The sequence below is a fragment of the Pituophis catenifer genome, unplaced genomic scaffold (assembly GCF_029215685.1).
Source record: "Pituophis catenifer annectens isolate HBS135680 unplaced genomic scaffold, rPitCat1.0.hap2 SCAF_7, whole genome shotgun sequence".
Classification (NCBI taxonomy): Eukaryota; Metazoa; Chordata; class Lepidosauria; order Squamata; family Colubridae; genus Pituophis; species Pituophis catenifer.
The window spans coordinates 78,073,622-78,183,496 of record NW_027256887.1 but is presented as its reverse complement, the minus strand read 5'-3'; the positions used below and the strand labels follow the sequence as shown (position 1 = coordinate 78,183,496).

Sequence of the window (109,875 nt, the reverse complement as noted above, 5' to 3'; positions counted from 1 at the left end):
AGAAAAAGTAAGGAGCAGTAATGGCTTTGAGTCTGCCTACAATGTGACAGAGCTGAATTGTACACATATCCCTTTTCCTGTTTTGATATTCTATTCTATTTTATTTTTATTTTTGTCAAGCATGTACAAGATAACAGATATATATATAACTCAAGTATAAACATGATTATGAATACAAGAAATGGGGACAGTAGGACAGGGACGGTAGGCATGCTGGTGCGCTTATGCACGCCCCTTTCAGACCTCTTAGGAATGGGATGAGGTCAACAGTAGACAGTCTAAGGTTAAAGTTTTGGGGGTTTGGGGAAGAAACCACAGAGTCAGGTAGTGCGTTCCAGGCATTGACCACTCTGTTGCTGAAGTCATATTTTCTGCAATTGAGTTTGGAGCGGTTTACCTTAAGTTTGTATCTATTGTATGCTCATGTATTATTGTGTGTATTATTGCGGAATTATTGTATTATTGAGTGTATTATTATGGAAGTAGTCGTTGACAGGTAGGACGCTGTAGCAGATAATTTTGTGTACTATGCTTAGGTCAGACCGAAGGCAGCGTAGTTCTAGGTTGTCGAAGCCCAAAATTTCAAGCCTGGTGGTATAAGGTATTCTGTTGTGAGCAGAGGAGTGGAGGACTCTTCTCGTGAAATATCTCTGGACTCGCTCAATTGTGTTAATGTCCAATATACAGTGCGGGTTCCAGACAGATGAGCTGTATTCGAGAATTGGTCTAGCAAAGGTTTTGTATGCTCTAGTTAGCAGTACAATATTACCAGAGAAGAAGCTACGCAAGATTAGGTTAACAACTCTTAATGCCTTTTTGGCAATGTTGTTACAGTGGGCTCTGGCACTTAAATCATTAGAGATGAGTATTCCAAGGTCCTTGACAGAGTGAGGGTAGTCTACAAGGTCATGTCCACCTAGCTATATTAATTATATATATTATATATTCTTCTAGGTGGCCTCATGTGGATGCCGCAATGGTCGTAAGTGTGAAAAATTGCTCATAAGTCATTTTTTTTCAGTGCCTTTGTAACTGAATGGTCATTTAAATGAACTTTTGTAAATCGAGGACTAATTGTAGTCCCTTCCCTCCCAAAAAGGATACTCAAAAAAACCAAGACAGTACTTGATTTTAAGGCTACTGGACAGAGAACAGGAGGATAAAAAGCATATGTCCTCCCTTCACCTAAATGGCTGGTAATCCTACTATCTCCCTGCTTTTTACCTGCCCGGACTGATTATTTTGTCAAATTGCTTTTAATGTCTGATAATATTTAATAAATACGTACACATTATATTTTTGTATGCTAAATTGAATGGTCTGTGTGTTTGCACTAATCTGGACATAGACATTTATTTGACAGGCTGCTAGGTGCAAACGTGTGTATGTGTGTGTGTGTGTGTGTTTGTGTGTGTGTGTGTGTGTGTGTGTGTGTGTGTGTGTGTGTGTGCACATGAACATAAACATATGCGAAAAAGACCAGAAGTAGAATAAACCTGTAAATAGCAATAGCACTTAGACTTATATACCGCTTCAAAGTGCTTTACCGCCCTCTCTAAGGTTAAAACCAGTAGTGGGTTTCATCATTTTTTACTACCGGTTCTGTGGGTGTGGCTTGGTGGGCATGGCATGGCATGGCATGGTGGGCGTGGCAGGGAAAGGATACGGCGGAGAATAGATGGGGGCGGAGCCAGTCAGAATTTTTACTACCAGTTCTCCAAACTATTCAAAATTTCCGCTACCGGTTCTCCAGAACTGGTCAGAACCTGCTGAGACCCACCTCTAGTTAAAACCATCCTCTCTAAGTGGTTTAAATATATTGCTGCCAACAGTCTGGGTCCTCATTTTATCAACTTCAGAAGGATGGAAGGCTGAGTCAACCATGAGCCGGTGAGACTCAAACTGCCAAAGTGCAGGCAACCGGCAGCCGACAGCCAGCAGAAGTAGCCTGCAGTGTCATTTGCTTACTTTTTTATTCAGTGTATTTTTATCCCACCACAATCCAAAGGAGATTCTCAGCCGCTTATGTAAAATATATAATACGGTTAAAACATCCAAAGCAAAGTAAGAAAAATAACAATAAATAGTAGTAAGACAAAACTACAATAATACAATCAAAGTGGAAAATAAAAAAATAAAGCTAGAAAAAAAAATCTGCAAAGTTAGTTGCAAAATTACCCTTTTCCAACCAGCAAGACAAAGCCCTTCTGCTTATAATAACATTATCTGGATATATAAATGAACATTGCTACATGTACTAATTTTCCATATTCTCTAAGCAGAAATGTTATAATGCTTAACTGTCTGATCATATCCTGAACGGTTTTATTGTAAATGTGAAAGGTGGAAACTGTAACAAATATATTTCATTCCTGGCTCCCGTTCAGCATTCCATCGGGCATTAAGCAAATATTCAATATCACTGCAGGCCCACACCTGTTTTGAGCTGGGACTTGTTCCTATCTGCTATATTTCTGCTGCAGTTTGAATTTTTGAATTTAATTTTTCACTGAATATTGGACTGAATTGAATGTTATCACTCTCTTCCCTTCTCCCAAATCCTTCACCACTGCTGGCATCCCCATCCAAACACCTTTTCTCACATTTGATAAGCACGGACTTGTGGCATCTTGCTGACTGACTGACTGACTTGCCTACCTGGCTGCCTAACTTTGTCTGACTGACTGAGTGACTGACTGACGCACTCTCTCTTTCCCTCTCTTTTTTCCTTTTTTTCCTTCTCTCTCTCTCTCCCTTTAATCCCTTTAAATGCTAACATATTTTTTGGCATATGCATTCTTGAGTGAGAATGTTTGCCTGAACCGCTCAACTGTCTGTCCTTTGGGAGACATTAATACATACCTGGATACAGAAAAACAATGCTCCCTTGTAAACAGTAAGGGCAAATGATCATGGAATGCAGGAGGCACAGTTGGTGACATTGCAAAATTCTGAGGCATAAATGTCCCACAATGGCCATTCATTACATTAATTGGTGATAACAATCTTCCCGTTGAACAGCCACCAATCTGCTGACATGGCCTAGCTAAGAAAAGGAGAGAGGGAACCTTCTGGATTTTTTTTTTCTTCTATCTAAGTAAGGTTATCTCTGCCTGGTCCATGTTTTTTATATATTAATATATCAGGTTGCAAATGTAGGGGGTTGTTGGAAGAAATATCCTTCTAGGTTCTGCTCCAAGTGGGGAAAAAGACACTGGAGACATGGAGACTGCTTGGAAAGATGGTTTAATGGTGGACAGGATCACATGGCTTGAGTTCCTGAACAGAAAAAGGGCGGAATACAACGAGTCCACGGGTTTTTATGCTCTTTCTGGCTTTGCATTTCTTGGGGCCCCGAAAGAGTATCCTGATTGGTTGTCAGACTCCCAGGGGGTGGGGGTCTTAGCTAGCCTTGCTGGCTGATGGTCACATGTGCTTCTCAGGTCACATGTGGTGAGTTTTGGTTGCTAGATGGGGCCCATTGTGTTAGTTTCTGTTGCTATTGTGTTGCAAATGTCCTTTGACAAAGGGTTGGGTTTTCTGCCTCTTTCCCATTAACAAAGGGTGTGGGGCATGAAGGTGGGAGCTGCTGTGTCTGTAAAACATGCTTCTCCATTTTTCATACAGGGAAACATAATATTCTGCCTTTTTTAATATTTCCTTAAAATATTTCATTCCTCTAGAAAAGGGGTGGGTGCTAACTTCCTACAGGGTTTTACCCAGAGCTTTCTAAAGATACCCCAAAACATACAATTCCAGATTTCCAGGTATTAATGTAAATCTATAAAGTTCTAAATAGCTTAGGATCTGTGTGCAAAGCTGGAAAGTTTACTGTACATTGTCGTGATCATTTAAATCAGGGGTGTCAAACTCAAGGCCCGCAGACCACATGTGGCCCACAGGGGGCTTGGATCTGACCCGCAGGGCTGCCCTGCAAACAGTGAAGAACCAACCTGCGCTGTCTCTGCCAGTGAAAACGGAGTCCGTTTTCAGTCATGATTGCTTCCTGCAGCTCTCTGCCAGTGAAAACGGAGCTTGGGGTGGGGGAGCTTCACACAGCCCATCCGGGTGCCATTTTTGCTGGCAGAGGGCTGCAAGAGGCTATTGTAGCCAAAAATGGAGTCCAGGCGGGCCGTGCACTGTCTCCCCAAGCTCCGTTTTCGCTGGCAGAAGGCTGCAGGAGGCCATCATGGCTGAAAACGGAGCCTGGGCAGGCTGAGTGATATTGAGCTGGCCACATTCCCTGGCCATGCCCACCCTGACCATTCCCCCCTGGCCACACACACCCTGGCCCCTTGAGGTCAAACACAACCATGATGCTGCCCTCAATGAAATCGAGTTTGACACCCCTGATTTAAATTGGTAGCTATCGTTACACTTGATAGTAGTCAATCCTGTAATGCCACTATGCACTCAGTATGATACATTGTCCTGATGAACCCTGTCTTCCTTGGCACCCCATCATGCCAAACGTCAGATCACACAGCTCAACCCCACCCACCCCAAGTCAGCAGTTAAAAGAGTGATATGGACAGTAATTGTATACATCTGGATGGAAGCAGATTGGAAAAGACTTCTTGCTTTGAATTATGCCTTATTTGTGCAGAAAGGCATTGATCAGTTGCCTTTTCTTCAACATCAACTGCAAAATGCTAAATGCTTCCCTTCTACAGAGCTTCTGAGCCAAAACAAAAGCAACTAGATGGGACAGTAACTGAAGTGTATAAAGGAACACTGTCCATGTCTGTGGTGCAGCGTTGTCCATACAGGAGTTTAAAAATATACCTGAACAGAATGAGAACTCACATCAGCTAGTATGTGTTCCCAAAGGTACATTTCCATGGATTCAGAAGGAGCTTATTGGTAAAATATTAAAATATGGGCAGCGTGGTCTCTTTCAGACATGTTTATTATCCTTAGCTAACCTCTGGTTGCAGAACATGGATGGAAGGTGGGATTTCTCAACTTTTGGCATCAGTGGGCACATTTGGCATCTGAGGAAGCCATTGTGGCCACTTTGTTTTTCTTTTGAAATTTCCCATGTTTTTTTATCCCTCTTTTACCAAAAATGCCATCCCACTGAATCGATAGGGTGTGGCAGGGGAAGGATACTGTAAAATTGCCATTCCCTCCCCAATATAGGAGAAGGTTACCAGTGGTGGGTTTCAAAATTTTTTACTACTACTGCTGTGGGCGTGGCTTGGTGGGCGTGGCATGGCATGGTTCGGTGGGCGTGGCTTGGTGGGTGTGGCAGGGGAAGGATACTGTAAAATCTCCATTCCCACCCCAATCCAGGGGAAGGTTACTGCAAAATCCCCATTTCCTCCCTATCAGCTGGGACTTGGGAGGCAGAGAACAGATAGGGGTGGGGCCAGTGGTGGGTTGCCCCCGGTTCGCACCGGTTCTATAGAACTGATAGTAAAACCGGCAGGAGGCTCCGCCCACCAATCCCGATGCTTCTGCACAGAAGAGCGTGTGCGTGTGGGCCCGTTGCAAACCGGTAGTAAAGGTAAGTAGAACCCATCCCTGGGTGGGGCCATTCAGAATTTTTACTACCGGTTCTCAGAACTACTCAAAATTTTTGCTACCGGTTCTCCAGAACTGGTCAGAACCTGCTGAAACCCAACTCTGGCTTATTCCCAGTTGTCATGCTGTCACTTTCATTACGTGTGGAATCACCAGTCCCCCTTCAGAATCTGATAAATCAACTCCATATATTTGGGTTTTTTTCTCTAAAGAGCCTCTCTCATGGGGTCCCAATTATCCATTGGAGATTCTGGTCCCAATAGTGGTTATTTATTTATTTGTTTTGTTGTATCCTGATTGATTATTTTTACAAATAATTCACGGTGGCAAACATATCCGACACACCTTCCTCCTCTTATTTTCCTTATAACAACCCTGTGAAGCAGGTTGGACTGACAGACAGTAACTGGCCCAAAGTCACTCAGCTGACTTTTATGGCTGAGGCAGGATTGGAACTCATGGTCTCCCGCTTTCTAGCCTGCTGCCACAGTCACTAGACCTGTAAGTCAAGGACCACTCATACCAATGTTTAAAGATTCCTTTATAAATCCTCTATCAATCCAGATAGTGATGCCTCCTAACTGCTTGTTTAACAATTGTCTTTGCCTCAGATAGTCCAACAATGATTAAGGCTGGTGAATGCAAGGCTATATTATCTATCTTCTGCTCCATCTCACATCTCCAGCTAGATATTTGGTTAATAATGTACACAATTGGGATGATGACCTCAAATAGAGGCCTCAAATTTTCACAAACCGATGTCCCCACCTGGAATATTAACAGGTGTAGCCAATTTTAAAATATCTGGATGTCAGAAACAAAACAATCCCCTTGCTGCACTAAGCCACCATTTTCTTTTGTAAGAATGCCACTGGGGCCTGAGTGGAATGAAGGGGATTTATTGAAAGGACAAAGAACACTTGAAGTTGGTGCTCTGCTTTGTTGAAAGCTCATTTTTCCGGAAGGTCTGCAACTGACTGTCATCCTGGCAGTTAGTTCTCCATAGAAAAATACCTCCTCTTGGAAAGGAAGCACAGAGTGCCCCCCCCCCAAATTTCCTTCATATTACCTCATTCTGATAGAAACATATAAGTCATTAATACAGTTATTTATTTATTTATTATTACAGTTCGTCCTTGACTTATGAACAGACACTTAGTGACTGTTTGAAGTTACGATGGACCCCCCCAGAAAGGGACTTAAGACCTGGATTCAGTATCTGGATTCCAATATCTGCCTCTTCTGCACACACACCACTTGGTCACATGATCAAATTTTGGACACTCAACAACTCGCCTGCATTTAGTGTAGTTTTCAGCATTCTGTGGTCATGGGACTGCAATTTCCAATATTTTTGGTTTCGGGAGGGGGGGGGGGAACCAATAGCAAACAATAACCATTCACTTAGTGACCATGCTATTTGCTTAACGACCACCACAAGAAAGGTTGTAAAATCGGTCACGATCACATGATGATCCGCTTTACAACCACCACAACTAATGACTAAAATTGTGGGCTGAATTATGGACACAAGTCAAGGGCTATCTGTCATAATTTGTACTTCAATCACATTCATTCACTGAAAGAAGAAAGAGATTATTCTTTCCTTGATAAAGCCTCAAACAAATGTATTAGGTTGATCCTTTCCCTGAGCAAGGTGAAGAAGACAGCTAGGTCATCTTTTGGTTCCTTGTTCACTTGAAAAAAAAGGTCCTTAAACAAGTTGGGCTGGAAGGGATTGACTGAATCAGTGCCTTGTTGTCTGTGTTAAGTAAACATAAATTCTCTGCCCAAAGATTCAATTTGAGCTGCAGGACTGAACCCAAACATTTTAGAAAAGCCTTTTAGAAGTTCCTCTTCGCTTACTGGACAAGACAGCCGCTCCTGTCTCTCCAAGGCCACTTGAGTTCCATAAGCAATGCTGTCCTCCTTTGCCCTCAGATTTCTGTAAATCTTCCCTCTGTGATTGAAATTTTCCATGTTTAAGCAGAGATTCATTGATGATTTCTAAAGAGGAATTATTCAGTGGCTAAAGAGATACAAAAGAAATGTGTGCACACTTGACCATTGCTTCGGGGTCTTAAATGAATTTGTGAAGGCTATTCTAACCTAAGAAGGGCAATTTTGAACGATGACGGTAGAAAAATGTATAAATTTTGCAAAGCAACACTCTGCAAGATATATGCTCTTCAAAAAGTTTTTCCTTAGCTTAATGGAAGTTTGTACTTTCTCCAGGCGAAAATTGATACTTTAAAACTCTATATGTATTATATTACTCTCTGCAATTCTATCCATATTATTATATTTTTTTCTGTATTTTTTAATAATTTTCAATAAAAAATTAAAAAAAAAAAGTTTTTCCTATGCAATTGTCCTGCCTTCGTCAATAGACTGGGTCAAGGACAGACCTCAGGAGCTGGGTTTTCATGAAGATAAATTGTGCTTGACTCCTTCATAGCTCTGCATGTGGCGCCAACTCAGCTGATATGGTTATGCTCAGCGTTTCAAGCAAAGCCAGAATTGAATATACAATGGGTGGGAATTTGGTGTGAAATACAATCTTGGTGTTTTATCAGTAACTATCCAACTTCCAAATGCTTCTATTTTCTATTATTATTATTAGTAGTAGTAGTAGTATCATATACTTCATTCATTAAACATGAAACTCAGTCAACTGAACATTCAAAAATGCATCACAAATACCATCGACTGGGGCTAATGGGTGATAAAGGTTGCTGCCAGTGTCCCAGGTATCAACCAAGTACCTTCTTAAGAATGTACAATGTTCCGAGTAGCACAGCTTTTTGCAGTTACGCTGATGTTATTGCAGGAAGCTGCAATTTCTTGATCTATTTTATAAAATTCTTGGACATGGTACCAAGTGCTCTGGTGACAATGGATATCACTGTTACATGTTTCATCCATAACCATGTAATTTCGATGGCCAGGTCGTGATATTTTGTGATTTTTTTTTCCAGTTCTTTTTCTTCGACTCTGGCATCTCCTGATAAAGCAATAAAAATTATTATTATTATTATTTTGGGAGTGGGAGGGGATTGGTTGAGTAGGGAAGAATGGAACACATAGGCATTAAGTAGGTGTGTGCCAGGTTGAGGGATCTCCGTGGGACGTGGGTTGTTTTAACAAAGTTGAGATGCAACCCCAACAATGCAACCAAAGCCCCACTTTATGTGTATCATAAAAGGGAGCCTAATTCATCATCAGATAAACGGTCCCAATTTTGAAGGGGTTTTTCTTCACATTCATCAGAATTTGCATTCCTACCACTTAAGGCCAATTAATCCAGTTTCCTGGCTTCACACAATCCCCCGAACTATGAATAATCACATGGGCTGGAGTTGTACTGTACAGCACATTAAGCTAAAATGTGAATTCCTGGTTAGTGGATCAATGTGCTGGGTAAATCCAGATGGTACAGCAGAATAATTCTGAGTCGGACCTTTCTAAGTGACTCAGTAGCTAAGTGGAGCAACTTTAACTGCAGGACACAAACTCAGTTCCCCTACTGTTTATCATGAATCTCTGTTTATTTTCTATCATTAACTAAAAAGGGAAACAATGCTGATTCTTATCTTGATGCTTTAAATATCAGTTTCCTGATCTCTTTCTCTACCAGCAGGAAACCACCCACAGGAATTTAATGAAGGGCCAAGAGAAAGTTTGCATGGCCTTGGCTTTATTTTTTTACCAGTAAGAACTGAAAACTGGCAAAATCATGAGGCATCTCTACAGTGACTAAGACATCTGAGCACAGTCTTCTCATAACCTTCAGATGAATTTAAATCTCCAGGAAGTAACATGGCAGCCCTAGTGATGTAATCTAATTTGGCCATGAAATATCTGCAAGAAAACCACCAAGCTCAGAGAACACCAAGGATCCCCGTTTAATTCTGAGCTATAAATATTCTCTCCTATCAGTACTAATCTAGCAATAAAACTGGTTCAGTGTCATTTCTAATTTTTTTTCTTTATGACCTGGAAAAGTTGGTATTGAATGGCAGTATTCTAGTATTTAAAATAAAAAGAATTAAATACGATTTGAGTTGAGAAGAAAAAGGCCTGTGTAATATGTATACTTTAAAGGAATTTCCATACTGGGATAAATGGAAGAAACAGAGCTTTCTCTTATATATCAGTATGTAAACTTGACACTCATATACGACTGAAAACCTTATGCAATTCATCATAGCTTTAGCATTCAAGAGGATTTGGGCAGGCAATCTTTTTATTATCCCTAACATTTGCTTGAAGGCACAATTCCTTATAGAGCAGGGGTATGACCTGTGGACTTCAACTCCCAGAATTCCCCAGCCAGCCATGGGTGGAGGATTTTGGAAGCTGAAGTCCATCAATCTTAAAGTTGCGAAGGTTATAGAGGAAATGCAGGCCCTGCAATTCCAGAGGTGTAGCCATTGTGATGCCTTTCTTCCTATCTTATTACCTTGTGCATATGGTTCATGAAAAATTATGTGGAATTTACTATGCAGCACAAGATTTTGGTCTATTGTGCTTGTTTAATATTGATTTCTTCCTCTTATTATATGCCATATACTCGTACCACAGCAAATCAAGCGTATAATGGTCCCAATGTCACAAGCAGTGACTGTGATGAGGCATAGCAGATTCAAAACATGACTTCTTTGTTGTTACATTAAATTGAAAGTATTTCAAACCCATAGGGGACCACTGAGAAATGCAGGGGTTAGGGTTAAGGTCCCAATATTTGTACAATGTCCCTTCTAACTAAATTCCTCCCTCAGGAACATATTGAGACCATTAGTTGCAAGCTAATCTATTTCAAAAGACTTCTATACCCTGGAAGAGAAGTTGTCAATGTTTCTGTATACAGCTGTCAAGGTAAAAAGTTTTGTGTGATTTTTGTCGGGCATGAGAATTTCTTTGCTTGAAAATCACCCACGAAGTTGCATAGATGCTATGCATTCGGAGAGAACTGGAATGGGTATCTTGTTTTTAGTCAAGCTTCTTCATGTAATCCAAGGATTAACCGCAAGATTGACCTATTGTCCATGCCAAGAGCGTGATAGCATGGTTGAGTACATGAACAATCACACTTGAACTTCGATAAAAGCAAAGGGTGATCTTCTACTGCCTTACAGGTTGTCTCTGTCACAAGGAGCTAATATCATCCAAAATAGGAGGAGGTAGACAGATCATTACTAACAGTTTTTCTGAATTTATAGCCATGATCAAATAAACTGAGCAGAGCAGACTTTTATAAACCACAGACCGATCACAGTGGGTCAACTATTTGTTAGTGGTCCTGGAGCAATGTTGGATGCAGCTGAAGATCTGATACAGGCGTATCAAACTTGATTTCATTAAGGGCTGCAGCAGGGCTATGTTTGACCTTGGGGGACTGGGGGGTGGGCGTGGCCAGCTCATGGTCACTCGTTGAGGCTCCTTTTTTGGCCACGATGGCCTCCTACAAACCTCTGCCAGCAAAAATGGAGCCGGGGGCAGCATGTGGCCAGCCTGGGCTTCATTTTTGGCTGTGACGGCCTCCTGCAAGCAAAAACGGACCCTGCAGAGGCCGTGCGCAGCCGGCCCAGGCTCCATTTTTGGCCATGACAGCTTTCTGCAGCAAAAACGGAGCCCAGAGAAGCCGCATGCGGCCTCCGTGACCTGTTTTCATTGGCAGAGGGCTGCAGGCCACTGCAGCTAAAAATGGAGCCCAGGCAGGCCGGGCACGCCCCCCCAACTCTGTTTTTCCTGGCAGGGGTTGCAGGAGGCTGTCACAGCCAAAAATGGAGCACAGGTGGGCTGCACGCGGCCTTCCTGAGCTCCATTTTCACTGGCAGAGGCACAGCGGGCTGGTCCTTCACTGTTTCCAGGGTGGCCCTGTGGGCCAAATCTAAGCACCCCGCAGGGCGGATCCGTCCCGTGGGCCTTGAGTTTGTCACCTCTGATCTGATAAATGATTACCTCTCTCAAAAGTAGATGGAGGGTTAAATAGCCATTTCTAAATTACAAGGCAGTTTGGAGCTGCTGTACAATTATTCTTTTCTACTTAAGGATCCAATTTTTGAAAAATAATTCTTCATTCGTCATATTATTGTATAATGTAAGTTAAATTTCCTTAGAGTTAATAGTTGGCTCCTGGTTATTGTATGGACATGTCCATGTTGTTTGCTTTGCAGTAGCACGGAAGAGATTTTTCAACTCTAGAGTATATGGCTGGCATTTTCAGTGCCACCTGCAATTTAAAATGAAAAACGAATTTATTTCCAAGGAAGCAACGGACCAGATCTTATGAAACACATTCTTCTCACTTCTCAATTGTGTCTCATAAAATGCCATTGTTAGAAAGGGGCCTGTGTGAGCTCCAGTCACAAACAGCCCCATATTATGTGTTAGCACATTGTGCAAACCTATCATTTATAGCTGAATCTCAGCCAATGTGTTTATCGAATAAAACATAATAAACAAATTATAGGTTAGGCGAGAGGTAGGAACTCGGCCAGTTAGTAACATGAAAGGAGATAGTTCTGGTTTAGGCCACATTTAAACGCACAAATTCCCAGGTTCATTCTTCTTATACAGGAAGACCTCGACTTATGACTACAATTGAGCCTAAAATTTCCATTACTAAGCAATGCAGTTGTTAAGTGAGTTTTGCCCCATTTTACAACCTTTTTGCCACAGTTGTGAATCATGCAGTTGTTAAGCGAATCTGGCTTCCCCCATTGATGTTGCTTTGTTGAAAGCCAGCTGGGAAGGTTACAAACGGTGAACACATGACCCTGGGACAGTGCAGCTGTCATACATGCCAGTTGCCAAGTGGCTGAATTTTGATCATGTGACCATGCCACGATCATGCAAAAACCAGTTAGAACAGGGGTGAGCAAATATGGCCCCTTTATGACCTCTGGACTTCAACTCCCAGAATTCCTGAGCCAGCTTGGCTGTCTCAGGAATTCTGGGAGTTGAAGTCCACAGGTTGTAAAAGGGCCACAGTTGCCCACCCCTGGGTTAGAAGTCACTTTTTTCAGTGCCAATGTAATTTAGGTCACTAAATGATTGTAAATTGAGGATTACCTGAATTGGGGCTAGTTGTCTCAACATGGCAAATTTAAGATGTCTGGACTTCAACTCCCAGAATTCCCCAGCCAATATTCTGAAAAACAATATTCTGAAAAACATCCACCTTTAAGTGGCTGAAGTTGGGAAACACTGGTCTAACCGCAATGAGAATTGCTAAATGTAAGAACTGTGTGCAGTTGCCAAGGTTGAGAAACACTGCGTTAAGCAAAAATTCTACCAATTCTTTTACAAGTACGGCTACAAGTTTTACGACAACTGCATGTAAACCAAGGAGCAAGAAAAGAAAATCGGAGCCCTCCAGATAACATGGATGTCAGTTCCCATAATTCCCAACCAACGCTGCCATTTCTGAGAATTCTGGGAGTTAAAGGCCACCCACGTGGAAGCTTCTAAGTTGGAAAAAGCTATTCAGTATGACGATACCCAGCATTTTGGTAACCCTGCTTAGATCAAAAGATCTAAGCCTTTCTTAAGTTTCTCAGCCCTGATTGAACCTATAATGGCAGTGTAGTTTATGTGTTTAGTCTGTCCTACAGAACTGCCCCACCCTCCCATGGAAGGTGGGTTATAATCTCTTCCACCATAAAGAGATGGGAGTGTCAAGTATTTGCAAGCCATTGGCACATGTGTCATATAGATACCAGTGGAGGCAGAGAATGTCTCCACCCCTATGTGGAAAGGAGGGGCTTACCCGGAGTATAAAACCCCCTCCAACCTTTTCCACCTTGCTCTCTCTCCATCTCTCTCTCTTCATGTTTGTTCCTCATGAGACTTGATCTCTGTTGTACATCGTTAATATGATTTATTGTATGAGGAGCCTTGGTAGTACAGTGGTTTAAAGCACCCTGTTATTAACACAGCTGCCTGCAATTACTGCAGGTTCGAATCTTACCAGGCTCAAGGTTGACTCAGCCTTCCATCCTTTCTGAGGTAGGTTAAACGAGGACCCAGTTTGTGGGGGCAATAAGCTGACTTTGTATAAATATACAAAAGTATGAAGGCTGTTGCTTAACGCATTGTAAACCGCCCTGAGTCTCCGGAGAAGGGCGGCATATGAATCAAATAAATAAAAAAAAAAAAGAATAAATACGTTTAAGACATTTATTTATGCATCTGCCTCTGAACTCTTCTATGCTCCTGGGTGTTTCTATGATCCCAATTCCACAGGGAGGATGCAATTTACAGCAGTCCACCCCTGCAGGTAGGATATGATCAAAAATCCAGTATACAGGTAGTGTAATGTGGATTAGGAGTGTTGGATGAGAAATGGAGAAATCCAGGTTCAAATCCTTCCTTTGCAGTAAACACTGATCTTGCGACTTTGAGTCAATCATTTGCAACCCAACCTACCTTTCAACCTATTGTAGAGATAAAATAAGGAGAGATTCCTAAAGGTTGTACAATCAAAGAAAAAGTTGGACATGAAAGCCAGATGGGTGTGATTCTGGTAGTTCTCAGCCCAATTTATCTCAGTTGTTGTGGGAAAAGAGGAGGAGGAAGCATGGATGATATTCACTTACTTTTCCTATCGGTTTGCAAATGTGAGCACGCATGCACTTTCCTCGTACGCGTGCCTTCCTCGCATGTGCCCGGCCTCAAAAACATGCCTAAATAGCACAAGACAAGGTTGTCCACTATCACCGCTATTGTTTATACTATCATTAGAAATTTTGACTAGAATAATTCAGGAAGACGACCAAATTAAAGGCTTAGAAATTAAGAAAGAAAATTCTAAAGTACAGCCCTTCGTAGACGACCTTGTCTTTATCATAGAAGAGCCCCTACAGTCTGGTGTAAGCAGAGGTAGGTTTCAGCAGGTTCTGACCAGTTCTGGAGAAACGGTAGCGGAAATTTTGAGTAATTCGGAGAACCGGTAGTAAAAATTCTGACTGGCTCCGCCCCCATCTATTCTCTGCCTCCTAAATCCCAGCTGATTGGGAGGAAATGGGGATCTTGTAGTAACCTTCCCCTGGATTGGGGAGGGAATGGAGATTTTACAGTATCCTTCCCCTGCCACGCCCACAAAGCCACACCCACCAAGCCATGCCACGCCCAAAGAACTGGTAGTAAAAAAATTTGAAACCCACCACTGGGTGTAAGGCTAATGGAAGTACTGGGAGAATATGGGGAAGAAGCAGGATTGAAGATAAATAAGGAGAAAACGAAAATGCTAGTAAAAAGAATGATTAAATTGCAAGAAAAGGAATTGGCTGGGAAACTAAACATTCAGGCAACAAAAAAAAGTGAGGCATTTAGGAATTCAAATGACGGCGAGATGTATTACACTTAAAGGGGACAACTATGATAAATTAATTGAACATATTAAAATGGATTTAGATAGGTGGAAAAATTTGCAACCATAAAGATGAATGTTTTACCCAAAATACTCTATTTCAATGCATATCAATCAGATTAAAAAAGGATTTTTTTACAAATTTGAACAAAATTATATCGAAATTCATTTGGCAAGATAGACAACTGATAATCAAACTAAAACTATTACAGGATGCTAAGGAAAGAGAGGGATTTGGCCTTTCAGACTGGGAAAAATATCATGCAGCAAAACTTGTATGGGTGAATGACTGGATATATCTAAAAAATAGGAGGCTGTTAACGCTGGAAGGCCATGACATGCAGATAGGGTGGCACGCTATCCTCTGGGAAGAGAAATACAAGGTTCACCAGTACTTCCAGAAGCACTTTATCAGACGGGCACTTTTAGATGCGTGGGTTAAAACTAAGCAATGTAATTATATGGAAGTTCTGAATTGTATATCGACATTGGAGATGCTCACTCACCCACATTTTATTAAGTTAGGAAGAATAGTTACATACAAAGATTTGTTAAATATCTCAGGGGTTGCCACAAAGAAGAGGGAGTCAAATTATTCTCCAAAGCACCTGAGGGTAGAACAAGAAGCAATGGGTGGAAGCTAATCAAGGAGAGAAGCAACTTAGAACTAAGGAGAAACTTCTTGTCAAGTTAGAACAATTAATAAGTGGAACAACTTGCCTACAGAAGTTGTGAATGCTCCAACACTGGAAATTTTTAAGATGTTGGATAACCATTTGTCTGAAGTGGTGTAGGGTTTCCTGCCTGGACAGGTGGTTGGACTAGAAGACCTCCAAAGTCCCTTCCAACTCTGTTATTCTATTCTATTCTATTCTATTCTATTCTATTCTATTCTATTCTATTCTATTCTATTCTATTCTATTCTATTCTATTCTATTCTATTCTACTCTACTCTACTCTAATCTAATCTACTCTATTCTGAATGAAAAAGGAGAATTGAAATCCAGGAATAAATTGAATGAGGAAGGAATCGAACTCGAATGATGGGCATATCTCCAAGTACAATCAAAATACATGAAAGACAAGGAAGAATGGGGCATAAAATTAGAGCTAACAGAATTAGATAAAATTTTATTAAAAACAGAGAAGACAATAAGGAAAATAGATCAGTATTTGCTGGAACAGTATATGTTAGAACTACTAAAAGAAACTATATTAATTTGGAGTAAACATTTTGGCTATAGCATTGATCTAGACAATTGGCATGATCTATGGGAAAGAAATATAAAAATTACTCTAGCTACTACGTACAAAGAAAATTTATACAAGATGTTCTACAGGTGGCATTTCCCACCCACAAGGCTAGCAAAAATAAGTAAAAAATATTCATCAATGTGTTGGAAGTGTGAGGCAGTGCCAGGGACTTTTTATCACATGTGGTGAGAATGCCCAAAAGCTATAAAATTTAGGCATCAAATAAAACAATGGTTAGAAGAGATAACGCAAAATATAGAATCAAAACCGGAATTTTTTCTATTGGGCATCATAGAAGGCAACTACAACAAGGGTACAATTTATCTAATGTTACATATTTTAACAGCAGCAAGATTGGCTTTTGCACAAAAATGGAAAAAGAGACCCCCACAGAAGTAGTAGTGTTAGCTAAAATATTAACTTGTGCGGAAATGGACAGACTGACTCTGAAACTTAAAGATAAGAACGAAACAGAGTATTATGAAATCTGGAACAAATTTTATTACTGGTTTGACAGGAGGAGGAATGCTGGGATAAATAATTATGGACAAGTAGAATGTTTAGATGTTTTTATGCTAGTTTTCTGCGTTAGATAAGATCGAATTTGGTATTGATGTAACTTTCACAGATGTAAGAATCTACATGTTTGAAATGTGATAAATAGTATAAACTTGTATAGAGATAATGAATTGTATTAATTATAAGGTAAAACATGATGAAAATGTTTAAACTGGAGACGCCATACCATGTCCAGTGTTTTTAATCTGTATTACTAATAAAAAACCTTTTTAAAAAATGAGCCTAAATAGGACGGCATAGAGCCGGGGCAGGTCCGCTACCAGTTTGCATGAACCGGTTTGAACCAGCTGAATACCACCTCTGGGAGGAAGGAGTATTAACTATGTTCAACACCTTGAGTTGGTTTATAAATAAAAACAATAAAGGTGGGATATAAATAAATTTAATACATAGAAAGAAAATAGCAATCATCTCTTTATCATCTGATATTGGATATGTGCAAGAACACCCCATTCCACCCAAGAAAATTTAGCCAAAATTCTATTCTCCCATGCAATACATTTCTAAAGCTAATTGTTTTATACTAAAAGTGGGGTGGGGGTGTGTGGAATTTCTCTGCCTAGTTCTTAGGCTGCCCTCTGCTGTTAATCCATTGGAAATAATGTGGTTCTAGATTTCTTAGTCCATCTTGCTTAATGAATGAGTCTCCTTTGCAGCAGCAGGAAGAAGATCCAAGACATCTAGTATACCTGGACATCCTTTCAGTCAAATGTCATCAATTGAGTTTGTTGGTGTTTTGTGACCAAGATGAAGCACCTGTGGATGTTCTCTTCTTGTTTCAGCAAAACATTTTCTCAGTATGAGTTTTTCTCCCAACCTTGAATGTGTAAGGTTAGATTTGGCCTGTATACTTTGCCAATGGATCATTACATGAACATAAATATGGAGAAGAAACCTGTATCCAGATCCGATTAATATCATTCTCTAGAATTTCTTAACATTGATTAATATAACCATGGATTGTACTAATTATGTTTAGAATATCTTCAATTTAGATTTTCCAAAGTCCAAACATACCTCAATATTCCATAATTGAATTAAAACTGATCTATGATCTGCTACAATCCTTAATTCCATTTTTATTAGATCTGCCCCATCAGTGATTTCTCATCGATATAATAGTATGCTATGATTAACTCTTTCTGCTAATCTAGAGAAAACACTTATTAAAGTAGAGACTATATAAATTACCGATAAGAAACCATGCCCCAGGAGTGGTTTTCTTTTCTGTAGCAGAGATCCTGATCTTTTAACAGTTGCATGCCCAAAGATAAATGAATCTTTCTTCACATCTATTGATCTGTTGCAAATATATAGATGTTTCATAAGCTTGCATGAAATGGAAAGGTTATCCTGAAGATCTTGCTTTAAAGCTATTGTTGATCCAATGCATTTTTTCTTCAAGACCGGTGATGATCAGAAGTTTATTCAACAGATGAGACAGAACTACAATTTCTATCTGACGATGGAGATTCTGTCGTCATGGTTATCCCAAAGATGCTTTTTCAAGAGGCAATTGCACTTCCTTTGTTTTTCCTTGAAGACATTTCACTTCTCATCCAAGAAGCTTCTTCAGTTCTGACTGAGTGGTAGAGAATGACTGCAAGGAATGTAAATCCTTATATTTTCCATCATTCAATAAGAATGGTCCCATTAAAAGTCTTAGCAGTTGTAGCATAAAAACTGACACATTTTCCTAAAACGACATTTTAGCGTTCAAAGAAGAGAACAGTAATCCAACAACTACTTAACTACTTCATAACATAGAATACTTTATATTCCAAGCAGGAAAACATAATTAAAACGTAACATTATTCATAAATACACCAATGACAAGTTGATGATACTGATAATTTATAAACAATTGGCTTATATAAAGCATTCCTAGATTTTTCATACAAACTGAAATAAAATAAAATAAAATAAAATACATGTGTTGTAGACAGAAATTCTTTGTTATCTTAGCCAGAATTTGATAACTTATTTTATTTTTATTAAATTTATATGCTTGCTATCCAGAGCAACTAATTATTATTCCATCACCAACCCAAGTACATAACTTTCTAGCCAGCTGGTTCTCTTTATACCACATTACTCATTTGTCACTCTTATGAACATGTCCAAGAAAACCTGAAGTAGATCAAGTAACCATTCATTTCTTAAAAAGTGTCATTTCCCCATTCCAAGGAGTTTCTTGTACCTGAGTGGCTATAATAAAACACATCACAAAATACATGAAATTAACACACTAATCATATGAGCAGAGAAGACCTCATACTATGACTGATGTTGAAATATATATAGCAAATTGCAAACTCTTGGCTCTAATAAATATATCCTCCAAAGGTTCTTCTATTTTACAATGTGACAGAATTTAAGCAGATATAAGAATCTCTTTTTCAATTGCAGCATCTTACAATTCCTAGGACTGTAACTGGTAATTAATCATCATATAAAATTATGTCCCCTTAAAGAGAAAGCAAATTACTCAGGTCACTCAGAATGCAATTCCAAGAATATCATTTCATTTCCAACAGACACACGAATATATATTACTCTTGTGTAGAAATACTTATTCCTATGCCAATTAATAAAATGTGATCACTGTAGAACAGGGGTCTCCAAGCGAAGCTGGCTGGGGAATTCTGGGTGTTGAAGTCCGCCAGGCTTAAAGTTGACAAGGTTGGAGACCCCTGCTCTAGAAAGAGAACCCCCCAAGGAGTTATGGGAAGCTTTCCAGAACTATTTGGAAAGAAATTCATTCTTTTGCTTATGCACTCATTTTCTCGACGGCTTAAAGTGCATTTTTCATGTGCATGCTCATTTACTGATGATGATAGACATGGGTTCAACTTGCTGGGTTCTGTTTATTTGGGAAGTGTGAATGGGAGCTTTCCCAGTTACCGTAAGTCTTCATTCCCATTCAGAGTGATGTGCTATTTTTTCTCATGTAAACCAGAAGGTAGGCAGTTTCACCCCTGCAAAATAATGGAAGGGGAAAAAAAATGAATGATGGAAAGCAAATCAAGTGATAACACAAGAATCAGGTAGCAATTACTTTTCCAAACATCTTCCATATAGAATCATATGAAGTTCTTTTGCCTGGAATTCAATCAATTTAAATTGTTTCAAACTGGGACAAGCAACTTAGGTGTCCTCCAAATGTCTCATATTATCAGTAGGAAAAAGAGAATACAGATAGTCATCAACTTACAACCATTCGTTTGGTGGCCAAAGTTAAAACAACACTGTAAAAAGGGACTTATGACTTATAACCAGAGGTGGGATTTACATAATTTACCTACCGGTTGCCCAGCACTGAAAATGCGAGGGTGCTTCGCTAGCACGCACCGCTTCCGAACATGCGCCCAGCCTAAAAACGTGCCTAAATAGGACAGCATAGACCCGGGGTGGACCTGCCCGTGATTTCCGCTACAAGTTCGCTCAAACCACTCCGAACCGGCTGAATACCACCTCTGCAGCCTCCCCAGGGTCACATATTCAAAATTCAGAGCTTGGCAACTGGCTCATATTGATCACAGTTGCAGAATTCCGGAGTCATGTGATCAGCTTTTCAGACCTTGACAAGCAAAGTCAATGGGGAAACCAGATTCACTTAACAACCGTGTGTTACTAGCTTAACAACTGCAGTGATTCATTTAACCAGTGTGGCAAAAAAGGTCATAAAGTGGGGCAAAACTCACTTAACCACCTGTCTTCCTTAGCAATGGAAAGTTTGGGCTCAACTGTGGTCATAGGACTACCCGTATACTGTACTGATCTTAATTTTGTTCTCTGCACAGCCAGCCGTATTCTGTGGTTCCCTCCTTCTCCTCCCTCTGAACTACTATTCCAGTTGGATCAGAATAAAACCTGGCATTCTTCCTTACCAACGGAGAGACTGCCTTCCGTAAGTACATTTGATATCATCCCAGGATACCTGCAGAATATAAAGCACAAGCGTCCACATTCAAGGATATTTTTCAAAACATGTCTCAGCAAAGTCATGGTTTATTTGAATTATTGCTTGTCAAACAGCATAGAAGTAAATTAGTCTGTAGTATAGATCAGACCTGGCATTTTACAGCCCCAGGGCCACATCCAGCCCTTTGGCTGTCCCCTTTGCATCCCACCTGGACTGTTTTTATTTCGAAGGCAACCACTTTCCCCCCCCCCAATTTACATATGTGTATGTGTGCATGCCTATACACCTTCACTGCCCTATTGGTTCGCCCCCCCCCCCCACATACACAACAATCCCAGTTTCTCATGTGGCCCCTTAGAAAAATTAATTGTCCATCAGTGCTATAGAGCAGGGGTGTCAAACTCAAGGTCCAGGGGCCGGATCTGGCCCATGGGGTACTTAGATCTGGCCTGCGGGGCTGCCCTGGAAACAGTGAAGGACTGGCCTGCAGTGCCTCTGCCAGCGAAAATGGCCCTATGTTTTTGCTGGCAGAGAGTTGCAGGAGGCCATTGCAGCTGAAAACAGAGCTTGGGAGCCCATTTTCTTTGGCAGAGCGCTTGGGCCACCACAGGTGCCTCCAACACGAGTGACGTTGAGCTGGCCACACAACCCTGGTCACACCCACTCCGGGGGCCCCAAGGTCAAACACAACCCTCATGTGGCCCTCAATGAAATCGAGTTTGACACCCCTACTGTAGAGGAACAAAATAATCTGGCTATTTTTTTTTTTTAATTTGATTTATATGCCGCCCTTCTCCGAAGACTCAGGGCCGCTTACAATGCGCTAAGCAATAGCCCTCATTCTTTTGTATATTTATACAAAGTCATCTTATTGCCCCCACAACTGGGTCCTCAATTTACCCACCTTAGAAAGGATGGAAGGCTGAGTCAACCTTGAGCCTTGGCGAGATTCGAACCTGCAGTAATTGCAGGCATCTGGTCTTAATAACCAGCTTAATAACAGGGTGCCTTAGACCACTGTACTACCAAGGCTCTTGCCCAATTTGTTTCTTTTTCATTCCTCATTTAATCCCTCTCGCCCTGAAGCTCTGCAGGTGGGTAGGTCAGACATAATACCAACCAAAGGGGAAAAAAAACTTTTCTAGTTTCCTGCCACAAAATACTGGATATATTGAAAAATTAAGGCACAAGCCAATTTAGTGCAACAAGTTACCTTCTGTGAAAAATGGACCAATGGTAGCATCTCATCATTACACCACATCTATTCACTGACAAGATTACGTTTTTGTACTGCAAGTATCTCATTAAAATCCTTTTTAATGACCACTCTTAGGTAGATTTTAAGTCATGGTTTGCTTGGCTTTAAGATTAGAACAGATATGGATGCTGCAAACTGAAATGTGGCTTGTAGTTTAGAAATAGAATATCCTGCTTGTTCCATTAACCTTGATTAAACTATGGCTTAATTTGTTGCATAAGCCCCAGTCAATGTTTGTAGATGTGCCGTTTAAACTGTAATCTGTTTCAGAAATGGATCATCACTGGCCTTTCACATGACACTGGACTGTCATTCCCATCACCCCTTAGGTACCGGATGTCATTACTGGGAGTTAAAAGACTCCAACACATTTTGACAATCGTGTTTCCTGCCCGTATACCGGTATTTGATTCTGAACTTCTTAGCCCAGTGGTTCTCAACCTGTGATCCACGGACCTGGGGGAGGGAGGGGGCGTGATGTTTTCATAGGGGGTCCACAAATATTTGGTACAATCTAGTGCAATGATGGCTAACCTTTTTGCCATCGCATGCCAGGAAGGGGGGGGCGGGGGAGGTTCGCGTGCACATGTGCCCAACACCCATAATTCTATGCACCTTGCCCCGTGCATGCAACCCCCCCTTCCCCCTGCTCCTAGCACACGATGGCCCGGTAGGCCCGTTTTTCTTTCTCACCTGGCTCCACATCCTCTCTATGCATCTGGGGAGGGCGAAAACAGCCTTCCCCACCCCCTCAGCCCGTTTCCCAACTTCTGGTTGGACAGGAAGTGACTTTTTCGCTGTCCCCTGCCTCCAGAGACTCCGACGCATGCGCACCGGAGCTGAGCTGGCGTGCCAGGCGACATGGTTCCACGTGCCGCCTGTGGCACGCGTGCCATAGGTTCGCCATCACGGATCTAGTGCTTTAAATCTTGAGTTAAGTCTTGGTGGTCCATGGCCACAAAAGGTATTTAAAGAGGATCCGTGGTGACGAAAAGGTTGAGAACCACTGTCCTAGCCTGTTTAATAATTTTTTTAATCTCCCTCTCTTCCCCCCACCCCTCAAAATGCATCTAGCAACATTAGAAGTGATCATGATCCTCTAACACCATCTCCAAGTTTTCTCACCTCACAAACACTGGAATCGTTGAAGCAATACCACTTGGATTCGGTGAGACTCCAGATATAGGCACAATAATGACCAAAGTCAGCTGGTCCCGAGTGGGCAATCACCGCGAAGAGATCATACAACCCATCACTCTGGAAAGAAGTACAGAGCAATATTTGAAGGACAAAGCAGATGCAACACTTTCTTCATTTAACAGGGAATGACTATTATTGTCGCATTACTCCTGGACCTCCTACTGTCAAAGGACAACGGTCCACAACATAGCAATAGCAGTAGCACTTAGACTTATATACCGCTTTACAGCCCTCACTAAGCGGTTTACAGAGTCAGAATATTGCCCCCAACAATCTGGGTCCTCATTTTACCCACCTCAGAAGGATGGAAGGCTGAGTCAACCTTGAGCCTGGTGAGATTTGAACTGTCAAATTGCAGGCAGCCAGCAGGCAGCAGAAGTAGCCTACAGTACTGCACTCTAACCACTGCGCCACCGTGGCTCATGCAACATGAGCTCCTTTGTTTCGACTCTTTCTTCTAACAAGTACCATTTTTACAGGCTTGCTTTCCATAGAGCAATTAGGGTATTTTACCAATAAAGCAATTGTTTATTTTAGGGGAGAGAGAAGGGAAGGCTCCTGACGCAGAAAGTAGGTCAGATGATTGGGAGTTTTCAGGTAGCTTCTTGGCAGAGCAACTTGGGAGGGAAATGAGGTGCTTCCTCTACCTGCATCTAACTATGCTACAAATATGCCCTACTTTGTCTCTGTGATGCTTCCTTCACCTCATCCTGATCTTTTCAGACTTTAAAGTAAATCATGGCAGTTTCATGATAAATAACATCTAATGCATTTTGTCAACTCTTCTATTATTGGCACAGTGAAGAGGATTCACACAGGATTATCCCAGACTGATGTCTATTAGCAGGGGTGAAATCCAGCAGGTTCTGACAGGTTCTGGAGAACTGGTAGCGGAAATTTTGAGTAGTTTGGAGAACCGGCAAATACCAAATACTCTGGCTGGCCCCAGAATGGGGTGGGAACAGACATTTTGCAGTATCCTTCCCCTGCCACGCCCACCAAGCCACGCCCACAGAACCAGTAGGGAAAAATTTTGAATTTCACTCGTCTATTAGCCATTTGAAGACGGGGCTGGCATGGCCCCTCTCCTTCAGTCTTGGGCTGGCTTCTTAGATACCATTTCCTTCTCCAAGGGGAAAGAACTGGTATAATAAGGACCCCTAAAGCATTTTGTAAACTTACCTCATATTAAGCATCCTGAATAAATGAAAACTAGTTTTTGTCTCCGAGAAGCCAGACTCATATAACGATTTATACAAAGGCGAAAGATGAAAATCAAACTAACTTTATAATTCCACAAAGGCCTTAAGGAAGTGGGTTTAGTCTCTCAATAATTTCTAATTTGCTGACTAGATGCAGAAGTCAACCAAGAACTTCTTCACAATCAGCCTCTCCATTTCACCTAAAAAATGTACCTTCACTTACCCTTTATATTCTACAAAACTATTAGATTTTTTTTTAAAAAAAGAAGTAATGTTTTTATCTATAATCCGTCTATCTAATTTGTATGCTGCTGAATCTTCAAGACTCAAGTACGCAACTTGTGTACTTAATATAAAATTTCCACAGGGAATAAAAATAATACAAGAACAACCAGTAATACAGGATTTGGAAATAATTAAGAAAGATTTAAGTAAAAATGGAAAACAGTCATTCCCCTTGCCGTGGACAGGTGCTGGTCCATGGGCCAGGGGTTGGGGACCCATGTATTAGAGAATATCAGAAAGCTATATCTGAATGGACACCCTTGATAGACACTGGAAAATTCATGGAGAAAAGGCTGTGTCTTCCTCCAAGCCTAAAACACCAAATTTGGGCAACTATGCCTGGACAGAGTTTTAAAGACTATGACTGGGGTTCAAAGATTGGCTTTACCCAGGGGTGAAATCTACTTACCTTCCTTATCGGTTCGGAAGCACATGCGCCCCGTGCACGCACACCTTCTGTGCATGCTCAGAAGGTAAAAAAATATTACTTCCTGGTTAAAACCAGGAAGTAATGACACCCGGGCGGCAATTGCTACCGGATTGCCGAACCATAGGGAAAAATCGCTACCAGATCAGGTGATCTGGTCTGATCCGGGAGCATTTCACCCCTGGCTTTACCCCTCAGAGCGCAATTGTTCACCCTAAATTACACTATCAATAGCACTTAGACTTATATACGGCTTCACAGTGCTTTTTACAGCCTAAGAGGTTTACAGCAGGGGCAAAATGCTCCCGGTTCAGACCGGATTGCCCAATCTGGTAGCAGTGGAGGCGGATGATTCGGAGAACCGATAGCAAAAATCCCTGCCCCCACCCATGCCCAGCTGAGCCGCACAATCATCAGAGGCTTTTTTTTAACTTTTAAAAACATTTTTTCTACAACCTCTTTGGCCGAAAAAATGCTTTTAAAAGTAAAAAAAAAAAGCCTCTGATGATCGCGTGGCTCAGCTAGGATCATCAAAGGCTTTTAAAAGAAATGCCTCTGACGATCCAAGCTGAGTTGCCTGATCAGCAGAGACTTTTTTCTTTTAAATGCCTCTAACAAAGGCAACTCAGCTTGGATCGTTAGGCATTTAAAAGAAAAAAGGGGTTTTTTTTTTTCCTTTTAAATGCTTCTGACGATCCAAGATGAGTTGCCTGATCGTCAGAGGCATTTAAAAGAAAAAAGCCTCTGTTGATCAGGCAACTCAGCTGGGATCGTCAGAGTCTTTTGAAAACATTTTTTTACAACCTCTTCGCTGAAGAGGTTGTAGAAAAAATGGTTTTAAAAGTAAAAAAAAAAAAAAGTTGGCTATGCCCACCCAGTCACATTACCCCACCACCACCAAGCCACGCCCACAGAACCGGTAGTAACAAATTTTAGATTTCACCACTGGTTTACAGTCAGAATACTGCCCCCAACAATCTGGGTCCTCATTTTACCAACTTCGTAAGGAATGGAAGGCTGAGTTAACCTTGAGCCTGGTGAGATTCGAATGGCCAAATTGCAGAACTACTGCAGCACTACTAGCCTTAATGCCAGAGGGAATGCATGCAAATATCCTACCTTCTTTTTAGCATCTGGTTGATACTGTTCCGATGTCAAGATCTGGCTAAAATTTAGCTCTGGTGGGAAAGCCAAACTATGTGTGACTTTCTTAGTTCTGTTGCCATCTTTAGAACGGAAACGAACGAGATGTAGCGTCAACATGTGTGGCAAATTCATTATTTTCACCCTCTGCAAAATAATAATAACTTTATTGTCATTGTACGTGTATACACAGTATACCCATACAACGAAATTCTCTTAACACCCAAAGACCAGGCCCAACACACATAACAATCCCCAAACACATTCCCACCCACCACAATTCTCCACACCTAAACCACCCAAAAATCAACAAAAAATATTCTGTCTGAATTGGCAGTCTTGATAGACACTGGGAAATCCATGGGGAAAAGGCTGTATCTTCTTCCTGGTTGGAAACACACCAATTTTGGCCAACTATGTCTGAAGAGGGCTTTAAGGATCATAACTGGGATTCAAGGACCAGCAAAAAACATAACAGAACTGTTGTGGTCCGCCAGCAGAGCTGGCAGCGGAGTCGGACAGCGATGAGGCTGAGGAAGAACATGGGCCAGTCCTGGAGGCTAGGGAAGGCCCGGATGAGGGCTCTGCGTCAGAGGCAGAGATGGGGCCAGGGCCATCTGGGAGTGATGTATGGACTCCGGAGCCTCCAGAGGCTGACAGCAAAGAGGCAGAGGAACAGGAGGAGCCTGTTTCTAGGGCACGCATGAGAAGAGCTGCCAGAAGGCAAGAGCAGCTAAAGCAAAAAGGATGACTCAGGAGTAAGGCCAAGAGTTGATTGGCCCCTCCCATAAGGCTTAAAAGACCAGCAACAGCTCTTGGCCTCTTTGTAGGAAAGCAATGTTGATAGATTTGTTTCTTGTCTTGCTGCATTTATTTCTTGTCGGCGTCTTCTGCTTCTGAACTTTTGCCAAGAAAAGCCTTTGGCAGGTTGCCTAAGTAGACCAAGGTTGGTGATAAGGCTGAAGAATTGTGTTATGAAGAATTTGTTTTGAATTAGTTTGGACTACGCTGAGAATGAGTTAATTCTCAGCTGTTCCAATAAAATCTGTTTGTTTAGAACTAATTGCATCTGATAATACCTACTTGGGCCTAGGTCACAACAAGAACTACAGCCAACATAAAGAAACTACTGTACAAAGATGGGACTTCTCCACAATTAAATACAATTTAATTGTATATAATTACGATACAATTAAATTTCAATTTCAAAAATTACCAACCAGGATTGCCTTAAATCTGACTCTAACATTAAGCAAGACATACTGAAGTGTTGGACAAAAGGTGTGTTTGACAAAAGCCTTGGAACTGCCTTGTGGATTTTTTCTAGCCATAAAGAGATACAATACCCATTATCTTAGGCAAACAAATAATATAATCCCAAAATATAAAGACTATGAAATTCCCAAAACAATAATCTCTCCTTCCCCGCCAGCCAAAACAGCATTACCCTCAGATATGGTGTTTTCTTGTTACACTTCTCACAGTGACATATATTTTCTCTAGTTAATTGCTCTGGTCTGAAAAAGCAGCGGAGTGAATTTTCCTATAAAAAGAAAATAGATTGTAGAATGCAAGAACAGAGATCAGTTCCCTCAATATATTCCATATTTAATTCTTTCTACTTAAATTGAGGCCATAAGGCTACTGTTTCCCAACCTGCAATTTTCCAAATGTATTGGGCATTATTCCAACTACCAGCGGCAATGTTAAAAGTAATACCTCTGAAAATGCACTTTTACCAGCTACTTAATCAAGGAGGAGGCTGCAGGCCTCATCAGTCAAGAAATTTTGGCAGATGTGGTCTAAGAGAAGGGTCTTTTCTGCTGTGGCCCCTGCCCGTTGGAGTATCTTGATGCCAGAAGTGAGATCCACCTCCATCCTCTTGGTCTTCTGGAAGGGCCTCAAAACTTGCTTGCCACTGGACGTGGTTGGTGGAATTATAGAAAAAGATCCCACCTCCGTACCACTTGTGTACCTACTTCTTAGCTTTACCTAATTTCTGTTAATTGTAATGTTTCTGTTTTTATGCTTTTTATTGTATTGTAACCTGCCCAGTCACTTTGGACAGTGAGATGGATGGCATATAAATTTAATAAATAAATCAACCAACTGTATCAACATTTAACATTTCATGTTAATTTATTTATTTATTGCTTTTATATGCCACCTATCTCACTCTGCAAAGTGACTCTGGGTAACTTATAATTAAAATCATGGTCTGTAAGGCTAAGCAAGCAAACAAATAAATAATCACAAAATGATCATTCTCTAGAATTTACATGAATGCAGCCCTCTCCGATCATAGTGGGTCATGGTTGCACTTTCCTCTCCTTTAGGTAAAGGTAAAGGTTCCCCTCGCACATATGTGCTAGTCATTCCTAATTCTAGAGGGCGATGCTCATCTCTGTTTCAAAGCCGAAGAGCCAGCGCTGTCCAAAGACGTCTCCTTGGTCATGTGGCCAGCATGACTAAACACCAAAAGTGCACGGAACGCTGTTACCTTCCCACCAAAGGTGGTCCCTAATTTTCTACTTGCATTTTTACATGCTTTCAAACTGCTAGGTTGGCAGAAGCTGGGACAAGTAACGGGAGCTCACCCCGTTATGCAGCGCTAGGGATTCGAACCACTCCTTTAAAAACGCCCAAATGAACTTACCAAGTCAACAATCAGATGAGAATCAAAATCAAACATTGGAAGATGTAGCATTAGCTGGTTACTGTTTATCTTTATTTCATGGGAACATTTCTGGCACATCAGGAACTCTTGCAAACGGATGGTATACAGATCAGTCAATCTTTCAACCTTCAATGATGGAAAGAACCAAAAGGAAACAATATTTATTATTGTTATTGTTGTTAGTTGTTATTTCATTGCTTCCACAGAAACGTGATTTTGGGCCAGTCTTTCCTAATTTGATACCAACGCACGCTGGAACTGCAAATCCAAGAATCTCTTCTGCTATGTATGCAGGTTTAGGTGAGTAGTGAGATCCTTCCAGTTAAACAACCAGTTTGGTAATCGCGTGTGAGCAGTTCAACAAAAAATCACCTTCCGTGTTACTGCTAGGGAATTAAAACAGCTGAGGCGCAGCAATCCGCTCTGCCGCGCTAATTAGCTGCAAAGATATAGGTAAGTGAAGCGCGGGGGCCGGCCCAGCTGATCGTCAGAGTGAATTGGTTCGCTCCCAGCTGATCATCGGAGCTACCGGTTCACCCGAACCGGTCTGAACCGGTAGAATCCCACCCCTGGTTTAGGTCCATCTACAGGGCAATTGCTTAGAACAGGCTATACAAGTAGTGCTTGCCTTAGGATCACAATTGGGACCAGAATGTCTGTTGCTAAGCAAGGCGGTTGTTGTGCCCAATTTCACAACCTTTTTTGCCAGGATAAGTGAATCTGGCAGGGAAGCTAGCTGGGAAGGTCACAGAATAGAATTTGTGGTTGTGAGGATTTACTAGTATAATTTATTAATAACTAGATGAATACCCATGCTCCGCTACGAAACTATGTGATGGGGCTTGATAAATCGACACCGTATTTTTCAGAGTATAAGACGCACCTTTTTACCCCCAAAAAGGAGGTGAAAATCTGGGTGCGTCTTATACGCCGAATGTAACCCTGCCCACCCACTGGCCCCCACGCTTCAGACATTTTCGGGCAGTTCCAGGCGGCGGGGATCTGGGTCAGGGCACAGCCTGAGGAACAACCCTCTCCGGGACGGTCTGGGGGGGGAAGGGAATCTGCCCGGCAGCTTCAGGGAACAAGGCGGGCCCCACGGTTTGTGGCAGGTCACCCCTCTGACTGCCCAGCAGGCAGCTTAGGGCAGACAATGGTCGCAATGACTTCACTCCCCAGCAATGTGAGGAGCATCAGGATTCCCAAGGAAAGCGTTTTCGGGCAGCAGACCCGCGATCCCCTTCCCGATTCCAAACATGGGATGTGCAGAGATAAAAAAAGTGCATCGCGTTTCAGGCGGCAGATCTGGACAGGAGTAAAGAGAAGGTGAGTCTGCTGAGGAGGAGGACGGGGGCACGCGGCTCTGCAATGGGAAGAAAAGCACTTTCATGCGGCAGCGCTGCAATCCCCTCCCCGAATCCAAAATGGTTCCCAGTTCCCTGCTGCACATTGCAGGGGAACTGGCTTCCTGCCGCCTGAAACGCAGCTCTGAGAATTGTATTGGGGAATCCAGGCAGCGGCTGAAAAGGAGGGACGTTTCACTTTAGGAGCTCCCGTTCGGCTCGCTCGGCTCCTGGGCACGGAGAGGGCTTAGGCAGCAGCAGCAGCAGCTCCTCACATTGCTGGGGAGTGAAGTCATTGCGACCATTGTCTGCCCTGAGCTGCCCGCTGGGCGGCCAGAGTGGTGACCAGATGCAAATCGTGGCGCTCGCCTTGTTTTTCCCAAAGCTGCCGGGCAGATTCCCCCCCCAGACCGTCCCAAAGAGGTTTGTTCCTCAGGCTGTGCTCTTTCCCTTCCCCCAGAGCATGCAAGGGGTCTCTTTGGGGGAAAGCGAGTAGTCCCTGCAGATCGCAGGAGCACCCTGATAAGTTTTCTGGAAAAGAACTTATCAGTAATCAACGCCCTCTTTCCCAGCCGACTTGTAGGAGGAGGAGGGCGGCGTAAAGCAGTGCCACTTTAAATGCTGGTAGGCAGAGGTGGAATTCTTGTTTTCCTCCCCCAAAATTAAGGTGCGTCTTATACTCCGGTGCATCTTATACTCCAAAAAATACGGTAAGAGTTTGAAAATTAATGAGTAGTTATGATTGGACTCTCCTCTCCCCTTCTCTCCCTCAGGCTTGCCCATAGATCCTCTCCTCTCCCCTTCTCTCCTTCAGGCTGGCCCCACAAAAGCCTCTCCTCTCCTCTCCCTCAGGCTGGCCTCACAGAAGCCTCTCTTATCCTACCTCCTTCTCTCCCTCAGGCTGGCCCCATAGATCCTCTCCTCTCCCCTTCTCTCCTTCAGGCTGGCCCCACAAAAGCCTCTCCTCTCCTCTCCCTCGGGATGGCCCCACAGAAGCCTCTCTTATCCTACCCCCTTCTCTCCCTCAGGCTGGCCCCATAGATCCTCTCCACTCCCCTTCTCTCCCTCAGGCTGGCCCCACAAAAGCCTCTCCCCTTCTCTTTCTCAGGCTGGCCCCACAGAAGCATCTCCTATCCTATCCCCTTCTCTCCCTCAGGCTTGCCCCATAGATCCTCTCCTCTCCCCTTCTCTCCTTCAGGCTGGCCCCACAAAAGCCTCTCCTCTCCTCTCCCTCAGGATGGCCCCACAGAAGCCTCTCTTATCCTACCCCCTTCTCTCCCTCAGGCTGGCCCCATAGATCCTCTCCACTCCCTTTCTCTCCTCAGGCTGGCCCCACAAAAGCCTCTCCCCTTCTCTTTCTCAGGCTGGCCCCACAGAAGCATCTCCTATCCTATCCCCTTCTCTCCCTCAGGCTTTCTAGCCCCTTTTTTCCATGAGGCTTGCCCCACAGAAGCCTGTCCTATGCTATCCCATTCTCTCCAGAATTATTTTCAAGTTGGGAGGGGGAGTAGAAAGTCTAACTAATTAGCATCAAAGCATGTTATAATATAGGAAATACTAATGCTCTGGTGGTCATTTCGAAAAATCCTTTCCTATGAGCACCTAGAAGCCAAGAGGAACATAAGTGGCAAATTTCAAGTTTGTAGGCTTTACGGTTCTGGAGATTTCATGATTAATGTGTGAGTGGTTTTCGCTTTTATATATATAGATTCACTCAAAGGGAACTTAATCTGAATGTTAAAGTAATAATAAAATGTAAACTCTCCTTTGGTGCTTTAGTTTTGATTAGTATCCATTGAGGCTTGATTCAGATATTATCCGTGCAATATTGGAGAAGTTTCAAGATAGTTTGGAGTTACCATTGCTCTGACATCAAGTGAACAGCTTGCTCTAACAATGATTGCTTTCCATAATGCCATCTACATATACTATGCAGAGAACAATGCATTTCAGTGGGCTTTTAAGAGGCAATACAGTTTTACTGGCATCAGGTTGACAAAAGTCAAAGTGTGGAGTCTAAGCAACTAGGCTTTATTTAAAGGGGATGACAATCAATTAATTCATCATGCCTATATATAAAACCACAGTAATAGAAGTATTTTTTTTTCTGCTTTATAAAAGTAGGATTTTACCAGGTCTGGGTTTGTGATTTGGCTTTTAAGTAGGTTCCAGATTTTGTAATAGATTTCTGAAGCATCGTGGAGAACAAACACTAGAAGAAAAGAGATAATAAACCACAATTTAGCATACAGGATTCTACATTAAGTTTTCCAAATTCTAATACTCTCATCTACTTCCATGACTAAATTCTTCCAAATCCTTAGATATTTTGAACCCATTCTGGATTCCCAATAAGCCCAATAAACCCATTTACAGAATTTTGCCTTTCCCAGCCAACACTATTTGCTTTCCAATCCCTAAAGGTTATGCCATCCAAATGGTATCCAAGAGGCTCCAGATCTTCCTTACATCTCACACCATGACGAGAAAGGCAGTAGATAAGGTCAAAAGGGTGCACGGACTTCCCCTTGGCCCGCTGCATACTCTCCAACAGCAGAAGCATTTGATAAGGGACATTGGCCTTCCGTTCTGCTGTTCCAAATGGTACACTGATCCTGCAGTGAAAAGAATCAAACTATGATTGTCCATCACAGTCAGGGAAAACTGAGCTCATACTTGAAGGCCAGGTCCTTAAAAAGAATAAAAACCTAAAACATTTCTTGCACTGTACAGATATTGCAGTTTTGCCAATACCATAAAGAAGAGAGGGAAGGCCAAGGGTTTAAAACTTAAATATAGAAATTTAAAACTTTACAATTTTTTATAAATATAAATTATTATTTGTGTAAATAATATGTATTTTATTAAATAATGTGTTGCAGTTGCACACCTGATTTGAAGGAGCCACACCCCCTTGAGTTTCAATTAATCATAATATAAGCCATAAATGCAGTGGTGGGATTCAGCGGGTTCTGTCGAACAGGTAGTGGCGGCTGCGGGAGGCTCCACCCGCCCACCTGGACATAATGCGCGAGTAAAGAGCATGCACAGAAAGCCATGTGCATGCACAGAGGAGGCACGTGCACTCACATTTGCAAACCGGTAGGGAAGGTAAGTGAATCCCACCTCTGCATAAGTGAAATAGGAAATGTTCAAATTATTCTATGGTTTTGCAACAATCCTGGAAAGAAATGTTCATTTTTCCATTCTGCAAATGGGGAGGCTGGCTTGGAGGAGGTGGCTTGCCTAAAAGTTTACCCACTGGAAAAAAATTATTAAGAGAAGAGATAAGAAAGAATAGGTATTTCCAATTCTTGACTGTCTGCACACATTTTACTCTCTGAGCATGACTCACCTCCGGAGTATCGAAGTGAAGTATCTGTTCATTAAGAAGCTTTGAAGCAATGAGTTGACGCAGCAGTTCAATCCAATGTTGTATAAGCCAACAGCACCTGAAAGTAAGACCCAAAAGTAGAACGTGTGGCTTGGACAAAAAGGAAGGAGCAAGATATTGCAGATATCTAATGCTACCTGTATTTTTCAGAGACCTCTAAATTTGGAGACCAGGAAATCTACAGCAATAGGAGGCTTATACTGGAAGGGGGAAAATATGCAGGATTTTCCCATTTGGAGAAAGGAGCACTGAATTTCAAATTCTTTCCATTAGTGTTATGGTAAATGTAAACCCTTCCACAACCCATACTATTTTCAAGTCTTATGTCGCTGGTCTTTCAACCCTGGGGATGCGACTTTCTCCAAGTGCCAGAAAGAGAAATACAAACTCAAGACTCTCTGTCCCCAGGGTAGGAGTTGCAGCTTACAAAATTATAATGCTATAAAATGTGGTATCCTGCTAAAACTCTATTGTAATAAGAGGTTTGGTTTTGTTTACGAAGGATTGAGTGAAAAATTATGTATGGGCTTCCTTACCTAAGGAGTTGCAGTAGTAATAGGCAACCATAGAGGAAAAGTATGACAGGCAATAGAAATTGTCCATGATAACTTATGCCCCCATTCCCTGCATCCAGACTACTGTAATGCGCTCTACTTGGGTCTGTCCTTAAAGACTATTCCAACATTGCAACTGGTTACAGCAGCTGCACTCTTACAGACTCCGACACTGGAAGCAGGTTACACCAGCTTTGTGGACCCTAAATTGTTTGCCGGTTGGATTCCAAGTCCTATTAAAGGTGCTGGGTTGACTTATAATGCCCCTCATGGTTTGGCATCCAGATACATTTTGGATTGCCATTTGCAGCCTGCTGCACCCCAACCAATTGGACCTAGTAGGGAGTCTATCAAGCTGGATGTCTCTTCACTGCTTTTTTACAAGCTCCTGAAGAGCAGGTTTCTCCCGAAGTCTTTCTCTGATTTAAATCTCCTTGCCATCCTTTATTTTCTCCCTTTTCTAGTAGTGTTGTCGTGTTTTTTTCTTTTGCTATGGAGCTTTGTTTTATATTGCATTTTGCTATGCAACCTGCCAAGGGTACTTTTTGACAGCAGCGGCAGCGCACACAAATAGAAGTCAAGATAAATAAAGGAAGCACAAATCAAAAACAACCAAAGTTACCATTTCTTGAGTCAGCCATTCCAAGGATTTCATCAAACTGCTTGCTAATCTTTTCCAAATCCTTGTTGTTTCCTTTCTCGTTGCTTTCTTTCTCGTTGCTTTCTTTCTCGTTGCTTTCTTCTTGTTCTTCTGGTACTAAAATCTGATAACCATACAGCTTGGGAGATCTTTTTTCCTTGGGATGCCCAGATTTCTGACCCATGAAGTTTTGCTGTTTACAAAACACACAAGCTAATTACAGTACAGTACCTGCAATGCTCGACTTCTTCAATAAAGCAAATGAGGGCTTAGCAAAGCCTGACTCCACTTAGTAGCACCCAGTACCAGGTTGTTGTGGCTCCGTTATCTGAGCCTGTGTCATCGGCAGGAGAGGACTCCGAGAGTGAAGGAGAGGAGTTGGCAAGGCCTCCCTCTCCAGGACCCTCCTCTCTGGCAATGCCTTCGGTGTCCGCCAAAGGGCAAGAGATAGGGCCGGGGCCAAGCACGTCCACACAGCCACAGGTGGACAGTGATGAGGGTAATGAGTCTTGGCTGAATCCACGCCAGCATCGCAGAGATAAGTGCGTGCAACAGAAGAAAAGGCGTGCCCGAGATTAGGCTGAGTCACTGGACCACACCCCACAGGATATAAAAGGGAGCGTGGTGGCCAGTCAAACCTTGTGATGAACAAAGCTGAAAGCTTCCACGCCATTCTGCATTGCCGGACTTTTGGCTATAGACTTTGCTGGATTATCTCTGGACTTGATTGACTCCATAATTATTGAGCTGTTTCTTTTGATGTATCAGAAGTGGGGAGAAGTTATCTCTCCTCTTCGTGAATAATAAACTCTTGGCAGGCAGCCACTAGGTTGTTGCCAAGTTCCGTTATCATAAGGAAAAGGATTCTGCTGGCTGGTTTGGTCTTTAACTCTTGAACGTCTGTTGGTGTGTGTGCGTGTGGGTGGGGGACAGAACACAAGTATTTGATGGATTTTCTGTTACAAAACTACTGAATAATTTAAATGGGAAAAGGAGAGCCAGTCTTCGTCTAGTACTGCGATGGTAAACCTATGACATGTGTGCCCAAAGTGGCACGCGAAGCCATGTCGCCCGGCACACGTGGCCTTGCCTATTTGTCTTCTGGGTTTCTGGGGTGCATGCGCATGACGATCGTCTGTCCTTTGCATGCGCGGCAGTGCTGAAAACCGGTGTGCATGAGCGCTGGCCAGCTGATTGTCGGGTGCGCATGAGTGCCAAAACTCTGAAGTTCGGCTTTTCCGGAACACGATCCCTTCACGCGTACGGCAGTGCCAAAAACCAGCCTGCGCATGTGCACCGGCCAGCTGATTGTTGGGCGCGCATGTACACTAGAACGCAGAAGTTTGGCTTTTCTGGAGCGTGGCCCCAACGAGCGCACACAGGTGCGCGCAATATTTCTGCGCGACCTTTTTGGCACTCGGAGCCGAAAAGGTTCGTCATCACTGGTCTAGTAGTTAAGGCAGCAGGCTAGAAACTGGGAGACTGTGAGTTCTTAATCCCACTTTAGGCAATGAAAGCAGCTGGGTGACCTTGGGCAATTTCTCTCTTTCTCAGCCCAACTCACCTCACACGGTTGTTTTTGTGGGGAAAAGGAGGAGGAGGAAAGAATATTGTATGTTTGTTGCCATGCCTTTATGAAAAATAACAAAGGTAGGATAGAAATAATATAAAATAAAACAATAAAACCTGTAAAGGTCTTCCCTACCCTGCAATCTTCTACGATAGGGATGGGGAACAATGACTGGCTCAGGAATTCTGCAATTGAAGTCCACAAATCATGAATCGTTCTCCACCTGTGTTCTACAACTTTCCTCAGATGACTGAATGCTTTTTTTTTCTGAAAAGAAGAGATTCCAACAGTCCGATTTAAAATTCACAGGTAGCACCCTTGTCAAATTTACAAAACAAATTAATTGATTAAAATTAAATGTAATAAATCAATGTAAATCAATTCATTAATGTTCAATTATGGGGAAATTGCCAGAGTTGTGTAGTGTGGTTGTTAAAGAGATATCAGACTGGGCCTCAGGACACACAGGTCCTAGTCTACTCTCACCCACTGAAATTATTTGGGGACAGATTTTCTCAGACCAGCCTACCTCACAGGGTTATTGTTTGGGGGATAACAGGAAGAGCGTGATGTATATATTCTCCTTAAAGAAAGGCAAGATAACAGTCTAGGAAAGAAGACATGGGAAGGAAGTGAACTTCATCAGACCCAATCCCAATTCTGTCAAGGAAAGATATTCGAGAACAAAAATAAATGGTTTAAATAAAAGTGCAAAGAGCCAGGAAAGAGCTCCTCCAGCACGAAAAGAAGAGGACACAACAATATTCTAATCCTCAAAAGGAATCTAAAGACAAAGCAGACATGATAGGAAAGAACAGCAGTCACATACAGGTAGTCCTCGATTTATGACAGACCCCCTAAAAGGATCCGATTCCAAAGTTATGATGGCTGTGCGCGTGTATGCGTGCGCACACACACACCTGCAATCGCATGTTCATATTTTGGGCACTTGGCAACTACTCACTTTTATGGCCTTTTGCAGCATCCAAGTGACATGATTTCTATTTTTGACTTTTATCGATTTTTTTTAATCCATTTACTTCCAGTTTTTGCCAGAAAGCACCCATGGGGTATAATGGATTCACTTAACAACTGCTACATTCACTTAACAACCATTGCAAAAAATGTCATAAAATCGGATGGTGACCCGCTTAGCAATCACAATGACTTATCACTATAATTCCAGGCTCAGTTACAATCATAAGTGAGGAACTACCTGTAATTCCCTTTTTTTGAAATAGCACAGCCAGAATGTCACTTTACTATCTATAGAAAATACAGATATGGAAAGGGTTAACAAAAGGAGGAGACAGGAGCTTTCATTCTTTGCGTCTGCAAAGTAGAGTAAGAACAGTCAAGGTAGTGCCTATTGGTACAAAGCTCCTCCTGTCAAACCTGATGCACGTCAATATGGTCAAGAGATTCAGTCATAGCATTGTGACTGCCATCTTGACTTTTCTGACCAACACACCCTATCCTGCTTTTCACTCATTAGCCTTGCTAAAATATCATTGATTTTTATAATCGAGGCAGCTGGAAGAATATTCATATCTCAAGTGTAGCTGGAACAACCACACAACCCTCGGCCTCTCGATACCGAAAGAAACATGGTGGGCAGCCATTTTCTGCATCATGTTTTCCTCTCGGATCGTGGAACATCTGTGGCCTCACCAATGCTGTAAAATGGAGAGGGAGAGGCAGCCATTGTTAAGTCAAACGCCCATTCCTTCCTGGATAAAAGTGGTTTGTCGCTCCTTATCATGCAGAGAAATAAATCAAAGGGACAAAAAACATCCTTGTTGTGAAGGCATACATGACATGGTATTGCTAATGGAAAAATGATTCTCAACTGCATTAACCAGCATCCACACATGATACATCAGGGGTGAAATGCTCCAGGTTCGGACCGGATCGCCCGATCCAGTAGTGATGACGGCGGGTGGTTTGGAGAACCGGTAGCAAAAATCCCTGCCCCCCCATGCCCAGCTGAGCCGCGTGATCATCAGAGGCTTTTTTTTTTCTCTTTTAAAAGCATTTTTTCTACAACCTCTTCGGCCAAAAAAATGCTTTTAAAAGTTAAAAAAAAAAGCCTCTGATGATCGCGTGGCTCAGCTGAGATCGTCAGAGGCTTCTAAAAGCATTTTTTTCTGCAACCTCTTAAGGTTGTAGAAAAAAAATGCTTTTAAAAGTTAAAAAAAAAAAGTTGGCCACGCCTACCCAATCACATTACCAAGCCACGCCCACAGAACCGATAGTAACAAATTTTACATTTCACCACTGTGGTACATGTCTCATAAAACATTTTCTCTCTCAAGTTTTTTATTTGATAACATATAAAAATCCAATTTTCAATTAAACAGTGTGTTGTCTGGGTACAAATAGTTTTAGGAAATAGTAATCAAAATATTTACAACAGTGGTCATTACATTAGTAGTAGTAGTAATAATAATAATAATAATAATAATAATAATAATAATAATAAGTCATGAGAACATAAAGTGGAAAAAGTTATAGAAAATGAGATGGTGAAGACCTTGTGGGACTTTCGAATACAGACAGATCGTCACTTGGAACACAACATGCCACATATCACAGCTGTCGAAAGCCGAAACATACAATTTATTGACATCACGGTACCAGGAGATGCCAGGGTCGAAAAAATAATGAAATATCGTGACCTGGCCATCGAAACTACACGGCTATGGATGAAACATGTAACAGTGATACCCATTGTCATCGGGTACTTGGTACCATGTCCAAGAATTTTATAACATACATCAGCAAATTGCAGCTTCCTGCAATAACACCAGCGGAACTACAAAAAACTGCGCTACTTGGAACATCATACATCTTAATTGGTTAATACCTAGGACGCTGGCAGCAAACCCGTATCAACAATTAGCACCAGTCAATGGTATTTGTGATGTATTTTTGAATGTTCAGTTGACTGAGTTTTATATTTAATGAATATAATGAATAAAGATACAACAACTTAACCATTTTAACATACCTCCCTTATATTGCTGGTATCCTTACGGTTTATATTGACTGTTTCCTAATATGATTTGATAGCTTATTTGTTCCCTATGACTATCATTAAGTGTTGTACCTTATGATTCTTGACAAATGTATCTTTTGTTTTATGTACACTGAGTGTATGCACCATGACAAATTCCTTGTGTGTCCAATCATACTTGATCCTTTCCTTATATTTCCCTGTTTCTAACTCCTGTTTTTGTCAGCTAACCATTGATAAAATAAGTCCCAGGTCAAAAAGTATTCAGTTTCTTTTTTTTCCTTAATTGTGTTAGCCTATCCATTTCTGCACATTCTAATATTTTTTTAATCACGTTTTCATCTGTTGGGATCTCTTCACTTTTCCATTATTTGGGCAAATACAATTCTAGCTACAGTCAGTAGACATAAAATCAGATATACATTCCCTTTATTGTACTTGTCCGGTAAAATGCCCAACAAGAATATTTCTGGTTTCAACTCAATATGTTGTTTTGCCATTTTTTCCAATAGTATATGTATTTTTGTCCAGAATTTTTTTTTTTTTTGCTTTTGGGCATGTCCACCAGATATGATAGTACGAACAAGGTGTCTGATGACATTTCCAACATTTTGCGGATATATCCGTAAACATCTTTCCTAACCAGGCTAGTTTTGTACCAGTTGGATAGAGACAGTTTTGTCCACTTGCTTCCTTTCCAAATGCACCCAAATATCTTGCTTTAAAGCCAGAATCTAGACAGAGTTACCATACAGAAGGAGAGTTTCATCCTACATATAAATCCCAGTGAAATCAGAAGATTTGTAAATACCGTATTTTTCGAGTATAAGACGCACCTTAGTTTTTGGGGAGGAAAATAAGAAAAAAGCTGATTGGCAGGTGGATCGGCCTCCCGGAATATCCCCGGGAGGCTGTTCCCAGAAGTGAATTTTAGCAACAGGTTCCTTGGTTATGAGCTCTGTGCCTTGCTTTTTTTTTCTGCCTCTGAAACATCTGAAACTGTTTCAGACAAAACTTTTTTTCCTGCCTCTGAAAGCCTTCGAAATAGAGCTTCAGAAAAAAAGCCTCTGAAGCTCTGTTTGGGGGCTTCTTTTCTGAAGCTTTGTTTCTGATGCTTTTTTCAGCCTCTGAAATCTTCGTTTGAGAAACTGGGTGGGGCTACATTTGGAGTATAAGACGCACACAGATTTTCACCCTCTTTTTTTGGAGAAAAAGGTACGTCTTATATTCCGAAAAATACAGTAAATAGAAAAAGAACAGACTATTAACATTTGTATCTGAGCTGCTTGAGAATGCTCTTTAAAATGCCACTTGGTTAGCATGATCCAAAGATCAACGGGACTTTTCCCCCTCCTTAAAATGACTTTAAAAAGAAAATCTCCTTTGAATTGAACTTGAGGATATACAAGTAGTCCTTGGTTAATGACCATTTGTCAGAGACTGTTCAAAGTTATCACAGCACTGAATAGGTGGTATGTATTTATTAATCAAATTTACATAGCCGCGCCACTCACAAGTGACTCCAGGAAGCATACATTAAAAATACAGTTAAAAATTTGCACTTTAACCTCACTCCACCCGATAGCAGTGATAACAGAATCAAACAAGCCTCGTGGTTGGTCCTAAATGCAGAATCACCAGGAACTTGCAAATCCTTTCCAACTGCCACACTGACTTTGCTTTTTGAAGGCTGGCAGGCATGTTGGTTAATGACAGCAATGGGGGCAGCCAGGATTGCAACATCACATTTTCCAACCACATCCCTTGGCAACAACAACAAAAAAAAAAACCCAAGCCAATTACCGTACTTCATCAAGGACTACCTGTATTTATGTCATTTCCTTTGCAGCAAAAGCCAATCTATTCACCACAGCTTTTTCCCCAGTAACTTTCTTGATTGCCCAGTCCAGCTAACACACCTGGTATTTTCTAGTAGCCTCCCATTCAAATTCTAACCAGATCCAATTGCTCAGTTAGGGGGAATCCTTCAAGATCTGCTACCACTGTAATATTGCTTTTTAAAATGCCTATTTATTTTATTTTTATTTATTTATATCCCACCTATATTATTTTTTAAGAACAAAAGGTGGCGAACATACCTAATATTCCTCCTTCCTATTTTCCTCACAACAACAACCTTGTGAGGTAGGTTGGGATGAGACAAAATGACTGGCCCAAAGTTACTCAGCCAGCTTTCATGCCTAAGGAGGAGCTACAACTCATAGTCTCCTAGTTTCTAGCTCGGTTGCCTTAATCACTAGACCAAACTGGCTTGTTTATTGTATTTTTCTATTTATACTTCACCTTGACTTGATTTTCTGAAGATCATAATACGCAACTATATTAAGGACCCATCTTGACTCATATGTCATCATAATGCCATCATGCTCTGGAAATGCCAATCTTCTTTTCTATCTCAGTCTATGAGTGAAACAATCGGTTATTAATTTTAAAGCCATCTTTTTTTCCTTTAAAGTGACCTTCTTTCACTCCAGAGCGTGTAAAATCTGTAGTGATGGTGACTCATTATCATGCAGAAGAGATCTGGTTCAGTGGTCTTTTCTGACTACACTCTGTTCCAAGTTCTTTCTGTACCAGTTATTTTTCTGGCTTCCCAACTTTGATCTTGAATTGTAACCAGCACTAGAAGGCAGCAGAGATCCTCCAGTTTATTTGGGGAAAGAGAAGAGGTTCTTTGGGGCGTATTCTCTCAATGTTCTGAAATCGCCACATCACCAGGATGGATAAAAATTAATGATTTTTCTTAAAAAAATCAAATAAATCAGATTTTTTTAAAATTTAAATTGGATTTCTTTTATTTAAATGGGATTTTTTTTATTTTTATTGAATTTATTTTAATAAAAAACTTTTGGGGTAAAAATCTATCGTAAGGTAGTTTTCTATTTAAGATACATAAATAATTTAGTTTATTCAGCATGAAATGGAGCTTAGTTATGTAGCATGAGGCTGTATATTCTGCAACACTAGGACTATCTGTGAGTCAACAGTGGGTCAAAGGAGTAGCAGAGATGACAGTTGCTCTTTAAAAATTATGATTTAAATCGAGTTGATTTAAATCAAGCCTTTTTACTAGTGATTTAAATTGTGATTTAAATTGTGATTTAAATCAACTCGATTTAAATCAAATCCACCCTGCACATCACTATTTGAAGAACTGGAAACTTGTTCATACACTATTCCAATTCAATAGCTTTCAGCAATCTATCTTCACCTTTAGATGTCTTAGCTATGCTTCTCCTCATAACAACATCCAGAAAATAGGAGGGCGGGGGAGTGGATTGGAGTATTGCTCCAATTTAGTTCACAATAGACGTTTAACAGCTAAACAGTCTCATTTCTCCTTCTTTAAAGGATCTAGTTGCTCATTCTGTCCCAGTGCCTTCCTCCATGTTTCTTTATTATACATTACTATGAGAATGAATAATAATGAGAATGTATAATAAGGAACGTGGTGTCTCAATAGCTAAGACACTGAGCTTGCCGATCGAAAGTTCAGCGGTTCAGCGGTTCGAATCCTGAGCGCCACGTAATGTTACTTGTCCCAGCTTCTGCCAACCTAGCAGTTCAAAAGCACATAAAAATGCAAATAGAAAAATAGGGACCACCTTTGGTGGGAAGATAACAGCGTTCCGTGCGCCTTTGATGTTTAGTCATGCCGGCCATGTGAGAAGAGATGTCTTTGGACAGCGCTGGCTCTTTGGTTTTGAGACGGAGATGAGCACCGCCCTCTAGAGTCGGGAACGACTAGCACATATGTGCAAGGGGAACCTTTACCTTACCATGAGAAATGACTAAACTGGTGAGGGGAAATAGGTGGGAAAAACAAACAAAGTAAGCAGAATCCTAAAATGAGATGTTGCCGATTGCTGATGCAAACTCCACCTCCCGCACCCCCCAAAATGGTGGATGTTTTCCTCTCTGGCTGGGCGTGTGCTGAAAATTGACAGGCAGTAAAAGTAGAGGAGAAACCACTTTGCCTGGACAACAGCAGTCACACACCACAACAACAATAGCATTTACTGTGACTTGGAACAGAGCAGGTATCAAAAAAACAGCTAGGTGTTATCAAGGAAGATAGCATTTTATGTATGGTTTTGTTCCTAAAACAGGTTTGTATCTAACGGGGAAATGTCTTAAATTTCCTAGCTAACTTTAGAATCATAGGACTAAATAAAGTTTATAGTTAGAATGTTTTATTTATTTTTAGAATTCTAGGCTGCCGGCTTACAGTCGTGCAATTAAAAACACCACATAAAACATTAAAACAATAAATATGAACCATACATTTTAAAATTCAGATAAAATTCATACGTATTTTATGAGCTTTTGAATATATATAAAGCCTTAACTGGTCCAACACATTTTAACCCACCAGATCTGGTGATCAGAGCCTGCCTAACTAGTTCATGCATGTAACCTCACAAAAATTGGATTACGTCACCTAAGCAATCTGCTTTCTTTGCAGTTCTTGCAAAGAACTGAAGGTCTTGCTTCCAAGATAAAGGGCAAGAGGGGGAAAAAATCCCTTTTACTAACTTTTTTCCAATTTAATTTGAGAATAAACATGAAGGCTGATAGTTCTGAATAAAACAGGGATGGGGATCTAGCTTGCTTTGCAATCAATATTTATTAAAACCTTCACCAGTCTGGGTGCATTGGGGTGATTCAAACTGTCCGCAAATTATATATAGGTAGTCCTCAACTTATGGACACAATTGGGACTAGAGTTTGCTAAGCAAGGGAATTGTTAAGTGAACAGTGCCAATTTTACAATCTTCTGGGTGCTCCAACACTGGAGGTTTATAAGAAATTGGACAACCAAAATGGTATAGGGCAGGGGTGGCAAATATGGCCCCTTTATGACCTGTGGACTTCAACTCCCAGAATTCCTGAGCCAGCTTGGCTGTTTCAGGAATTCTGGGAGTTGGAAGTCCACAGGTTGTAAAAGGGCCACATTTGCCCACCCCTGGTATAGGGTTTCCTGCTTGAGCAGGGAGTTGGACTAGAAGACCTCCAGGGTTCCTTCCGACACTGTTATTCTGTAAATCGAGAACTGCTTATATACCCTTTCTCTCCTTAGCCTCCAGCATAGAGTGTCAAGAGCTACTCCAACCAGGTTTGGACATCACAATATTACTGTGTTTCCCCGAAATTAAGACCCTGTCTTATTTTTTTTGAACCCTGAAATAAACGCTTGGCCTTATTTTTGGGGAGGTCTTATTATTTTGGGGCGCGTGGAGCAAGATGGGGCTTCTCTTGCTGCCTTACCTGATTTCCAGCTCTGTGTTTAAATATTTTTGGGGAGAGCTTATTTTCAGGGGGAGGCTTATTTTAGTGCATGCACTCAAAAGCCCGATTGGGCTTATTATCAGGGGATGTCTTATTTTCGGGGAAGCAGGGTAGCTAAACTAAAAGGGATTCCAATAAAGATGTTGCAATCATCCAGATGGTCATCTTGGTACCATCACTACAAAAACACTGGAGCCGCTCTCCCAGGACCTGGTTAATATTACCAGTCAGTTACCGAAAAGGACTTTTATATCCTTTGCTTACAGATCATGCCCTCACGGACGCATCTCCATCGTAAGCTCCCTGCCCAACAAGGTCCTTGTTCTGCTCCCGTCAAGCAGAGGACATTTATTCATTATCTTCTCCACCATCCTGTTTATGAGATATTAAATCCAAATTATTCCCGGGAGGTGAATCCAAGAACTAATAATTAAATAATACTAAATAATTGAATGCCCTTCTTGCAGAGGTGTCTCCAGCTGTTAGCAGTTATGCGGCTACTTTCCTTCTGCTGTCACTTAAAACTTTTAAAAAAAATATTACATTTTTAATCGTAGCTTTAAGGGGAAAAAAATCTTAAATTCTCACGTCTTCGCTCTGGCATTATCTTCTTTTCACTTTATTCCTTTTTATAGCCTCATTTTACGATTATCCTATATTCGTTACTTCCTCTTACTGTTCCACTATTTACTGTACTGAATTTTAGATTGTGCAACTTGTGGTTTAACAACGATTTTCCTCGTTTTCCTTCCTTCCTTCCATCGCAATAAAACCAAATCGGGACCCATCATAATGCAGTGGCAGACTGGGTCCGCTTAAGTTCTTTCGGCGGCTTAACCCACGAGTAAGCCACACATCGGGGTTCCGCCAACCGTCGCGCATCCCTCGACTTGCAAAATCTTTGGGAAAAGGCTTGCAAAAAACCTTGAGGAAACCCAACAAGTTGTGTGTGTGGGGGGGGGGATTTAATGCCATAGATCAGGATGACGCGCATACGGCTGGGATGCTAAGCGTGGAAAAGCAATGTGTGGGGGGGGGTTAGAAAGGAGAGATTGGGGTGAGCCTTACCGCAGGCATCGGGTCTGTAGATCGTCTCGGCTCTCTCCTTCGCGATCAGCCGCCGGGCGCCTTCCCCGCGCGTCCTTTTCAACCAGCCGCTGTCCCCGCCCCTCCGTTGAGTTTTGCTTTCCTGCGGCCGAAGGAGCCAAACTCGAAAGCGAAACTTAACTGCGCTCGGGAAGCGCCGCCGCCTCCTCTCCTCCTACTATTGTTTTTACGCGGCCAGGAAAAGCGCCGATTCCGCTTGCCACCCTAGCGCTAGAAGCGGTAAGTGGTTTTCTCCGGATGGTTTTTCCGCTGAGTTTGACGTGGTCGCGCAGCGTTTGGGACGTGGAGAAGGGAGAGGTAGATAGATAGATGGATGGATGGATGGATGGATGGATGGATGGATGGATAGATAGATAGATAGATAGATAGATAGATAGATAGATAGATAGATAGATAGATAGATAGATAGATAGATAGAATAGAGAGAGAGAGAGAGAGAGAGAGAGGATAGAGAGATGGATAGGATAGATAGATAGATAGATAGATAGATAGATAGATAGATAGATAGGATAGAGATAGATAAATAGATAGATAGATAGATAGATAGATAGATAGATAGATAGATAGGATAGAGAGATAGATAGAGAGATGATAGGATAGAGAGATAGATAGATAGATAGATAGATAGATAGAGAGATAGGATAGAGATAGATAGATAGATAGATAGATAGATAGATAGATAGATAGATAAGAGAGAGAGAGAGAGAGAGAGAGAGAGAGAGAGAGAGAGAGAGAGAGATTTAAAATGTTATTTTATTTATTACATGAAATGTCCCGAAGGTGCTTTTCCAAAAGGCAACTGGACGTTCTTGGTTTTGCTTTGGTTTTTTTTTTTCCTTGAGAACGTTTCGCTTCTCGTTTAAGAAGCTTCTTCAGTTCTGAGCTTCTTGGATGAGTCGTTTGGAGTACAAGGGAAAAACCAAAAAAAGTCCAGTTTGCCTTTTGGGAAAAGCACAATTGAGCATCTCCATATAGACGTTATATTAAATGCTGCCCACTGCCTTACAATCAAGTCAAAGCAACAAGATAAACACATTAAAGTATTAAAATTAAACACATTAAAGTATTAAAATTAAAATTTTAATTATTTTAATACTTTAAATAATAATTAAAAATTATTGCAATAATTTTAATGCTTGTTCGTATTTACATTGAAATTCACTTAACAATCAGCCAAGATGGTAAGGACAGGAACAAGATACACGCAGGTGGAGGTGTGTTATTCTCTCTTTCTCCCTCACTGTCTCCTTCTTTCTCTCTTGTTTCTCAAAGTATGGTCCAAGGACTCCTTGGGTTGGCCCCAAATTCTCTGAAGGGTCCATGAAATCAAAAGGATTTACAAGTCTTGTCAAAAAAGAACAGGTTGTCCTCAACTTCACAACAGTTCATTTAGTGACCTTTCAAAGTTACAATGGCACGGAAAAAAAGGGACTTATGACCGTTTTTCACACTTACAACGGTTGCAGCATCCCCATGGTCATATGATCAAAATTCAGATGCTTGGCAACCGGTTCATATTTATGACCGTTGCAGTGTCCCAATGTCATGTGATCCGCTTTTGCGACCTGACAGGCAAAGTCAATGGGGAATCCAGATTCACTTAACAACCATGTTACCAGCTTAACAAATGCAATGATTCACTTAACAACTGTGGCAAAACAAAAGTTGTAAAATGGGGCAAACTCACTTAAATGTTTCACTTAGCAACATAAATTTTGGGCTCAATTGTGGTCGTAACTCGAGGATTACCTGTATAACCCATACAAGCAACAGCTCTTCTGGGGGCTTCCATAATTTTTAAAACGGGGAAGGAGCCCTGAGAGAAAATAGTTGAAGAAACAGTGACCAGTTGGGAGGTAAGAGAAGAGTGAAGTTAAGATCGATTGCTGCCTGCAGGAAATCATGCCGGGGCTGCAGACTTTTCCACTCCCCACTTCCTACCCCCCTTCCCCAAGGTTAATCGGCTTATCCTTTCCCCAAAAGTGCTGAATTGCAACCTTGCTGGTGATCAGGGCTTGGAGCTTGACCTGTAGTTCCACAGCCATGGGGAGGGGGGGGTTTGCGGGGGAACCAACCAGCCTCTAATCTTAATGAATGCCAGATGTTTTGGGGGAGGCAAAAGCTGAATGCCACTTTACAGACTTTAGGGTTTTTACCTGTTGTAAGGAGTGAGCATCAAAGAATTAATCCTGCGGCTACATCAATTTATAAAGTCTAGGAGGGTAGAGTTAAAAGTATTTTTAATTTTTTTAAAAAATTTGTATCCCGCCTTTATTATTTTCACAAAGAACTCAAGGAGGTGAAGTAAAATATTCCTTTTTACTTAGTCCTTTCATGTATTCAAATTATGTTTATACTGTTACCTGTTATCTTATATATGCTTGACAAATAAACTTATGATTATGATTATATCTGACACACCTTTCTTGTCCTATTTTCCCCACAACAACAACCTTGTGAGGTGGCTTGGACTCAGGATCTCCCAGTTTCTAGCCTGATGCCTTAACCCAGTGGTTCCTAACCTGTGGGTCGCGACCCCTTTGGGGGTCGAACGACCCTTTCACAGGGGTCGCCTAAGACCATCGGAAAACACATATTTTCAATGGTTTTAGGAATAATTTTATGGTTGGGGGTCACCACAACATGAGGAACTGTATTAAAGGGTCGCTGCATTAGGAAGGTTGAGAACCACTGCCTTAACCACTAGACCAAACTGGTACGGGGTAAGTGTATGCTGGGATTGTTGTACACAGCATTGTGCACAGTCCTCTTCTACCTGTGTTGCAATGTGTCTGATCCTTGATTACGGATATTGACTGTGGACCTATAAAACTTTGTTTAAAAGTGACAATGCAGGAATAGTGGACTGGAAGATGTAGGCAAGGTAGACCACTGCAATACAAGTCCTGCTGCTTTTGTAGATGCATCAACACACACACACACACACACACACACACAAACAAACACACACACACACAAACAAACAAACACACACACACACACACACACACATACACAAAGTCCGTAGAGATAGGTGCTGATCCTCTTATCATCCTGCAAATTTTGACATCCTATGAACACATTTCTCAGAGATGTCAGTGCCAGCTTGGGGGAGTCTGGCTGGCAAGAAAACTGTGGGAGGGGGAGAAATAAGCACCGGGTTTTAGCCGTCAGTCCTCCAATCCCACTAAGTTATTCTGGGGAATGTAGGAAGAAATATCCTTCTGGGTTCGGCTCCAAGTGGGGAAAAAGACACTGGAAACATGGAGACTGCTTGGAAAGATGGTTTAATGGTGGACAGGATCACATGACTTGAGTTCCTGAACAGAAAAGGGCTCGAGGCAGAGCAAGTCCCCGGGTTTTATGCTTTCTCTGGCTTTGAACTTCCTGGGGCCCAGAAAGAGTATCCTGATTGGTTGTCAGACTCCCAAGGGGTGGGGGTCTTAGCTAGCCTTGCTGGCTGATGTAATCTTCCCAGGTGCCATGTGGTGAGTTTCTGTCCTAGATGGGTCCCATTGTCTTAGTTTCTGTTGCTATTGTGTTGCAGATGGGTCCTATTGTCAAAGATTGAGTTTCTGCCTCTGGTCCATTAACAAAGGAGAGGAGGCAGGAAGATGGGAGTTGCTTTGTCTTTAAAACATGTTTCTCCATTTCTCAACCGGGGAAACATAATATTCTGCCTTTTTAATATTTCCTAAAATATTTCATTCTTCTAGGAAAGGGGTGGGTGCTAACTTCCTACAGGAACAAGAGAGGAAAAGAAAGTGAAGGAAATGGGCACAACACACACAGCAGCAGCTGATCCGCAATTGCAGTTTATAATATATGTGGAGCGGTGGGGCAGAAGATCTTTAAACCCATATCAGAATAACAGCCCACCTGATCCATGTGGGATAGTTAATCTGGAGGGAACAGCGTTGGGGAGCAGATCTTGGGATCTGTCGGATCAGGCAACTGGAAGCAAAGGAGAGGTTTCCAATCCCGCTCCTTTTTTTTTTTTTTTAATTCCCCTGAACTGCTTCTCCGGCACTGCTTCTCCCATGGCAAGAAAAGCAGAGGGCAAGTGATGGAGGAGAAATGGACGTTTGGGCTAGTAGTTGCAAAGAGAGATGTTCCCTCCACATTTGTTATCATCCAAGGGTGGAAACTGAAGAACTATTCAGTCCCCTTTTCCCCGTCCCACGTCTCTTCTCCCATGGAATAGAAACAGAGGAAGCTTTTAGCTGCCACACCCATGAGATGAAATGGGGAGCCATCAGATTGCGGTGCCTGGAAAAATTGCCCCTCCCTCCTCTTCCCCTCTGCTTTTCTTGCCTTGGGAAAGGAACAGAAGCAGGAGGGGAGGGGAGACAAAGCTGAGCATCCCCTGGTTTCATTAGTGAGCAAGAAGAACCCAACTATGCAAAACATCCTGTATTTGGAGCACTTCTTTTTCACTGCATGAGTTACTGATTTGTTGTAACTTTCATTTCATGGATTCACCCTGAAAAACCCCACGTGGACATAACTCCACCCTTTTTTAACCAAATGTTCTCTCGCTTTCCCCTTTGTTATAGGTACGGACACACAGAAACCACAAAGCAAATCTTTTCTTTTTATTGTGGTTAAGGTGGCAGCTTCATTTATTCCGCATGACCTGTAGCCGCTTCTGAAACTGCATGTTAATAACCAGATTCTTCCTTTTTTTTTTTTCTAATGAAGAAACTGAATCTTACGATCAGTCTGGCTTGTTTCCCAGCTGCAGCGTAGGGAAGGAGGTGGGTCGGATTGCCTTCCCCAAGACTTCACTTAATCAGGAACTCATCCAGATAATCTGGCAGGTAGGTCTCTTCCTCTTCAGCCCAACCTGCCTCTCAGGCAGGGGTGAAATTCAGCAGGTTCTGACAGGTTCTGGAGAACCCGTAGCGGAAATTTTGAGTAGTTTGGAGAACTTAGAACAATTAATCAGTGGAACAGCTTGCCTCCAGAAGTTGTGAATGCTCCAACACTGGAAGTTTTTAAGAGGAAATTGGACAGCCATTTGTCTGAAGTGGTGTAGGGTTTCCTGCCTAAGCAGGGGGTTGGACTAGAAGACCTCCAAGGTCCCTTCTATTATTCTAACCAGCAAATACCACCTCTGGCTGGCCCCAGAGTGGGGTGGGAATGGAGATTTTGCAATATCCTTCCCCCAGGAGTGGGGAGGGAATGAGGATTTTGCAGTATCCTTCCCCTGCCATGCCCACCAAGCCACACTACACCCATCAAGCCACGTCCACAGAACCGGTAGTAAAAAAATTTGAATTTCACCCAGTGGTGAAATCTAAAATTTGTTACTACTGGTTCTGTGGGCGTGGCTTGGTGTGTGTGTGGGGGTAATGTAACGGTGGGCGTGGCCAATTTTTTTTTTTACTTTTAAAACCATTTTTTACATGTAAAACCATGTAAAAAAATGCGTTCAAAAGGCTCTGACGATCCCAGCTGAGTTGCCTGATCATCAGAGCTTGGATCGTCAGAGCCATTTAAAGGAAAAAAAGTTTTTTTTCTCTTTTAAATGGCTCTGATGATCCCAGCTGAGTTGCCTGATCGGCAGGCAACTCAGCTGGGATCGTCTGAGCTTGGATCGTCAGAGCCATTTAAAAGAAAAAAAAAAGCCTCTGATGATCGCGCGGCTCAGCTGGGCATGGGGGGCGGGGGCAGGGATTTTTGCTACCGGTTCTCTGAACTGCCGTCATCGCTACCTACTCGCCCGAGCTGGTCCGAACTGGGAGCATTTCACCCCTGAATTTCACCACTGCTCACAGGCTTGTTCTATGAATAAAATGTGGGCTGTTCCCAGCGCACTGTCTTCAGCTTCTGAATAAAAGCAGAGAAAGCAATCTAAAAATAAAAAAAATTGATCCTCAGGAAGGATGTTGGAATAAGAACTGAAATTAGATAAGGAATTATAGTGGCAGGTTTTCTCCCTTCTATGGATAAACATGCAGTCCACAAAGAGTTTATTTCTGGACAACCAAGGAAAAGAAAAATTGAAAGATGTATGAGTCACGTTGGATTGCATTCTCTTAACAACTTCGCCAAGTGGCAGATGTGCTTCATCAGGAAAGCGAACAAACACAAAGATGTAGTAGTATTGCAGGTGTCGTGTCGACTTTTTTTTTTTTTTTTTTTTCCTGTTCGGTCCTTTTTGAATGTTCACATTTTTTTTTCTTTCAAATATCTTTTGACTAAGGAGCTAAACTTCAGTGGCACAATCTTTTTACTTTCTCTTATATTTTCCGCACATTTTGAAAAAAAAATCCCTGTGATAAAAGTATTGACACATTTACAGACATAATGTAACATAAGGAGCCTTGGTGGTGCAGCGGACTAAAGTGCTGTTAAGTAGCACTTAGCTGCCAGCTGCCTGCAATTACTGCGAGTTCAAATCTCACCAGGCTCAAGGTTGACTCAGCCTTCCATCCTTCCGAGGTAGGTAAATTGAGGACCCGGTTTGTGGGGGCAATAAGGTGACTTTGTATAAAAAAGAACACCGCTTTGGGGGGGGGGGGCAAAGGCCTACTAAGCAGCTATATACAAAAGTATGAAGGCTATTGCTTAACGCATTGTAAGCCGCCCTGAGTCTCCGGAGAAGGGCGGCATATAAATCGAACCAATAAATAAATAAATAAATAAATAAATAATTCCAGGAGATGAGGATTGTAGAAGTTGAACATAGAATAATAAGAGTTGGAAGGGACCTTGGAGGTCTTCTAGTCCAACCCCTTGCTTGAGAGGAACTCTATACCATTTAGTCCAATACAATTGAAGGCCATCTGTTGGGCAAAAACCGGTCTATCCTTTTAAACCAAAGGCAAAAGTGGCTGGGTTGACATATTGTTCCAAATCATGGTTTGCTTAATTATGGTTTGTGGAATAAATCACAATGGCTGGTTTAAATGGCATCATAGAATAGGAAGAGAGATGTATATTATCTAACACAGGGGCGTCAAACTCGCGTCATCACATGATATATCGTGATTTTTTCCCCCTTTGCTAAACTGGGCATGGGCGTGGCCAGTACGTGATGCATCCGGCCCACGGGCCGTGAGTTTGACAGCCCTGATCTAACATATATTCAGTTTGTAATGGATGGGGTCCCTTTGAATTAGACGACTGCCTATATATAATGATCAAAATATATAATTATTAAAATTATTTTAAAAACTATAATGTCAAGCAGAAAAAGAAAATAATAGATGCAGGGTGTTAATAATAATGAAGCCACCTGACACATTTCACTCATCCCATGTGGTCCCCACACCTGTCGGCATAACCAGGTCTTGAGGGACCTTCAAAAGAGTGATGAGCTTGATCTCACCTCGGGAGGAAGAAGACTTCACAATGCAGGTGCCATAATGGAAAAGGCTCTGCCGTCTAGGATTCACCACATGTAGCTCCCTAGGTGATGGACCCTCAAACCAGGGGTGAAATCCAGCAGGTTCTGACAGGTTCTGGAGAACTGGTAGCGGAAATTTTGAGTAGTTCGGAGAACCGGCAAATGCCACCTCTGGCTGGCCCCAGAGTGGGGTGGAAATGGAGATTTTGCAGTATCCTTCCCCTGCCACACCCACCAAGCCACGTCCACCAAGCCACGCCCACAGAACCGGTAGTAAAAAAATTTGGATTTCACCACTGCCTCAAACATGCAATCCCAGTCCATGCTATATAGGGCTTCAAACAGTGGTGAGATTCTACCGGTTTGGACCGGTTCGAGCGAACCATTAGCTCCGACTTTTAGCCGTAAGCAAACTGGTTCTCTCTTTCTTTGAAGTGGGCCCGCTCGCCCACCCCTGCATTATACTCACCTATATATCTGCTTCCGAAGCCCAGTTGATCGGGGGCAGCAGAGTGGACTGCCGCTCCTCAGCTGTTTTCCTTGCTCTCAGCAACGCGGAAGATCAATTTTCTGCAAACTGTGCATGCACGTGCGAATGAAGCGAGAGCACGCGCACAAAGCGTGCGCTCAGCGAACTGGTTGTTAAACCAGTAGGATCCCACTACTGGCTTTAAAGGTCAACACCAGCACTTTGAACTGGGCTCATAAGCTAATTGGTAACCAATGGCGCTCGCACAGCAAAGCTATAATGTGTTCTCTATTAGAAACACACACAACTGCTCAGGCTGCTGCATTTTGCACCGACTAAACTGTCCAGATATTCTTCAAGGGCAGCCCCAGGTAGAGTATATTGCAATAGTCCGACTGGAAGTTGACTATTGAACAGGGTCCCTAGATCCAAGAATGGGCCCAACTGGTGCACAACGCAAAGGAGTGTAAAGCCTCTCCTAGTTGTGACTGCCACGAGCAGGAGTCATGAGTCCAGGAGGGCCCCAGATTTGCTTTTAAAAATCTACTTTTAAGTAATTTCAGGCTATATTAAAGCTCCTTTGCTAATCTTATGAAGCTGCTATCTCTGTGATCTTTTGCAAATAGTCTAAATGTGCACAACCGAAGAGTTCTGTGACTATTCTTGCTTCTGGTGCCTTTCACATTGGAGAGAAGCAATAGCAATAGCATATAGCTTACATACCGCTTCATGTTGCTTTACAACCTCTGTAAGTGGTTTACAGCAGTGGTCCCCAACCTTTTTATCGCCGCGGCCCGCTGAGCGCGCGCAGGGGTGGGGGCACGGCCCAGGAGCTTTTGTGCACGGCCCATTGCGCACGGCCCAGGAGCCTTTGCGCTGCAGCGTTCATGTCCCCCGGCCGCTGCGCGGCCCGGTGCCAGGTACTCCACGGCCCGGCACCGGACCGGGGGTTGGGGACCACTGGTTTACAGCATATTGCCCCCCCAATAATCTGGGTCCTCATTTTACTGACCTCGGAAGGATGGAAGGCTGAGTCTACTTTGAGCTGGTGAGAATCGAACTGCCAAAGTGCTGGCAGCCGGCAGTCAGCAGAAGTAGCCTGCAATACTGCGTTCTAACCACTGTGCCACCGAGGCTCTTTCAACTGCAAGTAGCCCTCAATTTAGGAACATTCATTTTTGAGATTATGACTGCCTCACAAAAAGTGACTTGTGATCTGTCCTCAAAGTTATGACCGTCCTGTTAGGATATGGTTTGAGCCTAACAAGTTGTCCAGGCAATATATGTGTTCTGTGACTTTAACATAAATATGTATTGTGTGACTTTAAAGTTTTACTGCTGATTCATTGTAATGCTGAGCCATACTGTAATTAGATAATCACTAGTTGTAAACGTATTTAAGAAAGGTACTGTAAAGTATTCAGTTGATGATATGCTACCATAGTGTGTGGAGTTGCTATCATTGTGCTATCATGGTTGGCTGGATCTGCTACCATCATGGTTTGTGAACCAGAGTGAGTTTGTTATTCTAACCAACTACTGTTTGTGTGGTAAGAAGAGTTTTTGTATCACTGGACTGATTTAACTGGCAAAGACTTGGATTGATTTAAAAGACTATGAGATTGTTTTTTCACTATAAAGTAAACTTTTGATAAACCAGTTTGCACATCTCTTATTCATTGCTCTCAGCAACGTTTCTCTGTGCTCTACACTCTGCTGGTTGGTAACACAACAACAATATCCTTAACACGTCCTACCACCTTCACACGATTGCCATGTGCGTGCTTGGCAACTGATTCAAAATTTATGATGGTTGCAGCCTTTTGCAATCATGTATTTGCAATTTGTGACCTTCTCAGTCGGCTTTAGGTACACAAAGTCAATTGGGGAAGCCAGATTCACTTAACAACCACAAGAGAAATGATAGTCAAATCGCGTCCAGCCCTGTGGTGACTTGCTTAACAACTGCACAGCTTAGTGAACAAAATTTCAGTCTCGGTTGTGGCTGGAAGTTGAGGACTACCTGTAATGTCTATAATACTTGTGCTTGGCAAGCTGCATTTTTCTTGCGATATACAGCTAGTCCTCAACTTACAACAGTTCATTTAGTGACTGCTAAAAGTTACACCAACACTGAAAAAAGTGACACGATAGTTTTTCACACTTACAACTGATGCAGCATCCTCACTGTCACATGATCAAAATTTGGATGCTTGGCATCTGACTTATATTTATGACAGGATCATATGATCACGTTTTGCGACCTTCTGACAAGCAAAGTTAATGGGGAAACCAGATTCACTGAACAATTGTGTTACTAACTTAACAACTGTTAAGTGAACTGTGATTCATTTAACAACCCTGGCAATAAAGGAGGCAAAAGGGGGCAAAACTCACTTAACAACTATTTCCCTTAGCAACAGAAATTTTGGGCTCAACTGTGAATTGTAATTCGAGGCCTACATGTAGGGCCTAAGAAAGAAAATGCAGAAAACTCTTCACAGATTGATGATATATTTTTATATGCTGCTGGAGTAGACAAGAATGCAATTGATTAAGCTCTACTACTATGCTTCTTTCATCCATCAAAGACTTGTGAGAACTTCATTTGTGGCCCAAATACGCACAGCTAGGGACCATTTATATTTTCAAAATTCTTCCCCATCATTTTCTTCTTCCAAAGAATCTGTGCCAACTTCCTCATAGTCTTTCTCCAATGCAGCTAAATCTTCCCGAGCCTCGGAAAACTCTCCTTCCTCCATGCCTTCACCAACATACCAGTGAACAAAGGCTCGCTTGGCATACATCAAATCAAACTTGTGGTCCAATCTTGCCCAGGCTTCAGCTATGGCAGTGGTGTTACTCAGCATGCAAACAGCTCGCTGCACTTGAGCAAGGTCACCTCCGGGCACTATGGTTGGGGGCTGATAATTGATGCCAACCTGGAAAACAGGAGAGATAAGATCATTCAAAATAGACTAGATAGGAAGCATAGAGGGGGGGAAAGAGCAATGTGAAATCTGAATTAATTTTATGGAGGGAGGTTCTGATCACACGGCACTGAATTTATTCCCATAATTTCCTCTAATAGCTAACCTGAGTGATGCCATATTTCAATTGTTTTATAGAAAAAAAAAATAATGGTGCCGTGGCTCAGTGGTTAAGATGCTGGGCTTGTCGGCTGGAAAGTCAACAGCCCAGGTTCGAGACCCAAGTGCCATGTGACAGGGTGAGCTCCCATCCTCACCCCAGCTCCTGCCAACCCAGAAGTTCGAAAGCATGCAAAGGCGAGTAGATAAGTAGGTACCATTTCGGTGGGAAGATAATAGTGCTCCATGATGTCATGCTGGCTACATGACCATGGAAATGTCTTTGGACAGCGCTGGCTCAATGGCCTTGAAATGGAGATGAGTACCGCCCCCTATAGTAGACAATGACTAGCGGAGTAAAATCCAGAGGGACTTCTTTTTTATAGAAAAAATATATTTTTGGTGTGCAAAAGCCTGTGATGTTAAAAATATTTGCATCTCTGCTAAAAATCGATTGCTAAGGGCTAAAGATATGAACTCTCTAACAAAACGCTGTTTTTGACAATCCCCAAGTAGATCAAAATAGAGAATAAGATAATGCTTGTTTAAAAGACATGTTTTTACAACACTTTACACTTACTAAGTTTGGGGAGAAAGTGTTGGGTTGTATAAATATATTTATGCGACAAAAGCATTCAGATGATAATATTCTTTTAAACTACAACTATATGAAGTCTTCTTTCATTACCACTTGATTACCGTTGAATTTAAGACACAACAGTATTTGGCAACTTTCAGAACTTTCAACTGGCTGAGAAATTCTGAGAGTTGAAGTCCACCCATCTGAAAGTTGCTGAAGTTGAGAAATACTGGAGTAGAAGAGGACATAGTGTCTTCATTATGTTTGCTTCCTCTCAAAGCCTTCCATGTTTCATCAAGTACATAGTGAATTCATCCACCCACTGCAGGTGACCAGGCTGAACGCAAGGGAGGTGTCAAACACATCATCAGTCTTGAGTCCCTTCACACCCACAAGGGAGCTACTAAGTCCATCCCACCATGAATTCTGTTGACTCTTATCTACTGCAAATTTGCTTTGACCGTTAGTAGTTCACATTCTTGTAGAGAGAGTTTTAACATACAGTAGTCACGTGATCAAAATTCAGACACTTAGCAACCTGCATATATTTATGACGGTTGCAGTGTCCCACGATGATGTGATTTTGCCTTTTGCAACCTTCTGATAAGCAAAGTCTAACTGTAGTACTACTAATTGTCAGGTACAAGAAACCAGGAGCCAGGATGGAGTTCAAAAGCACTGCGATTTTATTCCATGTTACCAATACACAAGAATCTGATCTACGAACAGTCAATGCAAATTGATTCCAGATAAGAGTCAACTGACTTCAGCTTAGATCTCTTTTGGGGATGTACGGACTCCAGACTGATGATGCATTTGACACTGCCCTGCGGCTCAGCCTGGTCATCTCTTACATTAACAACTGCAGTGATTCATTTAACAACTGTGACAAAAAGGTGATAAAAGGGGCAAAACTCATTTAACAACTATCTTGCTTAGCAGTGGAAATTTTGGGCTCAATTGTGGTCATAAGTCAAGGACTACCTGTATTGCCCAAATTGTGAGATATGTTACACAATATTAGTCACTATTTGTTTTGCTCTGAGTTTGATTTTACTTTCTACAACTACTTGTACAACAATTGTACATTATTGTACAATTGTATCTATAAAATACATTATTCTACTTGCTATAGTTATTCAAATATACAGTATAAGCATTTTTGAGAAAGCATGGGGGCGAATGAGAAACAGGCAAAAGAAATTAGTGCAAATGAGGACAAATAATCTATTTAATATTATACTAAAAGTTGATTTTAAGTCTCCTATTTGAATTGTGCAAACAACCAGATTATATAGCTAGAATTGCAAATGTTTGTGTAGGAGTATTCATACTAACATTTCATTCCCTTTTATGTAGAATGGAGATGTTTTGTTTTGAAAATTGCTGCTTCAGGACTTAGAGAAGTTTAGGAGGGGCATAAAATGAATGATGTTCTTGTAAAACAATAAAAGCTAAACATGTCCACTCAGAGTGGAAAGGTTATTTGAAGTATAGGGCATTTTTATAAAGATAGATCAGGAAATAAAAACATTATTTAAAGGTTAGATTATTTTTTCTGAATATATGAGGAAAGGTTTGCTTATTTATTTATGGTAAACCCATCTCACTATCCAGAATGAAAATGGTTATTTAATTGACTTGGATAATTTCTTTGAAAAAATAATTTCTGTTTAGTTCAAGTAGGCAAATTTATACTCTACACTTTGAAGCTCAACTGGAGGCTACTCCCAATTTTAATGAAATTGGATAAAATAGCTTATGATAAGTACATTGAGGTTACTTACATTTAATACTTACCTTGGGACACGGATTATACCCATCATGTCAATGTGCATCTTTTTAAGACAGAAGGAAGATATTTAATTATTTGCTCCTCACCTTGAAGCCAGTTGGACACCAGTCCACGAACTGGATTGTCCTTTTAGTCTTGATAGCAGCGATTGCGACATTGACATCTTTGGGCACCACATCTCCACGGTAGAGCATGCAGCACGCCATGTACTTGCCATGACGGGGGTCACATTTGACCATCTGATTGTTGGCCTCAAAACAGGAGCTGGTGATCTCGGCTACGGAGAGCTGCTCGTGGTAGGCCTTCTCAGAGGAGATGATGGGTGCATAGGTCACCAAGGGGAAGTGGATGCGAGGGTAGGGCACCAGGTTGGTCTGGAATTCAGTCAGGTCCACATTGAGGGCACCATCGAAGCGCAGGGAGGCAGTGATGGAGGAGACAATCTGGCTGATGAGACGGTTCAGGTTGGTGTACGTGGGGCGCTCAATGTCCAAATTACGGCGGCAGATGTCATAGATGGCCTCATTGTCCACCATGAAGGCACAGTCGGAGTGTTCCAAGGTGGTATGGGTGGTCAGGATAGAATTGTAGGGTTCCACCACTGCTGTGGAGACTTGAGGGGCTGGATAGATAGCAAACTCCAGTTTGGACTTTTTGCCGTAATCCACTGACAAGCGTTCCATCAACAATGAGGTGAAACCTGAGCCTGTGCCTCCTCCAAAACTGTGGAAAATCAGGAATCCTTGTAAACCTGAGCAGGAATCTGTCTACAAAGAATTACAATCCAAGGTGAGCTATGTGTATCTCAACAATTCTTTTTAGCCCACTCAATATTTGCTATACGCAAAGTCCATTTCTGCAATTCCAAATCTAATTCGAAATCTTGTTTGTTGATACGGCTTCGTATCAGTGATCCTGTGCTTAGGCACATGCAGCCAAACAGATCTGATCTATACAATTACTTTGCTATATGCTACAGGTGTTCTCGGAGCATTGTGGTGAATTTTAAAAGTAAATTTAAATTTTTGATACTTAATACACAAATATTTTTATGAATTTAAGAGTCAGTAAGGATGTCTCCATGGGACCCTTCCTATTTCCCCATAAAAAGCAAGTCTTTTAATTCTTTACAAAAAGTAGTTGTTTCAGTGGCAGTTTATGGAAATCGGAAATCCAGTGGTATTGTGAGTTTTCAATAAGGACATTGTGGTGAGCAAACCTTTTTTAATGAAAACTTGTTTATTAGTAGCATTATTTTTTCATGCATGGCACCTTTCTAAAATAGATTATAGCAGTGGTGAAATCCAATTTTTTTTACTACTGGTTCTGTGGGCGTGGCTTGAGGGTGTGGCAGGGTAAGGATACTGCAAAATCTCCATTCCCACCCCACTCTGGGGCCAGCCAGAGGTGGTATTTGCCAGTTCTCCGAACTACTCAAACTTTCCACTACCGGTTCTCCGAACTGCTCAAAATTTCCGCTACCGGTTCTCCAGAACCTGTCAGAACCTGCTGGATTTCACCCCTGGATTACAGCCATTCTTAACCACAAACACTTTAAACGTTAAGGTAGCTGTGTGATACTACAGGTAGTCCTTGATTTACAACAGTTCATTTAGTGACCGGATAAAGTTACAACATCACTGAGAAAACTCCTTATGACTCTTTTTCACATGTATAACTATTGCAGCATCCCCATGGACATATGATCAAAATTCGGATGCTTGGCAACTGACTCATATTTATGACAGTTGCAGTGTCCTGAGGTCATGTGATCACCTTTTGTGACTTTCTGACAAGCAAAGTCAATGTGGAAGCCAGATTCGCTTAACAATCATGTTACCATGTTGAGCTGTGATGGCGCAGTGGTTAGAATGCAGTACTGCAGGCGACTTCTGCTGACTGCTGGCTGCCTGCAATTTGGCAGATCGAATTTCACCAGGCTCAAGGTTGACTCAGCCTTCCATCCTTCCAAGGTCAGTAAAATGAGGACCCAGATTGTTGGGGGCAATATGTTGACTTTGTAAACTCCTTAGAGAGGGCTATAAAGCTCTGTGAAGCGGTATATAAGTCTAAGTGCTATTGTTATTGCTATTAACTTAACACCTGCAGTGATTCACTTAACAAATGTGGCAAGAAAGGTCGTAAAATGGGGCAAACCTCACTTAACGAATGTCTCACTTAGTAACAGAAATGTTGAGCTTAATTGTGCTGGTAAGATGTGGATTACCTGTATTGTGACTGCCTTATAATACAAGAAGAAAAGAATGTAACAGGATAACAATTCCTCCTTCTCTACAATATGAAGATTAAACAGTTGGCATAAAAAATATTTTTCAAACAAGATAGCCTAGTGAGGTTTTCCGAGAATTGAAAGTATGAGATCCATGACTTTTATAGATCGTTATTTAGATTTAACTTAAATAGATTGTTATTTACCCAACTCATTCTGCATAGTAATACAGCTCATGGCATACCCAACTGGCATGACTGGAACTGAACTTTCTATCAATAGATTTCTGCTTCTAGCCCTAGATTTGCACTGAATTTCTGCCTCAAAATCATGTCTCTTTTAATTGTCATGCTTACCAGCTTGCGAATACGATCCAGCACCATATCAATGCTCTCCTTTCCAATGGTGTAGTGACCACGGGCATAGTTGTTAGCAGCATCCTCCTTGCCAGTGATCAGCTGCTCTGGGTGGAAAAGCTGGCGGTAAGCGCCAGCCCGCACTTCATCTGTTAAGAAATGGAAATATGTTGTGATAAATTTAAGACAATTTTTGATAATAGCGATATGTTCCTTCCTAATTGACTTCTGACACCATCTTTGTTTGCTAATTGACAGAAGCTTTTGCATGTTATTTTGGCTTTAACTTCATTTGAAATGATTCCAGGCACAGTTTATTAACATCAAATATGGTCTTGCTTGATTTTTAGAAACTAAGTAGGAACTATGGCAATGCTTGGTTTGATCCTTGATGATCTAGGTTCCACTTCCGAGGATAGAATTCTTAATACAGGTAGTCCTCAACTTATGACCACAATTGAGCCCAAAACTTACATGGTTAAGTGAAACATTGGTCAAGTGAAATTTGCCTCATTTTATGACTTTTCTTGCCACAGTGAATCATCGCAATTGTTACGTTAGTAACACGGTTGTTAAGTGAGTCTAGCTTCCCGATTGAGTCAGAAGGTCGCAAAAGGTGATCACGTCACCCCAGGACATTGCAACCGTCATAAATATGACCCAGTTGTCAATCACCTGAATTTTGCTCATGGGACCATAGGGATACTGCAATAGTCATAAGTGTGAAAAGCAGTCATAAGTCACTTTTTTCAGTGCCGTTGTAACTTTGAACTGTCACTAAATGAACTATTGTAAGGACTACCTATACTGGTGGCACATTAGATATATATTGTTAAACTCAAAATAAACTCTGATTCTTTTTACTTCCCCCCCTTACAATCTCTTTCTCTCTCTCTCTCTCTCTCTCTCTCTCTCTCTCTCTCTCTCACACACACACACACACACACACACACACACACAAAGAAACATACACAAACTATTTAACCAGACATTTAGATATCCAACATATTAAAAAGCTCCACCAAGTAAAATTCTGTCCCAGATGGATATAATGAAATATTCACACAAGGTAGCCAACAATAATAATAAAACAACCTGTTTAGGGCCCTGTTGTATAAACTGGTGTTCCAAAGCCTGTAACAGTATTAATAGTAATACTGGCGTTAGGGTATAGTATAATATATAGAATATAATAAATGATAATGCTATGACTGAAGAGCTAAAATGGAATCCCAATTCATTAAATTAGGAACATGCAAACAGGTACGTTCCGAACATTTATTAAAAATGGTACATAACTGAATTTCTTTCAACATAGGGGCCTGGTGGCTCAGCAGACTAAAGCATTGTGATTAACACCAGCTGTCTGCAATTACTGTAAGTTCGAATCTCACCAGGCTCAAGGTTGACTCAGCCTTCCATCCTTTCTAAGGTAGGTAAAATGAGGACCCAGTTTGTGGGGGCAATAAGCTGACTTTGTATAAATATACAAAAGTATGAAGGCTATTGCTTAACACATTGTAAGCTGCCCTGAGTCTCCGGAGAAGGGCGGAATATAAATCAATTTTTTTAAAAAAATAGAATAGAAGTCTAAAGAATGAAGGAGTGGTAATGGGGACACTAAAAAGTGAATGGTAGACACATTATTTAATTTGGGGGCAGGGGATCTCCAAGTCTTTCAACCTGTATATAAAAGTCTGCAAAGTAATTTATAAATGTATAACAGCAAAACAATAAATGTAACTGGGAAAAAAAAACAGTGAAACAGCAACAATACAGGTAATCCTGTACATATTCATGTAATGAAATGTAATTAAAGTGAACCAGAGTACAATTATCTATCTTAATAATTTTCTTTGTATGAGATTAAAAATTAGAGGCACTAATTTGTAGAGCATATGTGTGGGACTGCGACTGTAGATTGTGTTCCTCTAATCTTTAACTCTACAATATAATTAGCCAGAGTTAAGTCAGACAACTAATTTTAGAAACAAGAAAGGGCAGCGTAGTCTATTTTTTCCTGCCAGGGTGGGGGAGGGAAGGCATACATGTAAGTATTTTTTTGCATCAGGTATCTAAATTACCCGATTGATTGGATATTTATTTTTTGATTTATTGTTTGATGTGATTCATTCACTCCTTCACTTAATCCTTCTATCATAATTCAGTCAAAACCCCAGTAGTTAAAACCGTGGTATTTATCCACTCCTCCCCAGTTAAGATAAAAAAAGGTTAGTTCTATAAAAATACCAGAAAGTGAGAAGTTTCCCCTGATCAAATTAAGTTGCTGCAAAAGAAAATAAAAATAATTTTCAGCATAAACAGGCTTGTGGGATTGGTTTTAGCATTAATCACAAATTCTTTGCCTCAGCATACGCACAGAAGTGCTTTGATTGTAGATAAGTTCATAGCACCTTGATTCCCCCAGATCTCAAGGATGTTTCTGGTATAGAATTCTGCAAAATAGGACCTGAGGCAGTGGTGAAATTCAATTTTTTTTACTACTGGTTCTGTGGGCATGGCTTGGTGGGCGTGGCAGGGGAAGGATACTGCAAAATCTCCATTCCCACGCCACTCCAGGGGAAGGATACTGCAAAATCCCCATTCCCTCCCCACTCCTGAGGGAAGGATATTGCAAAACCTCCATTCCCACCCCACTCTGGGACCAGCCAGAGGTGGTATTTGCTGGTTCTCCAAGCTACTCAAAATTTCTGCTACCAGTTCTCCAGAACCTGTCAGAACCTGCTGGATTTCACCCCTGACCTGAGGGCTGAAGACTTCCTGTCAAACATGGGTTTTTTTCATCCTTGAACAGCAAATTGCACATACCATCAGAAGTCACCCTTCCATAACTGGCAAAAGACTAGAATACCCGATTTCTCCACTCCATCTCCAGCACTGCAAATGTTCATTAACTCCAATTCTATTTTCCACCACTCATGATTTCACTGACCTACTACTGTGGGTTCTAGGTCCACCATAACAGCTCGTGGTACGTGCTTCCCCGTGCGGGTTTCACTGAAGAATGTGGTAAAGGAGTCGTCATTATTAAACTTGCTGGGTTCAGCTTGGAAGGTGCCATCTGGCTGAATGGCATGTTCCAGACAGAACAGCTCCCAGCATGCATTACCAATCTGAACTCCAGCTTGTCCAACATGTACAGAGATGCATTCACGCTGTGAGGGGAAAAAATAAAGAGAAGATAAGAAGAACAGGAGGCATATCATGCCCATTTATCTACCCTCCCACTCTTCTAGAGAAAATTATCATTGGACTTTCAGGGATAGAGGACTTTTATTTTCAATTGTTTGAACTCCTAAGAGAATTTGGATGAAAACCCCATCATTTCCACCTCATAACAAACAACTGGGTTGACTATGTCCACCAGACCATGTCCATCATCACAGTCGCAGGATATCATGTTGGAGAAGACTAATCTAGACAGTGATCTAAAATTTCCGAGCATCAATATCTGTGTAACCAAAATGATACCATTCAGGAAGAAGATAAAGATGCTAGCAGTTTTGGGAAAGCCCCTATTTTGAAGAAGTACAAACAATATTGACAAGAGTAACCATGACTTGCAAAATCCAATGAGGACCAAGATTAATTTTTGGCCATAAAATACTGCTAGTCTGCTTGGAGGATAACAGCAGTGAAGAGGAAAATGGAATATTTCTACACTGGCCCAATGTTTTTATTGCGGTGATTAGTCTGTAAATAGATACATTATGGATGCTATTTCAATGATAGAGCCAGCGGTTAAACGCACTGGGCCAGAAACTGTGAGTTTCTTCTCCCACCTTAGGCACAAAGACAACTGGACAACTACTTAGCCCTAGGAAGCAGGCAATGGCAATCCACATTCAAAATCTGGACCACAACCAGCATACTTTTTTTTTTCAGCAAAAAAAAATAACATAATAATAAAACAGTGAGCGTTTTTCAGGATTTGTTAAACATTCTCAGGTTTCATCTGTATACAAAGAGCAGCTTTAATATCATACAGTTTGTGATAAATCTCAATCCCATAATATGCTCAATGGGTTTGTTTTTCTTTCTGCCTGGGTCTTAATTTAGCTAAATGATATTACTGCATGAACTGTAATTTAAGAAGGTTGTGGTCTATGGATTCCTTAACCCATATGATTGATAGGAAGAATGGCATTGCTTTCCCTCCTCCTCCCACCATCCACATTTTTATTTTATTTTTTTGGTTATTTCTATTTCGCATGTTTAATTTAAGAAATTAATACTGGCCAGAGTCATCACACATTTACCGGCGATAAAGTTCAGGTTAAACAATGCAAAATGAAGTTGGTTACAGTAAAAAAAAAAAAAAATTAAGTTTCTCTTTTGTTTCTTGCAAAACTTCCACTTTAGCAATTTGGGAGTCATCAAAATTGGATGGGAGGAAGGGACAGCAAAGCATGGAAACAGATTAAGTCAAAGTTACCTAACAAAGAATGAATTAGTTAATGGCTTTAGTTCAAGTTCTAGGATACATCATACAGTCACATACTGTCTGTCTGATGGTTATTGAGTAGCACTAACTCTTTTATACGGGGGGAAAAATGTATTGCTCTAAGCTTTAAGTATAGATTGCTTACTAAGCCACAGTGATCCAAATCACACATGCTAAAATCAAGTTCTCATATTATCCAATTTCTTTGTGGCACTACTTGAGGTTATGCTGGTGGGGTTTGGTGGTCATTTTGGATATATGAAGGGTGGGAAAGAGTGGAAATGTAGCAGCTTGCTCTCCTCCCCAAACTTAATATCACCATAAAAGCTAAAAGAGGATACAAAAACCGTAGCCAAGTCTCTTCCAGTTATGGCAGCACAAAACTGGACAACCTCTGACAGCTTTCCAGAGGCTAGAAAAACAGAGTTGAAAGCTGTGATTCTTTAGAAGTTGTCCTACCTTGTTTTAGTGGAATGGGTGATCCCAAACAGCATCATCTGGGCAGGTTATGAATTTGGAGTTTCCCACTTATTCTCAGGGTAGAGAATGCCATTTCTCTTGTTGCAATTCATCCTAGAGGTATTTTTTTAAACTCGGGTTTCCTGCTGACTTCTGCTATCTCCTGTTTATTCCCAAGTAAGCATGCTTAGGACTGCACTGTTCACCACTTCAGCTTATTATGGGGTCTGTGCTAGAAACACTACAATCCGGCCAAGAGGTAATGCCTAACTTGTTTTTGCATATAAACCTTACACCTTTTTAGAGCCAAGTGGCTGCGAATTTGTTCATTCTTGTTTCCCCTCTTTTTCTTTGGCTTACCATAATGCTTTGTCTGATTTTGATTCTGGCTTCTTTTCTTGATCAGGAGCTAGAAGGTTTTGTTTCTGTTTTCCCTGTCTCTCCCCAATTCCTTCTGCCACCCGTTGAGCTGTAATGAAGGAGGAGACTGGCACCAAACACCTGTTGTTGCCTCTCAGTGTCATAGAGCAGGGGAGGGAAGAGGTCATAATTCCCAACATGTACACCCTCTGGACCAACTTACATCACCAGCCTCTGAGAGTCATAGCTGCAGCAGCTTCATTAAGCCCAAAGGGACACACATCCTAAAAACTCTAAATTATCCACTGATGGATTTAATCGGCCCATCCACGAGAAATAGCGGTCTTTAAATAAATTAAGATTTGATCGGATATCTTTTATTATGGTCTTTGACCAGCCTTTGAGTGTAAAAGACATAGCTTGATACAACATTTTGTTATTGCAAAATGAAGGAAAATAATAGAACAATAAAAAACAAAATACCTACATAATTAAAAGTTTTGCACATTTGTAGAACTCGGTGAAGATATTTTGCTATGTAATATGTGAGTGTGATGTTAGCAGTCCTGAAAAAAAATAAAATTTATCTGTATGGCCTTCATATTTAGAAATGATTAGAGTAATCAGACCATGCCTTAGGGCAGTGATGGCGAAACTTTTCAGCACTGAGTGCTGAAAAGGTTGCACGGAAACGTCCTGTGCACACGCGCACACACTCATCAGGACCATGCTCCGGAAAAGCCAAAGTTCCAGGTTCTAGTATGCATGCCAATGATCAGCTGGCCAGCATGCATGCACAGGCCAGTTTTTGGCATTGCCACCTGCATGAAGGAATTGCGCTCCGGAAAAGCTGAACTTCTGGGTTCTGGCATGCATGCGCACCAGTGGTGAAATGTAAAATTTGTTACTACCGGTTCTGTGGGCGTGGCTTGGGGGGCGGTAATATGACTGAGTGGGCGTGGGCAACTTTTTTTTTTTTACTTTTAAAACCATTTTTTCTACAACCTCTTCGGCTGAAGAGGTTGTAAAAAAATGCTTTTAAAGCCTCTGACAATCCCAGCTGACTTGCCTGATCGGCAGAGGGTTTCTTTTTTTTTTTTAAAGCCTCTGATGATCCCAGCTGAGCTGCGCGATCATCAGAGGCTTTTTTTTTTTTTTTTTTACTTTTAAAAGCATTTTTTCGGCCAAAGTGGTTGTAGAAAAATGCTTTTAAAAATAAAAAAAAAGCCTCTGATGATTGCACGGCTCAGCTGGGCAATTGGGGGGGGGGAGGCAGGGATTTTTGCTACCGGTTCTCTGAACCACCCGCCTTCATCGCTACTGGATCAGGCGATCTGGTCCGAACCAGAAGCATTTCACCCTTGTCTTAAAGATATCAGCAACAAGTTTACAGTCATACAGTCATAAGTGGGGGGAGATGGGTGATAGGAACGATGAGAAGATTAATAGTAGTGCAGACTTAGTAACTAGTTTGATAGTGTTGAGGGAATTATTTGTTTAACAGAGTGATGGCAGTTCGGAGAAAAACTGTTCTTGTGTCTAGTTGTTCTGGTCTGCAGTGCTCTATAGTGTCGTTTTAAGGGTAGGAGTTGAAACAGTTTATGTCCAGGATGTGAGGGGTCCGTAAATATTTTCACAGCCCTCTTTTTGACTCGGGTAGTATACAGGTCCTCAATGGAAGGCAGGTTGGTAGCAATTGTTTTTTCTGCAGTTCCAATTATCCTCTGAAGTCTGTGTCTGTCTTGTTGGGTTGCAGAACCAGTTATAAATTATATGATTCAAAATTCAATTATGAATTACAAAATCATGCATGGCATTAAAAAATTACAAAAGGAGTAGATTTTCTTCATTCCTCTTGTTGACAAACTAGAGCTGATGTAAGGGTTGGCACCCGGATTAACAAGGATTCAGCAACGGTTTTGTAAACAAACACTGGCAAGCTCTGTGATTATTAATGAAGAGCCCCCTCAATTAATTGGTTACAGAAAGGCACTAAAAAAAGAAACCTAGCAACAAAATACTCAAATGTATGTTGGGAGTATATTGATTGTTGATCAGTGGTGGGTTTCAAAAAAAATTACTACCGGTTCAGTGGGCGTGGCTTGGTGGGCATGGCATGTCTTGGTGGGCGTGGCTTGGTGGGCATGGCAGGGGAAGGGTACTGTAAAATCTCCATTTCCTCCCAATCAGCTGGAGGCAGAGAATAGATGGGGGCGCGGCCAGTCAGAGGTGGTATTTGCCAGTTCAAAATTTCTGCTACTGGTTCTCCAGAACTGGTCAGAATCTGCTGAAACCCACCTCTGTTGTCGATGGGAAATAGTTCAGTTACTGGAAATCTTATAACCCATTTCCTTCTTCTAATTAAATCTTGCTCAAGACTCCCTGTGAGAGATTAACTTAGAAGAGGAAATTACTTTTTGGTTTGGGGCAGATAACCAAATGGTTAAAGCAACAACTGCTTTTTCCAGCTTTATGGGGGTAGCCTGGAAACTACTTCCAATTGACTCCAAGATTTAACAGATGGTTTTATGACAGAGCCCTGTTTTATGTGTTCACAACCATTTTGAATCAAAGAACCTGCACATTTTTTTTCCTATGAAAAACATTTACTTAAGTGAGCTTCTCTTTGCAATGTGAACTATAGCAGCCTGAAGTAAGGATTGTAAACCTAATTCTTCTCTGTATACTCTGTATACTGTGTTTGGGTTGATCCATTGATGTTTCAGTACAGAAGACATACATCCCAACACTGGAAATTTTTAAGAAGATGTTGGATAACCATTTGTCTAAAGTGGTGTAGGGTTTCCTGCCTGGGCAGGGGGTTGGATTAGAAGACTTCCAAGGTCCCTTCCAACTCTGTTATTCTATTCTATTCTAAGATCTGTACATTCAACCAACTCTGAAAAGAAATGCATAACTAGTTCAATTCAAATAGTACCATCAATTTGGAGAACAGTTTAAATCAGGTTCTTGACCGGTTCTTGAAAGCTGTTGGGAATTGTAATTGCATACAATGTAGTTTACCATTGTAGTTATCTTCCACCATCTGGAAGAACATGAGTACAATTCAGAGTTGTCAGAAGTAGTTTGGTCTGATCTACCAAACTTTTATAAGACTCTTGGGTTCTCATGAACCTTCTTGAAGTCTTCCAATACTTGAGGGGCTGCCACAGAGAGGAGGTGGGTCAAGCTGTTTTCCAAAGCACCTGAAGGCCAGACAAGGAACAATGGATGTAAACTGATCAAGGAGAGATTCAACCTAGAAATGAGGAGGAACTATCTGACAGTGAGAATAATCAACCAATAGAAGTGGTGGGAGCTTTCAACACTTGAGACTTTCAAGAAAAGATTGGACTGCCATTTGTCAGAAATGGTGTAGGGTCTCCTGCTTGAGCGGAGGGTTGGACTAGATGACCTATAACTGTGATGGCAAACCTATGGCACACGTGCCACAGGTGGCATGCAGAGCCCTCTCTGCGGGCATGCCAGCGGTCGCCCCAGCCCAGCTCCACCGTGCATGCGTGCATGCCTCCCACTGGCCAGTTGGTCTTCGGGTCATGCCGGGGACGCAAACATGCATGCGCAGGAGTTGCAGGTTGGTGCAGGAAGCTTTCCAGGCCCAAAACGGGAACCATGCCCCATTTTGGGTCTGGAAAGCCTCCTGCACCAACCTGGAAGCCAAAACAGGGTGAAGGGGGGTGCATGCATGGGGGGACGTGTACACATGCGCAGGGGGCCACATGTGTGGGGCGTTCGCACTGCATTTTGGGGTTTCTGGCATGTACGCATGCATTAGCACGTCTGCGCACTCACTTTGGGCACTTGGCACCAAAAAGGTTAACCACCACTGACCTATAAGGTCCCTTCCAACTCTGTTAATCTGTTATCTGTTTACCTATCCAATTGTAGTTTATTCTATAAATCATAGTTAAACAGCCTATGGTTTAGTACAATGTACAATCCCAATCAGTATGTCTCTTGCATTGTATCTGTAGTTCAGTTTCTCAACCTTGGCAACTTCAACATGTGGACTTCAACTCCCATAATTCCCCAGTCAGCCAACCCATTTGTTGTCATTTTAACAGAAGAACTGGTAGTATCTCCTCATAATGGCACAATTTGAGATTGCATGTAGGCTGCTCTATTCATTCCTTGACTAACATGGACATACATTTTAAGTATTGGTTTCTATTTCACAAAAAGTAGTGAGTAAAAAAGTTCAGGCAGATGAACCACTATTTCTCAACCTTTGTCATTTTAAGATATATAGAATTCTAGAAGTTGAAGTCCATATGTCTTAAAAGTGGCCAAGGTTGAAAAACATTAATCTGTACGGATCAGCCCAACATCAGGGTTTCTTATGTAAGACCCATTAAAGGTGCAGAAAATTGGTGACTTTTTGGTGCCTCTGAACTACAGGTAGTCCTCGACGTACAACCACAATTGACCCCAAAATTTCTGTTGCTAAACGAGACTGTTGTTAAGTGAGTTTTGCCTTATGTTATGGCCTTTCTTGCCTGAGTTGTTAAGTGAATCACTGCAGTTAAGTTAGTAACATGGTTGTTAAGTGAATCTGGCTTCTCCATTGACTTTGCTTGTCAGAAGGTGGCAAAATGTGATCACATGACCCCGGGACACTGCAGCCGTCATAAATATCAACCAATTGCCAAACGTCTGAATTTTGATCAGGTGACCATGGGGAAGCTGCAGCGCTCATAAAAACGGTCATAAGTCACTTTTTCCAATGCTGTTGTAACTTTGAAAGCGGCGGTGGTATTCACTTACTTTCCCTACCGGTTTGCAAATGTGAGCGCACGCACGCGGTTGCTTCACTCACACGTGCCTCGTCCATGCATGTGCACGCACTTTGCTCGCTCGAATGCCTTCCACGCATGCGTCTGGCCTCATAAGCATGCCTAAATAGGATCGCATAGAGCCGGGATGGGTGGGTGGATTTCCACTACCGGTTCGGGTGAATTAGTCCGAACCGGCTGAATACCATCTCTGATTGAAAAGTCACTAAATGGACAGTTACAGTATAAGTTGAGGACTACTTGTACAATTCCAAGTAACATTAGTTACCATGTCTCATGTGGAGGGAGATGAAAAGTGTAATTAAGCAATACCAGGAAGGCCAGGTTTCCCCAACTCTTACCCACAGACTTTACTCTGGACAGGTCTTACATGACCTAATTTGCTTACAATATGTTTAGCCAATTTGTATAGATGTTCTCTTGGTTAAGCCCAGTGCTATATGTTTTATCCTAAAGGCAATGTGAATGAAATAAAAGAAATATTTCATTGCTTTGCAATAGATATTAGCTGAGTAAGTTTCTGACTTAGCAGCATACTATTTCCTCTTATCGTTAGACTTGTTGATCCAAGACTGCTGGGAGTTGAAGTTTAGCAACAACTGGCACAGGGTTTCCCAACCTCTGCAACTTTAAGATGTGTAGACTTCAACCCTCCGAATTCTCCAGCCAGCATGTTAACCTAGAGCAGGGGTGTCAAACTCTTGTTGTCATGGCGGCGTCACGTGACAAATTGGGACTTTTACCCCCTTCGCTAAACTGGGTGAGGGGCGGGGCCAACACGTGATGCATCCGGCCCACGGGCCGCAAGTTTGACACCCTGACCCCTTATATTAATTAATTAATTAATCAATCACAGGCATTCAGGCTCAGTGTCTTAATTGTCTTAATTGAATGGTCCTCATGAAATAAAATTGTTAATGATTTTGTGTTACGTGACCAAATGTCTGTCGTTCATTTAAGACTGTACTGGAAAGATTTTTTTTATTTCCCAAGAAGACCCACCAGTCAGATCCAGTTCCTGGGCCTTAATTCTCAGCAAGAACAGATGTCCTTGTTCTCCAAAACGGGGAAGAAGCTGCTAGGAAATTTTCCACAAGAGCTCCAAGTTGGAGTCATGCATTGAAGTAAGTCATGCTTGCTTGAGGCCTCAGATGATATGGGATGGCATCCATTCAGAGGTGGGTTTCAGCAGGTTCTGAACAGTTCTGGAGAACCAGTAGCGGAAATTTTGAGTAGTTCGGAGAACCAGTAAATACCACCTCTGACTGGCCCCGCCCCCATCTGTTCTCTGCCTCCCGAGTCCCAGCTGATCGGGAGGAAATGGGGATTTTGTAGTAACCTTCCCCTGGAGTGGGGTGGGAATGGAGATTTTACAGTATCCTTCCTCTGCCACGGCCACCAAGCCACACCCACCAAGCCACGCCCATAGAACCGGTAGTAAAAAAAATTGAAATCCACCACTGCATCCATCATGATTTAACAAACTTTTTGGACTGTTGCCTTCTGGCAGAAGATACAGAATAATTAAAACTCGGACCACACATTTTCAGAATAGTTTTTATCCCAGAGCTATAATTGCACTCAACAATGAACTCCTCGGCCAAACAATGTCGATTGGCGGCCCCCAGGGGGAGAGCCTTCTCTGTGGGGGCACCTGCCATCTGGAACGAGCTCCCCCGGAGATACGGAGGATCCAAGATTTACGCACTTTCTGCTGCGCCCTAAAAACGTTTTTATTCCAACAGGCTGGTCTGACCTAACTCTCCCTTTTAAATTGGGTTTTAAATGTTTTATATAAATTGGATGTTTTTAAATTTGTTTTTGAGCCCAAATTATTTAATCTATTTTTAATAGCTTTTAACTTTTGTATGTTATTTGTATTTTTATCTTGGCTGTTCACCGCCCTGAGTCCCCTGGGAGTAGGGCGGTATATAAATATGATAATAAATAAATAAAATAAAAACTAAAGGGCCACCATCAGTGAGCTGCTGGACAGTATTACTTGGTCTGTTGTGTGGATGTTTGGATGGTTTAGGGGTGGGTGGGGTGGGAGTGTGTTTGGGGATTGTTATGTGTGTTGGGTCTGGTCTCTGGGTGTTAAGTGAATTTCGTTGTATGGGTATACTGTGTATACACGTACAATGACAATAAAGTTATTTATTTATTCTACAGATCGTCCTTTATTTATGACCATTCGCTTAGCTACTGTTTGAAGTTCCAATACACCTACCTAACATTCAAAGTTCCAACATTCACCCCATGTTCCTATGACCACATTTCAAGTGCTTGGCAGCTGGGCTTCATTTACAGCCGTTCGCAGCATCTTGTGATCAGATGACCATGTTTAATGAAGATTTTGCTGAAAGCTGGTATTTACTTCTGGTTTTTAGCAAACCCACGCCTAGAGCAAACCATTGGTTCACTTAACCTTTGTGTTTGCTTAATGACCACGGCAAAAAGGGTTGCGACTGAATCCCTTTACAACCCTCAGGAGTTAATGGGCAGGCTACATTACGGTCATTACTTCTAAAAGAAATATCCTGGCTAGTTCTCTAGCTTGCTACAGGAGGAGGGTTTCTTCGTTAATTTTCACTTAGTTCTTATTTAGAATAGAATAACAGAGTTGGAAGGGACCTTAGAGGTCTTCTAGTCCAACCCCCTGCTTAGGCAGGAAACCCTACATCACTTCAGACAAATGGTTATGCAATCTCTTCTTTAAAACTTTGAGTGTTGGAGCATTCACAATTTCTGGAGGCAAGTTGTTCCACTGATTATCTTAATTGTTCTAACTGTCAGGAAATTTCTCCTTAGTTCTAACTTGCTTCTCTCCTTGATTAGTTTCCACCCATTGCTTCTTGTCCTGCCCTCAGGTGCTTTGGAGAATAGCTTGACTCCCTCTTCTTTGTGGCAACCCCTGAGATATTGGAACACTGCTATCCTGTCACCCCTAGTCCTTCTTTTCATCAAACTAGACATACCCAGTTCCAGCAACTGTTCTTTATATGTTTTAGCCTCCAGTCCCCTAATCATCTTTGTTGCTCTTCTCTGCACTCTTTCTAAGGTCTCCACATCTTTTTTACATCGTGGCGACCAAAACTGAATGCAATATTCCAAGTGTGGCCTTACCAAGGCATTATAAAGTGGTATTAACACTTCACGTGATCTTGATTCTATCCTTCTGTTTATGCATCCTAGAACAGTGTTGGCTTTTTTGGCGGCTGCTGCACACTGCTGGCTCATATCTAAATGATTGTCCACTAGGACTCCAAGATCCCTCTCACAGTTACTACTATTGAGTGAGGTATAGACTGCACATGTGCATTTCGTTTTTGTTTTAGCCAGATCTGGTTGATATCACATAAGATGAACCCCCCCAACCAATAAATCTTTGTCGGCATGAATCATGCTCTAGCCACCCACATAACAAGTCTTCTTCTTAGAGGTCTACAAATGTTTCTTCTTTAAAGAAAATTAGAGCAGAGACAAGTTAGTGCAGAGAGAGGAGCAAACTGTTAAATTTCCTCGCTGCCAAGAACCGAATCAAAGGAATCAGTGGCCACTTCCTCATAATCTTTCTCCAATGCGGACAAATCCTCTCGAGCTTCTACAAACTCTCCTTCTTCCATGCCTTCGCCAACATACCAATGTACAAACGCTCTCTTTGCAAACATGAGGTCAAATTTGTGGTTCAGCCGTGCCCAGGCTTCAGCAATGGCCGTGGTGTTGCTAAGCATGCAAACGGCACGTTCTACCTGGGCAAGATCTCCTCCAGGAGTCACGGTAGGGGGCTGGTAATTAATGCCAACCTGGTGGGGGAGGGAAAGAAGAAAAAAGCAAAACAAAACAGAAAAGCAGTCTCGTCTTAGATGAGAAGCATCCATAAGGAGCACATAAATTTAATAAATCAATTTATTAAATAAATAAACCCTCTGGCCCAAAATCAGAGCCAGCAGTTCTCAGCTCTCATCTACTCTTATTTCTATTGCTACTTCTATCTACTAGCAGTGGTGGGATTCAAATAATTTAACAACCGGTTCTCTGCCCTAATGACTGGCTGGGTAGGCGTGGCTATAGTGGGTGTGACCAGGGGTGTGTGATAGGCAGCACTCAGCCTCCTGCACCCCCCTGGAAGCAAAAATGGACCGTGGGAGGTGCCCCATTTTGGACCTAGTAGGCCTCCCTGTACTTACCTGGGAGCCCCAACTGGGCACTTGGGGACTTCTGGAATGGGTGGGGCGGGCCCAGCCAGCAATTTAACAACTGGTTCAGCCGAAGTGGTGCGAACCAGTTGAATCCCACCACTGCCTACTAGTAGTTAAGATATCCTGGCAGCTTTTATTTGCTCCTCACCTTGAAGCCAGTTGGACACCAGTCCACAAACTGGATTGTCCTTTTAGTCTTGATAGCAGCGATTGCGACATTGACGTCTTTGGGCACCACATCTCCACGGTAGAGCATGCAGCACGCCATGTACTTGCCATGACGGGGGTCACATTTGACCATCTGATTGTTGGTCTCAAAACAGGAGCTGGTGATCTCGGCCACGGAGAGCTGCTCATGGTAAGCCTTCTCAGAGGAGATGATGGGTGCATAGGTCACCAAAGGGAAGTGGATGCGAGGGTAGGGCACCAGGTTGGTCTGGAATTCAGTCAGGTCCACATTGAGGGCACCATCGAAGCGCAAGGAGGCAGTGATGGAGGAGACAATCTGGCTGATGAGACGGTTCAGGTTGGTGTACGTGGGGCGCTCAATGTCCAAATTACGACGGCAGATGTCATAGATGGCCTCATTGTCCACCATGAAGGCACAGTCAGAGTGTTCCAAGGTGGTATGGGTGGTCAGGATAGAATTGTAGGGCTCCACCACTGCTGTGGACACTTGAGGGGCTGGATAGATAGCAAACTCCAGTTTGGACTTCTTGCCGTAATCCATGGACAAGTGTTCCATCAACAAAGACGTGAAACCTGAGCCTGTGCCTCCTCCAAAACTGTGGAAAATCAGGAATCCCTGCAGCCCTGAGCAGGTGTCAGCCTAAAAATAACATCACAATTTAGATACTTATTTTCTATACCGATATTATTATTTTTTTTTTTTGCATTTTTGGATTCCCCGACTGAATTCTAAAGCAGTGCTCTTGAAGAACTCGTGTATTGCATATTGACTAATTTCAATAGGTCTACGTCAGTGGAAATCCTGGAGGTATGTTTCTATTCACTTGCCAAACGTGACAAGGAGAAGCTGTCCTCTTTTTCACACTAGAGGTCTGATAATCTCACTTTAATTCAGATGCATTCTATTTACTAGGACTGAAATGAAAACAAAGCGATCTAGCAAACGTTGCTAGATGGAAAGAGACTCCCTCCATCCATTGAGGTTGGGTGGAATCAAATGTGTACAAGTCAGTAAATCTTGTATATCTTACTATATCTTGATGAGACTATGAAATTTTGGACAATCACAGAGGAGCGCAAAAAAGGCAGAAAAGCGACCTCTTTGTTGCTATTATGGCTGTTTTGATTTTTGCAGCCCGTATCTGGTTACCCTAACACAGGAGTCAGCAACCTTAAACACTCAAAAGAGCCACAAAGGTCCTAACCGGAAGCCCCCCGTTCAATTCTGGAGCCGACCGGAAGTCCAGTTCCCCCACCATAGAGTCTCTTCCTAGCACGGCGTCCTTTTTCCTCTGTGGACCAGAAGTCTGGTTTCCCCTACCATAGAGTCTCCTCCTAGCGCAGCGTCCTTTTTCCTCTACCTGCCCTAATCGAAAGCCCTATCAATTGTGGAGCCGATCGGCGACAAGGAGCCGCAGCAGAGGGATCCAGAGCCATGGGTTGCTGACCCCTGAAATGCCACGACTGTCTTCTAAGGAAATTGAACACTTTCCTTGGGTCATTTTCCAATTCTTTCCCCCTTACCAGTTTTCGAATGCGATCCAGTGCCAACTCAATCCTGTCTTTACCAATGGTATAGTGACCACGGGCATAGTTATTAGCCGCATCTTCTTTGCCAGTGATCAGCTGTTCTGGATGGAAAAGCTGGCGGTAGGTGCCAGCCCGCACTTCATCTGTAAATTTTAAGAGAGATGTTTTTTTAAACTTGGTGTCCTAAAGAAAAAGGACCTGGAGGATCAGAGGCATATATTTGAAAAATTCATATCTAGGAGCCAGAAATGTATTTCAACATAGATAACAATACTAACTTCCCAAGGACTATAAGCTATGGATGAATATAATATAGCTGTCTTTTGTGGGTATAAGAGGAAAATTTTCTATGAGATTCCCAAGGTCCAACATATATTTCCAGGTGCAAAAATATAACCTATTTTGAACAATGTACTCTAAGGTGAAATATATATTGACTACCAGAACTGCACAGTAGTACTATTACGTGTGTTTCAAAAATTATTTGGAAGAATTGCTGCAAAACCTTGTGAGAGTACAAATAGTGCCAGCACCATCCACAAGTAGGGTCAAAATTATCAAGATGGCAGGCCGAATTTTGTGATGTAAACCCTGTCCCTTTTAGGTTAGGGTTCTGCCCACCATCTTGGCAATTTGCGGGTGCCTTGACTTTTCACTGTCACGGCTTACAATTGAAATGCCAGGCTTCGTTATGGTCATAAATCGAGGACTTCCTGTAACGTGAAAGTTGTGGTAGTTCTGCAGTGGTGAAATCCAATTTTTTTTACTACCGGTTCTGTGGGCATGGCTTGGTGGATGTGGTGTGACTTGATGGGTGTGGCAGGGGAAGGATACTGCAGCCCCCAGGAGGAGAGCCTTCTCTGTGGGAGCACCCGCCATATGGAACGAGCTCCCCCCGGAGATACGGAGGATCCCGGACTTGCGCGCTTTCCACCGTGCCATCAAAACATTTCTTTTCCAGCAGGCCGGCCTGGCCTAACCTCTCTTTTAAACTTTTTTAAACTTTTTAAAATTTCTAAATTTTAAATTTGTCTTATGAATTTGGGGTGTTTTAAATTTCGTTTTCCGGGCCAATTATTTAATTGTATTTTAATGGTTTTTTAACATTTGTATTATATGTATTTTATTTGGCTGTTCACCGCCCTGAGTCCTTCGGGAGTAGGGCGGTATACAAATTTAATAAATAAATAAATAAATAAATAAAATCTCCATTCCTAGCCCACTCCAGGGGAAGGATACTGCAAAATCTCCATTCCCACCCCTCTCTGGGGCCAGCCAGAGGTGGTATTTGCCAGTTCTCCGAACTACTCAAAATTTCCGCTACTGGTTCTCCAGAACCTGTCAGAACCTCCTGTAGTTCTGTGACTTTAGATCCTATGGATTTAGGGTTTCAAAGATGATGACAAAACCATCTACTGGAGCCATATACTGTAAGTTAGTATTTATATCGATAAAAACTTGGATGTGGTGAAATGTAATTAGAGGTTGCAGGAGGGAAGGGCTCTTTCTCAGAGGGCAAAGAGACAGCAGAGCTTGGAAAGCATGGTAGGCAACAAGAGAGAAAGATTGAATTTAGCAATTCAATCTTTAGCAATTCACAGAGCATATCTATAGTTATTACAGATAATTGCTTTAGTCTGGCAAGATTCTGTCTGTAGGTGTATAGCAATAAAGGAATTACTCAGAAGTAACTCTACATGTTGTTCTTGATTCGTTGGCAGGGTTCACACGTGGGGTGGGATTCGGCTGGTCTGTACCGGTTCAGTTGAACTGGATGCTAATTTTACATCTGTAGTTGCAAGGACTGGCTGGCCCCAGCCGCCCCGTTCTGGCTGCCCTGCCCCTCCCAGGAGTCTCCATGTGGCCCATTTTGGATGCCAGGTAAGTGCAGTGCCCATGTGGAGGCTCTGGAAGGACAAAAAACGGGTCTCCCGGAGGTTCCAGAAGTCCAGAAACAGGCCCATTTCTGGCCTCCGGAGGGCCTCTGGAGCCTGGGGGAGGCCATTTTTTGCCATCCCGGAAGCTCAATAAAAGCCTCTGGAGTCTGGGGAGGGTGAAAAACAGGTCTCCCGGAAGTTCCAGAAGTTCTGAAACCGGCCTGTTTCCAGTCTCTGGAGCTCGGGGGAGGCCATTTTTGCCCTCCCCGAGGCTTGAGGAAAACCTCTGGAGCTTGGGGAGGGTGAAAATGCCCCCCCTCCGCCACCATGGTGCAGGAGGCTGAATAGGCCACGCCCACCATGGCCATGCCCACCCAGCAACCAGGCAGAGAACCAGTTGCTAAAAATTTTGAATCCCATCCCTGGTTCACACATTGCACTAAATCACTATCCGAATAATTTAATCTGAAGAATCCCCAACTGGTTGGGTTCCTCCATCACTTAGCCTATAATTGACTTCAGGAGGAAGAGAGATGTACATCTACCATTGTACATAAATGGTGAGGAGGTGGAGAGGGTGGGTAGTTTTAAATTTCTGGGCACTTATATCTCGGAGGACCTCTCATGGACTATGAATGCTAACATGCTTGTGAAGATTAACAGATTGCTTAACGCATTGTAAGCCGCCCTGAGTCTCCGGAGAAGGGAGGCATATAAATCAAATTAAAAAAAAAAAGAAAGCACAGAAGAGGCTGTACTTCCTGAGAATGCTCAGGAAGATGAATCTATCTCAGCATCTACTTCTGTCCTACAATCGCAGCACCATTGAGAGTGTCCTGACATATGGCATTCTTGCATGGTATGGGAGCAGCTCTGTAGCAGACAAAAAAGCTCTACAGAGAATCATTAAAACTGCCCAGAATATCATCGGACTCCAGCTACCAGCCCTAGACGACATCTTCAAATCTCACTGTTTGAGAAAGTTGCATAACATTCTCAGAGACTCTTCCCATCCTGCTTACAATCTTTTTGGACTGCTGCCTTCTGGCAGGAGATACAGAACAATTAAAACTCGGACCGCACGTTTTCTGAATAGTTTTTATCCCAGAGCTATAATTGCACTCAACAATGAACTAAAGGGCCACCATCAGTGAGCTGTTGGAGAGTATTACTTGGTCTGTTGTGTGGATGTTTGGGTGGTTTAGGGGTGGAGAATTGTGGTGGGTGGGAGTGTGTTTGGGGATTGTTATGTGTGTTGGGTCTGGTCTCTGGGTGTTAAGTGAATTTCGTTGTATGGGTATACTGTACAATGACAATAAAGTTATTTATTATTTATTTATTAAAACCATAATTTACCAACAATGGCTGGGATTATGCAACATGATGAGCTCCAAATAAACAATCACGCTATGGCATAACATTACACATAATTCAATTTCCTAAATCAAATTAAGCCACATTATTGAAGTACGAGGGAGTGGGGGAAATCAATAATATTAGTCCACAGGAAGTCATGGAATTTGACGCAAGGCATGTTTCTTAATGATTGACTCACCAACTACCGTTTGCTCCAAGTCCACCATGATAGCCCGTGGCACATGCTTTCCAGTGCCTGTCTCTCTGAAGAAGGTAGCAAAGGAGTCATCATTATTGAATTTGTTATTCTCAGCAAAGGTGCCATCTGGCTGGATCCCATGCTCCAAGCAGAAGAGTTCCCAGCATGCATTGCCAATCTGAACTCCAGCCTGGCCAACGTGAACAGAGATGCATTCACGCTGCACAACACAAAAAGTATATAGCATTTAGATGACACACAACACATGATTTTGCGCCCTTCCTCTGGAATCCCTTAAATTTCACTTGCACACATAGCTTAGAGAAGGCTAGTTAAGGATTTAGTGTCCAAATACAGCCACATGAGCTGAGCAAATCTACAAGTGAATACATGTCATATGACTGATTGCTGGAAATGATTGTATTGTGATGGGTCCTGAAAACATAAATAAGCGAATTTACATACCATACTTATCTTTGATTTGCTTAACTGCAATTCAGTTAAATAAGCCATAATTGGTTCAATTCACACAACATATTAAACTATAACGCATGCAATGTTTTGCTTTTTGAATTTTCAGTAAAATTCAGTCCCTGGGATTTGAAAATCATGGTTTATGCCCGAGTTTATGCCAGCTAACATAATCATAGGCTTCCAGGAAAAATCAATTCGAGGTCATATGTCTTGTGCCATTACACAAAAACAAGAATTATGTTGTCAGTGCAGAATACCTGCTGTTTGGACATACCTAAATCTAAACCCTGTTTAAAATGTTCAGAAATTGTTCTTTGTGTTGAATTGAAATCCTTATTTTGGTGATGTAAACCTGCTGTTTGGACTACCTTCTTTTCTTCGGTGTATCTCCATGCTGAGCAGAAGCTAAATTTACGGGACCGCCTACTACCACCAATAGCCTCCCACCGGCCAGTACGCTCTCATAGAGAGGGACTCCTCCGGGTGCCGTCAGCCAAACAATGTCGACTGGCGGCCCCTAGGGGGAGAGCCTTCTCTGTGGGGGCACCTACCATCTGGAATGAGCTCCCCCCGGAGATACGGAGGATCCCGGATCTGCGCTCCTTCCGCCGTGCTGTGAAGACCTTTTTATTCCATCAAGCGGGCTTGGCCTGATCTCTTCCCTTTTTAAATATGTAAATTTTAATCTGTTTTTAAATTATTGGGGTATTTTAATTTGTCTGGGCCAAAAAGTTTAATTTGATTTTATCGGGTTTTTAAATTTTGTGTATTTATGTATTTTATTGTTGGCTGTTCACCGCCCTGAGTCCTTCGGGAGTAGGGCGGTATACAAATCAAATAAACTAAACTAAACTAAACTAAACTAAACTAAACTAAACTAAATGTCAACCAAGGTAAACAAATTCTCTAGCCCCATCATTCCGAGACAGCATCCTCCAGAAATCTTGGTCTCCCATCATCCCTAGCTAACAGGCTGGACCGGTGTCTCTGAGGCTGGTAACAAGGGCAATGCAATCCAGTTGTGGAAGAGTTATCCAATGAGCATTCTAGTTCTGTAAGACCTCTCTATATTCCATTCTTCACCTGGACTGATTCTCTAACAGCCTGTCTACTCCATCTCTTTAGGCACAGTCAAGGGTAGAGGACAAATGGAGGAAGGTTTCTCTTTTCCTGACCCAGCCTCCTGGGCCTTTGGGCACTTCCCTACTTACCATGGCGTTTTCAGTGGTGCTCACGTCCCTTCCAGACTAGCACAGCAGCTACGGATGTTGATGCCCCCACTGCTGTCTTGCTTCTAAGCAGCTTGGCAACAAGGGGCTCAGTCCATGCATGGTACCTCCAGGAAGTGTCCTTGAGCATCATAGTGCAGGAGGAGGTCACAATCACCCCTGGCAACTTCCCCTGCTCTCCTGCCCATTGACATCAATGGAGAGTCACCCAGTCTTTGGAGGTGGGTTTCATAGGATATGTCTGCACTGTATTGATTCAAAAAATGTAATTGTATCTTCTCCATCTTCAGCTTGTTTTATGAAATCACCCAAGTGTTGACATACGTAGACAAAAATGCAAAAAAATATTCCATCTTCTCCCTACACTTCATGGATTCCAATAAAAGCATAATGAGAATCCCATGGTTCAAAAAGACCATTTCTGGTGGGTTTTCTTATCTGAACAGGACATAAAGATCTTTCTCACTATCGCTGAATGCTGGTCTCGTTTTCATCCACAATGCACTCTAGGACAAAGATCCTGAGCTCTGGGATCCACCGTTGACTGTATCCAAGAGGGGTAGCTCTTGTTTGACAGCACAGCAATCAGAGAAACAGTCAAGTAGGAAAATTAATGAGTTTTATCATTGCTTTACTCATGCAATTTTAATTAAGAAGTAACTGAGGAACATTCAATCATACTTTCATTGGGAACTGGCTTTAAAAGCAGTTAGATTTACTATTCTGAGAGCTGAACTATATGGCAAAGCATGCTCTGGTTTCTGCCCTAACATTAGCTGGGATGAGGTCTTGTGGGAATAGGGACATCCCTGTCCACAACACATCTGAAGAAAAGTTGGCACAATGATTACCTTACCATTTCCCCCCACCCCTCTCTGGGCTGGACTATATTAGAACTACAATATCCATGACAGCCATGGTAATAGTGCAATGTGTTGTTGATGTGACAGCATATTACTACGCAACTGGTTTCCAGATAAGAAAAATGGCATCTATTATGATTTGCTATGAAGGCAGCTGTCGAAAAGACATATATCCATTCTGCCTTAGCTCTGATTTACCCAGTCTATGTGCTATACCATGATTTATTTGATTTTACCTCAGAATGCTGTTAAACAAATCATGACTTATTGTGATGGATGAACCAGCCTTAGACCCAAAGCGAATTAGAGCTGGATGGTGTGCTTGGTTATTTTAATAGTTGTTGCATCCTAGATTTTTAATCTGAATAAATGTGTATGTGTGTGTGTGTGTGTGTGTGTGTGTGTGTGTGTGTGTGTGTAGCTTAGAAGCTTTGAATGCCTCTTGAGAGTTGACCTTCCTGATTACAGTTGCTAGGAGATTGTGGGTTGATCTGACCGGTCATTGTGTAAATAAAAGTAGGGGACTATGTGAACTGAACTACTCACTGTTAAAACAGAATTCTCTTTGGAATCTATTTTGAGTAGACCAGCTTCAGATGTATAATTTGTGAGATGGGGGTCATATAAAATTAATTGATTAGTTCACAGGCAAAAGTAGGTAGTGGATAGTGGAAGGCCAGCTCCAAGCTTTCTTTACAATCGATTATTGGGCCCAGTTTGGTGTCCAACACCCTTTGTCATTCACATGTAGAAGACTGAACCTGTGTCAATTTTACAAAACCATACAGCTTTCAGCAATATGAGTCATGGCTTTTTTTAGGACAGGACTATGATGCAGTTTTGCAGGTCTGTTCTTCAGAAACAAAATGCGAAAGCCTAGTGGGACTCTTTCAGAACATACAGTCCATGTTGTTCAAAGGTCATTGCCTGACTGTGTTGTTGGAAACAGAATTTCACTTGTTGGCACTTGTCCATAAAAGAGTTATAGTGATGAAAACACCAAACTTGCAACCAAGAAAGCGGAAGTTCTAGTCCCACCTGAAGCACAAAGCTGGATGATCTTGAGCCAGACACTCACTCAGCTCTGGAAGAATAAAGCAATGGAAACCATTTCTGAGAAATATTGCCTAATTAATTACTAAAGCTTATAAAGCTTTAAGCCTCACAGATCCGACAGCATTGAAGCAGTCTTCTTCTGAAGAAACTTGTCTGCTGTGATAGAATTGTAATGAAACAGAATATGGTCCCCATGTGTCATTTAAAGTACTGTTTTCCCAATTGTGAGATGTACAGAGGAAGTGTGAAGAACCTTTTAGTTACAACTAGACCAGGGGTGAAATGCTCCTGGATCAGACTGGATCGCCCAATCCGGTAGCGATCTTGGCCAGTGGTTCGGCAATCTGGTAGCGATGGTGGAGCAAAGCTCCACCCAGCCACCCAAGTGTCATTACTTCCTGGTTTTAACCAGGAAGTAATGTGTTTTTTGCCTGTGCAGAAGGTTTTGTGCATGCACAGGTCTGCAGCATGTGCGCTTCTGAACCGGTAAGGAAGGTAAGTAGATTTCACCCCTGAACTAGACAACCTGTGACCCATTCGGTCATCATTTCAGAGATATTTCGCTACTAAACAGAGAAACAACAATCATAGGCAGGCAAAAATGTAGTGGGAGAGTGACTTTTGACTTCCTGCTGGCTTCCCCACTGACTTTCCTTGTAGGAAGCTGGTAGGGAGCATCACCTGACTATGACTGATCATGGCTGCATGCAGTGCATGGTGGTGAGACAGTGCAGAAGTACTGAAGTGGTTACAGGTTTTGCCAAATTTCAATCCCACAGGAGTCATGGGTCCTGGATTTGGGGTGCGTTAGCCCATTTGAGATATATTGATTTGAAAACTGTTGATCAGTGATGCACCATTTTGCCCAATTGAAAGTTACAATCAGACACACGAGTTTCAGTAGTATATAAATAAACCCATCTTTCCCAAAATCCTATAATAGTGTTTTAATTGTTCATATGTGTTCATTTTGGCATTTGTTGTTTTAGGGGAAGTGTGTACATTAAGAAAGCTGTGGTGGCAAAAAAATTAGGAACCCCTGATTTGAAGCACACATAAACACAGTTCCTCATAGCAATAGCACTTATATACTTCTTCATAGTGCTTTTACAGCCCTCTCTAAGCGGTTTACAGTCCCAACAATCTGGGTCCTCATTTTACCCACCTCAGAAGGATGGAAGGCTGAATCAACCTTGAGCCAGTGAGATTTGAACTGCTAAACTGCAGCTGGCAGTCAGCTGAAATAGCCTGCAGTAACCCTAACTCTAACCACTGTGCCACCTTGGCTCTTATCATTCTGTGTAAAGCAGTGTCAGCTAATCTTTCGTTAACAGTGCATAAACTTTTGAATAAAATATACACAATAGTATAAAAATTAATTTCCACACGTTTTAGCTAGCTAGGAAATGTCTCTCTGGAATTCCGTTGCCCACTGAAGACTTCAGACCACTTCAATTTGGCAGGTTTTTCAGCTTTTATTTTTGTTCTGTGCCACTTTAGAAAATAGTGTTTGGTCAGCATTTCATCCCCAGAGTTCCACTTAGTATTATCTTTAGCTTGTAAACAATGGAGTATGCTGCTGCTTACAGAGAAGGGGGTGGGGTGTGTCAAAATATAACACAGTTTATCTATTGCAGTTGCGTAGACAAAGTCAAAACAAAAACTGGGGTACAGATCAGCATTACAGAAGAAGGAAAATAATTTATTTCATTTATTAGATTTCTAAGGCTATCTTACTGCAGCATTCATTTTGACTGCGGGCAGCATTCAATATTCAGAACAAACAGTTGAAGCGTAAAAGTGTACATCAGCATTCTTTGCAAACAGATGTTTTGTATCCCGAGTAAAATAAAAATGTGGCTGTCTAATGCATGGGGATACTTTTGCAATCAATGCAGATACAAGCCAGTTTTGCATTAGTGGTTAAGGCACTGGACTGAGAGCAAGGACTTTTGAGCTCTAATCCTGCCTTCCAAATGAAAGCCAGCTGACTGACCTTGGGCCAGTCACACCCTCACAGCCCTAGGAAGCAGGAGACAAGGTGCTTCTGAAAATACTGCCTAGAAAACCCCTGGCATTTGTCCACGTAGCTGCCAAGAATCAAGACTGATTTGAAAGCAAGAAAAAAAAAACATAAGTGGATATCTTGCCTTGGTAGCGTTCCATTCTTCTTTGTTTACTTTCTCTTTGGTAGAGAAGACGAAAGATGCCAAACAAATAAAACCAAAACACTTTTTAAAACATTAAAGGTAAAGGTAAAGGTTCCCCTCGCGCATATGTGCTAGTTGTTCCTGACACTAGGGGGCAGTGCTCATCTCCGTTTCAAAGCCGAAGAGCCAGCACTGTCTCCGTGGTCATGTAGCTGGCATGACTAAACGCCAAAGACGCACGGAGCACTGTTACCTTCCCAACAAAGGTGATCCCTATTTTTCTACTTGCATTTTTTACATGCTTTTGAACTGCTAGGTTGGCAGAAGCTGGGACAAGTAACCGGAGCTCACCCCGTTATGCAGCACTAGGGATTTGAACTGCTGAACTTTCGACCGACAAGCTCAGCGTCTTAGCCACTGAGCCACTGCATCCCTACTTAAAACATTAAATAAACATTAAATGGGGACAGCAACTGGTTTAAACAACATGTGTCCCGGTGGTCCTCCGGGTGCGATTCAAGGTGTTGGTGACCACCTTTAGACAGCTCCATGGTTTAGGACCTGGATACTTATGAGACCGCCTTCTGCCACCAAGAGCCTCCCACCGGCCAGTACGCTCCCACAGAGAGGGGCTCCTCCGGGTGCCGTAGGCCAAACAATGTCGACTGGCGGCCCCCAGGGGGAGAGCTTTCTCTGCGGGAGCACCTGCCCTCTGGAACGAGCTCCCCCCGGAGATACGAACGCTTCTGGATCTACGTACTTTCCGTCGGGCCCTCAAAACTTTATTTCATCAAGCAGGGCTGGCCTAACTCTCCAATGGTGTAATTTTAATTTTAATTTTAAATGGGGGATTTTAACTGTGGGGCCAAATTGCTTAATATATTTTAAATTGTTTTTAAATTTTGTATTCTATGTTTTTTATCTATGGCTGTTCACTGCCCTGAGTCCTTCAGGAGAAGGGCGATATATAAATTTAAATATTAAACATGTAACACCATTTGCAAATTTCTCCCACCCCTGAAAATGATTGTTTGCCCATCCTAACCCTTACAAAATAATGAACAAAAGTTGCTAAAAGCATTACAGCTCTTCCTTAAATAAAGACCTGCACAGAAGATCACAAGAATCTATCGCTCATTAGCAAGGACTTTTTTAAAAAAAAATAAAATAGTTACATTTATATGCTACCCATCTCCCTGATAAAGTGATTCTGAGTTTCACTACCAAATCAGGAAAAGCAATGTCTACTCCCCACAAAAAGGCCCAGGCCCTCTGAGGGATAAAGGGATGAAAGGAAGGATGAGGTTAAGGTGATTATTTCATAACTTGCTTGCTGCCCTGGAAGCTCAGTCATGAAAGTTAAAGAGAGAACCACTTAACCAGATATGGCTTATCTGCTTTCTCTGGAATCACTTCCTCTTCTTTGAGCAAAAACACTCATAAATTTTAAATGGAATCTGCACCAACTGTTTGCTCTCCATATATGACCTGATGAATGAGGGCAATGGGATTGGTTGTCCATCCCATCTGGAGGCAGCCAGTGTGATGGAATGTTGTGGATTTGATCTCCATGAAGGAGGGATGTACATGTATTCCAGAGCAGGGGTCTCCAACCTTGGCAACTTTAAGACTTGTGGACTTCAACTCCCAGCAAAGCTGGCTGAGGAATTCTGGGAGTTGAAGTCCACAAACCTTAAAGTTTCCAAGGTTGGAGATCCCTGTTCCAGAGGAATAAGAGGAATTCAGTTCAGATCAGGGGTGAAATCCAAAATTTTTCCCTACCGGTTCTGTAGGCGTGGCTTGGTGGGCATGACAGGGGAAGGATATTGCAAAATCTCCATACCCACCCCACTCTGGGGCCAGCCAGAGGTGATATTTGCCGGTTCTCCGAACTACTCAAACTTTCCGCTACCGGTTCTCCAGAACCTGTTAGAAGCTGCTGGATTTCACCCCTGGTTCAGATAGTGTGTGTGAGACAAAGAAACTGAGACATCATCTCCTTAATCGTTCTCAGAGAATATGTTTGATGCTGATTGTAGAATGCTTTAGTCTGGCAAGATGCTGTCTATAGGTGTGAAACAATAAAGAAATCTTTGGAAGAATCAACAGGTGTCTTTCTTGGTTTGGAGGACTTCACAGCCAAGTAGAGAAGGGAAGAAGAACTCCTGCACGACAAATGTATACCAGGAGAGGAGAGGCAGGCACAGTCTTTCCCAGATAGAAAAAAAACGTTTAATGTCTCCTTGCCAAAGTGAAGATTTAAAAAACACCTGAAACAGTCTGCCACACTTTGATCTCAAAGTTTACTTGGAAGCAAGTGTCACTCACTTAAAATGAACATGCTTCTAAACAGGAATGAGCACAAAAAAGCACGTTCTAATACAAAGAGACACCTCTTCATATGGACTCTTGTGTTTCATCCAGCCATATCTACTGTCAGAAGACATTCTTGGTCTTGGAGGAAACTCCTGTAGCTTTAAGCTCAGCATTGCCCCCAAACCTGCAGTGTTGGCTTGAAACCTGGAGCGTTTCATGGTATCCAGAGATGACAATAGAGCAAGTTAGTCTTGAACAGGAGGTCTTCTACTTGGAGGAAATAAAGTCAAACGAGCTTGATGGAAAAGTTGGGTCAACCTGTAGAGAAAGGGTAGAGAAGCAGGGGATGCTAGGTGGGAGGGGAAAGAGAACAGAAGAAAAATAAAATTAATGCCATATGCTAATTTCCTTGTGGCTACAATACACCTCCAATCAAATTGGGATCCTTTTGTGATATCAACGTTGTTTTGAAAGGCAGCCTTCAAGCTTGACTTAATCTCTGACCAGTCCAAATCAGATAAGCAGTGTCTGAATTTCTAATCAATCAATTCATCTATCAATGCTCACTCTGAAGGATATGGACTTTGTCCATCCCCCCCCCCCCCCCCCAGTTTCTCTTACTATTGAGTAATCTTCTGAAATTGGATGCATTTCTCTGGCAGAAAGCAGACAATCAAGAACTCATAGAGGCCAGCAAAAAGCAAAGCCACAACATTGTTCTCCTAAGACTGTGATTCAGGGGTGGGATTCAAAAATTTTAGCAACCGATTCACTCCCCGGTGGGTGTGGCCATGGTGGGCGTGGCCTACTCGGCCTCCTGCACCACGATGGGGGAGGGGGTGTTTTCATCCTCCCCAGGCTCCGGAAGCTTTCTTCAAGCCTCTGGGAGTGTGAAAACGGCCTCCCCCAGGCTCCGGAGGCTCTCCGGAGGCTGGAAATGGGCCCGTTTCCAGACTTCCAGGAGGCCTGTTATTTGCCCTCCCAGAGCCTCCGCGTGGGCCTTGCACTTACCTGGCATCTAAAACGGGCCGCATGGAGACTCCTGGGAAGGACGGGAGGGGTGGGCGGGGCCAGCCAGTCCTTGCAACTACCGGTTCTGCTAACCAGATGTAAAATAAGCATCCGGTTCACCCGAACCGATCCTAACCGGCTGAATCCCACCCCTGCTGTGATATGGGGGAAACATTAACAAGAAGCAGGAGAAAAATGCAAGAAGGCAAGGAGGAAACTTTAGCATCAGGCATTAAGTCATTCTAAGGAAGCGACATATTTGCTATAAATACAGCATAAGATTATTTTAATTTTATTTTAATTTTAATTTTAATTTTAATTACATCTGTCTAATTTTTGTCTCTGATATGTATTACCTCTGAACAAACTCAGTATCTATGTGTATTGTTATGAAATTCTTAACCAGAAGGCATCTTCAAATGAGCCAGTATTCTCCTCATTAAAGCTCCTTTGCCATAATAATGGATTTTTTCCAGTTAACTAATTTGCCAGCTGCTTTTCTTGGTAATTTGGGTCAAATCAGTAATTGTAATAACAATCATGTTTGATTTCATCCAGGTCTTGTAAGATAGATGTATCTCCCAAGAGCTACAACTGATAGCCACATACATTGAACTCAGTGGTGAAATGTGAGGGTAATGTGACTGAGTAGGCGTGGCCAACTTTTTTTTCCCTCTTTTAAAAGCTTTTTTTCTACCACCTCTTCAGCTGAACAGGTTGTAAAAAAATTGCTTTTAAAAGGCTCTGACGATCCCAGCTGAGTTGCCTGATCATCAGAGGCTTTTGTTTTCTTTTAAAAGCATTTTTTTTTTGCTTTTCCGCCAAAGAAAAAATGTTTTTAAAAGTAAAAAAATTTGTTTACCCCTGCTTGAACTACTGTTTCAGGAAGTGGTACAATAGCATTTTCCTTTTTATCAACCCATTTTTCATTTACACATAGTGAAATGCATATTATGGGATCTCTATCTCACACACTGAGATTAGAGGATGTTAAGCAGGGGTGAAATGCTCCCGGTTCGGACCGTATCACCTGATCTGGTAGCAATGGAGGCGGGTGGTTCAGAAAACCGGTAGCAAAAATCCCTGCCTCCCCCCCCTGCCCAGCTGAGCTGCACAATCATCAGAGGCTTTTTTTTTTTACTTTTAAAAGCATTTTTTCTATCACCTCTTTGGCCAAAAAAATTCTTTTAAAAGTAAAAAAAAAGCCTCTGATGATCGTGCAGCTCAGCTGGGATCATCAAAGGCTTTTAAAAGAAAAAAAATCTTTTTCTTTTAAATGCTTCTGACGATCCAAGCTGAATTGCCCGATCATCAGAGGCATTTAAAAGAAAAAAAGTCTCTGCCGATCAGGCAACTCAGCTGGGATCGTCAGAGCCTTTTGAAAGCATTTTTTAACAACCTCTTCACCGAAGAGGTTGTAGAAAAAATGGTTTTAAAAGTAAAAAAAAAAAAAATGGCCACGCCTACCCAGTCACATTACCCCACCACCACCAAGCCACACCCACAGAACCGGTAGTTCCAAATTTTAGATTTCACCCCTGATGTTAAGTATAGACATTTGTCTAAAGATAGGAATTCCTTCCAAACAAAGTACCCCAAGACCAGACGGTAGAGCCAGGATTTATTTTATTTATGCAATTTAGAGGCTACCCAACTTCCAATCACTCTAAACCAGTGGTCCCCAACCTTTTTATCGCCGCGGCCCGCTGAGCGCGCGCAGGGGTGGGGGCACGGCCCAGGAGCTTTTGCGCACGGCCCATTGCGCACGGCCCAGGAGCTTTTGCGCACGGCCCAGGAGCCTTTGCGCTGCAGCGTTTATGTCCCCCGGCCGCTGCGCGGCCCGGTGCCAGGTACTCCACGGCCCGGCACCGGTCCGCGGACCGGGGGTTGGGGACCACTGCTCTAAACAACTTAAGAGTTAAAAAAAATAAGAAATAAAAAATACTATAAAAAAGAGAAGGATTCATAAGGAGCCTGGAGACAGATATATGCAAGAAAGAAGAAGGGGGGGGGGGGGGGAAAGGAAAACTAAGAAATCCAACTGGGGCTCCACCATCAATCAACTCCAACAATTGGGAGATCAGGTGGTTTCCAATAGCTTCCTGAGCATCATCAGAGTGGGAGCTATCCAGATCAAAACTTCTCCCCCAGAAACCCTCTGGGTTCACACATTGTGCCAAGCATTCAATTTCTAATTACCCATTTTCTCCACTTTCTGTCCCATATTCCTAGTTGTCTTCAGACAAGAAACTATTTCTCTAGATAAGTGATAGCTAACCTTTTCCGGATCGAGTGCCCAAAGAACCCCAGAATGCAATGCGTGAGCAAACCCCCCCCCTCCACCCCAGCCCCTGCGCATGTGCACACGGCCCCCCACGCGCGCCCCCGTCCCATGCACATGCGCGACAGAGACACGATGACCAGCCGGCTGGCTGGAGGCCCGGGTGCATGCGCGGCAGAGCTGAACTGGGGCGACGGCTTGCGTGCCCACAGAGAGGGCGCTGCGTGCCACCTGTGGCACATGTGCCATAGATTCGCCATCACGGCTCTAGATGCTTCATTTTCTTCAGTCCCCTACCTGGGTCAAGTCTCAATACAATGAGACACAACAGGAGGGCCACCAAAAGTGTCTTTTTGAAGGGGATGAAGCTGAAATGGCTTGCCAAAGACTCCAGCACTCTTCTCAGCTGGACCAAGATGGTCAACATCCTCTGAGACACTGAACCTGCAGCACAAGAGAAAGAAACTTCACAAGGGGGGAATGACAAGGGCCACAAATACCAAAACTGAGCTTTCTCATTTCTCTTTTTTAAGATGAATGACTTTATATATTTTCTTTGTGGTTTTAATGGAGTTTTTTTTTAAAAAAGGAACTGTTATTTAGTGTGTTATTTACATAACCTAGATTTATTATAGTAGTTTCTGACATTCAGAGTTGAGCAAAATGTGTAAGCTTTACTCAATTCTTTCTAAAATATCTCAAGAGGTTGGATCTATATCTATCTTGTTCATTGTTTTTAAACAGCCGCATAATTCTGCTTTAACAGGCACACAAAGTTAATTTTTTCAAAGCACGTCAAGCATTTCTTGGTGAGTTTGTTAGACACAAATAATCATAGTTAATCAAATTAAGAAGCTGGTTTTCTTATTCTGAAATAAGGTGTAACCTTATTACACACTAATTAATCTGCTGTAATAGGACACCTTTATTGCCCCTTATTTACATTAGCCCTGTAGATCAGAGGTCTCCAACCTTGGCAACTTAAAGACGTGGACTTCAACTCCCAGAATTCCTCAGCCAGCTTTGTTTTGCTGGCTGAGGAATTCTGGGAGTTGAAGTCCACAAGTCTTTAAGTTGCCAAGGTTGGAGACCCCTGCTGTAGATTATAAATTACAGCATTCTTGTTTGGAGTTCAGATAACATGTTGCACTTTAAAATGACTGGGCTCTTTATGTGTGGCTGCGTTCTTCAAGATTATTAATCACTGTTAGATTATCTGTTCACCTAGCCTAGTACCAGCTCCTGTTAGTGACAGTGATACTCTAGGATTCCACTCTGGGATCTTTCCTTTTCCTTTAATTAAAATTGTGAAGGATTCAACATGCAATGTTTCATGAGTCAATTGTACACCTCTAAACTAAGGTGAATGGAATCTACTGTAGACCTGTTTTTGCTTCTGATTAAGCAAAATTGTTGTAGTTTCCATCTTCCTCAAGGGAAAGTTGCTGGGAACCAAAAGCATATAAATTAAATCTATTATTATGACAATTAGCACATCCAGCTGTTGTGAAATAGGAAGGGCCAATCTATGTGATCTATGGGAGAGAGACTATAGATCGTTTCTCTCCTTGGACCTCTTTAACAATTTTATCAAGAGAACTCTCTGCTTGTGCAATCAATCGTTCAGATGTATAAGGCTCCTGTCTTGAGCAGAGGGTTGGAGTAGAAGACAGCTGAGGCCTCTCTTCCAGCAATATGTATTCTACTGTATGTACCTAAGGAAACAGGACTACCAGAACACAACAGCCAAATTCTACCACTGAATGGTGATGCTTTAACCAAGCTGGTATCATTGCTTTAGTGGAAGCTCAATGCTCATTGCAGGCAATGCTGCAAATGATTTCACAAGACCAGACAGAATGTTAAGACATTCAGAGTTCCATCTGCAGGAATCCTACCCAACTGCAGCTTCCATGACATCTCTGGCTGCTCCTCAGGAATTGGAGGTGCTTCTTCTTTCTGTAGCCACTGATGCTTCTTCTCTTGAAGGGTTTTGTGCATGTTTTCTCGCTGCTCCTGGCTCAAAGCTTTGCAATCTTGGATCAGCTCCTCTGCCGCTAAAAAGTGTCCGAGTGGCAAGAGCACATGGAAAAGATAAAGCTGAGCCAACAGGCCATAACTTGACAAGTTCGGATTGGATGGGCAATATAACCAGTCCCGACCAACATCTAACATCACATGAGGTTCTTCCACTTTGCTATGGAGGAGGATGCTGAAAGAGAATATATGAATAACACACTAAGTCACGTTTAACACATTCATATTTCAATTGGACATGTCTTAAGACATTCAAAAGTGCCATATACAAAGTACCAGTAAGATGTAACATCCATAGACCCCAATGGATGCAACAGATTGCACTAAATAGACCTCCTAGCTTTTTTTTTTTAATTAAGAAATGGGGAAGTTAGCAAAGTTCCATTCAGTTCCATCACCATTCAGTGGTAGAATTTGGCTGTTGTGTTCTGGTAGTCCTGTTTCCTTAGGTACATAACAGTAGAACACATATTGCTCCAGCACAATCTGTATTTCCAGCAACGCTTAGGGTTTAATAAGGATTCTCAGAATATTGAAAATAATGAAAAGTATGTGTGTAAACACAATTGATGTCTTATTTTGATCTATATATTTCCTATTTTTATTTTCTATCCATTGATACCAGTTTTCCCAAGTTGAGTAATATTCTGAGTCTTCCTTATTATTTAATTCTATAGTAAGTCTGTCCATTTCTGCACATTCAAAAATTTTCTGGATTATTACACAATTTGTCAGTATAGGGGACATTTTCCAAGCTTGTGCGAGTACAATCCTCGCTGCTGTGGTGATATGAATGATCAGATATTTAACTTTTTAAGGATATTTTCCTTTAATACATACTTTAGCAAGTAGGAATATCTGGGAATATATGAATAGAGTTAAGATTGGTGTACTGTCAGAACAACGTTGAATTGTACAAATATTATGGGCGTATTTTCATTACAGATGTATTTGTATTTATATTTTAATATTTTAAACTTTAATAAAGGTTTTTTTGAAAATGAAAAAAAAAAGAAAATAATGAAAAGGCTTTGTTTGGCCATTCACCTATCAGAAAAAAAGACCTAGTGAGAGAGTTGTGCTTTTCCTAAGAAGCTAGAAGATCCTGTGGTTCAGGTAAAAGAATTATCCCATATAGAGGTAAGTGTGTATGGGAGATAACTTTTTGCAAGACTTATTACCTAGGCAAAGGGGGCCAAAACATTCTTTAAGTCCCAGGAAACAAAATAATATTAAGAACTAGCTCAGGTAAAAGTCTCCCTGATTCAATGGGATATAAGACATTGTTGGGGTGGGGGGAGTGACAACACAACCAGATGTGCAAGATTCAAGTATTATGGCAAAACTCAATCAAGTGTGGCTCTAATCTTCCTATGGAGTTGATTTTCTGTCTGGTCTACCTAGTGGGGGCTGGCAGTAGGTGGAAAGAAAACAACTGTCCAGATGTCAACAGCTGGATTCAAGAGATGTCTTCACTGACTTTTGAGGTGTCTTTCTATGGTAAAAATGAAAAGACAAGAGTAATAGGTTTCTGTGTGGTGTATATTTCATTAGATAAATAGAATTCTTTATTGGCCAAATGTGATTGGATACACAAGGAATTTGTCTTTGGTGCATATGCTCTCAGTGTACATAAAAAGAGAAGATACATTCGTCAAGAATCAAAAAGTACAACACTTAATGATAGTCATAGGGTACAAATAAGCACTTGAATCATACTGGGAAACAATATAAATCATAAGGATACAGCAACAGGTTACAGTCATACAGTCATAAGTGGGAGGAGATGGGTGATAGGAACGTTGAGAAGATTAATAGTAATAGTAATGCCGACTTAGTGAATAGTTTGACAGTGTTGAGGGAATTATTTGTTTAGCAGAGTGATGGCGTTCGGGAAAAAAACTGTTCTTGTGTCTAGTTGTTCTGGTGTGCAGTGCCCTATAGCGTCTTTTTGAGGGTAAGAGTTGAAACAGTTTATGTCCAGGATGTGAGGGGTCTGTAAATATTTTCACAGCCCTCTTTTTGACTCGTACAGTATACAGGTCCTCAATGGAAGGCAAGTTGGTAGTAATTGTTTTTTCTGCAGTTCTAATTATCCTCTGAAGTCTGTGTATGTCTTGTTGGGTTGCAGAACCAAACCAGACAGTTATAGAGGTGCAGATGACAGACTCAATAATTTCTCTGTAGAACTGGATCAGCAGCTCCTTGGGCAGTTAAAGAACTGAACCAGGGGGCATATTATTATAGAAATATTTTTTTCTTTTTCCAAAAGTCAATAAATTCACCACTGCCCCAAAGGGTGCAGTGCCCTCATGTCTCCAGTGCCTCTAGGCCTCACAACCTCTGCCAACTCCAGCATGCCAGGTATTCCTTTGTGGCCTATTTGTTTTTCATTTATCGATTTGATTTCTTCCCCTCAACAAGCTGTGCAGTTCTGCTTCTGTCCATTATTATAATTATGATCTAGACAAACATTATTATTGTTTATTACTTTCACCTGTTAACAATTTAAAAAAACAACCTAAAAAATATGTTTGACTCATGTATTGTATGATGGGTTATTTTCCGAGTGTCCAAAGCTGTTCTCAACATTCCAGATGTGTCAATGTGCCCAAATACTCCTATGTAATAACAAAAGAGAGGAAAACCTTTTCCTGCCATGAACTATGTTCCAGTGAAGATAATTTGGCACAAGAAAATAAAGGTTTTCTCCTTTCTTTCTCCCCATCCCGCAGGATGCCAGAGAGACCTGACGTTTCCCACCTCCTTATTTCCGGAGCTCCATCTTATTGTCTTTTCTTCCTTTGAGTATTTGTCACCTGCATGAAATCACACTGGGGGTACCCACTGCAATATAGTAGACTGAGTGCATGAGGTTAGGTTTCACTTTGCCTGGATCATGGACTGCACTGGTTGGCCATAAGCCAATCATATCTTTTCAGCTTAACCCACTTTAGAAGTTCATTATGACCATGAAAATGAGGTAGCAAAATGAGGTAGCCTCCAACCTTGGCAACTTTAAGACTTGTGGACTTCAACTCCCAGAATTCCTCAGCCAGCTTTGCTGGGAGTTGAAGTCCACAAGTCTTAAAGTTGCCAAGGTTGGAGACCCTTGGTATAAACTATCCTGCGCTGCTTGGAGAAATAACAAACATGACCACAGAAAAACAATAATCAAAAACTCTCTAGTGTATTTAGCCAAGCATGCCACTACAAGATAATTTAAGGCAGTACAGTTTTGCTTCAATTGCTAAAACAATATAAGTACTTGCTCACAGAAAGTTAACATCTCGAACTACAATGATTTGAGTTTTTTAAAAAAATTGGAACTGCATCCTTACTGAAGATTAAAACTGTCTCAGCGAGCATAGAAAAATCTAGACTCAACTCATTTCTGATTTAAGCAATATTCATCTAAACACATGACAGAATTGTTGCCTATTATTAAACTAGAAATCAGGAGCAACATACCTGGAAGTACCCATAATTCTAGAGTAAGATTAAGTTGTAAATGTTCTTGATATTTAACTTATTTTAGGTGGGTGCTACTTACACAACCTAATATTCCTCCTTGGGATGGAGCAGTATCTGATTTGCCATTCAGATGCAGAAAAAGGGGACTCACCAGAGCTCCAGAATTTTGGGAGGCCAACCTTCAGGTTTGTGGTAGTACTGAAGGACCCATGGGAGGACCTCTCTCCATCGATCCATTTCTGCCAAAGCTTGGATGCCAACAATACATAAGGAGCATTTCAGGTCTTCAGAGCTGGATCTGGAAGTCAGATAAACACTGTATATGTACATTGGTGTACAATTTAAAAAAGCAGAAAAACTGCAGTCTTATAAGCAATCCAATTGCAATCTCTGCTCCAATTCTAAGGATAGATCAGATTCACATAATCCACTAAACTACAGTTTGCTTAACCAACCACATTAGGGTTTATGGCATAAAACTCAATCATTAAGATTCATTTTCCAGTTTGCAAATCTGCTAACAAAAAGCTTGACTTCTGTATTGAGTGTGTGCTTGGTTTAGATTTGGCAACACAAGTAAGTAAAGGCAAAAGTAAAGGTTCCCCTCACACATATGTGCTAGTCATTCCCCACTCTAGGGGGCGGTGCTCATCTCCGTTTCAAAGTCGAAGAGCCAGCACTGTCCGAAGACAGTGGTCATGTGGCCGGCATGACTAAGTGCCAAAGGTGCACGGAACGCTGTTACCTTCCCACCAAAGGTGGTCCCTATTTTTCTATTTGCATTTTTTACGTGCTTTCGAACTGCTAGGTTGGCAGAAGCTGGGACAAGTAACGGGAGCTTACCCTGTTACACGGCACTAGGGATTCGAACAGCTGAACTGCCGACCTTTTGATCAACAAGTTCAGCATCTTAGCCACTGAGCCACCACATCCTTTATACAAGTAAGTAGTCTTTGATTTATGACCAGCCGCTTAGCAACCACTCAAAATTAAGACTGACTCCCAAAAGGTATTTACCACCTAGTTCTGAAGTTCCAACATCACATCTTGCAATTGTATGACTAGTTGGAAGCTCAGCAACCAGTCTGCATTTACACAGGTTTGCAACGTCCTGTAGTCATGTGACTGTTTTATGACTTTTTGCCAAAAACCAGCATGTATTTCCGGTTTTGACAAAAATGCCCCATAACTAGCAATGGGTTCACTTTACAACTGCAACAGTCACTTTACAACTGCTGCAAAAAAGGTCACAAAATCAGGTCAGTCATGTGGGTGACCCACTTTATGACTTGCATGACCCCATTACAATAATAAATCGAGGATTACCTGTATTGTTGCTGTTTCACTGTTTTTTTCCCCAGTTACATTTATTGTTTTGTTATACATTTATAAATTACTTTGCAGACTTTTATATACAGGTTGAAAGACTTGGAGACCCCCTGCCCCCAAATTAAATAATGTGTCTACCATTCACTTTTTAGTGTCCCCATTACCACCCCTTCATTCTTTAGACTTCTATTTTTTTTTTAAATTTGATTTATATGCCGCCCTTCTCCGGAGACTCAGGGTGGCTTACAATGCGTTAAGCAATAGCCTTCATACTTTTGTATATTTTATACAAAGTCAGTTTATTGCCCCCACAAACTGGGTCCTCATTTTACCTACCTTAGAAAGGACGGAAGGCTGAGTCAACCTTGAGCCTGGTGAGATTCGAACTTACAGTAACTGCAGACAGCTGGTGTTAATCACAATGCTTTTAATCTGCTGAGCCACCAGGCCCCCTATTCTATTCTATTCTATTCTATTCTATTCTATTCTATTCTATTCTATTCTATTCTCTCAGTGTCTAAGACACTGAGCTTGTCGATCAGAAAGGTTGGCGGTTTGAATTCCTAGGATAGATCTCCTGTGTGAGCAGGGGGTTGGACTAGATGACCTCCAAGGTCCCTTCCAACTCTACTCTACTCTACTCTACTCTACTCTACTCTACTCTACTCTACTCTACTCTACTCTACTCTACTCCACTCCACTCCACTCCACTCCACTCTCCACTCCACTCCACTCCACTCCACTCCACTCCACTCCACTCCTATTCCTATTGCCTCTCCTCTCTCTTCTATTCTCTCCTCTCCTCTATTGTATTATCTATTCTATTCTCTAATAAAATGGATGGGTAAAGTAGTCCAACATCATCTAAAACAGTGGTCCCCAACCTTTTTATCGCCGCGGACCAATCAGCCTTTGATAATTTTACCGTGGCCCGCTGAGCGCGCGCAGGGGTGGGGGCTTTGGGCCACACGTGCGTACCTGCGCGGGGCTCTCTTCCCTGGAGCCTTTGCGCACGGCCCAGGAGCCTTTGCGCTGCAGCGTTCATGTCCCCCGGCCGCTGCGCGGCCCGGTGGCAGGTACTCCACGGCCCGGCACCGGTCCGCGGACCGGGGGTTGGGGACCACTGATCTAAAAGAACGCCTTGCTGTTAAGAACTATCAACTCCCAGCCGGTTCTGAATGTCTCACTCTTCTTCATTCCAGTTTGGCACCTACCCGTCAGAATCGCCCTCATTTTCCAAAAGGCTCTGGCAGCCTTTCTCACATCTGTCCACCGCTGCCGCGAAGTCCCTGTCCAAAACCAGGAGTTCAGCCGCTTCCTCTAATAAGGAAACTGCTTGGGGTGCCGCTGGGCAGAGAAGGCTGGGCTCGCTGCTTCTTAATAGGCCCCTCGCCCTAGCAACGGCAGCCAACATCGCCGGCGAATCGTTCTTCATGATGGCATGATCCTCAAAGGCAGAAGCCTGGGAAAAAAAAATTTTTACACAACAGGGCGTCGATCAGTTTTGAAATTTGATTTGATGATCATTGGGTGCTCCTAATACACTTCCACGCCTAACCCCACCCCGGTCCGTGCAATTAGTTGCTAATAAAAAGGAGGAGGAGGAGAGGGTTGAAGGGATTGCAACAGCTAGTACTGTAACCTACTAAAAGGTTTCACCTTGCAGTCTTCAGTACCCAAGAGGGAAAAAAAAGGGCGAGCAGCGATAACGATCTGGACGAAGCGAAAAACCAGCTCCAAGTGTAATTAGGATGGTTTATATTGGCTCTTGTAGATCTTTGTCCCGAACCTTTCCCCCCCCCCCCTCTAATCCTTGCAAAAAAAACAACAACAACAACCGAAACGCGCTTTCTTTCTTCACCACCGGTTGCAAAAGAGATCCCAGCAGCCCGTCTCCGCTTCCCTGGGATGCACAAAGTGCATTTTCTGCAGGTGCCTTTTTTGTTTTCAGTGCAAAAATCGAATTGCTTTCAGTTGCAAAAAAAATTCAGTGCTAAAAAATTGTTTTCAATTGCAAAAACACGAAGGAAATGGGGGGTGGAGGGGGGTGGGGGAAGCTGGCAGAGGGATTCCGGACTACAAAGACCAGAAGGCTCCTCTTTTTACAGGAAGTAGTTTAAAAACGGGAGGAGCAAGGGAGCGGGGCGGGGATTCCTACTGTAACGGCAAACATTTAAATTTGTCTTTTAATTTTGCGCTCTTGTTATGGCGTGTTGCAAATATAAGGCGGGGGGGGGATTCAGTAGGTCTGCCTTTTCTAAAGGTTTCTCAGATGATCTTTCTCGGGGTTTTTTAAAAAAAATTCTGCATGCTCAAATATTGATATATTTCCATTCCAGACAGTGGTAAAATCCATTTTTTTAAACTACCGGTTCTGTGGGCTTGGCTTGGTGGGCGTGGCAAGGGAAAGCTACTGCAAAATCTCCATTCCCACCCCACTCCAGGGGAAGGGTACTGCAAAATCTCCATTCCCTCTCCACTCCTGAGGGAAGGATATTGCAAAATCTCCGTTCGCACCCCACTCTGGGGCCAGCCAGAGGTGGTATTTGCCGGTTCTCTGAACTACTCAAAATTTCCGCTACCAATTCTCCGAACTGCTCAAAATTTCCATTACCGGTTCTCCAGAACCTGTCAGAACCTGCTGGATTTCACCCCTGATTCCAGCCCCTCCAGCCCAAATGTCTATTTAGCAGCCAACTATCTCAAAGTCAAGACGATCCTTGGTTACCTTATTTTCTAATGCTAGGTAAACTGGCTTTATGTTCATAATTTGGGCGGCTAATCTGACATGACTACGCACGATGGACTTCAATGAAATGTGTGCTTTTGAGCAGCTTTTATTCTGTTTCCTCGTTTTACATGGAAAAGAAACTGGTTTGCGTGAGAGATAGTAGGCTAAATGTGATTCTCTAATTTGGGGTCCTGTTTAGTAATTTAATAATGTTTCGTAATTTGGGGTTACTGTTTAGTAAAGCAGTGGCTCAGTGGCTAAGACGCTGAGCTTGTCGAACGAAAGGTTGGCAGTTCAGCAGTTCGAATCCCTAGTGCCGCGTAACGGGGTGAGCTCCCGTTACTTGTCCCAGCTTCTGCCAACCTAGCAGTTCAAAAGCACGTAAAAAATGCAAGTAGAAAAATAGGGACCACCTTTGGTGGGAAGGTAACAGCGTTCCATGTGCCTTTGGCGTGGAGTCAGGCCGGTCACATGACCATGGAGATGTCTTCGGACACAGAGATGAGCACCGCCCCCTAGAGTCGGGAACGACTAGCACATAATGTGTGAGGGGAACCTTTACATTTTTAGTAAAAGACCCCTTCATGGATAACTGCCTTGTCGTGACGAAGGGGCTTGCCGTAGCTCAATGAAGCTATGAGCTATGCCATGCAGGGCCACCCGAGACGGACAGGTCATAGCAGAGAGCTCTGACAAAACGTGACCCACTGGAGAAGAAAATGGCAACCACTCCAGGATATTAGTAAAAGAACCAGCGAAGTCTGGGATAGTGTTTCTCAACCTTATCAAGTTTAAGATGCGTGGACTTCAATTCCCAGAATTCCTGGGTGTGTGTGTATGTTGCAGTCCACCATCTTAAATTTGCCAAGGTTGAGAAGCTCTGGTTTAGGAAACTTTATATTCAACTACCTTTGCAAGCAGGTGTTACTATCCACAGGGATTAAGGTGGGGGGGAGGAATCTACCATTGAGATTTTGGGGTGGTGTTGACTAGGGATTATGGGAGTTGAAGTCCAGTACATCTGAAGTAGTGGTGGGTTTCAAATTTTTTTACTACCGTTCTGTGGGTGTGGCTTGGGCGTGGCATGGCATGGCATGGCATGTCTTGGTGAGCGTGGCAGGGGAAGGATACTGTAAAATCCCCATTTCCTCCCAATCAGCTGGGACTTGGGAGGCAGAGAATAGATGGGGGCGGGGCCAGTCAGAATTTTTACTACCGGTTCTCCAAACTACTCAAAATTTCCACTACCGGTTCTCCAGAACTGGTCAGAACCTGCTGAAACCCACCTCTGATCTGAAGGCACCTGTTCTCTCTTTTCTTAAAGGCTGGGGAGAAAATGCAATGAAGCTTTTAGACAGATGTAGGATGTCTAGCCGCTCCTCTGCAAGTGAGCTGTATCTCATGAAAGTTTTATGTCTTTCAATATGATTTATTAGTCAGGTGCTTCCAGACTCCTGATTTTTGGCTATAGTAGGCTAATATTGCTGTTCTCTTACAATGAGTAGAAGATGCATTTCTTCTTTCTGGTCACAAGGTGTCACTCCAACCATGTGTTGCATTGAATTTAAGACTAAATAAGAAAACAAGACAATAAAATAATGCGTGCTACACTGAGTAGCATGGATCATATATGGTGGATTTCCATAGCACACTAGCCTAAATCCTACTTTGGGCACATTATGCCAACACCAGGGGTGAAATCCAGCAGATTCTGACAGGTTCTGGAGAACCGGTAGCGGAAATTTTGAGCAGTTCGGAGAACCAGCAGATACCACTCTGGCTGGCCCCAGAGTGGGGTGGGAATGGAGATTTTGCATATCCTTCCCCAGGAGTGGGGAGGGGATTTTGCAGTGTCCTTCCCCTGGAGTGGGGTGGGAATGGAGATTTTGCAGTATCCTTCTGCCACACCCACCAAGCCACACCACGCCCACCAAGCCATGCCCACAGAACCGGTAGTAAAAAAAATTGGATTTCACCACTGGCCAACACCCAACTCTCTGAAGAAGATACTAATGCTGGGAAAGATGGAAGGAAAGAGGAGATGAGGACAACTATCAGCAAGACGGATGGATTCAGTTACAGTGATGGCAACCTTTAGACCTGAAATAGGTTAGAGATAAATCACCATGGAAAAAATCTACGTGGTTGCTAGGAGTCTAAAATGACCAGGTGGCACAATATCAATTAAGTCCATGTTGTATGAGTGGATGTATAAATTCAATATACCCTGGTATATATATCGAAGGTTAGTGGTGTTACGTGAACACAATTTCAGAGTGGACTTCAAGGAAAGGAGGGGTGTTCCTTTCTTCAATGTTACTACTTTAGTATCTCAGTTTATTCACCAATGCTGAGAAAGACTGAGGGGATTTTGGAGAAACTATGTGACTATTTGGCAAAACTTGATTTAAACTCAGGATAGGAAGAAAACATCAGAAAGAAACTCAAATTACCTCTGCCTTTTGCAGTAGAAGGGGAAAGGAAGAAATATATTGTGAGGCTTCAAGATGAATGCCAGCCTTTCAAACTGGGCCAGATCAGGAAAAAGTTTCTACAAAGAATATTGAAAGTCAACTTAATTGATACAGGTTATCATAACAGAATCTTGAAAGGCTGACAGGATTTTCCATCCCTCCTCATATTATTCTTTTTAACCTTTCTGTTTTTGGCATGAATGTTTTGCTAACTGCTGTGGCCTAATTAGTCCAAGGTCATCTCTGTGGCTCTTGAGAATAAACCAGTTATGCACTTGTCAATAAAATCCTGCAAAATACTATCAGGATTATACTTTGCTTGGAGAATTAGAACTGATCAACATTTTTCTAATTGTTTAGCAGGATCCAGCTAATCTGAGATGGGAGATCAACAAATCCTATATTGTGGCCTATGGAAGGCAATTCCACTTTTATTGTATTTGGTTTTATTTCAATAAAGACCACACTTTTTTCCAAATATGGAATTTAAGGGCTTATGATAAAATAAATTCAGCAGAATTTTAATTTCAAAGTAATGTATCTAATCTACAGCTGCATTATAGAGCCTTCTGATTCCAATTCAGTGTCGGCTCCATCCTGAACTGTAGCTAATAAATCAGTGCAAGAGATCAGAAAAGTCCTTAGCTAAGAACTACATTTCCCAGGATGTATTTTGACAGATACCTGACTTATACTAGCCTGTGCCCAGTTTGAATTCCCTAATTTGGAAAAATATACAGTTTTGACAGTTGCTAAGCCTTCAACAATTTTTCCACTATTTTGAACAATAAAAAGAAGAAGGATTGAAGTAAGGAACTGAGGTAAATAAGTTAACAGCCTGCAGATGTTCAAGCTTGCATGTTTGTTTCTGGAACACAATTGGGATTTAGTTTACAGCAATGCTTCCAAAATATAGGTAAATTACCCCAAATTGGGTGAAAGTGATTTTTCTTTGGGTAACAACATATAAACATCCCAATCACAACACATGAACCTCCCAATCACTTTATGTTAAGTCATTGTAAATATCCCTATCAGAAATAGGGATGTTTACATTGACTTTATTTATTTATTTATTTATTAATCAAATTTCTATACCGCCCTACTCCCGAAGGACTCAGGGCGGTGAACAGCCAAGATAAAATACAAATAATACAAATATTAAAAAAATCCCTTAAAATTATTAAATATTTTGGCCGAAACACAGATTAAAACACCCAATTTATAAAATCACAAATTAAAAATTTAAAAAGGAGAGTTAGGCCAGACTTAAAGTGTTTTACCTACAAAGGACTTTCTGATAAATGATTTTGAGTAACAAAGGAAAAAGTTTGGGAAGAATTGGTCTACAGGGAGGATAAAGGATTACATGACTAGTTTTTTTAACGAACTCTGAAATTAATCATAGTCCTATTTCCAATTTAAACAGTAAGGAATAAGTAACTGTAAATATCCATATCTTAGCTTCTTCTAAATAGCAAGACTACAGTCCAGCATAAATTAATCACAGTTTTTAAGATAATTAATTGTATGCCCTGGCATGAAAGCAAACTCCATTTAATGATAGGGGAACAATGCCTGGCCTAATTTTATTTTATTTTTTATTCTTTAATAGCAATAGCACTTAGACTTATAAGCCACTTCACATATTGTCCCCAACAATCTGGGTCCTCATTTTACCAACCTCAGAAGGAGAGACAGCTGAGTCAATCTTAAACCAATCGGAATTGAACTCCTGACAGTCGGCAGAATTAGCCTGCAATACTGCATTCTAATCAAAGAATGCAAAACTAGTATGCTGCAAAGGAAAGAAAAGCCATTGCCTCAGGCATAACCTGTAGCTTCATTAGGCATAGAGGTATTCCAAGAAAATAAAGTAATTACTACATAATCCAAGTATAGATTCTTGTGAATGGCTGTACCAACAACAGCATCCGTTTTGTGAGACTGGACATGGCATGATCTCAAAATTCCAAATATATCTTGAAGGGCACTTTAAACATAGTTTCTCGTCCAATCCAGCCAAAAGGTAACATCCTTAAACCACATCAATTGTCAAGAGACAAAGCTATTGCATGCGTTAAATTTTCCCACTGGGATCAATCATTGCCAGTGTAAAAAAAAGAATTTTGTGTAACTGACAGATTGGCATTAAATATTTTGAATGCAAGTTCATTTCATAAAAGGTACTGACTCACCTTAATTGTAGCACGATCAATCCAATTTAAACATTTTCTAAATTAGTGCTATTGAAGAGATTAATGACATTTTCCGTCATGCCAAATAATTGTTTTGCACTAATACAATAAATACTTCGGGGAATGCAGGTTTTCCTGTTTCCTCTTTTGTCCTACAGAGGGTAGTGTGGGACCACACAAAATCAGTCTCTTGATTTTCGTATCACCTAGACTAGTAATCTAATATTAGAGTCTGAAATAAGAGTAGGTGAACCAGAGGTGGGTTTCAGCAGGTTCTGACCAGTTCTGGAGAACCGGTAGCAGAAATTTTGAGTAGTTCGGAGAACCGGTAGTAAAAATTCTGACTGGCTCCACCCCCATCTATTCTCTGCCTCCCAAGTCCCAGCTGATCAGGAGGAAATGGGGATTTTGCAGTAACCTTCCCCTGGAGTGGGGAGGGAATGGAGATTTTACAGTATCTTCCCCTGTAGTGGGGTGGGAATGGAGATTTTACAGTATCCTTCCCCTGGCACGCCCACCAAGCCATACCATGCCACACCCACAGAACCGGTAGCAAAAAAATTTGAAACTCACTACTGAGGTGAACATTATCATCAGCACAACCACATGGTAAGTGACACCAGGCCAGATGTTCCTTTTGGAAAGACAAAAGGATCCCAGGGATCCAAGGTTGGGAAAGAATGAGCTAAGCTAAAGAGACCCACTTAGAATAAAGTAGTTTAAAATACAGCAATTGACTTGCATATCGCTTCACAGTGCTTTACAGCCCTCTCTAAGCGGTTTACAAAGCATATTGCCCCCAACAATCTGGGTCCTCATTTTACCCACCTCGGAAGGATGGAAGGCTGAGTCAACCTTGAACCGGTTAGACTTGAACTGTCAAACTGCTGGCAGCCAGCAGTCAGCAGAAGTAGCCTGCAGTTCTGCATTCTAACCACTGCGCCACCACGGTTCTTATGCTACATTTTAATATTTTTAATATTAATGTTAAAATCTAATATTTTTCACATAAGCACAACAATTTATATTACTTTGAAAGAAAATCATTATCAGCCTTTAAAATCTTACTCGGTACTCCCAAAATTGCTTTTTACAAAGGGCAATTGGAAGAGATTTTTTTTTTCTTCGAAAATGAAAATGTTTCACTTCTTATCCAAGAAACTTCTTCAGTTCTGATTCTTGGATGAGATGGGACAACCAGTTGTAGGTTTGGGATAATCATGACCTGGATAATTGAGAATTTCCACAGACATTTACTGGGTACTGATTACATTGTACTTATCTCCTTTTACCCTCTTCTCTGGTAACCTCATATTTTTGAAGTTAAAGGCACAACTTACTTTCTTTCAATGCATGATTTCCACCTTTACCTGTCCACCTGTTTTTAGCTGCTTTTATGTTTTTTCCTAGTTTTGGACACTACCCAGAATCTACTAGAACATTTTTAACATTTTTACTTATTTGTTTATCAAATTTAGGTACCACCCATCCCCTCAGAGTGACTCATACATTGATATGGAGACCTAGACCATATATTGAGTACAGCACCCAACATTTGTTGGTCAACTGAAATCAGACCGATCCAGGTCTCCAAATCAGGAATTCATTTTAAAATGTATCTGAACCAGTTTCTTCCACCACCCAAAGCAGAATTTTCCACCACCCAGACAACAGGTCGGCAGTTTGACAGTTCGAATCCCCAGTACAGGTCTCTTGCGTGAGCAGGGGGTTGGACTAGATGACCTCCAAGGTCCCTTCCAGATCTGTTACTGTTACTCAGGGATAGGAGGAAGGGGATATTTCTATCCCAACCTAAACTGGTCCAAAGGTCACCTGACTGCACTTCAGCCAGTGATGCTTAATGAAGGACCTCAGATTCCTCCGTGGCAAAACCTGCATCAGTTTACGTGGTTAAACATTAGTTTAATGCAGGTAGAGATAGGATTGGTTTCATATTTGAATTGTGAATGAAGACAATATTACAAAGACACAGTGGGGAAAGTATTTCCTGGGGAACATTTGCGTTTCAGTTAGATCTAAATAAGGAATCTATCCAAGAGGCATATATGACCTACCTGTTTTTCTTGAAGCCCTTTCAAAACATAATATTTAAAGTAATATTTGGGGCAGGTAGTTAAGTTCCCAGAGAATAAGTGATAATTGCATTACATCTTATTTTAATTTTATTTTAAGCCTTGGTAGTACAGTGGTCTAAAGCACCCTGTTATTAAGACCAACTGCCTGCAATTACTGCAGGTTCGAATCTCGCCAGGCTCAAGGTTGACTCAGCCTTCCATCCTTTCTAAGGTAGGTAAATTGAGGACCCAGTTGTGGGGGCAATAAGCTGACTTTGTATAAATATATAAAAGGATGAAGGCTATTGCTTAGCACATTGTAAGCCACCCTGAGTCTCCGGAGAAGGGCGGCATATAAATCAAATTAAAAAAAACCCAGAATTCAGTCAAATATTTGTTTGAGCTCTGCTCATTTTTCAGCCCCAGCCCTATTGATTTTGTAATGGATCTCTCCATACTACACAAAATTGGCAGGAAACCTAATTTTAATCTGGATTTAAACCTTCCTTATATATTCAGAGGTATAAACTCTTTTGCACTTTTATCTATCTGACAGCATGGGTGAAGTGGCCTTTTAGCTTATTTTTTTACTGTTCAGACTGGAAGAGCTTGAGGGCGATCACTCGGAGCAATGACGAAAGGGTTAATGAAAGCTCGCTTTGCAAAAGCTTGCCGTTTTCCCGCAGTTGCTAGGAGACGTTGCCCAAATCTCCAGGATGGATCGGCTAATTAAAGATCATCCTGGTGATGAAATGCTCCTGCCTTTATATCCCATTGGCCAATGCAACTGTCATTCCAATTTCTACTTGAGGAATAGCTGAATTGATTTCGGGAACGGAACCTTCGGTTCAAATATATGTCTATAAATTATATATAAATTAAATATAGATAATATTGCCCCCACCTGTTTGAAACTAGGAAAACCTCAGGCTTCTATCTGGTGGAACGGATGAATTTTGAAATATGTGGTGATAGAAGGATACTAGAGTTCAATAGATGCAACAGAAACAGGGTGAATTGGGCCATCTACATTTGTAAAAGTGATCTTTTGTATTTACTTAAAGCTA

General features: G+C 41.9%; 4 protein-coding genes across 6 annotated transcripts; all 4 read right to left on the bottom strand.

The window, feature by feature from the left end:
- Window positions 1-18,651: 18,651 nt before the first annotated feature.
- Window positions 18,652-45,824, bottom strand: USP18 (ubiquitin specific peptidase 18). 2 transcript variants are annotated; one of them, XM_070946993.1, is made up of 12 exons: window positions 45,748-45,824; window positions 36,489-36,620; window positions 34,766-34,976; window positions 33,551-33,647; window positions 32,665-32,810; window positions 32,328-32,407; window positions 28,832-28,978; window positions 27,623-27,718; window positions 26,152-26,322; window positions 23,044-23,175; window positions 20,626-20,675; window positions 18,652-19,713 (listed from the first exon to the last, which is right to left on the bottom strand). In XM_070946993.1, exons 1-12 carry the CDS (start codon window positions 45,754-45,756, stop codon window positions 19,659-19,661), a joined length of 1,326 nt encoding a protein of 441 aa, XP_070803094.1. In that variant the 5' UTR covers window positions 45,757-45,824; the 3' UTR covers window positions 18,652-19,658. The 2 variants fall into 2 exon arrangements, with proteins under 2 accessions (XP_070803094.1, XP_070803095.1); XM_070946994.1 differs by lacking the exon at window positions 36,489-36,620.
- Window positions 45,825-56,130: 10,306 nt separating this feature from the next.
- LOC139319915 (tubulin alpha-8 chain) lies at window positions 56,131-67,060 on the bottom strand. Its single transcript, XM_070947971.1, has 5 exons — window positions 66,944-67,060; window positions 64,613-64,835; window positions 61,660-61,808; window positions 59,160-59,840; window positions 56,131-56,551 (listed from the first exon to the last, which is right to left on the bottom strand). Exons 1-5 carry the CDS (start codon window positions 66,944-66,946, stop codon window positions 56,258-56,260), a joined length of 1,350 nt encoding a protein of 449 aa, XP_070804072.1. The 5' UTR covers window positions 66,947-67,060; the 3' UTR covers window positions 56,131-56,257.
- An 8,209-nt stretch (window positions 67,061-75,269) lies between these two features.
- Window positions 75,270-81,153, bottom strand: LOC139318973 (tubulin alpha-8 chain-like). Its single transcript, XM_070946587.1, has 4 exons — window positions 81,111-81,153; window positions 77,673-77,821; window positions 76,108-76,788; window positions 75,270-75,563 (listed from the first exon to the last, which is right to left on the bottom strand). Exons 1-4 carry the CDS (start codon window positions 81,136-81,138, stop codon window positions 75,270-75,272), a joined length of 1,152 nt encoding a protein of 383 aa, XP_070802688.1. The 5' UTR covers window positions 81,139-81,153.
- A 6,927-nt stretch (window positions 81,154-88,080) lies between these two features.
- PEX26 (peroxisomal biogenesis factor 26) lies at window positions 88,081-101,361 on the bottom strand. Of its 2 annotated transcripts, none has more exons than XM_070946858.1 (6): window positions 100,977-101,361; window positions 100,545-100,792; window positions 98,153-98,299; window positions 94,389-94,702; window positions 92,788-92,934; window positions 88,081-89,547 (listed from the first exon to the last, which is right to left on the bottom strand). In XM_070946858.1, the coding sequence occupies exons 2-6, from the start codon at window positions 100,763-100,765 to the stop codon at window positions 89,444-89,446; spliced, it is 933 nt and encodes a 310-aa protein (XP_070802959.1). In that variant the 5' UTR covers window positions 100,766-100,792; window positions 100,977-101,361; the 3' UTR covers window positions 88,081-89,443. The 2 variants fall into 2 exon arrangements, with proteins under 2 accessions (XP_070802959.1, XP_070802958.1); XM_070946857.1 differs by having other exon boundaries at window positions 100,990-101,361.
- Between the last annotated feature and the right edge of the window lie 8,514 nt (window positions 101,362-109,875).

Bases quoted from the DNA above. Each gene is read 5' to 3' on its own strand.
- USP18 (XM_070946993.1), bottom strand. The intron at 23,176-26,151 runs GTAGGATATTTG...ACTTCTTTCCAG, and splicing joins AACCAGATGCTAAAAAGAAG to AGTGATGGGTTGTATGATCT. The intron at 20,676-23,043 runs GTGAGAAAACTT...TATATTCTGCAG, and splicing joins ACGATTCCAGTGTTTGTGAG to GTATCCTGGGATGATATCAA.
- LOC139318973 (XM_070946587.1), bottom strand. From the start codon at position 81,138: ATGGTGGACTTGGAGCAAACGGTAGTTG. The intron at 76,789-77,672 runs GTAAGGGGGAAA...TGTTATTTTTAG, and splicing joins TGGATCGCATTCGAAAACTG to GCTGACACCTGCTCAGGGCT. The intron at 75,564-76,107 runs GTGAGGAGCAAA...CTCCCCCACCAG, and splicing joins GGTGTCCAACTGGCTTCAAG to GTTGGCATTAATTACCAGCC.
- LOC139319915 (XM_070947971.1), bottom strand. The intron at 59,841-61,659 runs GTAAGCATGACA...AATTCTTTGTAG, and splicing joins TGGATCGTATTCGCAAGCTG to ACAGATTCCTGCTCAGGTTT. The intron at 56,552-59,159 runs GTGAGGAGCAAA...CCTGTTTTCCAG, and splicing joins GGTGTCCAACTGGCTTCAAG to GTTGGCATCAATTATCAGCC.
- PEX26 (XM_070946858.1), bottom strand. From the start codon at position 100,765: ATGAAGAACGATTCGCCGGCGATGTTGGCTGCCGTTGCTAGGGCGAGG. The intron at 94,703-98,152 runs GTGAGTCCCCTT...ATTCTCTTTCAG, and splicing joins CCCAAAATTCTGGAGCTCTG to CATCCTCCTCCATAGCAAAG. The intron at 89,548-92,787 runs GTAGGGGACTGA...CCTCCCACCTAG, and splicing joins TGTATTGAGACTTGACCCAG to CATCCCCTGCTTCTCTACCC.